Source organism: Nicotiana tabacum, chromosome 6, assembly GCF_000715075.1.
Source record: "Nicotiana tabacum cultivar K326 chromosome 6, ASM71507v2, whole genome shotgun sequence".
In the NCBI taxonomy this organism is placed as follows: Eukaryota; Viridiplantae; Streptophyta; class Magnoliopsida; order Solanales; family Solanaceae; genus Nicotiana; species Nicotiana tabacum.
In genome coordinates, this window is record NC_134085.1 from 133695690 (window position 1) to 133839291 (window position 143602).

At 35.9% G+C, this 143602-nt stretch overlaps 10 protein-coding genes and 1 long non-coding RNA gene across 23 annotated transcripts; 7 read left to right on the forward strand and 4 right to left on the reverse strand.

The window, feature by feature from the left end:
* Nucleotides 1-5871: 5871 nt before the first annotated feature.
* LOC107793583 (uncharacterized) lies at nt 5872-11064 on the forward strand. Of its 2 annotated transcripts, none has more exons than XM_016615962.2 (6): nt 5872-6187; nt 6921-7705; nt 8070-8128; nt 8567-8695; nt 9000-9135; nt 10540-11064. In XM_016615962.2, exons 2-6 carry the CDS (start codon nt 6998-7000, stop codon nt 10858-10860), a joined length of 1353 nt encoding a protein of 450 aa, XP_016471448.1. In that variant the 5' UTR covers nt 5872-6187; nt 6921-6997; the 3' UTR covers nt 10861-11064. The 2 variants fall into 2 exon arrangements, with proteins under 2 accessions (XP_016471448.1, XP_016471449.1); XM_016615963.2 differs by having other exon boundaries at nt 6035-6223.
* Nucleotides 11065-17319: 6255 nt separating this feature from the next.
* On the forward strand, nt 17320-19946 carry LOC107793584 (putative prolyl 4-hydroxylase 12). Of its 2 annotated transcripts, none has more exons than XM_016615964.2 (7): nt 17320-17498; nt 18011-18121; nt 18358-18415; nt 18510-18599; nt 19003-19060; nt 19183-19355; nt 19447-19946. In XM_016615964.2, the coding sequence occupies exons 1-7, from the start codon at nt 17428-17430 to the stop codon at nt 19795-19797; spliced, it is 912 nt and encodes a 303-aa protein (XP_016471450.1). In that variant the 5' UTR covers nt 17320-17427; the 3' UTR covers nt 19798-19946. The 2 variants fall into 2 exon arrangements, with proteins under 2 accessions (XP_016471450.1, XP_016471451.1); XM_016615965.2 differs by having other exon boundaries at nt 18014-18121.
* A 1232-nt stretch (nt 19947-21178) lies between these two features.
* LOC107793579 (gibberellin 20-oxidase-like protein) lies at nt 21179-23007 on the reverse strand. Its single transcript, XM_016615956.2, has 2 exons — nt 22307-23007; nt 21179-21916 (listed from the first exon to the last, which is right to left on the reverse strand). Exons 1-2 carry the CDS (start codon nt 22660-22662, stop codon nt 21313-21315), a joined length of 960 nt encoding a protein of 319 aa, XP_016471442.1. The 5' UTR covers nt 22663-23007; the 3' UTR covers nt 21179-21312.
* Nucleotides 23008-25221: 2214 nt separating this feature from the next.
* Nucleotides 25222-30305, reverse strand: LOC107793585 (uncharacterized). 2 transcript variants are annotated; one of them, XR_001649761.2, is made up of 3 exons: nt 30154-30305; nt 28541-28737; nt 25222-25574 (listed from the first exon to the last, which is right to left on the reverse strand). It is a non-coding gene; the product is annotated as an uncharacterized LOC107793585 (long non-coding RNA). The 2 variants fall into 2 exon arrangements; XR_001649760.2 differs by lacking the exon at nt 30154-30305 and having other exon boundaries at nt 28541-30147.
* Nucleotides 30306-38078: 7773 nt separating this feature from the next.
* Nucleotides 38079-43727, forward strand: LOC107762504 (kinesin-like protein KIN-10C). 3 transcript variants are annotated; one of them, XM_016580864.2, is made up of 17 exons: nt 38079-38443; nt 39146-39311; nt 39436-39636; nt 39733-39922; nt 40018-40223; nt 40322-40506; nt 40595-40634; nt 40959-41036; nt 41142-41201; nt 41299-41349; nt 41462-41552; nt 41621-41934; nt 42025-42071; nt 42743-42764; nt 42848-42916; nt 43015-43053; nt 43557-43727. In XM_016580864.2, exons 1-17 carry the CDS (start codon nt 38223-38225, stop codon nt 43599-43601), a joined length of 2025 nt encoding a protein of 674 aa, XP_016436350.1. In that variant the 5' UTR covers nt 38079-38222; the 3' UTR covers nt 43602-43727. The 3 variants fall into 3 exon arrangements, 2 of the variants coding, with proteins under 2 accessions (XP_016436350.1, XP_016436351.1); XM_016580865.2 differs by having other exon boundaries at nt 41636-41934; XR_012710727.1 differs by lacking the exon at nt 42743-42764 and having other exon boundaries at nt 41636-41934; nt 42025-42075; nt 42819-42916.
* An 8-nt stretch (nt 43728-43735) lies between these two features.
* Nucleotides 43736-49491, reverse strand: LOC107762506 (uncharacterized protein At3g49055). The gene is given in 6 exon segments (XM_075255383.1): nt 43736-44391; nt 45271-45387; nt 45458-45569; nt 48068-48144; nt 48565-49324; nt 49326-49491. Coding segments are annotated over 6 exon segments (1494 nt in total). The 5' UTR covers nt 49409-49491; the 3' UTR covers nt 43736-44046.
* An 18902-nt stretch (nt 49492-68393) lies between these two features.
* Nucleotides 68394-76856, forward strand: LOC107823670 (U-box domain-containing protein 32). The gene is made up of 9 exons (XM_016650361.2): nt 68394-68816; nt 69569-69690; nt 70520-70641; nt 71185-71289; nt 72488-72725; nt 73006-73146; nt 73671-74198; nt 74899-75657; nt 76426-76856. Exons 1-9 carry the CDS (start codon nt 68642-68644, stop codon nt 76606-76608), a joined length of 2373 nt encoding a protein of 790 aa, XP_016505847.2. The 5' UTR covers nt 68394-68641; the 3' UTR covers nt 76609-76856.
* Nucleotides 76857-78844: 1988 nt separating this feature from the next.
* LOC107823668 (uncharacterized) lies at nt 78845-87207 on the forward strand. 5 transcript variants are annotated; one of them, XM_016650359.2, is made up of 11 exons: nt 78873-79028; nt 81710-81921; nt 82200-82333; nt 82575-82619; nt 82716-82814; nt 83408-83512; nt 83615-83821; nt 84095-84180; nt 85150-86150; nt 86245-86442; nt 87004-87207. In XM_016650359.2, the coding sequence occupies exons 2-11, from the start codon at nt 81741-81743 to the stop codon at nt 87072-87074; spliced, it is 2127 nt and encodes a 708-aa protein (XP_016505845.1). In that variant the 5' UTR covers nt 78873-79028; nt 81710-81740; the 3' UTR covers nt 87075-87207. The 5 variants fall into 5 exon arrangements, with proteins under 5 accessions (XP_016505846.1, XP_016505845.1, XP_016505843.1 ...); XM_016650360.2 differs by lacking the exon at nt 87004-87207 and having other exon boundaries at nt 78845-79028; nt 82716-82769; nt 86245-86749; XM_016650357.2 differs by lacking the exon at nt 87004-87207 and having other exon boundaries at nt 86245-86749.
* An 829-nt stretch (nt 87208-88036) lies between these two features.
* On the forward strand, nt 88037-88771 carry LOC107823665 (uncharacterized). Its single transcript, XM_016650350.1, has one exon. It carries the CDS (start codon nt 88037-88039, stop codon nt 88769-88771), a length of 735 nt encoding a protein of 244 aa, XP_016505836.1.
* A 5372-nt stretch (nt 88772-94143) lies between these two features.
* LOC107823667 (SKP1-like protein 21) lies at nt 94144-101050 on the reverse strand. Of its 4 annotated transcripts, none has more exons than XM_016650353.2 (10): nt 100712-101050; nt 99650-99729; nt 98725-98946; nt 98382-98573; nt 98189-98299; nt 97965-98046; nt 97131-97234; nt 96830-97005; nt 95587-95708; nt 94144-94704 (listed from the first exon to the last, which is right to left on the reverse strand). In XM_016650353.2, the coding sequence occupies exons 2-10, from the start codon at nt 99683-99685 to the stop codon at nt 94685-94687; spliced, it is 1065 nt and encodes a 354-aa protein (XP_016505839.1). In that variant the 5' UTR covers nt 99686-99729; nt 100712-101050; the 3' UTR covers nt 94144-94684. The 4 variants fall into 4 exon arrangements, with proteins under 4 accessions (XP_016505839.1, XP_016505841.1, XP_016505840.1 ...); XM_016650355.2 differs by having other exon boundaries at nt 99650-99707; nt 100712-101027; XM_016650356.2 differs by having other exon boundaries at nt 94376-94701.
* A 2552-nt stretch (nt 101051-103602) lies between these two features.
* LOC107823666 (short-chain dehydrogenase TIC 32, chloroplastic) lies at nt 103603-108457 on the forward strand. The gene is made up of 9 exons (XM_016650352.2): nt 103603-103667; nt 103879-103970; nt 104855-105086; nt 105227-105306; nt 105895-106048; nt 106630-106708; nt 106889-106973; nt 107564-107610; nt 108118-108457. Exons 1-9 carry the CDS (start codon nt 103618-103620, stop codon nt 108274-108276), a joined length of 978 nt encoding a protein of 325 aa, XP_016505838.1. The 5' UTR covers nt 103603-103617; the 3' UTR covers nt 108277-108457.
* The last annotated feature ends 35145 nt before the right edge of the window (nt 108458-143602 follow it).

The window sequence follows — 143602 nt, forward strand, 5'->3', positions numbered from 1 at the left end:
CAAGTCACCGGTTGAATCCCGAATCGAGGAAAATATTGACTCGGTTTAACAGTCCGCGAATCAGAAATTCGAGTAAGGAATTCTGTTAACCCGGGAGAAGGTGTTAGGCATTCCTGAGTTCCGTGGTTCTAGCACGGTCGCTCAACTGTTATATTCGACTTAATTATCTGATTTTAAACAAGTTTTAAACCTATGTGCAAATTCTAACTTTTTAACCGCCTTTCATTAATTTTAAGAAAAATTCAACGTCACATAAAACATATTTCGAACCGCGTCACATAAATGCACCCGCAGCTCGCAACGTATTTTATCTAACATTGTCGAGATTTGGATTCGGGTCACATAAATGTGCACCCGAGCCCTTTTATCTAATTTAATGTAGTTCAGTTGATGAATAGCAATCCAATTTCTATACTGGAACAAAATCATGCTCAGCTATAACCAATTCGAGTAAACACGAGCAGATAACCGAGCAAACAAATTCAAAACCACGGAGATCAACTACACAAACAATCATATCACTGGGCAAACAATTAACATTAAGCTAGAGTAAAATGAACAATAGTCTCAAATTCCAAAAAAAGATTTCACGTGAATGTGAGATATTGGGCTAAAGTATATGAACAAATCAATTCACACACATGCGCAACCTTAAATATCTCACAAATAAACGAAATTCCAACTCAGTTCAACATTTGCCAAATTATCGATCGAAATGCATACAACGGAACACTTGAATTATGAACCCCACTCTAACCAAAACGGGATGAACAGTCGTCAGCATTCTCAATCATAAGAGGTAAAAACACAAACAGAAACTTAAGAAACAAAGTAAAAGACGGACCTTAAAATGATGTCCTCTCCGATTGTAGTAATAATGTGTGAATAAGAGCTAAAGCCGGAACTTGGCCGGAAAACCTCGTCGGCACCCTCGAACCTAAATGACGCTACTACCACAGCAATGGCGACACTGGAGCAACAGTCGATGCGACACACACAAAGAACTGCCAGAGAACTAACTCCGGCCAAACTCGACACAAGACATCACAAAATCCAGGTCTTGAAAGATCTACACCCATCCGACATGGAAGTAAAACTCACGGGAACAATGGTGATGAAACAGTGGGCTATTTTCTACTCGTTCATCGTCAACGATGCGACTCCAACGATACAAAGGCAGTAGAGGGTGGAACGGTAGCAGTGTGTGTGTGTGTGCTCGCCGGTTTCAATGGTAGTCGCTAGCGGAAGGTCCAGCGATGGGCTGGTGCGGGGGTGGGCTGCTATGGTGGTGATGGGGCTCGGCGATAGGGTTTGTGCTCGTTGGGTCGCTGGTTATTGTGTCCGATGTGTGAAGTGATCGTTTCCCGACGACGGTGAGCTGAAGGGTGGTTGTCGATGGAACTGGTGTACGTTGGTGACTGGTTTTGGCTGGTCGTTGGGATGATTGGAGAAGATGGCGGAGGGTTGGGGTCGTTTTTGTAGAACCAGGGCTGTTTGGAGAAGATGACTCGCAGAGGGGGGGTCGGTTTTCTCGTGTGTTATTTTAAAGAAGATGATGCGCAGCCTTTTAGCTGCTGCTTCTTTTCGTTCCTTTTAGCCTTCTTCGTTCTTTTTCGTTCCGATCCCTTCGTTATTTATGCGCAGCTTTTTCTTTTGCCTTTTGTCCGTTTTTTTTTGTTCGTTGTTTTTCTATTTATATAGTCTAGGTTTTGGTAGGGTTTTAGGTTAAGGGGTATGGGCCTAAGAATTATGGGCTTGGCAATTGTGGGCTAGGTCCAAAATTAGGCCTAAAAATGGGTTGCTCGAGCCCAAGTTCTATTCTTTCGCTGCGAACGAGATTAAAAATACGGGCTCATTTATTAATTAATCCTACTATTCAAATAATTATTAAAATAAAACTAACCATTAAAACAAATCTATTTTTTGTATTTTCAAATATCATATTAAAATAAAAATACGATACTATTGTTGTATATATTTTTTTAGATTAAAAATGACTACAAAACATGACTACAAAACATTAATGAACCTATTTTTGTGATTTGTTTTCTTGTAATAAAATAAAGTAAAAGAGTCAAAATTACTTAAAATATCTATATTATTCCTAAATTAAATATTTATGCGCTAAAATATGAAAAATCTTGGGGAGGGTCAAAAATCACATGTCTACAAGCATGATTAGATGAAGTAGCTACAATTGATTGCTTAGTCGATCGCCAAGATTTGGCAGTGCCTCCACATGTAAACACATAGCCTGTTTGAGATCGAGCCTTGTGTGGATCGGATAAATACCCAGCATCGGCATAACCAACAAGATCAGGACTGCAATTATTGCCATAAAATAAGCCTATATCGGTAGTTCCTTTTAGGTACTGCAATGTGTGTTTGATTCCATTCCAATGTCTCCTTGTAGGAGCAGAGCTATATCTTGCTAAGACATTAACTGAAAAGGTTATGTCAAGCCTTGTAATATTAGCAAGATACATTAGTGCACCAATTGCACTAAGATATGGTACTTTAGGACCAATTAGCTCTTCATTCTTTTCTTGAGGTCGGAATGGATTCTTATTCACATCAAGTGATCGAACAACCATCGGAGTACTTAATGGATGTGCTCCATCCATGTAAAACCGTTTCAATACCTTTTCTATGTAGGCAGATTGATGAACAAAAATTCCGTTTGCCAAATATTCAATTTTCAAACCAAGACATAATTTTGTCTTTCCAAGATCTTTCATCTCGAATTTCTTCTTTAAATAATCAATTGCCTTTTGGAGTTCTATAGGAGCTCCAATAAGGTTTATGTCATCAACAAATATGGCAAGTACAACAAATTTCGATGTTGTTTTCTTTATAAAAACACATGGGCAAATATCATCATTTATATAGTCTTCCTTTAATAAATACTCACTAAGACGATTATACCACATTCGTTTTGATTGCTTTAGACCATACAACGATCTTTGCAATTTGATTGAAAACATTTCCCGGGACTTTGAATTATTTGCTTTAGGCATTTTGAATCCCTCGGGAATTTTCATGTATATCTCATTATCAAGTGAGCCATAAAGGTAGGCAGTAACCACATCCATTAAATGCATGTCAAGCTTTTTATGGACAACAAAACTAATGAGATAACGGAACGTTATAACATTCATAATGGGTGAATATGTCTCTTCATAATCGACACCAGACCTTTGTGAAAATCCTTGTGCAACAAGGCGTGCCTTATATCTTTGTACCTCATTTTTCTCATTCCTCTTGCGTACAAAGACCCATTTATAGCCAACAGGCTTAACACCATTAGGTGTTTGGACTACATGCCCAAAAACTTCACGTTTTGCAAGTGAATTCAACTCTGATTGGATTGCTTCTTGCCATTTTGGCCAATCACGTCTTTGTCGACATTCTCCAATAGATTGAGGTTCAAGATCCTCACTATCTTGCATAATGCTAGATGCAACATTATATGCAAAGACATAATCCACCACTATATCCACTTGATTTAAATTTATCTCAATATCCATTGGATTTATTGATAGTTCCTTATTTTCTTGAGTCTCAGGCTCAGTGGTTTCTTCATGAATCTCATAATTTATTAAATCGTGGATTTCTTCGCGAGACTCTTTCGTAATGTCATCTTGATCATTTGTTTTCCTTTTTCTAGGATTTCGATCCTTAGAACCTAATGGTCTGCCACATTTTAGGCGTGCTTTTGACTCATTAGCTATACCACTAGAAGATTGTCCAACAGGAACATCAATACGGATTAGAACATTCTCTGCAGGGATATATAATTTTGTTATCCTTTTCAGATCCGTAAATGCATCTGACATTTGGTTTGCTATTTTTTGTAACTGAATAATTTTTTGCACCTCCTTTCACAAATAGAGGCACGCAGATCAAGATGAGACAATGATGATTTTTTCCACAAAATTTCCCATTTGGTTTCACCATTTTCTCCCCCTAATTTTGGGAAAAGTGTCTCATTGAATCGACAATCTGCAAATCGTGCAGTAAACGGATCCCCCGTTAATGTTTCAAGATAGCGAATAATGGAGGGCGATTCAAACCCAATATATATTCATAACCTTCTTTAGGGTCCCATTTTGGTGTGATATGGCGGTGCTACAGGCACATATACTGCGCATTCAAAAATTCTTAAATGGGATATATTAGGTTCATGACCTAGAACTAATTGCAACGGGAAATATTTATGATAATTTGTCGGTCTGAGACGAACTAGCATTGCTGTGTGCAAAATGGTGTGACCCTAAACAGAAATGGGTAACCTCGTTTTCACAAGTAACGGTCTTGCTATCAATTGCAAACGTTTAATTAAAGACTCTGCAAGGCCATTTTGAGTGTGAACATGAGCTACAAAATGTTCCACTTTTATCCCAATTGATAAGCAATAATCATTAAATGCTTGGGATGAAAACTCAGCAATATTATCAAGTCTAATAGACTTAATTGGATTATCGGGGAATTGCGCCCGTAATCGCATTATTTGTGCCATTAATTTTGCAATCGCGAGGTTGCGTGATGACAATAGGCACACATGAGACCATCTAGAAGATGCATATATTAAGACCATGAAATATCTAAACGACCCACTAGGTGAGTGAATAAGTCCACAAATGTCCCCTTGTATACGTTCCAAAAACGCAGGGGACTCAATCCCAACCTTTATTGGTGATGGTCTAATAATTAACTTGCCTTGATAACAAGAAGTGCAACAAAATTCATTATTTAAAAGAATCTTTAAATTCTTTAATGGATGCCCATTTGAGTTTTATATAATTCGTCTCATCATAATTGATCCAAGGTGTCCCAATTGATCATGCCAAAGTACAAAAGTATTGGAATCAGTAACTTTTTGGTTTACAATATGTGCCTCAATTGCACTAATTCTTGTCCAATACATGCCACAAGATAAAGATGGAAACTTCTCAATAACCCTCTTTTGGCCAGAGACATTCTTGGTAATGACGAGATATTCAAGATTATTCTCATCTATTGTCTCAATATGATATTCATTTCGTCGGATATCTTTAAAACTCAACAAGTTCCTCTTGGACTTGGAACAACATTGCATTCTATGATAAGTATTGTTCCTTTAGGCAGAGCTATAGTAGCTCTTTCGGAGCCTTCAATTAGATTATTAATACCAGAAATTGTAGTAACATCTGTCTTACACATACTTAAATAAGCGAAATATTTCTTCTCTTTTAAACAAATATTTTTACAATTGAATTGTGATCCAATTTTGCTTTGAGAGATATCCATATTTGCTTGTATTTAAAATCAAATTATAGAATGTCAAGAATTTAAAAGAGAAAATTAAAGTAAAATACTTACCTTAAATTCAGAATTTAATCATGAAGTAAGTTCATGGAACAATTGACAATCATTATGCTCAATCCCTAAGCTTCTACTCAATTGGTTAGAGTCTCGTGCTGATAATGTGTTATGAAATAATAAAAGAAGAAGAAGACTATTATAGAGAAAAGTAGGGAGAGAGAATTCTTATTAAATTTGGGATGAATTACAATAGAATAGAACTCTCTATTTATAGGGAGAGGGTGACTTAGCCACCAAATAATAAACTTGTGATATTCACCGTAAATAAAATTCTATTTATAACTAATATTAGGGAGTTTTTTCTTTTTCTTCTTTTCCCTCTTCAATCTTTTTCCAGTTTCCCTTTTTCCCTAAATCCACTTCCGGAGAACAGGGAAAAAACACAGGAGTGAAAAAGGACAATGAAAACACCAAACACGTGATGAACGATTATAACTACGGTTGGTGAAGGAGATTAATTAAGAAGACAACATCTCGGCCTTAAAAATACTCGCCACGTTATTAGCCGAGTCCAAATTTTGACTTTCAGCTAGCTCAAACTCAAAGCCAGTACATACTACAACTCGGCAATGATTGGTACACGTATGTCCTGATAACAAGGCTACGTTTGTGCAATTTCATTGATTATTATTCTGGCCCAAAAAAACAAAAAGAAGAAGAAGCAGGGGGAGGGTGCTGAATGCTGAGAACTGAGAACTGAGAATTCACGGCGTTGACTCCAGAATTCTCCCTCCGTTTGATTCTCAGTTTGTTCGTTTTCTTGATCATTACCTGAATCTGCTACTTGGGCGTGTCAATTCTATGCCAATTCTGCTTTCTTTAGGTATTGCAACTTGTTCAATAGCCCACTAGCCCTAAGGTAGATGGACTAATTCAGCTAATGTTTAATGTTGCAGAGCTAAATCTGTTTATCTTTTTACTGCTCTTTCCGTTTTCTCCTCTCCTCTTTTCCCCTATTCATAGTTCATGTTACCGGGTACCAATGAAATGTGAAAAAGGCTCTATATAGAATCAAATTCTTTTATTTTCAACATTTTTGACCTTGGTTTAACCGGTAAAATTGCTGTCGCGTGGGAGGTCACGTGTTCGAAAACAGTTTCTTGCAGAAATGCAAGGTAATACTGCATACAATAAACCTCTGTGGTCTGGCCTTTCCCCGATTTATTCTTGATGCATGTAGGACTTGCATAGTTTTAAATTTGTTTAGTTAGAGATAATTGTAAGATTCTCTAGTTTTAGCACCAATTTACCTCTAAATAAGATACAAGGCATCTCTAGTTTTAGCAAACTCCCAATTTAACTCTGAAGACAATTCGGTAATGCTGGAATGAAATGAGCTCAATTGTAATTGGAGTGGATATAAGAACTTCATATAGCCAACCCTAACTAGCTTTCTCAGTTTTTCTTTTACAAAAGAAAAAAGGACCCAACTTTTAACCAAGTTGATTGGTTGATATTTGTTTATATGATTGTGAACTACTCATCTAAGTTGTGGGCCTTGTGGCATTTATGCCAAGACATCTTTGAACTTATAATCTGCTATCTTGACATTGCAGATTTTTCCTTGCCTATGTTGGTTATATACTCAAGGGCATTCTTTCTCAATGGTCTGATGCATAGGCTCTAAGCAATAATGTCGGTTCTCTGTGGTTTACCCCCTCTCCTTGAATGTGTATACTGTGTAGCATGTGCCCGCTGGGCATGGAAGCGATGCCTCCACAGTGCAGGACATGACAGCGAAACTTGGGGCCTTGCCACAGCTGAAGAATTTGAACCTGTCCCTAGGCTCTGCCGATACATATTGGCCGTATACGAAGATGATCTTAGACAACCTCAGTGGGAACCACCTGAAGGATATGGGATTAATCCAGATTGCTTAATTGTGAAGAAAAACTATCCAGATACCGGTGGCCGAGTACCACCATATCTCTTATATCTGGATCATGAACATGCTGACATAGTTCTTGCTATTAGAGGTCTTGATTTGGCAAAGCACAGTGATTATGCAGTCTTGTTGGACAATAAGCTGGGTCAAAGGAAATTTGATGGTGGGTATGTTCACAATGGGTTATTAAAAGCGGCTGGATTGGTGTTAAATACAGAATGTGAGATCTTAAGGCAATTGCTGGAGAAACATCCGAACTATACCTTGACTTTTACTGGACATTCACTAGGGTCAGGTGTAGCAGCATTATTGACATTGGTAGTAGCACAAAATCGTGACAGGCTGGGCAATATTGACAGGAAAAGAATCAGATGCTTTGCTATTGCACCAGCTAGATGTATGTCATTGAATCTAGCAGTGAGATATGCAGATGTCATCAACTCCATTGTGCTTCAGGCAAGTTCCTGATATTGTTCTCTTAATCATCACTTTGAACATTCTTAATATTTAGTTTCAAGGCATTGTTAATTTAATCCTCTCTGCATAAATAAGCAGATCATGTCCTTTCTTCTGCCTGTGTACTCTCCATCCTTCTTAGAAGGGGAAGTTGATTTATTGGCTTTGGAATTTGTACCTAGAAAGCAAGGAGCTTGATTTGTTATAGATAATTGTTGCAGATGTTTGCATTATATCCCTTCTCTATTTTGATGTCAATCATCGATATGTCGCCTGACCTTTTGGACTTCCTTTTGATGTTTTTCTCCAATTGTGCTGGTTGCAAATTCTCTCAATCTAACTCCATCTTCTTTTTCTTAAATAGGATGATTTCTTGCCACGGACAGCAACTCCCTTGGAAGACATATTCAAGTCACTGTTCTGGTAAAAGATAGTTGAATTTGATCTTGTACTTGCTTTCAAGAGTCCATTCCCCCATTTAGAAAAAGAACGTCTGGTTCCTCATTTAGCAACTCCTGTAAGAGGCATTGGATGGGTGGTGTCCCATCAACTAGGAAGCTTGAGTTCTTCTCTTTTTGTTTCTGCTTTCAGGTCTTGTTCATCTCCTCTTCATTCTGATATTAGTAAAACTTTCTGTTTGTGTCAAAGTCCAATTTAATATTAAAAAGAGACAGAATCATGTTTTTGTAAAAGATAGGAAGGCACTACATAGTAGGGATGTGATTGTTCCTGCATTAAGATGAAATTTCGTACGGCAGTCATTAAGTGGAGGCTCCAATAATATAAATCCTCTTTTAGATGGTGATGTTTACTATTCATGACTAACCACATTTATTTTCTTTCGCTTATTTTTTTTTGCAGTTTGCCATGCCTATTATGTCTGAGGTGCATGAGAGATACGTGCATCTCAGAAGAGAAGATGCTCAAAGATCCACGCAGACTTTACGCCCCAGGACGCCTTTACCACATTGTTGAGAGGAAACCTTTTAGGTATTTTCAGACTTAAGGATGTGCTACATGAAATTGTCTTAAGTCGTTTATACACAACTCCATCAATTAAACAAGTTCTATGATGGTGGTTCCGTATAATAAGCCAATATTGTTATGTTTCTGTTTTGAGTAAAAGCATCTAGTGCGGCAGGTTTCCCATAAAAACCACAATAGCGGTTTACATACTGCATAGTACATGCAATCTATAAGGATACCATTTGATCTGCAGTATTTTTCTAGTCTACTATTAGGCACATGATTTGAACTCTGACTCCTATACTACCATGATTCTGTGTTAAAACAGATGTGGACGATTTCCCCCTGTTGTGAGGACTGCAGTTCCAGTGGATGGGAGATTTGAGCACATCGTTCTCTCTTGTAATGCTACTTCTGATCATGCAATTATCTGGATAGAGAGAGAAGCACGAAGGGCCCTCGAAGTAAGTTGTGTGCGCTTTTGTCTATGACGATTGATGGATTCTGATATAATTGTCTTTGCACTTTACATCGTTGTAGCCGTAGCTTTACTTCTAATGTGCCTGCTCAGCTGTAGCCTATCTGGAATGAATTTTCAATATATTCTTGGTTTTTGCGCATGCCGGCTGCTTTATGCAGTAGACACAATCACAGAAATAGAAATTTTACTGCTGCACTTACTTTGAATGGTGATGGTTCAACGTTAAAACTAGCACAAACATGTTCTCACTCATGGGCTCTCCACCTTATTTCATTGATGGCGTTGTCTGTACCCAGTCCACCCGTGTGAGGCACTTATGATCTACTTTCATTGTCAGTTAAGATAGTTTCAGTGGTAATCCTTCTTGTCACAAGTTCATCACTCTTAAGGGTGGTTGAATACGAATTGCAGCTCTATTGATAAAGAGTGGGTAAACTTTTTTATTGCACAAATCGTCCATGCCTTTCACTTTATTAGTTGTTTCTGCATCAAATAGAGAAACTTAAAGCAGAAAAGCATGGTTGTGTCCATTGATTCCTGTAGTCTGTGGATTGATGCATTCTTACAAGGTAAAAGGTTCAAATGTGTCCATGTAGTATCCGTAATTGCTCAACTTTTCCTGCGGCTAAACCTTTGGTCCATACATACCCTTGCTTTGCTGTTAGCAAGTATTTGCCCTTGCCATTAGTAGAGCTCCAGCGTAAAATGGGTGGACTCCACGTGTACAAATTCTTCGAGCAAAAATGTCCAAATTAACCCCTCAACTTTTGACTATGGTTTAATGCCTTCAGGCTGGAGCTTTCTTAGGGGGTTAAGGCAAAAATGAAACTTTGACTTAACACCGGGAAAAAATTAGACCAAAAGTCTAATGGAGGGCAAAGTTGCTCAATTTCGGACAATATAGGGGCAAATTTGACCCTTATCCCTTTGTAATATGTATTGTTAATGTAGGTGCATTGAAGAATTTATGCAACTTATATGCCCTTTGGAAATATAGAGGATTCATATTGTCAAACCGAGTAGCTTGTCATTGATGCATAGCTTATTGATTGATTTATAACATATTTAAATATTTATGGGGAGCTTTGGTAGTCATTCATTTAGCTTATGCAAATATTGTTGAATTCACTTATGGCTAGTTGTTCGGGCTTGAAATATGAGGGTAATTTGGCTTGAACATACTTTAAATGAATGACCTGTATCGTTTGATCCCCCTATTTGTCAGTTGGGAATTGGGATTCAATTTAATTGTAAAATGGATCTGCAACTCTATTCTATTGATGTGGTCCACAAGAGTTCTTCTATGTATCCTGGTTACATACTTACATTGTAAGTATTTAAACTTAAATTGGTTCTGACAACATTCATATTTGTTTTATGCATCCAGTTGATGGAAGAGAGAGATCATGTGATGGAAATTCCAGCTAAGCAAAAGATGGAGCGTCAACAGACGTTAACTAGAGAGCACGGCGAGGAGCATAAAGCTGCTCTACAGAGAGCTGTCACCTTGGCTGTTCCACATGCATTTTCACCTTCTCATTATGGAACTTTTGATGAAAAAGCGGATGAACAGTCTGATAAATCAGTTGGTGATTCATCCACAGGGTCGTCGACCAAAAGCAAGAAGAAAGATAACTGGGAAGAACTAATTGAGCGTCTATTTGAGAAGGATGAGTCAGGTCATATGATTCTGAAGAAACCACAGTGATAAGCAAGCAATGTTGTAACTTAAGCATCCTATATGAGTAGTGATACTTGGATCATCATTCTTTAATTAAACCTATAATTCTTTTCCTCAACTTACACTTTTTTTTGTGTGTGCGTGTCAGCCAGTGGCTTGTATCAATGGATTTAGAGAAACTTTCAGAATATATGCTAAAATGGATGTATTTATTGGTCCTTTTTTATGTAAGATTAATGTGTTAAAGATTCTTTTCAGGGGGCTGCTAAGTAGGAGTAATAGAGAGCATAAGGTGTTTATTGTTCGTCATCCAGTGTTACACCTGATGATGTCCATCTCATTGAAGAAGTATTAGGCATGTGCCTAATAAGAGTTTTCTTTGGTTTGGTAGCCAACCTTGTTGACTTGGTTTGGTTGGTAGCCAACCTTGTTGAATTTCTTTGGTTTGGTAGCCAACTTTGTTGAATTGTGAAAAATGTGTGTAAATTGTCAAATATTGTAGGCTTTAGAGGGTGAAGCTTTGGCTATAAAAGGAGAGCTTCAACTCTCATTTCTTCACACCAACAAAGAGAGAAAGAAAGAGTGAGGTTTCACAGACAAGGTATAAGAAAATAGTCTGTGAGGAAAATAGAGAGTGAGCGATATTGTAGTGAGGTGGGAATATCAAAAGAGGGTTATTTCTTTTGAGTGTTGTAGTGGTCTTTGGAGTATTTACCTCCGACCTACAAAGTGTAAAATTCCTTACTATAGTGATATCAGTTGCTCCTCTCGGGGTCGTGGTTTTTTTCCCTTATTCAGAAGGGTTTTCCACGTAAAAATCTTGGTGTCATTGTTACTCTTTTATTCTTGTTAATTACCGTATCTCGGTGCTACATTATTATTCCGCTTTATTACCGTGAATATTATTTTGGTAAGGGGTTTATTCCCAACAACTGGTATCAGAGCACAGGTTCTGCTCGTTCACTGAAATACTATTCACTGTCGGTAGTACTATACTTGGTGAAAAATAAAAATGTCCGGAGTAAAGTACGAGGTAGCAAAATTCAATGGAGATAACGGTTTCTCAACATGGCAAAGAAGGATGAGAGATCTGCTCATCCAACAAGGATTACACAAGGTTCTAGATGTTGATTCCAAAAAGCCTGATACCATGAAAGCTGAGGATTGGGCTGACTTGGATGAAAGAGCTGCTAGTGCAATCAGGTTGCACTTATCAGATGATGTGGTAAATAACATCATTGATGAAGACACTGCACGTGGAATTTGGACAAGGTTGGAAAGCCTATACATGTCCAAAACGCTGACAAATAAATTGTACCTGAAGAAGCAGTTATACGCCCTACACATGAGTGAAGGTACGAATTTTTTGTCACATTTAAATGTGTTTAACGGACTAATCACACAGCTTGCCAACCTCGGAGTGAAAATCGAGGAAGAAGATAAAGTCATCTTGCTATTGAACTCGTTGCCATCTTCGTACGATAATTTGGCAACAACCATCCTGCACGGTAAGACTACTATTGAGTTGAAAGATGTCACATCGGCTCTTCTACTCAATGAGAAGATGAGAAAGAAGCCTGAAAATCAAGGACAGGCTCTCATCACAGAAGGTAGAGGCAGGAGTTATAAAAGGAGTTCGAACAACTATGGTAGATCCGGAGCTCGTGGGAAGTCAAAGAACCGATCCAAATCAAGAGTCAGAAATTGCTACAACTGTAATCAACCAGGTCACTTCAAAAGAGATTGCCCAAATCCAAGGAAGGGCAAAGGTGAAACCAGTGGCCAGAAGAATGACGACAACACAGCCGCCATGGTGCAAAATAATGATAATGTTGTCCTCTTTATAAATGAGGAAGATGAATGCATGCACCTGTCAGGTCCAGAGTCGGAATGGGTGGTTGACACAGCGGCATCTCACCATGCCACACCGGTAAGAGATCTTTTTTGCAGATATGTAGCAGGTGATTTCGGCACAGTGAAAATGGGTAACACAAGTTACTCAAAGATTGCGGGGATTGGTGACATTTGTATCAAGACAAATGTCGGATGCACATTGGTTCTAAAGGATGTGCGGCATGTACCTGATTTGCGGATGAACTTGATCTCGGGAATTGCTTTAGACCGAGATGGATACGAGAGTTATTTTGCAAATCAAAAGTGGAGACTCACTAAGGGATCATTGGTGATTGCAAAGGGAGTTGCTCGTGGCACGTTGTACAGGACAAATGCAGAAATATGCCAAGGTGAATTGAACGCGGCACAAGATGAGATTTCTGTAGATTTATGGCACAAAAGAATGGGTCATATGAGCGAGAAGGGATTGCAGATTCTTGCCAAGAAATCACTCATTTCTTATGCCAAAGGTACAACTGTAAAACCTTGTGACTACTGTTTATTTGGTAAGCAGCATAGAGTCTCATTTCAGACATCGTCTGAAAGAAAATTGAATATACTTGATTTAGTATATTCTGATGTTTGCGGCCCAATGGAAATTGAATCAATGGGCGGTAACAAATATTTTGTTACTTTTATTGATGATGCTTCACGAAAATTATGGGTTTATATTTTGAAAACCAAAGATCAGGTGTTTCAAGTTTTCCAGAAGTTTCATGCTCTAGTAGAAAGGGAGACGGGTCGAAAGCTAAAGCGTCTTCGAAGTGACAATGGAGGTGAGTACACTTCAAGGGAATTTGAAGAGTATTGTTCAAGTCATGGGATCAGACATGAAAAGACAGTTCCTGGAACCCCACAGCACAATGGCGTAGCCGAGAGGATGAACCGCACCATTGTGGAGAAGGTGAGAAGCATGCTCAGAATGGCTAAACTGCCTAAGTCATTCTGGGGTGAAGCAGTTCAGACAGCCTGTTACCTGATCAATAGGAGTCCATCAGTTCCGTTGGCGTTTGAAATCCCAGAGAGAGTCTGGACCAACAAGGAGGTGTCCTACTCGCATCTGAAGGTGTTCGGTTGCAGAGCTTTTGCACATGTACCAAAAGAGCAGAGAACAAAGCTGGATGATAAATCTATTCCCTGCATATTTATCGGATATGGAGATGAAGAGTTCGGGTACAGACTGTGGGATCCTGTAAAGAAGAAGGTCATCAGAAGTAGAGATGTAGTCTTCCGAGAAAGTGAAGTTAGAACTGCTGCTGATATGTCAGAAAAGGCGAAGAATGGTATAATTCCTAACTTTGTTACTATTCCTTCTACTTCTAACAATCCCACAAGTGCAGAAAGTACGACCGACGAGGTTGCCGAGCAGGGGGAGCAACCTGGTGAGGTTATTGAGCAGGGGGAGCAACTTGATGAAGGTGTCGAGGAAGTGGAGCACCCCACTCAGGGAGAAGAACAACATCAACCTCTGAGGAGATCAGAGAGGCCAAGGGTAGAGTCACGCAGGTACCCTTCCACAGAGTATGTCCTCATCAGTGATGAGGGGGAGCCAGAAAGTCTTAAGGAGGTGTTGTCCCATCCAGAAAAGAACCAGTGGATGAAAGCTATGCAAGAAGAGATGGAATCTCTCCAGAAAAATGGCACATACAAGCTGGTTGAACTTCCAAAGGGTAAAAGACCACTCAAATGCAAATGGGTCTTTAAACTCAAGAAAGATGGAGATGGCAAGCTGGTCAGATACAAAGCTCGATTGGTGGTTAAAGGCTTCGAACAGAAGAAAGCTAGCCTAGATCTTGAAGTGGAGCAGTTGGATGTGAAAACTGCATTTCTTCATGGAGATTTGGAAGAGGAGATTTATATGGAGCAACCAGAAGGATTTGAAGTAGCTGGAAAGAAACACATGGTGTGCAAATTGAATAAGAGTCTTTATGGATTGAAGCAGGCACCAAGGCAGTGGAAAAGACAAGGGGTTGATAGCAAAGTTGAAAGGAGATCTGTCCAAGTCATTTGATATGAAGGACTTGGGCCCAGCACAACAAATTCTAGGGATGAAGATAGTTCGAGAGAGAACAAGTAGAAAGTTGTGGCTATCTCAGGAGAAGTACATTGAACGTGTACTAGAACGCTTCAACATGAAGAATGCTAAGCCAGTCAGCACACCTCTTGCTGGTCATCTAAAGTTGAGTAAAAAGATGTGTCCTACAACAGTGGAAGAGAAAGGGAACATGGCTAAAGTTCCTTATTCTTCAGCAGTCGGAAGCTTGATGTATGCAATGGTATGTACTAGACCTGATATTGCTCACGCAGTTGGTGTTGTCAGCAGGTTTCTTGAAAATCCTGGAAAGGAACATTGGGAAGCAGTCAAGTGGATACTCAAGTACCTGAGAGGTACCACGGGAGATTGTTTGTGCTTTGGAGGATCTGATCCAATCTTGAAGGGCTATACAGATGCTGATATGGCAGGTGACATTGACAACAGAAAATCCAGTACTGGATATTTGTTTACATTTTCAGGGGAGCTATATCATGGCAGTCTAAGTTGCAAAAGTGCGTTGCACTTTCAACAACTGAAGCAGAGTACATTGCTGCTACAGAAACTGGCAAGGAGATGATATGGCTCAAGCGATTCCTTCAAGAGCTTGGATTGCATCAGAAGGAGTATGTCGTCTATTGTGACAGTCAAAGTGCAATAGACCTTAGCAAGAACTCTATGTACCATGCAAGGACCAAACACATTGATGTGAGATATCATTGGATTCGAGAAATGGTAGATGATGAATCTCTAAAAGTCTTGAAGATTTCTACAAATGAGAATCTCGCAGATATGCTGACCAAGGTGGTACCAAGGAACAAGTTCGAGCTATGCAAAGAACTTGTCGGCATGCATTCAAACTAGAAGACAGTGCTACCTCCTCTGGATGAATGAGACTGGAGGGGGAGATTGATGATGTCCATCTCATTGAAGAAGTATTAGGCATGTGCCTAATAAGAGTTTTCTTTGGTTTGGTAGCCAACCTTGTTGACTTGGTTTGGTTGGTAGCCAACCTTGTTGAATTTCTTTGGTTTGGTAGCCAACTTTGTTGAATTGTGAAAAATGTGTGTAAATTGTCAAATATTGTAGGCTTTAGAGGGTGAAGCTTTGGCTATAAAAGGAGAGCTTCAACTCTCATTTCTTCACACCAACAAAGAGAGAAAGAAAGAGTGAGGTTTCACAGACAAGGTATAAGAAAATAGTCTGTGAGGAAAATAGAGAGTGAGCGATATTGTAGTGAGGTGGGAATATCAAAAGAGGGTTATTTCTTTTGAGTGTTGTAGTGGTCTTTGGAGTATTTACCTCCGACCTACAAAGTGTAAAATTCCTTACTATAGTGATATCAGTTGCTCCTCTCGGGGTCGTGGTTTTTTTCCCTTATTCAGAAGGGTTTTCCACGTAAAAATCTTGGTGTCATTGTTACTCTTTTATTCTTGTTAATTACCGTATCTCGGTGCTACATTATTATTCCGCTTTATTACCGTGAATATTATTTTGGTAAGGGGTTTATTCCCAACAACACCAGCTTCAAACAAAGATACATCATTTCAGGTTTTTTGAGATGCATCTTTTTGCTTCAAGAGAGGATATGTAAGTTCTGCAAAGAAATTCTCCAGACTATATTGGCCATTTATTCTATTATAAAACAATCTTAAGAAAGGTATTTCGTAATGTTACTGAAATTCTCTGGTAAAGTAAGTTATAAAGAGGCTAAATGAAATTATATGTAGCTTTAAGAAAAAAAGATCCGTTTGAAAAGGTGCAATGTCCCCATGTGACCTAGTGGTTGTGAAGTGGATTGAGAATTATGAGCTCTTAAGTTCAAATTTCAGCGGAGGCAAAAATATTAGTTAACTTGTTCTTATATGTTTAAATCTTGGTAGACAAGTTATTCGGTATTGGTGCTAGTCGGAGGTAACAAATACATCGTGACATTAGTTGAGGCAGGGCATACATTTGCAACAAAGGAGCAACCCTCTACCAATAATGTCAACAACAACAAATTCTCTTAAGTCTTACCCTTATGGTGAATGTTGTGGTGCAGTGCGTATCTTAAACTAAAGTATTTAGGGCAAAACAAAAAATTGGCTGATTGGTCGAAACTAACTGCATTCCTTAGCCAAAAAGCATATAAAATATGCATTTTTTTGTGTATATGTGTATTCTATAATTAAAAAAATATATTTTATCGGCTATTAATTTTTAGAGCGGCAACAAATAAATATTTTTCAAGCATAAATAAAAGAATTGGCTGATTAGCCGTAACTAATTGTATTCCTTAGCCAAAAAGCATATAAATATGCATATTTTTTGTGTATTATATAAAAAATATATATTTTATCAGTTATTATTTTTTAGAGCGGCTACAAATAAATATTAATATTCATTAATCATAGCATTATGACATGCGTTATTTTTATGAACTTGCAATTTGTTTTCAACTATTTGAGAAAATTAGAAACCAAAACAGAGGAGAGATTATGGTTTCTCCCAAAAAATAAGGGAAAAGAAATTAAGTCTAAAGTTTAGGCTGTTACTGGCAGCTTGCTATATAGTCATCATTTTGCCACGTATTGAAGGCTGCACGGAGTTTCATGGAGTGATTTAGCGAACTCTGCGTTTCCCCCAAAAAAGAAAGCCCTCACTTTCCCATTTTCTCTGGTTCAGCAATGGCGAGCTTTCTTTGGGTTTTTATCTTCTTGGCTTTGGGGATCAATTCCCAGCTTCTTTTCGCCCAAAAGTCAGTCATAAATTATTCTACTTTTCCTGCATTTTTAGCTCATTATCTTTGATTTCTCTTCTTCTTTAATAATTACTTTCATTATTCTGAACACAAACCTCTCCTGATCTGAATTATGATATAGCATTATCTTTCTTTTTTTCCCTTTGGGTATTCGTAGTTATTCATGTATTTAAGGTTACTTAGCATGTTGTATATTTAATAATTATAACGTAGTCGCACTTGAATCCAAGCCCAGATTCCTATGGGGTTCTGAACAAAATCTATGGGTCTATCAAAAATACTGATTTTTATTATGGGGAGTTTGGAAAAGAACCTGATTTATCATATTATCCTGTACTTGTGGTTTTGCGAGAGAGAAAACAATTTTCGACTGTACGGTAGAAGGTGTATTAATTGCTCAGTTAGTTGTAAGCTGCAAAAGCTTAAATTTAAGAAGAATTGTAATAAGCACAAGTTTTGTTGTGATTTTCGTAAATGGTGCTTTATATGATTACGACAATTTGTTTCAGAAGCCGAAAAGAATTGAGGGGCAAGGAGGTAAATGGGGATGACATTGTAAAGTTGGGCCATTCAAATAGATTTGATCCCTCACAAGTCGTTCAGCTCTCGTGGCGACCAAGGTCAGGTAGTCCATTCAATCATTAACCTTGTTGCTTCTTCAATGTGTTGTGGCATGCAAAGAAATTTCACGAGCTCAAAATTCTGGGGTATAATTGATTACACCCCAAAAGAAGAAGAGTTTTCTTTGTTACGTTGGTGTATTGAAAGCATGTTTGTTTGGCGTCCTGGTTTTTTTATGAGATTACTTGAATAATTCTCTGTATGGAGGAATAATGAACATTTTTTCTTGAAATAGGGTCTTCTTGTATAGAGACTTTCTCTCAGCAGAAGAGACTGATCACTTAATCTCCTTGGTAAATCAGTGCCTCACAACTTGTAGTGCAATTCTTTTTTGGCTTAGAAAGTTCTTTTTCTAAAATGTATGTTGATGCGGTCGCATTTGTGTAGGTGCATGGCAAGAGAAATAGCTCCACAAGCGATAACGCTTCATTGGATGCAGAGAAGTTCCCAACCATGGGTATTCCCTTAGATGCGGAGGTAAGTTCTTTGTTATCTACACGGTGCCTTATATGAACAAATGTTTCTTCGGAGCATACATGTGACATTTGTATTTTAGACCATCTCTCTACACCTAAAATACACTATTTTATGTGGAAAGCTTTAACCTTGTAAACTGAAGATATTAGTTATAATGCATTAGTGTTTTATAAATACTGCTTACCATGATAGTGGACGGGCACGCTCACCAGCTTTGCTGGCAGAGAAAGCAACTCATGTTGATTTAAACTCCGTACTCATAACATGTAAAAATGCAAGGTGAGGCTGCCTGCATAAGAACCAATGTGGTCGGCTCTTCCCCCGATCCCGCACGTAGAGGGAGCTTATTACATCAGCCCTTGAACTTAGTACTTATAACATGTTCCTTGACACCATTCTGTAGGATCCTACTTCCTCAAGGATTGAAGAAAGGATCTCGGCTTGGACCTTTCTGCCTAAAGGTATTTTCTATTACCAGACAAATTAAGTTCCATTTTTTTCTTTCTAGGTACCCCTCCTATTAAAGGTTTTTGAGTCTACCTTCTCTGTGTTCTGTGACTGACACAATCATCCTTGCCTTTAGGAAACAGCAGGCCGTTGCATGTTCAGCGTTCTGGGCGTGAGAATTTAAAGGGGAATTATGGTTATTTTGACGGGAACTCCGCACTTAAATCCAAAGAACCATTAATGGCAACTGTCATTTTGTACCTATCAAATGTGACGCAAGGTGGTCAGATCCTCTTCCCTGAGTCGAAGGTAAAAGAGAGTGCTTTGTTGTTCTTATTTTCATAATGTCATCTTTGCTGTTTGTGCTTTTAATCTGATTTATTAAAACTCATTGGTGCAGAATAAGATTTTCTCCGACTGTATGAAGAGTAGTGACACCTTGAAACCAACGAAAGGAAATGCAATCCTGTTCTTCAATGCCCACCTTGATGCATCTCCTGACAGGAGGAGTTCCCATGCAAGATGCCCTGTTATTGAGGGTGAAATGTGGTATGCAATCAAATTCTTTTATCTGAGAAGTACTACTGTGCAAAAGGATCCACTGCAATCAGATGATGACACCAATTGTACAGATGAAGATGATAACTGTGCTCAATGGGCTGCTACTGGAGAGTGTGAAAGAAATGCTGTTTTTATGGTTGGTTCTCCTGATTATTATGGTACATGTAGGAAAAGTTGTAACGCATGCTAATTCTTCATGTAATTTTATATGTACCTTTACTGGTTTTGTTTTTGACAAAAAACTTCTGATTATATTGTCAGGACTAACTCTTTTCTGTTTTCTTTTTGCCAACTATTGTGTAAACATGGCATACAAATAGACTATTGGCGCTTTGCTGCTGAATCTTAAACCTTAAATTACAGAAAATTTGGCGGCGATAAATCTTGCTCTTTTCCCCTGCAATGATCATTGACATTCTCTCATTTCTAATAACAAGTCCCTTAACTCGGGTGGCAATTTGAGCCCAAATCTATTTGATCCACCCAAGTTGTCCAAGGTTGGGTCGGTGATTGACCCACCTATTTGTTGAATTTTAGTCAATTTTGGCCCAACTCATCGCACATCATTTAAAGTTGGATTGATTTTTAGTCCACATTGATCTAAAAGTAACTTTGATAAAGTAAATACTTTGTTTTTGTTTTATATGTTATATATGATGATAACAAAAGAAAAAAAAAAGTCTTATTTGAGAATTAAATAATTCATAAGAAAACAACACACGCTTGATAAGAGTTGGACAAGTTGGATTATGACCCAAAATTTAACATATCCCGACCTAGTCCATCTTAGCCCAAGTAACTTTTGGACGGGTCAACCTGCCCAAAATCAGCCAAATCCGCCCATTTAACACCCTTGCCCTTAGAAAATAAGAAGTCCCTTAGGTGCCAACGAACTAATAAAAAAAAAGTCCCTTGCTGCCAATGAACTTATTAAATAAAATAAAAAGTCTCTTATCTGAATGAGGAGACAATTTTGCCTAAATCCCTTGGTTGACTAATTATATTCCCAATCATTTGGTGTTCTGGTAGGCTTTTTTTTTCTTTTTCTTTTCTCTTCCAAGTTTAGATGTTTCATTTCCAGCTAAGTTGATAAGGCCTTTTTCCTTTTAAATAACCTCCATTAGAATATGCATTCAGGATGTCTTTGGTGACCTCTAGATAGTGCAAAAGGTCAAACTTAAACCAGTTGTCACCAGGCAGAGTGGAAGCAAACTCATATGCCGCAAAATTGGGGAAAGAAAAAAGAAGAAAAATACCATACATTAGATAGAATTCAAAATTTTAGATTTTTGTGGCAGAGTTATCGGTACCTATGCCAGGATGTAGTAAGTATGCAGGAAAAAAATTATATACCTATGCTACGAAGTAGTAAGCATACAACAACAACAAAAAAAATCCAGTATATTCCCACAAGTGGGGTTGCGAGGATAGTGTGTACGCAGACCTTACTCTTACCTAATGAAAGTAGAGAGATTGTTTCCAAATAGTAAGCATGCAGTAAAAAATATAAAATACACGCAAGTTACACCGAACAATACTTGAAAAAAAGAGAGTAAATAATAACTTGAGGCTTTGAGGAGGAGAAGGACAAATTCAGCTGCCAATATAGTAAAAATGTTTTTTACCTCACTTATCAAAATAAAATATTGTTATCACCTGGAGACACATCAATGGGAAGAAGAGAATGCTATAATAAAGATAGTAATTATTTACCTGCGAAATGTTTTACTGTGAAACCAACTTTCTCAAACTTGCCTTTCTCATTGCTTTCTCTAAACTTCAAATAATCAGCACAAACAAAAGGCTTATAGACCCTCAAATTTTCACTACGAACAATCTCTTTCGGGGCAACAATCAGTTTCTCATCTTCAAAACACCAAAAGAAAGCGATGGAAAATCGACTTACAGGCTCTTTTAGGACAACTCTGTGCTCAGATGATCTCAATTTCCCATTACTCCAAGCCTGCAAAAGATCACCAACATTCACAACAAGAGTGTCTTGACAAGGATCAATATCCATCCACTTGCCTTCTTTGGATCTAACTTGAAGACCACCAACTTCATCTTGATACACTATTGTTATGCAGCTCATATCAGTGTGCATGCCTAGCCCTTCAACTTCTTCTTCCTCTTGTACATTTGTCGTGAATTCGGGTGGAGTGTAGTTGTTTACTCTTAGATAGCCATGACAATTCTTGAATTCAGATGCAAATTTCTGCTCAAATTCAGGGCCTAAGCTCATCAGTATGACCTCAACAATGCTTTTGGACAGTTTCTCCATTTTGCTCCCATACTCCTCCATTGCATGACTAGGGGACATAAGAAAACAATGAAAGCTAAATTGTTGCCAGAGAAACAAACCATGTGACAAATGATCTTAAAGTAGTTTGTGATGTATTCAAGAGAAGAAAAAGATTCTTCTGGACCATAAAGCACAATAAATAAAAATGTAGCGTTAAGTGCATTTTATGGTGTGGCCTAGCGGTCAATAAAGCAGAGGAAAACCAAGGGTCCAATCCAAGCAGAGACAGACCCATCTGCCACAACTTTAATGGAAAAAGTTACTCGGTACTGTGCTAGTGAAAGATAGCAGGTATCGGATGAATAGTCGAGATGCATGTCAGCTAGCCTAGCACCACATTATAAACAAAATAAAATAAAATAAAAGATGTAGTATTAAGTTATTTTTTTTGTTTTACCTGAACTCGTGAATTGGCTGGTTGATCAGTGCTTGGCAAGTGCTTTGCACAGAGGCAAAGAAGTCAGGTCCAGAAACCCTCAGGCTCTCAAAGAAAGGGGATGCAATGAAATGGGGAGTGTAGGTTCTTATATTTGATAAGGGTCCAGCTTTCAGCTTTACATCAGAAGGAAAACTGAAAATCTGGTTAGAAACGAAATGAAGTTGTCTACATAAATCTTTGGGAATTCCATGGTTGCGGATGTGAAAGAAACCCCATTCTTTACAAGCTAAAGAAAGGGACTTAAGGGAAGATGAACTAAAAGGCCTCGAGATATCGAAAATGGGAAGTTTCACAGAATTCTGAGATTCAGACATGCTCAACAAGTAATGATCAGCAGATCGATATATTAGTTTCTTCAGTTGGAAAGAGTACCAGGACTAAGGTTTAACCTTACAAAAGAAATGGATGCATCCTTCAGTTAACTGTGTAGATAAACTTATGTAGTAGAATGAGTCACAAGAATCGCAATTAGGACAAAATAGATGTGAAAACTCCAGAGAAATGAAAATAAATAATTGTGCAGGATATAAAGAATGTTCACTTGAACTAAAAATTAGTACTAATATAAATTGCAAGCTACTAAGGACATCCACCAATTTATTAAGGTTTGACAATTTCTGTTTAGAGTTTGCCGACTTTTCTTCCCACTCCCTACAGCTCTCCTTTATTTTAACAAGGTCAATGAAAGTAGAGAATGAATTTAAGACGCTGTAAGCAATTAGGCAGCAGCGGGCACAAATGATGGAGGTGTGCTGGTCAAAACGGTTGTGCTGCTGGTTCTTAGAACGTATATCAAATCAAATAATTTAATCTAAAGAGTTATGTATAAATTAAAATAAGAACATTTTATTGGTTAACAGAGTATATTTATTAGTTTGGTAGGTTTTTCCGTGCTTTTAGAAACCCTATTTATAGATGTGAAGACTTGAGCAGGGGAGTCAAATGTTTCAGCCTCTCTCTATTTGTCGCTACTGCTTTTGACCTTGTTAATTTTTATAATATGGAGCGGACTCTGCAGTAAAACTTTTGGATGGGAGAGGGGCGCAAGTCTAATTCTACTGATTTGGCTTATTCTCTTACGTTCGTAAAAATTGTACGGGCTCCCCTATTTGGTCGCCCACATTTAACCTATACCCATTTCTTTAAAACTTTTAACTTATACCTACTTTTTAAACAACTCCAGGCCCCTTTCTCCTCGTCGAAGTTATATTCGCCTCTTCTTTCTCAAACTTCTCCTTCACCCTTTTCTGCAAGAAATCTATTACGGCTATGTATATAACTTGTATTCACACAACGTTTTTATCTAGGATTTCGTTTTCAAGAAATTAATAATCATTTTTAGAAAGAGCCTCTAGTACTTGGGATTTTTCCAACATAATTTGTGGAGAAACTTATTGTTATAGCCAGAAGCATAATTAAAGCAAGTAGAAAGCTAACCTTGTATATGTGAATTATATGTTTCTGTGTTCAGAAGAAAAAAAAATTTGTGTTGTCTGAATGTATAATAGAACTGTATAATGTATTTTCGAATATCAGTTGCTTAGCAATAAAAATGGCTCAGCAAAGCTGAGTGTGAGTTAGACGAAATGAGGTTGCTGCATTTAAAGCGGCCGATAACATAAAAAGCTGATTTTTCCAGAAAAAATTTCAGCTCTAATTACAAACAAAAATTTCAGCTCTAGAGCTGAAGCTTACAAACAAAAACTTCAGCTCCAGTTACAAACAAAAACTTCAGCTCTAGAGCTGAAGTTCGACAGTTACAAAACAAAAACTTCAGCTTTAGAGCTGAAGCTTACAAACAAAAACTTCAGCTTTAGAGCTGAAGCTTACAAACAAAAACTTCAGCTCCAGTTACAAACAAAAACTTCAGCTCTAGAGCTGAAGTTCGACAGTTACAAAACAAAAACTTCAGCAGCTGAAGTTCGCCAGTTACAAACAAAAACTTCAGCTCTAGAGCTGAAGTTCGCCAGTTACAAAACAAAAACTTCAGCTCTAGAGCTGAACTTCAAGCCCGGCTACTAGAATGCTGAAGTTTTGCTTGATTGCCTTTGCTACTTCAGCCCCGTATGCTGAAGTTATACGAAAAAGCGGTACGGTTGCAATTTTTTTTTGCAAAATGGGCACAAGTTAAAACGTGACACAAAAAGCGGGTATAGATGCAAATGCCCCCTACATTCATTACTCTGACAATTAAGCAAAGCATAATTTATATGCAACCGAGGACATTGTGCCTATTATTAAATTTAAAACCTAAAAGACTTGAAAGAGAAATAGGAAAAAACAAAAAGAGCTGGTCCTGGTAGCTCCCTTCCTTACCCTTGAAAGTTGGGGATTGGTCATGCATGATGACACATTCTATATTTATTCCTTTACTCCAGCAAGGAAACATGATTGACTTCGGTGGCATAATTTTTCAGGAAAATGATACTATAATCGTTCTCAAAATAATAACAAAAAAATATATATTTTTTGTGTATATATACATTATTTATGTTATATACAAAAAATATACAAATTTTATATATTTTTGCGACTATCGAATGTAAATAATTTCTGCCGCGAGCTAAAGTAATCTTTGCCCTAATTTTTTCTAAGATTTACATATATTTTGATCATATCCAAAGTTTCTGCATCTTCAGAGGAAAATAGAGACCATTTTTTCTGGCAACTTATCAAGGAACTGAGGCACTTAATAGAAGGGGCGGAGCTAGATTGCCACCAACGGTTCGGCCGAACTCAGTAACTTTGATTCAAACCTTGTATTTGTCTTAAAAAATCCATTAAATATGTATAAATTATTAATTTAGAACTTAGTAATTTAAAACGATTCGAATTCCGAACCCATAAGCTTGAAATCCTAATTCCGCCTCTGCTTAATAGACAAATATGCTTTTGTAAATGACACTTCACATATGACAAGTAAGACAATAACATGCTAAAGGCATGCAAAATCTGTAATTGGGCGCCCATCCAACACCACTTGCTTTCCTCATTATTTTCTTCTCTTTCTACTTACCAAAAAGCACATATTTCTGGAATCACATGTTCAGGTTAAAGCCGAAGAAATTACATAGATTAGAAGACTATAGACTAGTTGTGCAATGTTACAAAAAATGCAGTGACTTGAACTTGAATCTTCTTTTTGGCTTTATTACTGCTAACAGCAGAAGATAGGGCTTCGGTCTTCCAATCTTCATTCGAGTTGCTTATCTGAGGTCCTCTACAACTGCAAAAGGAAGGTAAAATGATTATATGCATTTGAATACTCTATTACATGAAAGCATTTTTCTTAAATATAGATCACTTGTCAATTTTATATTGCCTTTCTGCATGCCAATCTTTTTAACAAGTAAAGTAATCATTTTTCTACATAAAGGGGATAAAGTGAAATCAGTTGCAATGTGAAGTGAGATTTAAGTGTAAATTACACTCTCATTTTTAGAAATACATGCAAGTGAATAGTTTTGTCAAATACACAAATGCTCCAAGATCATAGTTTTAATGACACCAGCGGCAGCTATCCAAACGGAAATAAAGAAAAACCATATAAAATTAAAGAAAACCACTAAACCCTGGCAGCTGAACCCAGAAAGATTCCAATCTGCTTAGGTAAGAGAACAAGAAAAATACTGGACATACGAAAGCTAGCTAAATTACTTTTGGCCGTAAGTGAGCTGAAGTAGCAAACAAATCCAAGCCAATTGGGGTTTTGTGATACTTTACGTTTCTCATTTTTGCTCCATAGATCGTTACTTTCCATGGATGAAATTTAATAGACACCAAAATTCAGATATTGAACTTCAACAAGCCTCCAACTGTCCACAGATCTATGCTTAATGGACTTTTCTGTTGAAGACAAAATTACCTTGTGATGCATGCAACACTTGCAGCTATGGACAATTCCCATCTGGTATACACATGGCAATTAGTGTATTATATTACTGGGTATGGGACTATATCGAGTTGAGTGAATCATCTCATCTAAAAGTTTAAACTATTAGAAAGAGAATTGAAAAATGAATATCTTTCGTCACTTTCATTCAATAGGCTTTTCCTTTTTATACCTTACTTACCTCGACAGTTATTTATTTGTTTATTTAGGTCAACAACGTGCCCCCTTCACAAGGCCTGTTTTTTTAATTTATGTGGACCAACCACGTGAAGTATTTCGTCGATGGGTGGTGGTAAGACTCGAGTTCTTGACCTACTCTGATCTGATATCATATTTGCCTGAACCGCCATCTAAAAGCCCAAAGTGTTGTTAAGGGATATATCATTTATTCAGGTCCTCAATAATGTCCCCACTTGAAAGTTAAGAGTAAGCAGCGTTTTCTGTCCCCAAATTGCCATTAAATATCCATAAATCCAACAAAGATGCATGCATCTTACACCCAAGTCCATGTGACATTATACAGGATAGTGGCTATAAATTATAAGAAACAGCATTGAGAAGCATCAAGGACTAAACCTGCAGCAATTATTGAACTTATCTGACAGTCATCAGAAACTCCCACCCCAAGTTGGAAAGTTACTACTTACTAGTGCATCTAACTAGTAATCCAATTTTGAAGTCACTATTCTAAGCAGCAGCTTCTATGAAAGTTCCTTCACAAAAAATTGAGCATACATATTACATTATACAGGATAGTGACTATAATTTATAAGGAGCAGCATTGAGAAGCCTCAAGGACTAAACCTGCAGCAATTTTTGAACTTATCTGACAGTCATCACTCATCAGAAACTCCCCACCCAAGTTGGAAAGTTACTGTAACAGTGTAACAGCCCAGCCTGTTAGTGATATTGTCCGTTGTGAGCCTAGGCCCTCACGGATTTAAAACGCACCACTAGGGTCTAAGTCTTGTTAGCCTATATACCCAGCATCCCTCTTGTGTTTTGCCGATGTGGGACTTTGTCTAAAGGGGTATTACAGGTACTAGTGCATCTAACTAGTAATCCAATTTTGAAGTCACTATTCTAAGCAGCAGCTTCTGTGAAAGTTCCCTTTACAAAAAGTTGAGCATGCATATTACATTGATCGAATTACCTATCGCAGACAAGGATCGAGCAAACATTACTCTGTAAACCAGATACCCCTCCACGTCAAATTTCCAAAGCACGTCTTTTTACTTGATTTTCATTCACAATAACAACCATAATTTTAGCTTTATAAACTGGGAATCTAGGTACTCGGAAAACAATTACTCATGGATAAGCCAATAAAACACCATGGTAATATAACACCTAACCCTTGACAATATCTATGAGCAAACAAAACAATTGCACCCCTCCACTTTTGTTTCATTAAGATTGCGAATTTCTGAATGGGTTAATATTTTTGAATCATAAATGACTAATCAGCAACTGAGAATATTTTGCTGGACCTACCACTTTAGACTAACAATGTTAGTTTACACCCTGAGCAAGATTGATCAAGCCTCTGAAAATCTTGTTCCTTTCTTTCCAAAAAGTAAATCTTGTTGGAAACTTATATTAGAGCCTTATAAAAGCATTCAAGTCATAGACCAACATGTGTTGGCACTTGGCAGATAGTGGTGTAGCCAAGTGTATTGAAGGCTTCGTCGAAAAGTTACACTGTGCAAATAGGGCAACAACAATTTTTGTATATATGTATAATAAATGTTGAATCCACTTGATAGCTAAGTACCTTCACACACTGTGCAAGTTTTGCATTTTTTTAGTCCCCTTGTTACAATTCCTTGTTCCACCACTGTTGGCAAAGCCAAGGATTACAACTAGACTCGATTCCAAACATCCCCAAAGTACTAAAAAAAAGTCTCTCTTTCCCAAGCAAAAACCTGAGGCATTGATCTTTACGAAATAAACTAACCATTATGTCTACAAGAACAGATGCTTTCATGTCAGCTCCATCCATAGGCATAAACACTTACGGAAACAGCAATTGGAATTGAAAAACTCTTCTTTCACAGTGAACGAAACCTTCACTATTTGCCCAAAACAGTATTTAAAAAAAAGCTCAATTTTTCATAGAAAACCAATCTGTTTTGCGTTCAAGCTTGTAACTTACTTTATCAACGACAAAGAATAAGCTTTTCCAATAGTGTATAGCTAATAATTACCAAAAAAACTAACATTATAACGAACGAAGTAGTTAAAAAGAGCTGTCGACATCAAATTTCAAGAAGTTATAATCATAGGATCAGAATCCGAACCGGAGCTGAGCTTTGGGGGATATTCCGAAGAAGAATTAGGGTTGTTGATAGAGCAAGATGACTTAAAAGCTTCAATATGAGACTGGCATTTCAAATAGTCGCCTTTATTTTCTTCCAAACATTTCTTCAGAGCCTCCACATCGCATGCTTTCTTCTTCACACTCTTGTTTTCCTTCTCCGTTTTCCCCTCCGTTTTTCTTTGTATTTCCACAAAAAGATTTGGAATAAAAAGAAAAAATAAAAAGGTTTATACTCCAGGAAAAAGAAAAGAAAAAAGGATGGACAATTGGACTGGACTCCTCTTTGGAATGGGGGGCAAGTGCACAAATACCCATTCCTAGGGATGCTATTTAGAGATTAATTCGTGCTTATTTTCTCCTGAAATTTTAAATTAAAAATCTTAACTTCATGACGATTCTGTCCTGACGATTTGAACTGAAAAACTAATTCATAATGCATTGGCTTATTCCTAAATAACAGCCTTTTACAGTGGCTACCTGATGTCATTTATACTTGGAATGTGTTGGACTGAACCTTTGATGTAATTCGGAACCAGCGCTAAAAATTTAGAGCAAAATACAAAATTGACCCATCGATCGAAATTAATTGCATTCATTAGTCAAAATATATAAAATATAGTATATTTTTTTGTATATATTTCGATCGATTGCTCAATTTTATATTTTAAAAATATAAATTTCTCAAAAATTTAAAAGAGCCCTTCATTTAAGAACTTCGTAATGAGATTACACTAGACAAAATACATAGTTTACCCATTGACCTTACACTCAAATCCCTGTTATACACCTCTCTATCACGAGCAACATTTTAAACACCCGACCTTTTAGAAGTGTGTCAATGACACACCACTTCTATGTTTGACCATTTTTTCTAAATATGTGTGTATCACGCATGAATAAGGTTGTGACACGTGTCACTAACATAAAAGTAGAAAAATAAAAAGAATTCATCCAAGTTTTATTTAAAAAATAAAGAAAAAGAAAATGACTGCCCACCCAACTCAGTGGATTCTCCACTCCGGCCACCAATGTTGAGAGCAATCTTTGTATAATAATTTAACATTTTTCTACAAATGCACCAGATTTCAATTCCACAAATTCATTAGGTTTTAAATTATGGCTACAAAAGAATTTTATTTTTTTAGAAAAACTAAATTAGCTGTCTGCTCCCCCATCTCTCCGGCAGATCATCGCAGGTGACCACCCCACCACCATAGCTGGCACCACTCATCATATCACCTCCACATCCATTGAACCGACAACTTAAAATTATAATACGATTTTTTTTACACTGGTTCGAATTTTGACAAACCCAGCAGCTGATTCAAAAATCCAAGAATAACTTTAAAATCAATTTCACAATAGCAACAAAAATTTAATTTAGTAAACAAGCTCAACAATTCGGTCCAAACAATTTCCAACATTATTGCTAGATTTCTCCGCCCAAACACCAATTCGAAAACTCAAGAAACCCCCAACAATGGAGGTTCGAAACTTTCTCCTCCCAAATGACGATTTAAAAATTCGACACTGCCCCAAATCGTCCAAATTTCTGAATGGAAAAGGAAAAGATAGAGAAGATGACTAAATTACCTTATTTGATTGGATTTTATCTTCTTTATGGTGAAGTTGTCCGCGAATTCAGATCAGATGGTCTTTTCCTTTTCTTCTCTTGTTTTTTCTTTATTTTTATGTTTGTTTTTTAAAATAATTTCCATTTTGGTTTAATTTTTGACAGATGGCACTTAAATAAGATTTTGGACAAAAGATTTACCTTTCTCACGCTCTTATTTTTTGTGTTAAACACGCACATGCTAGCTAAGCAAAATGGTGTGTCATTGACACACTTCTAAAAGGTTGGGTGTATAAAAGGTTGCCCGTGGTAGAGAAGTGTGTAACAGGGATTTGGGTGGAAGGTCAATGGGTAAATTATGTATTTTGCCATTATACTACGAGAAATACTTACTGATCATTGTACCAAATTAAATAATATTACTATCTGAGTTACATATTAAACAAAAATATATACAATATCATTTAATTATGTTTAATCGATATAAAAAGTGCATATCTTGTTTTCATTAGTTTGACGCAAATATGAATTTCGTACATTTTTTGTGGTTTTACCCTCTCAATACCAAAATGCACTTGAAAGTTCAATATTCCATAAGTAATGAAATGGATTAAATCCATGAATCCATTCTACTCATTTTAACTAAAAATATAATAGAGTGTAAAATCTCTAATATATTACTCCATCTGTTTCAATTTATGTGAAACCGGCCATGGAGTTTAAGAAAAGAGAGAAGACTTTTGAATTTGTGGTGTAAAATGAGGCACAATATTTTGTGTGGCTATAAATCATTGCATAAATGTAATTGTTTCCAAATAAGAAAAGAGGTCATTCTTTTTGGCACGAACTAAAAAGGAAATATATTCATATAAATTGAAACGGAGGGATTAATAATTTAAAATAATTACCGACAGTAGCAATTATCTATATCTATACTATATTAAAAGCACGAAACCCTTGTTGAAATGTCGTTCGCCTTCTTTACCCTTTAAAAATAGGTTTTATATTGGACAAAATTGTAATTATGATTTAATTATTTTTCTAGTATTTAGGAATTTCAAATCAACTAAAATATTAGTTTTTTTTTTGGTAGGAAAGATAAGTAACATAAATTAAAACATGTGTACAGGGTTTTGATGCTCATGCATCATATTACAAGTGCTAGTGTTAGCTATATTATTAGGTATAATATCCGTACATGCATAACTATGTGAGGTATCGCCTCTAGTAATGTCAACGATCCTCCAAAGTAGTATGGACTGCATTTTTACTAGATATTAAATCTTTTCTTATTTGAAGTATGTAAAATTTCTAATATTTAGGAACTTAATTTACCTAAAGAAATTTATATCTTTAGAATTCTGATCCTAACTAAATAAATATCCAAGAGCAGACACTATCCATGTATTTTCATTCTTCCTAATTTTTCTTTTAATAAGAATATTAATTTTATATCATTAAATTCGTATTCGGATTAAATAGACTATCCAACATCGAATGTTAGGTTCATGCATGTATTTTCATACTCTCTTCCTATTTTTTTTTAATAACTATAACAAAAATTATTATTGTTATTAATATTACTAGAATATTAAAAGTACACTGATCAATAATTCGAACAAATTACTAACAAGATATTTAAGAATACAATAGAAAGAGAGAATGACAAAGGAAGAAAAGTGATTGATTAGAGGCAATAACACTAATGATTTTACAAACACAAATCTCCAAAAGTGAAAATCACGTCGATCTTTTTTTACGTTTTGATAATTATTTTTTTATGCTTTAATTCTCATTCGATAAAATTATAATGACAATTAAATATTTAAATTATGGATGAGCTAATATGAAGAACTTGACGCAATACACACGTGCAACGCAGGCACACTAAAGCAAATTTCATTTAAATAAAGTGAATACATGTATTATGCAGCATAGAATAATGTCCTTCGTGATACTTTAGAATTACTAAATACAAATTACTACTATTACTTTTATTCGGTGCTAAAAAAAATAATGTATCCTTATATAAAATGAAATGGAGGAATATTACTTCAGTAAACAAACGTCTTAAGATTTACAAACAAAAAAAACTACTAGGTCTAGCGGTATATATATTTTTTATTTTACATTATGACTGTTATGAAATAAAAGCAATTTAGTAAAGCATGAACAAGAAATAAAAGCAATTTAGTAAAGTATGAACAAGAAATAAAAGCAACTTAGTAAAACATGAACAAGAATAGAGATAGAGAGAAGGAAGAGATTTTCTTCTTCAATTGTGTGTATTTTCCTATCTATTACAAAGCCTTTATATAGGCATGAAAAGTGAAGAAAATATGTCATGGAATATGTCATTGAACATAGAAAATATGTTATTGAATATGTCATTAACCATTTGAGAGAAAGATCATAGAGGAAGATAGACATCCACCATATTTTGATTTTTATCATAATACTCCCCCTTGGATGTCCATAAATAATGTGCCTCGTTAAAACCTTATTAGAAAAAAACCCTATGAGAAAAAAAAATCCTAATGAAGGAAAAAGAGTACACATATTTAGAAATACGCCTTTTGGTTGCCTCGTTAAAAACCTTGCAAGGAAAACCCAATGGGACAAAACCTTGTAAGGGAAAAAGAGTACAACGCGTATTAACTCCCCCTGATGAGATCATCAGTTCACATACAAAACTGTGAGTAGTTTATCACACTTCAAACCACATTTGTCTCGAATAAGATGTATAGTAGACCTCAACCATACACATTCTCGACTTGCTTCATGAATAGCAATTATCTCAGCATGATTAGAAGAAGTAGCCACGATTGATTGCTTAGTCGATCGCCAAGATATGACAGTGCCACACATGTAAACACATAACATGTTTGAGATCAAGCCTTGTGTGTGTCAAATAAATACTCCACATCGACATAACCAACAAGATCGGTATTGCAATCATTGCCATAAAATAAGCTCACATCGGTAATCCCCCTTAGATAAAGCAATATGTGCTTGATTTTATTCCAATTTCTCCTTGAGCGGAGCTATATCTTGTTAAGACATTAACTGAAAAAGTTATGTCATACCTTGTAGTGTTAGCAAGATATATTAGCGCACCAATTGCATTAAGATATGGTACTTTAGGACCAAGAAACTCTTCATTATTTTCATGAGGTCGGAGTGGATCTTTATTTATATCGAGTAATCTCACAATCATCGGGGTACTTAATGGATGTGCTTTATCCACATAGAAGCTCTTTAATTTTTTTTTTAGTGTATGCTGATTGAAGGACAAAAATTCTATCTTTCATATATTCAATTTGTAGACCAAGACAAAATTTTGTCTTTCAAAGATCTTTCATTTTAAATTCTTTCTTTAAACAGCCTACTGCTTTAGGAAGCTCTCCGGGAGTTCTAATGATATTTAAATTATCAACATACATGGCGATTAAATTCAAATCCATATCCTTTTATAAGGACACAAGGACAAATTGAATTATTCTTATACCCTTTTTTCAACAAGTACTCTCTCGGGTGATTATATCACATGCGCCCTGATTATTTCAATCCGTATAAGGATTTTTGAAGCTTTATTTAATAAATTTCTTGGAAACCTTAATATGCTCCAAGAAAATTTAAATCTTTCAATGATATCCACTATACGCATATCAAGTTTTTCATATATTGCCAGATTAAAACCTGAAGTGACTATATCCACTATAAGAGAACATGTCTCCATATATTCAATGTGAGGATATTTACTAATTTTCTTGTGCCACAAGTCGTCTTTATGTCTATCGACTTGAACCTTTCGCACAAGAACACATTTATACCTCAATTGACTTTATACTTTCAGGTGTTGGACTATCCGTCCAACTTCACATTTTTCAAGTGAAGTCAATTTCATTGCGTATTTTTTATTTGGCCAATCTTTTATCCGTCCAAATTTCATGACAGATTTGATCTCAAGATCCTCATCAATATTAATCATATTGAGCGCTACATTATATTAACAATATCGTCGACAATCATTTTATGCCGGTTCCATTATTACCCAATAAAGACATAACTTATTGAGATCTCTTTATTTCATTATTTTCAGGTACCTGAGCCTCTCCCATGAGGTCTTATGAAGTGTTATGTCATGGTGCTCTTCTAGGGCACTTGCCTCCTTATTATGACCATTTTGAATATTTGCCCCTCTCCTTCTTCAAGGAGTTTTATCTTTGGAACCGATTGGTCTGTTACACTTCATGTGTGCCATAGACTCTGTCCCTCATGGACTTTATTCTATTTGGAGCATTAGCAGCTGAAATATGACATTTAGCTTTGGGTCAGCAAATGCGTCTGACAATAATTTGTAAATGAATATCACTTGAACTTCAAGTTTATATTTTCTTGTACGAGGATCTATATGTATTCATAATAATTCATTTCATGTATCACTTTCTCAGCTGCCCATTTTCTCCCCCTAATGTTGGGATCACCAACACATTTCCCAACCATCTTTGGGAACTCATCTTTGTGCATTTTGGTGGCATAATTAAATCATATAGCACATCCATATTTCTATATAGAAATTATTTGGTTTCTGACCGTGAACCGATTGTGATAGGGAGAAATTTTTATAACTTGTCTAGATGCGTACAAGTGCTGCTGTATATTAAATAATAAATCTCATACCAAATTTCGTTTTTGGGAGTTTTGTTCTCATAACCAATGATTTAGCTATAATTGGAGGCATACAATTTCTGCTAAACTAACTTGGATTTAAACCAGTATTATTAAGATAAATCATCATAATTTATATTCTGGAATTGTGCTCTAATAATTTGAGCAAGCAATCTTGCAAAAACCAAACTGCAAGTTGATAACAAATGCACATGTGACCATAAAATAGATGCATCTATTAAAATCATATAATAGTAAACGGTCCACATGGCAGGTGACTGAGCCCATATATATATCACCTTTTATTCCTTCCAGAAATCAAGGGATTCAATCCCAACCTTTAACTGGTATATCATGAGAATAAGCAGCACAAGAGAATTCTTGAAGAATCTTCTATTCTTCAATATATGTCAATGTAATTCTTAATTAATTTTTCGCATCATAATTGAACCGAGATGGCCAACCGGTCATGCCAATTAATATTTGTTTTAGTAAACCTCTAGTTTACTGGTGGCATATGATTCCAACATCATGCTTATATTTGTGTAGTACAAATAAAAAGAAGATCGGGTAACCTTTCATATTTACCCGGTATGATTATAGAAATATGAAGATATTCAATCTTCCTTTCATTTATAGTCTCAATATGCCAATCACTTTGACTTATATAGTTGAAACTCAAAAAGTTTCTTTTGAGACTTTACAATATCAATGTCATGAATAAGTTTATTCATCCGGGTAGTAACAAATTAGTTTTTCCGGAGTTCTTAACAACTTTTGTACTACAAGATCTTTTATCATACCATTCATATGGTAAATGTCTCCTTCACGGAGAAAATTATATCATAATAAATTGTCATGGTCAAAATCATCATAAGCAAAATTATTTATTGCTTTAACTTTGCCTTTAATAACTTTTATAAGGTATGACAAAATAATATTTGGCATATCACATGTACGCGACCAATGACATATTCATGTAACCATACAATAATATTTATTCTCTTTATTTTACTCAAACCTCCCTTAGAGGTGAGTTGTGTGGTATTCATATAATCATGAATTGCATGTCTTTATTCATTGCTTTTATCACATATTGCCACATTCAACTTTAGGAATGAGTTTGCATTCTCAATGCTTATCACAAGTCACATTCTCTTCAAGGAATGGATCATAATCAGCGACGTGCTTTATTATTTTCATACCAATTTGATGGTAAGCATTACCTTCATATTTTGAAGGACTATTTTGAGAACCCTTATTGTTCTCCTTTTATAATCATAGTGATGATTATTATTATTTTGATATTTGGAACGCCCACATTCATTGTTCAACCACCTGTCTTCATTGAAATTTATTATGCACTGTTATCACATTCACTTCAAGAATGGAGCAAATCAAGTGGGACAATTTTTATGCCTTTTCATGAAAAATATATTATTTTTCTTTAGTCATCATTATATCATCAATATGGTACATTGTGACTCAAACTCAATGTCTTACCAATATAAAGGCATGTTAGGCCATAATAAATTGGGACTCAAACCCAACTCTTATCATTATGGAGCATCAAGACTTGATCCCGATGTCTTAATCAATAGCATAATAGGCTAAACAATATTGAGATTCATTCTCAAGCCTTAATTTCAATCACATGCCAAGAAAGTTGTACACAGCTAATTTGCAACTTAGCAAATCAAATTTGCTTTCTTAATAAGTGTACAAATCTCAAATCAGCGTAAAACTTTATTAATTATTTGTAGCATCTATATGAAATACAATTGTTTGTAGTCAGAATATTTCTTCTAAATTTTATTAGAGTTTAAAAGGATCATAAAATCATTGTCTTAATATTTATTGAGTCTCTCTCAAAAATATTGTTGTTTTCGGGGTATACCCTACCTATTGGATTTGATTAAACGTCATGACTTTCCTTCACTCAATTCAACCAAGCAATTAGTGAATAAATTTATCAAAAATATACCATATAGGTAACAACATATATATATAGTACTAATACATAAATTCGGCATTTATATTACCTGAAAAGTGACATTATAGGTAACAACTTACTAGTTGTAGCTTGTGCATCATTCATATAAAATACTTAAAAATGGTAAGTTAGTAGCAAACATCAAGTAGGTTATGGATACTCAAAAATACCTCTTCTAGTAATCATACTAATCATTGTTTGCTTTCAAATGATACGACCATAAATTATGAAGTATACTTTCACAATAGCTGGTTTATTTTTCAAACTTCAAAGAAGTAATTAATCAACCTAGATAAAGATGTGAAGTATTTCTTGTTTTCTTCAAGATGATTTATGCTTTTAATCAGTGTGACTAATTTTATTATTATATTTTATTCCTTTTTTTTTTGTACTATATGCAAGTGTAAAAATCCAAAAGGAAAAAAAAATATTCATCCAAGTAAAAGAAAATATTAAAAGCGGCAGGACAGATTGAAAATAGTTAACACATAAATATGCATAAAACAATTTATATAAAATATCCTTGGTTACCATGACATGCATCATATCAACAATTAACTGCTACTATGATTTTAACATATAGAACTTCAAAAATTTTATTCCATTCATGTGATATAAAAGATGTAATATTAATATGTGCTTATGCAATACAGGTGTAGTACAAAGTTGTGTGCATATGAGATTTTAAAGGAATGACAAGTATAAGATAATCATACCTTCTTACATTTCATTATTTACCATATGTAGTTTCTCTTTACATTTAACCATGTGATGATATGTATGACTTCTAATTGTAATCTTTCTGGATGTAGATTTTTTTTTTGTAGATATATAAATACAATTGGTTAGAGACTCGTGCTGATAACGTGTTATGAAATAAAAACAATTTACTAAAGCATGAACAAGAAATAAAAATAATTTAGTAAAGTATGAAAAAAAAATAAAAGCAACTTAGTAAAACATGAACGAGAATAGAGATAGAGAGAAGGAAGAGATTTTCTTCTTCAATTGTGTGTATTTTCCTATCTATTACAAAGCCTTTATATATGCATGAAAAGTGAAGAAAATATGTCATGGAATATGTCATTGAACATAAAAAATATATCATTGAATATGTCATTAACCATTTGAGAAAAAAATCATGGAGTAAGAATAGACATCCACTATATTTTGATTTTTATGGGGCTTTATTTAGCGGGATTTATTCATGAATGATAAAGTCTTCATAAGGAGCGTGAAAGAGCGCCAGGTAGGACAGACTAAGAATTTGAAAATAGAATTAGAACCCTAACAACGGCTACTTCTCTACACCATAATACATCACTAGTTCACTACCACTCACCAGACAATCCACTCTCTCACTCTAATTCATCCAAATTCTCCATAAATAAATAAATTGTAAAATTTCAAGCTCTGATTTCTTACATGGCTTTGTCAACGCCCGATTCAAATCGCAGCAAACTACCCATCGCAGGCCCAAGAATCTCGCGCAGAGTACGAATTGTTGGAAAAATCCGAGGATTTACAGACCAAGAGTCTGAATTATCGGGTGGAGATTCGAAACTGTGGGTCACTGTGTGCCGGCCCAAAGGGAGCGATTCGGATTCAGAAAAAGTTACAATATCATTCGGAGATGAAGGGAGTAGGTAATTATAAATTGAGTCCATATGTTGATTATGTTCAATTGTTTTGATTTAACATACCCTTTTTCGTTCCGATGTTAAATTTAATGAAGTAGACCCAATATTAGTTTGTTTTAGTTACAGGCGCGGGCGCTTCATTAGGCCCCCAAGATATCAAAAGCCCCAATTCTTACTACTATTAGATATAATAGTATATATACAATTATTGTTTCAAATTTTACATTTGTTTTTGGAATTTGATTGTAGTAGTTTAAAATGAGCAAATCATGTAAGTTTTTCTCTCTCACTAATTAATACATTTATCTCCCTTTTGTTTCTTATTATTCCTCCTCCACATAGATTCATTTTTTTTTCTGTTTAAGACTGATTTCATTTTCAATTTTAACACGATTTGCCTGAATAAGCTATATAAGAATGAATAGATAAAAATGCATTTGAATGTTAATACATACAATTTACCGCGATTTCATTTTGCACCTCAAAAAGCTAGAAGAATGAACTGTAAATAAAAATATATATATATATTCATCAAATAAGTTTCAGGTCTCTTATCGAAATTTAGCTTTAGGGCATCAATTTTGTTATGCCGAAGATTCCCATTTGTAAATGTGTTTTCTACATGATTTTGTTTCTTTTGACATTGATTGGTGCTAGGCTTCCTTTTTTTTTTTGTGAAATTTTTTGAGATTCTCTAGTATTTTGCAGTCGCAAAGATAGATATGAATTAGATAATTGCTATGAACAAGATGAGGATAATGCTGTAGTATTCTCGAGAGAGGTAAAGCCACTGATAGCAGAAGTTCTCAGCGGTCGAAATGCATCCATTATTGCATATGGGGCAAGAGGCAGTGGAAAAACCCACACAATCCAGGTATGTCTTCTGTGTATTTTGCCAATAAGTGGGTTCTTTTTCCATGTATCTCAGTTTCTCCTCTGCTTCTCTAATAATAACCTTCTGTTACTTTTAAACTGAGGATATTGTTTCTCTATGTTAGGGTTCTGTGGACAAAGAAGGTTTGGCAGCAATGGCAATAGCTGAGATCCTTTCGCAAACAAAGGATGCCCAGAAAGCAGTCCTCGTTTCCTTTTACGAGGTGTTCCAGGATCATGTCTATGATCTTTTGGACCCTAATCATCCCGAAGTTCAAGTGCTTGAAGATTCTCAAGGAAAAATAAAGCTCAAAGGACTTTCTAAGGCAAGTTAAAGTAATCCAATTCAATTCTAGGAGTAAAATATTGAGATATTGCACATTGTTATGGTTAAGATCGCTCTCTTCTTTTCTTTTACGTAGGCCGCTGTGGATTCCATTTCACACTTTCATGATCTAAGTGCTTGTTTGGCTGCACCATGCTATTCAGTACAAAAGACACCACTCCAAATGCCCAAAAGGAGTCACAAAGGGTTAATGATACATATAGCATCTGCTGATGACATCAAGGGTAGTAAAGGCCCCAATGTGATGAACTTTGTGGATTTGGCAGGTTAGCTAGTCCTAAACCTCCAAAAGTTGCAGAGATTTTCTCTTTTGCCGAATAATTGCTTTTTAGTTATCTTCACTGTATTATTATGCTCTCAGGCTATGAGGATTCCCGAAGAAGCAGCAAAGATGGAATTATGCTTACTGAAAGTGCTAGAATAAATAAGTCTTTATATGGCATTATGAACGTGGTGTACGCTCTGAACACAAATGAAAAGCGGGTTCCTTATCGAGAAAGCAAACTCACTCGGATGCTGCAGGAATCTCTTGGTGGCTCCAATCATGTTTTGCTGCTAACCTGTTTGGTAATGACTTTTCTCATTCTAACATGGTTAGATATTCTGTGTAGATTCCAAGTCGTTTTGAAAGATTCCTTTTCTCACCCTTTCATTTTTTGTTCTAGACTCCAATCCTTTGCCAAGATACTCTTTATGTAGCAAGTTTGGCTTCACGATCATGTCAAAGTGCTGGCCAGATATTGACAAGCTCTACAATGAAAAGTAAAAAGCACACCAATCAGCAAGCACGACTAGTGGGTACCCCATTGTCTGGGAAAAAGAACAACTCTGGCTCCAATTTGATAGGAAGGTATGCTACATGGCATATCATATTATGAACTAGAATATATGGTTGACGGATGTGTACTGAAATATTTGCTTCTTTGTTTTCATTGAAGGAAACTGTTCAGTGACAGAAAAGCTATCATCTCTAAGCAGGTACCAGTGCATTGCTCTTTGGTTCTGATTCCAATATAATTGGTTGCATTAACCATTAAAAAGAATAGTTTACTTACAAGTCCGCTACTTTAGTTGTCAACGTCAGGTTTGTATCTCTATGTTTTAGGGTGTGACATTTTGAGTTTCTTCACTCCACAAATTCTTTCTCTTTTGCTTTTGGAATGTTGCTTTTAAATTTTTGGTTGGGTTCATTGGTTTAATAAAACGATGGAAATTACCTAGTCTAGTTGAAATCTATTGGTAATGCCTACAGCATTTTTACATGTCATTGATTCATACCTATAACTTGTCATTGATTCATAGGATGATGTCACCTCAGCCACAAAGTTTAAGCCTCTTTCAGAGAATGCTTCAACTATCATATCTTCCTTCCATAAAAAGGTATATGACTTTATCTGTTGAAAGCATTGGTTTACTAAAGAAGTTAACATCTTATTCATTGTTTAGTTTATGCCTCATGGAACTTAAGATGTTATATATTGCTAGACTTCTCAAGACAAGTCCAATTCAGATAGATCTAGAGCCATGATATCATCAGCAGAAAATGTTAGTACACTTACATTTTGTAAATGCATTTCTGTTCCTTTTATATTTTTTCTGTTTAAATGGCTATGCGTGGGCTTGATCAACTTATTGGTTGCAGGAAATCCCAAGTGTTTTCAAGGAAACAATCTCTATTCATAAAATGGAAAAGGTGAGGCAACTTAAATTTGTTTATACAGTAGTCATTTAATTAAACAATTTTGACTGATGCACTTTAATTAATTGGTGTTATCTGTGTAATGATATTAACCTTTGCATCTCAGGATGCCTCTCCACCAAATAAAGCAAAGGATTTAAAAGTTACTCCCGAAGTTCATTGTGATGTCAAAGAAATACTTTCTTTTGCAGATGATGGTAGGTTGTGTTAAAAGTTGGTTATTGTGTTAAATTTGAACTTTTACTCTCTCTTTTTTCTCTCACAGTGCTACAAATTGTAGATGTTGATACAGAGGAGAAAAGTGGAGATATGAACATAGACAAAGTAGCATCACCACCACTAAGTGAAAGACTTAGAGAAATAACGAATAATTTACGGTTGTTGGAGTCTTCAACTTCTTTGCATATGTTGATGCCAAAGCAGTTGGACTCATCTCAAGGAAGCCTTGAAAGTTCTGGTGACATTATAGAACCCAAAACCCCAAAAGCTGAAACTGATATGAGAACCGGTGACAAATTGGAGATTGCCATGTATACTAGTCCTTGGGAAAGATTTCATATGCGCAGTTCTGGAGCAAAGGTTTAATTGATTTACTTTCGTGAGTAGTTCTTTAGCATTTTTTTGTCTGATGCCACTTCAACTTATTCACTCTCCTTTTTCATTGTGCAGAATTGTCTTGTCCAAGAATATCTGAATTTATTAAACACTGCAAGCAAGTAAGTGAATGATTCCCCTATATAACCGGTTCTCCACTTTTCATATAGTTCTTTTCCTTCTGATATTAATTGTCAATTTTCCTTCTCATCATATTTTTATTCCCTTCCAAAATCCAAGACAACTAACTTGATGATATTACTTCTCAAGCTATTTTCCCTGTCCAGCTTTCACTTATTTTGCAACATCCTTTTTTCCAGTTGTAATAAAGCATTAGCTAAGTGATGAAAATTGCAAGTTTGTAAAAGAAGTGCAACCCTCATATTATGTGATCTTAAGTAGCACAACACAAGTGAAGAAGCAACCGTGATATTTACTTCTCAACCTATGTTACACCGTCCAGCTTGCACCTTTATTGCAACATCGTATATTTTAGCTGTAAAGCATTAGCTAAGCGGTGAAAACTGCAAGTTCTAAAGTAGCAACCTTAATGTTATGTTATCTTAAGCAGCAAACTGCAAGGTTTCACAGTTCCTTCTTTTGGATTATGAGGGAATGACTCTAGCCAGAACTGGTCTTGTAAACCGCGCTTTGATGCTAAGACCGAGGCCCCCAAGAGTAAAAAGGGGTGGTTGTTATTTAAATGGGTTTCAGTATATTTGTTTATTCTTGTGGTGTGTGCATTGGCTAATATTTCTTATAACATTCTTCTTTCTCTCATTTGTGATTACAGAGAAGAGTTAACAAGGATCCAGGTAAGATCACATGTCAATACTATTCTTTTTCAAGCCTATCATTGCATATAATAGTTTATAAATCAATATCATATTTCGCTTAGGGCATCGGAGAAAAGAGAGCAACTTACATTCTTGAACTACGTGAAGAATCTTCAGAACCCTTTAAGAGTGTAAGGACCTTGGACATAATGTTTTTGCAACTGGAAAAAAGAAAAAGATATAGTGACTGTACTTAAATTTATTGATCATTTTGTTTACTTTTGTGCAGCTTGAAGATTTGAAAGAAGTTGGTCTCTCGGAAAAGGAGGTACTTTTACTATTCTTTCAATTTTTCTTGATGTCCAATGTGTTGCAGCTAATTTTGTAAGCTTAACGGTCATTACTGCCATATACTTTAATTTTCTTGAGCGCCATAGCCTAAGAAGAAAAAGTCCAATGTATGTGGGAAAAAGATAGTGTTACAAGTAAACTTGCCAAAGTCTTGTATGGTTGTTTTGATCTGGTATATATGCGTGTTCTGAATTTGACATTAATTTTCTTCATGCACTTCGCCCCTGTCAAAAAAGGAATATAATAAAAAGAAAAATTAAACAAGAAAGACATCTTGAGTTGAGGAAAACAAGTTAGAGGAACACGAAGAAGTAAAAATTTCACTTGATTTTTCAAGAACTTATTAAGTATGTTGGGATGAGTTATAGGACCTTCAAGCATTCACTTGATATTACTAGTAACTTTGTCTATGGGAGATGAACTATTATTCAAGTAATTTTTGCCCTTATTCTCTTGTTTTCTGCTTATGTGTCTTTGCAGATAAATGGCTTGATGAGGAGAATGGCTGGACAGCTTTTCTGCTAGAATGGCCTTTTAAGAATTGTTTGATGGCAACTAGAAGTTGCCAGCAGTTATATTATGATGATTTTGAATGTAATATGTTTCTTTGCAATTGTTCAAACAAATGGAAAAACATACTGCTTTGTGATATGCTATGCTTTTGTGGAAAATATACATAATTAGTCTCATGAGACGACTATCCAAGAACAAGAATTATCCAACTGAAGCTGTTACCTTCACTACTGTTTTGTGTGAAACTTATCCCAAAAAGGCATCGATAAATCAGCCCATAGAGCATCTGGCTCAGTCGTGATCATTTCTGTACAATGGGCCAAAACAAGGGAAGAGAGAGAAGAATAACAAGCAGAAATTCATGTACAACATCTAAATAAAGACTATTAACTTTTCTTTTTGAAATTAAAACCCAAAAAAAAAAACTTTAGGCTTGGTGGAGAGTGAGAATCAAATATTAACGGAGTAGTGCTTGCATTTCTGGTAGCATCCTTGTCACGTTTCGTACACCAGTTGTATTATTAGCAGTGCCAAACTTGAGACCTCGCCATGGCCAACACAAACGCCTCAGTCTACGGCGATTTATTCGCTCCCTTTTCTCTACTTCTTCTAATTGTCTTGTTAGCTCCTCAATCTGCTTATGTAGCTCAGTAGCTCTGCTGTCTGCAAGTTGGAGAGAACTCTCAGCTGCCTCCCTAGCAGCGATGGCTGTCGCCACTAGTTCATCTTTCAGCTGCAACTTGCTATTGGAAATACGTGAAGCAGCTCTTGTCTTTTCCAATTCTTGTTTCAGAATATTAACCTGTCGTTAACAAAATTTTAGCATCACTTTTGCCTCGGGTTCACAAAAAAATAGTGTTTTCACTAGTCTTACAAGTAGTAGTGTAGCTTAATCATAAGCCCATTAGAAAAACAGACTCCGTTTCGGCTTTCCTGCTTTCTTTAGCTTTCTAGCTATTCAGGGCAATTGGTTCTCAAAGGCTCACGTCATTCCAATTGGAATAGTTTATAAATTAAGCAATCAAAATCTACACTGTTCTTTATTTCATACATTAGATTCCCCATTACAGACATTGTGAATACCTGAACCCAAAAGGTCTAAATAAAGGTTGGAGAAGCTACAATGGTACAAAGAAATGCCAAGTATTTGAGAAAATTGTAGTTAGAAAGCATATGGTAGAAGCTGCACATCAGTAAAATAGAGTATATTGATCAGTGGCAGAGTAATTACCTTTAGGTGTCTATTTTCTGGGAAAAGGGAATTTTTTGGGAGAGTTCAGGACTAAGTTTTTCCTCATATTTACATATGCTAGCACAGAAGAGAGAAGCACCGGTACTCCAAAATGAACCTATTCCCACGTTCTTCTGGCCTCCTAAGGAAAGCAACTTCCCCTAGAGAGAGATAGGGCAGTAAGGACACCCTCTACAGCTTAAATTGGCTAGAAAATGTAGCCTAATTCCTCTCATTCTTTGAAAGACAGTCACTGAGTGGATTCATTAATTTTAGCTGAATTAGTATGTATTCAGGAATATTTGCTGCATCAGTACTGTAACCAACTTACTAATGCTTTACGTTACTGGTCGACCACCAAAAATAAAATCTAGCAACTACTTGTGATAATGTGAGGGCAGAAACAAAGCAAGTAAAAATAAGAAAGCTCGATAGATCATGCGAACCTACCAGTTCTTCGTGCTCCTTAATAGCTTTCTTTCCAGCTGCCACTTCCATTTCACAAGCTTCTCTCCATCTAGAGATTTGTTCATAAGCGTCTTTATTTTCTACTACGAGTGCTTCGACCTGGAAGATGAGACAGGGAAAAAGCATGTAACAGTTGAACATCTTAAGGGCTGGTACCTTAGAAACTAACCTTTTGAGTAAGCATCATTTCTCTATCTTCCAACTCTTTAATGTATATCATGTTTTCTGCTAGTTTCTGACTTTGTTTGTCTGATAGAATCTGCAGAGACCCCATGCCTGACCTGGCAGTTACTAGATAATTAAACACAAGACTCCAGGTAAAGCATTAAATCAAGGGTAAACTTTCTATCATCCATGTTGTCCAACTCCTTGCCCCAACATACGTATATTTAGGAGTTCGTCAAGCCTTGTGGGAAGAATGAGATTAACAGACAACAAGATCACATGTTTGAGCAACTTTAAAGAAAGTTTATTGAATTCATTTAAAGAGGGGGAATCAACGACAGTGATATCATCTCGTTCTTGAACTTCTTGCAACCTGACAGAAATGATCTCTCAATGCATAATAAGGAGCTTTAAGATTGTACCAGAAAAGGTACACTTTACCACAGCCAATTGATTGAGCCTCATTCGGAGAATGTTATCCTAGTCAATGTAATGCTCTCAAGCACCAGACTTGGTTTTGCACTGTAGTTAATGACATAATGCTATTACTGCATATTCGAGTTTCATGCTCCCACCTTCACTTGTAAAATTTGAAAGATAATAATCTTATACAAACTTGATCTAAGATAGTATCATATTGGATTCAATCATGCAGTACGGAGTATAAGAAGAAGCTAAAGGAAATACCATCCCTAATTTTTGTAGGATTGCGTATAGGTGTTCGTAACACGCAGCGGAAGACAATAACAATCCTAGACAGATCTTTTCGTGTTTAAAAATTTATTTACATGTCAATAGATCGGATCTAAGACGTACCTGGTGAAGAAAGTCTCGTTTCAAATTCTTCGATAGTGCGAAGACTCTATGCGTATCCACACCGAGACCGATCCTTACTATCAACTCTTTGATCAATGAAATCCGTGAACAAATTGAACGAAAATTACTATGCTGAAATTCTTCTCAAAGTTTCAGCCCGAAAGTAAAAGAAGAAAACTAATTTTCTTATAAAGAATAGTTCTTGACTTTTTGCGGCACACTTACACGTTTTTTTCACACACCTCATGTTTAGGACTAATAGGTATTTATTATAGTACCAATTAATAATTCATTCCCAGAAGGTTTAGGAAAATTTGAGGCGGTGACCTACTGTAGCACAAGACCAAATTTGGACTTCTCCACAATTTTCCTTAGGAAAACAAATCTCATTCCTAACGAGAATTAACGAGGCACGCAGCAACGACAAACTTTTCCTTTTGTCTTGTTGTGCCCACATAGTATTACCAATTATATATATATAATTTGATAATTAGTTTATATATATATATATATATATAATTTGATAATTAGTTTATCCAATGGTTAGTCAAGAAATATAATTCAATTTACTATTCCAAATAGAAAATCAATTTATTCACAATATTAATTATATCCTCTGTGCTAGCAAAGAATATAATAATATTTCATTTGGACTAATAATTTAATATATTTGACTAATTAAATTCTTTAATTTAATTATCAAATAATAAAATAATTAATCTTTTAGCAAAGATCAGAACACTCGTTAGTGTGCGACCCCATAGGTTCAATACTAAGCCGATAGTAAATTGATCACATCAATATACTAATCAAGGGTGGCGTCTAGCAACACTCCTTAACGACCGGATAGAATGAAGTATACAATTTACTCTCAAGAACCAGTAGAAGAATAATGTAGTAATTCCTTCCGTCCTTATAGCTCTGAGTCACCCTAGGATATGGTTCAACTGTCAAATCCTTATAGGCGACCAACTATGTGTTCATGTCAAATATAATCGACCATCGAATGACCTAAGAAACTCATTTTTTCTTTCATTCAATTGCCCTGGCCAAGGTCTTGATTTGTTCGTTTATAATTCATGACAACATGGAGCTTAAACTCATTACCTAGAGTTGACAGATTCCATCTTGATCATTCACTAATTCTACAAGCATTTAATCGTACCCAATATCTTTTCAACTATCGCCCTAGGGCCATAGGTGTCTGGTATCAAAGCACAATAAATAACTTGTCAATTACTATGACGATCTCATGTCAAAGAAAAATCTTACATCACATTCTTCAAGAGAATATCTTATTGACAGTTTATGGTAATTCTAATCATTAGGAATTATCCAATGAGTCGGTTCAATGATCATATCTCTATATGCATCATCTATCTATGTAATTTAGTTAATGAGATCAACTAATCTTTATCCCATAAAGACGATCACATAAATATTGATCTAACCGGATTACTAATGTCCAAATTAATAATCCTACGATCAAGAACAAATTTAGATTAAATTAAAAAAAAAAACTTTACTCTCATTATCATGATCTCCATCACAATGTCAAGTCTCAAAATTTAATCAAGGACCTTATCAAATTAATCAAGCAATTAATAACAATGATAAAAGAATATCAAATGCCATATATATTTTATATCAAATAACGTTCACAAAATTATGTTCAAATCATCAAATATGATATTGGACCTAGGGCATATCTACTATATCCCTAACAATTTTAAGGTGGGCATGATAACATCTAAATATAAAGTATAAACATAAAAACTGCATTTTGCCAGCACAATACCTAGATTCCTCCAAAGACCTCTGCAACTGTGTGATTTCAAGTCTTAACTTCTTTGTTATTGTTTCTACAGTTGAGGCCTGGTAAGCATCAATGAATAAATTATATCAGTCTCAGAAACATGCCAAGTGATTTGCTCTCAAGATTATAAAAATACTGCTGTCAAGGTAAGGAAACTTCTGTTCTAAAATCTCTATGTATATGCAAAGGTCTAGGAATATAAGCTTATCTACTCTATTAAGCTCTTTCAAATTGACATATACATCTTTATATTTGTATGACTATTGATTCTGAAATTTGTCATCTCAATATTTGAATAACTTTACCGTTGGGTGACCTTGCTATTTTTAGAGTATGCAGAACGAAATATAGAATTTAGAGCCATGGTTCAAAGTTAGCACGGTCTTTAACATATGTAAGTACTATATGTGTGTGCCTGTGTATGCGCATACACTATTTTTTTTTGTATACGTATAGATGCTCTGAGCCAAAAATGTTACCAGACTAACAGCTTCTATTTGGCATTCATCGTTATCTGACTTAACGCTGGTATCAGAATCCAAATTATCTGAAGATGCTTCACTGGTTGCACTTCCCATCATAAACCCAAACCCAACCTTTTGCAACCCTCTCTCTGCTATCTGCAAAATTGCAGCTCTCTTCTGTTCAGTATTTCCCCTTAATCTGTTCAAACTCTTCTCCGCTGCTTCCTTCTCCACCAAAGCAATTCTAAGCAAGCTATTAATATCTCCATTCTCCTCCGCTAAACTCGCCACACTGTTCTCTAATTCTCTCCTCTCCTTTCTCCTCATTTCCTCATACTCTCCCCATTTTTCCTCTACCAAATTCACCAGCTCTAGAACCTTCTTCAGCTCCACAGAAAAAACAGCCTTCTCTTCATTTAATGGCTTTGTTTTTTCGCACTTTAACTGATCAGAGTTTTCCGTTATATACACACGTGAATTGAAATTCTTAACCAATCTCAGTAAGCCATGCTTCGCTGATTGCACGATCTCCAAATTGTGCGAACAAATTTCTGATTGCTCTCTTTTCTCACCTAATAATTCCTCAACTCTCTTCCTAGAAACCTCAAGCTCGGTGTTAATTCTCTCTGTTTCTCTGCGAAAATCTATTTCTCTGAGGTGAAAATCATCCTCAAGTCTCTGAATTGCGAGGCAAAGCGCGTCTCTTTCGCTTGAGACCTCTTTGATTGTCTCTGCAAGATCTACATATTGCTTGAGAACATCGTCCTTTTGCATGGTGAAGTAGTTCGTCCTTTTGCGTCAACTCCGATTTTAGGCTTTGGTTGGAAGCGCCAAGAGTCTCGAGATGGTGAGTTTCCATTGGATCCGTATGTCTCCATAGTTTGTAATTGAAGTTGTCATGAAGAGAAAGAAGCAGGGCAACTACCAGTCAAGGACAAATGAATGCCCATTAGGTGGTGGGGTAATATATATTTATACTTTCAACATGTCATGTCAATTGGTATAATAACATATCATCAAAAGAGAAAATGATAATACAAATAATATGATTGTCACTCTTGTTAGAACAGGCAAAAAAAATAGAAGTTAACAAGAAATTGTTGCGTGTGTTATAAAATAAAAGTAATGCAGTAAAATATAAATAAGAAGAGATAGAAAGAAGGAAGAAGTGTTTTTTTCTTTCACTTTGGTGTATTTTTCCATTGCAATTACATGGTCTTTTATAGGCATAAAAAGTAAAGATGATGGACATAAAGTAGGAAATTCAATCTTTAAGTTATTCACAACATGGGCATCCAATGTAGCATCCAAAGTAGTATCCAATGTACAAACTATTCGTAACACTCCCCCTTGGATGTCCATGTAAGATAATGTGCCTCATTAAAAACTTACAAAAAAAATATTGGGATGTACATAGTTATTTATAATATGCATTGTTTGCTGCCTCATTAAAAACCTTACCAGGAAAACCCAGTGGGACAAAACCTTGGTTAAGGAAAAGAGTGCAACGTGTAGTTATTCCCCCTGATGAAAAATCACTTAATATCTCGAAGACGACGCATTCCAATCTTATATATTAGTTTTTCAAATATTGAGGTTGGTAACGCCTTAGTGAACAGATCAGCCAAATTATCACTTGAACGAACTTGTTGTATATCTATTTCACCATTCTTCTGAAGATCATGAGTGAAAAAGAATTTCGGTGAAATGTGTTTTGTTCTGTCTCCTTTGATATATCCTCCTTTCAATTGAGCTATGCATGCAGCATTGTCTTCATACAATATTGTTGGAATATTCTCTTTCTAAGAAAGACCACATGTTTGGTGAATGTGTTGAGTTATAGATCTTAACCAAACGCATTCTCGACTTGCTTCGTGAATGACTATTATCTCTGCATGATTTGAAGAAGTAGCAACCATAGTTTGTTTTGTCGAACGCCATGATATGGTTGTACCTCCACTTGTAAATAAATAGCCTGTCTGAGATCGACCTTTGTGTGGATCAGACAAATATCCTGCATCTGCATAACCAATCAATGATGGCTTGGATTCATTTGAATAAAATAAACCCATATCAATGGTCCCTTGGAGGTATCTGAATATATGTTTAATACCATTCCAGTGTTTTTGTGTTGGCGAAATACTAAATCTTGCCAATAAGCTTACTGAGAAAGCTATATTTGGTCGGGAATTATTGGCAAGATACATTAATGCCCCAATTGCACTAAGATATGGTACTTCGACACCAAGAAGCTCTTCATCATTTTCATGAGGTCGGAATGGATCTTTCTTTATATCAAGTGATCTCACAACCATCGGGGTACTCCATGGATGTGTTTTATCCATATAGAATCGCTTTAAAATCTTTTCGGTGTATGTTGATTGATGGACAAATATTCCATCTTTCATATACTCAATTTGTAAACCAAGACAAAATTTTGTCTTTCCAAGATCTTTCATTTCAAATTCTTTCTTCAAACAGTCTACTATTTTTGGAAGCTCCCCAGGAGTTCCAATGATATTTAAATCATCAACATACACGACGATTATAACAAATTCAGATCCAGACCTTTTATAAAGACACAAGGACAAATTGGATCATTCTTGTACCCTTCTTTCAACAGGTATTCACCCAGGCGATTGTACCACATACGACCTGATTGTTTCAATCCGTATAAAGATTTTTGAAGCTTTGTTGAACTAGTTTCTCGAAAACTTTTATATGCTTCTGGCACTTTAAATCCCTCAGGTACTTTCATAAAAATTTCGTTGTCTAATGATCCATACAAATAGGATGTAACAACATCCATTAGATGTATATCAAATTTTTCTTGCACTGCCATATTTATGAGATACCTGAAGGTGATAGCATCCACTACAGGAGAATATGTCTCCATATAATCAATTCCAGGACTTTGGGAAAACCCTTGTGCCACAAGTCGCGCTTTATATCTAACGACTTCATTTTTATCATTTCGTTTTCGCACAAAAACCCATTTATACCCTACTGGCTTTATGCCTTCAGGTGTTCGAACTATGGGTCCGAAAACTTCACGTTTTCCAAGTGAAGTTAACTCTGCCTGGATAGCGTCTTTCCATTTTGACCAATCATTTCTCTGTCTACATTCATTGACAGATTTTGGTTCAAGATCCTCATCTTGTTGCATTATTTCAACAACAACATTATAAGCAAATGTTATTGATAACAATATTATTTCGGTTCCATCTTTTCCCGGTTGAGACATAACTTATTGATATCTCTCCATTTTCATTATTTTCAGGTACCTGGACCTCTCCTAAGGTCTTATCATTTATTACGTCTTGGGGCTCTTCTTGAGCCACTACCTCTGTGTTATGTTTATTTTGATCACTTGCTCATTTTCTTCTTCGAGGATTTTTATCTTTAGAACCGATTGGTCTACCATGTTTCAAGCATGGCTTAGACTCATTTGCTTTAATTAATTGTCCTGCCGGGATATCAACTCGAATTAGATCATTAGCAACTGGAATATGTGACTTAGTCACCCTTCGTAGGTCAGTGAATGCATTTGGCAATTGATTTGCAATATTTTGTAAATGAATAATCTTTTGAACCTCTTGTTCACATTGATTTGTTCGAGGATCTAAATGAGACAGTGATAATGCATTCCAATCTATATTCTTTTTCAGCTGCTTATTTTCTCCCCCTAATATTGGATATACTGATTCATCAAAATGGCAATCAGAAAATATTGCCGTAAATAAATTTCCAGTCATCGGCTCTATATATTTTATAATAGAAGGAGATTCATATCCAATATATATCCCCAACCTTCTTTGAGGACCCATATTTGTGCGTTGTGATGGAGAAATTGGAACATATATCGCACAACCAAAGATCCTAAGATGGGAATATTTTGCTCCTGACCAAAAGTCAATTGCAATGGGGAGACTTTATGATAAATTGTGGGCCTTATCCACACAAGTGCTGTTGCGTGCAAAATAGCATGACCTCGTACTGAAATGGGAAGTTTTGTTCTCATAAGCATTGGTCTAGCAATTAATTGGAGGCGTTTGATCAATGATTCTGCTAGACTATTTTGTGTATGAACATGAGCAACCGGATGCTCAATTGTTATCCCAGTTGAAATACAATAATTATTAAAGGCTTGGGATGTAAACTCACCAGCATTATCAAGACGAATTGTCTTAATTGCATAATCTGGAAATTGTGCTCTTAGCTTTATTATTTGAGCCAACAATCTCGCAAATACCATATTGCGAGTTGATAGTAAGCACACATGTGACCATCTTGTAGATGCATCTACCAAAACCATATAATATTTGAATGGTCCACATGGAGGGTGAATGGTCTAAGAGACTTTAATCGAGGTATTCTCAATTGAGAATACTTCGAATAAAGTCTGTTCAGCCTCAAAAGGTCCGAATCCAAGTTGAGCCTGTGTCTGTGTAAGATTGAAGATTCAGAGGTATTTTTCTACTTCTTTTTGTATCCTACATGTATATTGTTGCCTATTAGTCTGTGTAATTTTCCTATTTGTTTATTTGATTCTGTCTCATACCCGTTTATTTGATCAAATAATGGCATTTGTTTCTGTTTTTTATGTTTGTTTACAATGTGTGTAATCGACTCGATTAAGTTCGTCGATTAGTTGTTTTGTAAATTCTTGTTTCTGTTAATGCTGATTGAAACAACTTGTTTATCTGCTTATAGACTGTTTGTTGTCAATTATTGTAGATAGTCAGTTGATTAATACTCGTCAATTAAATCATTCTTATTTGTAAATCATTAAGTTCATCAAATGGATGTTGTGTATGTTGGTTTCTGGGCAGTAAGTTTCAGGGCATTGTCAATATACTGACAATGCCCCTGCATTCATGCTGATTTCAAATTCAGTTTAAATTGTGCTGTTGAGTTATGTGTGATGTTAATGTGATGTTGGGTTTGAATTCAGTTTTACGAATGTTGATTAGATATAATTGGGTTAGAAGGTTGCATTTTCAGCTAAGATTTAATCCAAAACTGGCTGCTGTTGGTAGAAGCTGTAGTTTGAGGGATTTTCAGGGGTATTTGGGGAATAAAACAGTTAATATAACACTTTATTGCCAGTGCCTTATCAATGAGATATTAATTAATCCTAATGGGGAACAAAGGGGAATTGAGAGTGCTGAAATTAAGGGAAAAAGTATTCTTAGTGGTTGATTGGTGATATCAAACTACCTCCTCTTGATGTCATGGGTGACATCAAAGGAGGAAGCTTCCTCCTAGCATCCACACCAACTCTTTCCACCAACTCTTCCAATTGGCATGCCATTGTTGACTAAACATAAACCAACACCTTCAATCTCCACCTTGGTTTGTGTTTCGAGCGTGCGTGTGAACAACTCTGGCCAAAACTTCTAAGCTTACTGGGCAACCACGTTGTAAGAAACAAGAAGAATCAAACCATTGTTGAACATACCACCTCCACCTAACAACTGTTCTCTTCGGAGTTGCATCAGTTGATGCACACCCCCGCCAAGTCCTTGCAGTGTGCAAACTTAGCTAGTGGGACTATCTTGGTCAACATATCTACAACATTATCGTCTGTGATAACCTTCACGACCTTGATAGTTCCCTCTTCAACAACATCTCGAATAAAATGAAATCTGACATCAATGTGTTTAGTGCGCTCATGAAATCTCTGATTTTTCATTAGATGAATAGCACTCTGACTATCACATCTAAGAGTTGATTCCAGCTGAACCAAACTCAATTCCGCTACTAAACCTTTCAACCAGATAGCTTCCTTCACCGCCTCCGCTGCTGCCATGTATTCTACTTCTGTCGTAGACAAAGCGGCAATCGACTGCAGAGTTGACTTCCAACTAATGGCACTGCCAACGAGGGTAAAGATGTATCCAGTTGTGGACCTTCTTCTGTCAAGATCTCCTGCATAGTCAGAATCTACATAACCGGGAATTGAAATACCTCCACCACATTTTCGAAAGGTCAGACCAACACCAGAAGCTCATTTGAGATATCTCAATATCCACTTGACAGCTTTCCAATGCCTCTTTCTTGGGCTGGACATGTATCTACTTACCACACTTACAGATTGAGCAATATCTGGACGTGTGCATACCATAGCATACATAATGCTACCAACTGCACTGGCATAATGAATCTTTGACATATGCTCCACCTCATCCTCGGATTGAGCCATTTGTAACTCTGAAAGTTTAAAATGAGGAGCTAATGGTGTACTTACAGGCTTGCACGTATGCATATTGAATCTCTTGAGAACCCTTTCAATATACCTCTTCTGAGAAAGATGTACAACACCGTCTTCTCTTGAAATCTCCATACCAAGGATTTTCTTTGCAGCTCCTAAATCCTTCATGTCAAATTCCTTACTCAACAGTTTCTTCAAAGCATTTATCTCTGTAATGTTGTTAGCAACAATAAGCATATCATCAATATACAACAGTGAATAAATCATTGAGTTACCAGACATCTTCTTGTGATACACACAACTATCAAATGCACTCCTTGAGAATTCATGTGTAGTCATGAATGCATCAAACCTCTTGTACCACTGTCTAGGGGATTACTTCAAACCATACAAAGACTTCTTTAGTTGGCATACGTGATCTTCTTTTCCCTCAGCTAGGAAACCTTTAGGCTGATCCATATAGATTGTCTCTTCTGGATCACCGTGTAAGAAAGCAGTTTTGACATTAAGTTGTTGAAACTCCAAGTCAAATTGGGCAACCAATGCTAGTAGCACGCGAATTGAGCTATGCTTCACGACTGGAGAGAAAATCTCATTTTAGTCAATTCCCTCCTTCTGACTGAATCCTTTTGCAACCAATCTCGCCTTGAACCTAGCATCTTCCACTTCAGGAATTCCCTATTTCTTTCGGTAGACCCACTTGCATCCAACTGTCCTCTTCCCCTTTTGTCTTTTCACTAAGACCCATGTCTGATTCTTGTGACGAGACTTCATCTCTTCAGTCATGGCTAACCGCCATTGTACAACATCCTTGCAAGAAGTTGCTTCAATATACGAGGAGGGCTCTAGATCCTTAATCTTTTCTTGTGCAACTACGAACGCATATGCAATCAAGTTTGCTTGATCTATAAGGCGTTCCGGTTCTCGTGTCTGCCTCTTCTCCCTCCCCTTTGCAATTGTGTATGGTTCATTGACAACAAGTTCTTCAAGGTCTACATCTTCTGACTCATCTTTAACCTGAGTCTCTTGATCCTTTTCCTTGGCAAGCTCCACCGGAAGCTCCACCTGCTCGTCGTTCTTGTTTCCTGAAAACTCCACGGAAACTTTACGGGGATCAAGTATAGAGGATTCATCAAAGGTGACATCTCTACTAACTATAAATTTGAGTAAAGACAAACACCAAAGTTTGTACCCTTTTACTCCATCCACATACCCTACGAATATGACCTTCTTAGCCCTTGGTTCAAGTTTTCCTTCATTAACGTGATAATAAGCTGGACACCCGAATACTCGTAAGTATGAATAGTTAGAGGGTTCACCTGACCATACCTCATTCGGAGTCTTAAAGTCAATTGCCGATGCTGGAGATCGATTGACAATATGAGCAGCAGTGTGAACTGCTTCAGCCCAAAATACTTTGGACATTTTGGCTTGTAGGAGCATACAACGAGCCTTTTCAAGAAGAGTTCTGTTCATTCTCTCGGCAACTCCATTCTGCTGTGGGGTATGACTGACAGTACTATGTCTTGAGATCCCATGAACCTTGCAGAATTCATTAAACTCTTCATTGCAAAACTCCAAGCCATTGTTTGTGCGAAGATACTTGATTTTCCGCTCCATTTGATTTTCAACCAAAATTTTCCACTCTTTAAATGCTTCAAAAGCATCACTTTTTGCCTTCAAAAAATGCACCCAAACCTTTCGTGAGACATCATCAATAAAAGTGAGAAGATACCTCTTTTTGCCCTTCGATGGAAGTTTAGAGGGACCCCATAAATCTGAATGGATGTAGTCTAGCACTCCTCTTGTCTTGTGTTTGCCAGTGCTGAAGCTGACCTTCTTTTGCTTCCCTAGAATGCAGTGCTCACAGAAGTCAAATGTGTTGATCTTCTCACCTTCCAAAAGGTTACGATTGCTCAACATCTCCAGTCCACGTGCGCTCATATGACCCAGTCTTATGTGCCATAGTCTTGCCTTGTCATCATTAGATAACTGCACTGTAGATGCATTTGCAGAGCCAACAATGGTGCTTCCGGCCAATGTGTAAAGGCCGTTCTCCATCTTGTCTTTCAGCATGACTAAAGAACCTTTAGTCACCTTTATAGTTCCTGCTTCGCTCATGTACCTGTAGCCTTGTTCATCCAGAGTACTCAGGAAGATCAAATTCTTCTTCAGATCAGGAACATGACGGACTTGTGTAATAGTTCTCACGACTCCATCATGGTAGCGAACCCGAACTGAGCCAATGCCAACTATTGCACAAGTTGCATTATTGCCCATTACTACGGTTCCTCCACTTTTCTCATAGCTGCTAAACCAGTCTTTTCGGAATGTCATATGCAGAGTGCAAGCAGAGTCTAACACCCATTTGTTTCCATAACTACTATTATTATTACACGATGTTGTTAGTACATAATCATTATCAAAATCATGTACCTGTTCAACTGTGGTTGCACTCGCCTTTTCCTTGGACTTAACATTGGGCAGTCTCATTCAAAGTGCCCCTTCTTGCCACAACCCAAACACTCTGTATTTTTCTTGTTCACACGAGACTTTGATCTGTGCTTTGATTTGCTCTTTCCCTGTTGGCTAGTCCGGCCTCTCATAAAGAGCCCACTTGCCTGGTCATCTCTATCTCCTTCAATGTGCCTCCGCACATCACTAGAGTTAAGTGCTTGCCGCACTTGGTCAAGCTTGATAGGCTCCTTGCTATACATCATTGAATTCTCAATATCACGATATCCTGAAGTCAATGAAAATAGCAAAGCACATGCAAGCGTCTCCTCCTCTTTTTTAATTCCTGTAATCTGTAAGTCCATGACAAGTTTATTGAACGCATCTAAATGATCTTGTAACGAAGTACCTGACCCCATCTTAAATGTGTGAAGACGCCGTTGTAACAACATCCTTGTTGTCACTGATCGGTCTTGGTATAGCCCTTCTAGCTTTATCCATAACTGTTTGGTCGTCTCTTTGGTACCCGTACTTACTTCACAAAGCACGTTAGGTGCAAGGGATAGTTGGATTGCACTCAATGCATCCCCTTCAATCTTCTCCTTATCGGGAGCTGATATATCCTTAGGATACTTTCCGTCAATAGCATGGATTGAACCTTCCCTCCACAGTAACGCCATCATCTGGATCTTCCAGATATTGAAGTTGTTGCGTCCACTGAATCTATCAATTTCAAACTTCATGTAACTCATCTTTGCTTGCTCTTCCTCCTTGGATCGTTAAAGAATCCTGTTGCTCTGATAGCAATTGTTAGCGGAAACGTAAAAGAAAGAACACAAGATTTAACGTGGTTCGGATCAAAATAATCATACGTCCACCAGAGAACAGTTGCCTTTTTAATATTAACAAAAGAAGGGGAGAGTTCCCAATTACACTTAAGAGAATTTCTCTCTTAACTCTCTACTCACTACAATGTGTTGTATTATTTTTGGGATGGTTTCTACAAATGAAGGAGTGCATCTATTTATAGAGGTAAAGACCTCCTCTTGATGTCATTGGTGACATCAAACTACCTCCTCTTGATGTCATGGGTGACATCAAAGGAGGAAGCTTCCTCCTAGCATCCACACCAACTCTTTCCACCAACTCTTCCAATTGGCATGCCATTGTTGACTAAATATAAACCAACATTTTCAGCATGCCATTGTTAACTAAACATAAACCAACATTTTCAGAGAGTGCTAGATGAAGTTTGTGAACCACCTTGGAGTACAGCGTGTAAATTATAGTGGTCGTCGTGTGACTCTAATGTCTTACTTACAAAATAATAGTTACAATTGTATTGTCTTTCAAACTTTGCAAAAAGACAAAACAATATTTGAAACTTATTGTGATATTCATTGTCTAAGATGTACTAGAATATTGGATAAGATCTAAGATTTTATATCCTTCCTTCATCTCGACCAACCGTAGAAATTACACACCAACTTCATTCACTTTGCTAGTTAAATGAATTGATTGTAACGAAGAAAAATACGTATAATTGACTATTGGTCGCTTACGTTAAATGAAAAGTTATGATACCTCTTTCATCACATAGAGTTCATATGTGAAATTAACTCATACAAAGCTTAAAATTTGAAACGCTAACAAAATTGAGTTTTTCAAAATTGTAAAAGTTATATATAAATATTTTTACTATAATTGTTTCAAACATTTTGGACGTTCCAAAACTGAAAGACGATCATAGAAATTATAATAGATGGAATACTTTTTAAATACTATAGAAGTTTCATGAAACCATTTATATTTTTCAACCATCTCTCTTTATAATCGTGTATCATTAAAAAAAAAACAAGTTAAAACAAATGTAGTAGCATGAATATGAAATTGTTGAAAGAATTAGTTAAAATTGTCTCAAGTAAATCCGCAATGATATAAAGTATTACTACTGGAGTACTTTATTTTATATTAACTTGAAGCATTGGTGATAGTACAATTTGCTATTTTAGATAATTTGCATGAAACGGACCAAAATATAAAGTAGATTAAAAGAGTAACTAATTTTAATTTCATTCCCGTGTTTAGTTAATAAAGTAGATTAAAAGAGTAACTAATTTTAATTTCATTCCCGTGTTTAGTTAATAAAGTAGATTAAAAGAGTAACTAATTTAATTTCATTCCCATGTTTAGTTGGCCTGCTTCTTAGCATTAGATAAAAGTCCCTCTCATCTACCTATTTTCTTCACCAACCAAACTAAGGAATTTGCCTTCCATTTGAAAGATTATATAATTGAAAGAATTGTTTAAGTATTTTTTAAAATTATTTTTTGAATGTTTATTTTCTCTATACTCTTTTGAGTTGATACTAGACAGTAGACACACAATCCATAAGCAACATTCGACGACACCCTGCATTCATAGGAGTCAACGGAAATCGAAAACTTTATTGCACCTGACGTGTGCATTAAATTAACAAATAATTGATGTATATTTTTTATATATACAGTTCTATATTAATTAATCACAATAAATTAGTTCAGTATATATTTTCATCTCTATAGATCACTTAAATATAATTAAGTAAAATTTAGTGTGAATGAGTTTTTTTCTGAACCAATATCAACTAATCGAGCAAAAGTAAATTTGTCCCCGTCAAAGAAGTTGGAGCTAAATTGACATTCTGCTTAACCAAGTCACCAATCCAATCTTGACTGGCATACTAAGTGAGCGTTTGGACATAAGTATTGTAAAAATCCAAAAAAGTTTGAAAAAAAAATTTCAAGTAAAAATTGTATTTGAAATTTAGAGTAGTGTTTGGATATGAATAGAATTTGAGTTATGTTTTTAAAGTTTTGTGAATGAAAATTTTGAAAAACAGCTTTTTAGAGTTTTTTAAATTTTCAAAATGCATCTTCAAGTGAAAATTAAAAATTTTATGAACAAATATTAATTTCGGAAAAAAGTAAAAAATTTCTTATGCCCAATCGGGCTCTAAAGGTGGGGAGATAAAATCATAAGTCTCCGCCTCCGTGTCACCCACAAGACGTAAGGCTTAAGGTTTTTTTTACCTTTCTTTTCTTTGACCAATTATTTTAAACACAAATGGAAAATTAGAGAAAAGGTCACGCACGTTCTCCCAACTGATCCAGTTGATGATATAATTGAAGAAACTCATAAAACTAAAATGAATCAATTAATTTTACAACTTGAAGAGGGTAAATTAATTAGTTGGAAATAAACTAGCAGTAATGACATTAATAAATCATTAACGCCTTAGTGAAATAGCCGCCCCCCTAATACTTTCTCACTATTATCTCCTATATGTATTTCTTTATTTTGCATGAAAAATTTAAAAGGATCATTTCACCCAGATTTTTAAAATATATTAAAATAACAATTAAGTTCTTGAAATATATGCAAGGAGATTGATGTGCGACATGTTAGTATGAACAAAGACTTTGTTACAAAGTATCACATACTTTTATATATTTGTTTTCACTTGATGGTTGTACCAAACTAGCAATCTATATTCTATATGTATATATTAAAGCAAGAAAGTTACCATATATAATTGACATTATGGTTAAGCCAAGTGGCAAACTAATAAATATCAATAGTATATGATAACTTTATTATATATTTGACTATTTTAATTAAATATAAATATAAGATAGAATAAAGTTACCATATATATATATGGGGAATTTGAATTAAGGATAATATTAAAACATCACAAAATCAGTCAATATTAAAAATAAAATAAAAAGTTGTTTCTTTTTTCTTCTTGAAGAATATTTGTTTGAAGACAATTTGTTTGCATAAATGGACATCAAACAAATAACAAAACTTTGGCTATACACTTGCTATCATTAATTTCAATTTAGCACATTCAAGGAATTGAAGGGTATAAGCTTAAAGCCCTTCATTTAGCTGTAGTCAAGCCAATATTGCAAGGGTATAATATTTTTTTTGTTGAAGAATATTAGTTTTGAATCATTAGATTATGTGAAAGGTTTTTTTTTCTCAAACTCAACAAGAGATAAATTGGTTTCTAATTGATAGTTTCTATAGTGACTTTTAAGTGTAACAAAGAGTATATATAAAGAAAAAATTGGTATGACGTGAAATATTTTTTTTAAAAATGTAAACAAATTATTTCGAAAAATCTCTTTACTTTTTTTAATTCAAAGATAATAAAAAGGTAAGATATTTTTGAACATTAGTAGAGAGTTTTAAAATTATTATAATAGAAGTTATATCATGGATAAACTCAAAAAACCGAAATCTAATGGAGTATTTACATAATATCCGGTCATTTATTGTTTACTTTTTATAGCTAATATAAATAGATGATATACCGACAACACACGATTATACACATATTATATATGGATTATATATAAATTACACATCATTCAATTTTTTTTATTTAAATGGTTGGGTGAGCACCTATTTAGGCTAATTAGATAAAACCAAAAGAAAAATATGAAATTATTTCAACCAAAGATTAAAAATATAATTAAAGTTCATATGTAGACAATTTTTATTAAAACTCATCCTTTTATAGTGAAATAATTTTTTTTTGTAACAACAGAAATAATGACATAAAATATAAGATAAAAGAAAATAAATATTGAAAAAATGTTAGAAAGATATAAAAATGAGAAATAAAAGATGACAACAAATTTCTTCTTATGTTTCATCTTTGTTGAGTATAAAAAAATTTGAAATTTAATCTCATCGATTTCAATTTTTTTTTCAACTCAAATACATAGATTATAAGATAAGGATATCTTCGAATATTTTTTTTAATTTATATTATGTCTCGTTTTTAAAAAATCACTATTACTAACAAACTGATATGATATTCGAAATTGAATTGGAATGCAAATTGAGTAGTTTACATTGAGGTTAAGCCAAGTATGATATCGAAAAATAAACTACTTGACAATGTTAAGACAATATATGCAATGTTTTATAATAATAATCAACTAATTTAACATTTAATGATTCAAAGAACAAAATTTTTGTATATATAGGGTATTAAAAATTCAAATTCTGGGCCTAGAGATATCGATAAACTTAAAGTGGATTCATATTGAAATAAATCCAGCCAAAAAATCATTTAAATTTTTAGATAGCCGATTAAAGTGAATTTATAATTAAGGATAATAATTTTAACCAAAGACTAAAAATATAATTAAAGTTTATATGTAGACAATTTTTATTAAAACTCATCCTTTTATAGTGAAATAAATTAATTTTTTGTAACAAAAGAAATAATGACATAAAAAATAAGATAAAAGAAAATATATATTGAAAAAATTGTTAGAAAAAATCTATATCGTGTCAACCTTTGTGCTTTGCCGTAAATATGAGTTATTATTTCGCTTTGTGGCTATTTTTAGGTTCCAATGACACCTATGAGAATAGTGCAAAAATAAAATTATCACTACTAGAATTGAGAAAATGTTAGTCCTTTTTCATATAGTGTTTCTTAATTAATATCTGACGATTATCTATAATTATTTAGAAGGTTTAAATGTTAAGGTTATTTACATATAATTTAAATAACTTAGATATTTAACATGGTTAGTGTCAAATATCAAAATGGAGTAAAACAAATTCACTAGCTCAAGAATTTTTTATATTTTTAGATAGCCAACTAAAATAGTTTTGAATTAAGAATAATATTTTCAATTACATTATTATAAAAATAATTATTATTGAAAAATAATGTTTTAGAAACTGAATTTAAGAAAGAAATATTTTTTAAGAGATATCAACCCACTAAATAAGAGTTCAAGTAGTAGTAAAATAGTTAAGTCTTATCCAAAGAGTCATTCATTGTCTCAACATTTGATTGTTTTGCCATAAATGAGTTATTATTTTATTTCCTGACTATTTTTAGGATCTAATGACACCGGCAAGAATGGTATCAAAAAAGAAAAATAGAAGAAATTGTTAATTTTTTCATATAGTTAATATCCAATGATTATCTATATTTATTAAGAAAGTGTAAATTTTAAGATTATCTACATACAATCCAAATAACTTAAATATTTGACGTGATTATTGTCCGCGCATCCGTGCGGGTACTAATACTAGTTAAATTTTAAGAGTAAGGAATTATGTTATGGTCCATTGCAAAATATGTGATTTTAGTCTTGTATTGGTATTGCAATATGTTAATGCAGGGTTTATATAGCATTGAGCTCTCCCACCTTAATAGCTAGTTTTTGGGTTGTGGTTTTACCTGAGCTGTATCAAATAAAAATAAAAATTACATTAAATGACGTATGTCATGCAAATATTAATGTAGTATTATTATGCTCGAAATAATCAGGTGTCATGTAGAAACTAGTAAAGCAAATCCTCAACTATGATAAATCAAACAACAAAAGAGAAATATACCAAAAGAAACACAAATATTTAACGTGGTTCGGTCAATTGACCTACGTCTACGGCGGAGATGAACAATCCACTGTATAAAAAAGAGCACAAAATATCAAGAGAACAACCTCACAAAGATGCAAAAACAAGTAACACACTAACACTTATCCCGAAAAGTTCTTCCCCTACATAAGACTTTCAAACCCCTTATGGCTACATTGTAGATGATACTGAATGAGAAGAGAAAATGCTCAATTGATAGAAGGGGGACCCAACATCGGTAACAATAAATTGGGATGAGTCTCGCTCTGATACCATGATAAGAATGGAACTTGAGCCTAACTCAACCCCAAAAGTTAGGCCCAAGTATTAAAAAAATCCTTCTAGGAGATGAAAAATCCAATTATGATAAACATGTTGTGCAACTATATAATAGTATTCTAATTCTCATCAACACAGTATCTTGATCCATGAGCAAGTGTGGTAGTTTAAAGAGAAATTTTCATAAAGCACTATCTTTTAGTGGTAATTAGCTATCTATAGATACCATTTGCTATATTACGGATTGTAGATACGTTTTCTGTTGTTATAAGATATATTAGATGTATTTAAAATAGGCATGAATCAGGGAAGTTTAGCTAATTAGTTGTTGTATTCGAGTGTATTCGATTCATGGCGTGAAACATGGGATTACAGTCGGACAGATTATTGTATTTGACTGTATTTACGGTGTGAAACAGGGGATTACACTGTACAATGAAATACATAGAATACAGCGGGATACATTGAAATACAATGGGAAAAAATTCAGTGAATACAATGAAATACATGGAATACAACGAGATACATTGAATTACAATGAATACAATGAAATACATGAAAATACAATGTGATACGTTGAAAATAAATTGAAATATATTAACAGAAAATCAAGCTGCTCTGCCCCAAACTCTGTCGTCTTTGTTCAAAAACAAACCCTAATTTCCGGCGAATCTGCTACTGATGTTGAAAGGTCAGTTTATCCCATTCTAATCTGCTTCAGGAACAATGAGTTTCAATCAAAGATTTGCTACAGGAAATATGTCGCACTGAGAAGGGAAGACGCAAAATCATGATTCAACTAAGTTATATTTCGGCAATCTTCAATTTGCGCTTTTGCTACAGAGAAAGAAGCTGAATAAACCGACCTTTCAACATCAGTAGATGGATACTACAGTTTGCATTCTAACCCATTCTCAGCATTAGTTTATCCTATTCTAATGAATTTTGAGATTGAGCATCATGTTTTCAAGGAATGGGGGAAGAGAATGACATGTATCAAAGTAGAGAGAGAAAGAAAATAGTGTAACCGAATAACGTATTTAGTGGCTTAGGAATAGGAGGCAACCAAAATTAGATATTTCGCTATAAACATTAAAAGGTATATATAGAATATAATTTTTTTAAATGATATTTATTTAAAATAATTAAGGTATTAACCTTTGCTATAGGAGGTAAAAATTTCTAGTTTAAACGGAGTAAAAGAATTTTAATAAACATAGTACCGCATAGGCACATACTTGATTCGTCGGCTTTTGGTAATAAATTAAAATATTAAATACGGTTATAATTTTGAGGAATTATCATAAATGACTATTGTTTATTAGTTATTAACTTCCTATAGCTACCATATACACAATTACTTTCCGTAGCTTCCTTTCAGTTGTTATGGTAATGTATTCGAGCTACTGTATTCATAAATACAGTAGCAAAAATTGGCTAAAAAATAGGGCAGTCCAGCTGTCAACCGTTGTATTCACATGTATTCTTACCATGTATTCATGAATACAACGTAATAATAGGTCTCTTCAGTTGTTTAATATCGGGAACCTGTTAATTTAACAGGATACACTCCTAATATAACTCACGCAAATCAATTATAACACACAATAATATCAATCCAATTAATGAGAAGATTTATCATACGCTAAACACAAAAAAGAGCATTCTTCAGAGTTTCAATTTATTTTTTTTCTGATACAGTTCAATTTTTTTCCCTGACATTGTTCGATGTATTTAAGTTTATTTTTGTATTCACAATATTTTATTTATTTCCACTACATGGTATTACTACTTTCATAGGTTGTATTCATTGATTTTCTATTTGTTTGAGAGTATTTTACTGTATTTCATTGTATTATTGTTTTAAATACAGATGGATATAATTAGGTTGAAAATACAGTTAAATACAGTTAGATTGAATGCATAACTAATTGATGAATAACATCAAAATGATAGAACTAACAATGTATTTAAAAATGTTGTTGTATGAACTCAAATACATATAAATACATCTAAATACAACCGTCAAAAATCACTATACACAATAAAATTCAGTATATGCCTTGTCGAATACATATAAATACATCTAAATACAAGAAGAGAAAACTATTATATAAATATGTATGCCTTATCGAATACATATAAATACATCTAAATACAAGAAGAGAAAATCATTGTAGAAACTAAAAATCAATGTATGCAGACTTCTAAATACAAAAAGAGAAAATTACTATACAAACTAAAAATCCCAAACATAATCCTAATCTGATTAGCCGTTGCCACCCTTTCCTCTGTCCTTTCCCCTTCCATGTCAACATTCAAAATTAATTCAGCTATGAACAGACCATGTCCGTTCCACTTTGAGAAAATATACAACTCATATCAGAAACTTTGATCAAGACATTTTGAAACTCATGTTAACAGAGATGAAATCCAGCAAGTCTACTCTAGGGTTTGAGAACAATCTAGAGAGAGAACCTGCAAATAAAGGAGAATCATGGTTCAACAATGGGGAAGACAATGGCGTTGTGAGAGAGATCGTGTAGAGAGAAATAAGATAATATGCGGTGATTTTGGGAGAGAATAAACTGAAAGAATGAGAGAGAAAAATATTAGACAGCATATTTAATGGCTTAATGGTAAGAAATGACCATAAATATATATTTTGCTATAAAAACTAAAAGGTAGCTATAGAAAATAATATTTTAAAAGGGTTTTTATTTATAATAAATAGTGTGTAAAGCTTTGCTATATGAGGTAATTTTTTTTATAATTTTACTACTCCCTCCGATCCACAATAAATGACCATTTTATCTTTTGGACCACTTATTTTGATCCAAAATAAGTGTTTACTTACATAATGAAGAAGTAATTCCAATGTGTCAAAGTAATAATTAATTAAGGTTAATTCAGTGAATACGTTTTTTCTTCTTCTAAAAGTTCGTATTTCCTTAATTAGTGTGTCAAAAATAAAAGGCAAAATACCTTACCACCTCCCCTAAACTTGTCACGGATATTAGTTACGGCCTTAAACTATTCGTGGTCTTAATTACCCCCTCAACTAGGCCTTTTGAGAGCCATTATCCCCCTGGACACTGGTGTGGTAAATTGTGTGGGTGCACTCGCGTGCCGCGTGGATTTTTCTGTATATGTGGCATTTTTTTGAAAAATAATATATTTTTACCTTTTTAAGTATGTTACTTTTTTAGATAATTTTTTCGAATACAATTTATAATAAAACTTAGATAGAACTACATTATTTAGATTTTAGGCTAAATTTTTTTATTTGGCTAAAAATAATAAAGTTTTAATTAATCTTTTTTTGAATTTGACCAGAAAATAAAGATTTAAACAATTGAAATAAATAGTCAATTCATCTAAAAAGTTATAAAAATATATAGTTTGAAATAAATTATTTTGGCTATAATTTTTTATATAGATCTAAATTATGGTGCTCTAAATATATATATATATATATATATATTTTACAGATTTTACCTGAAAAAAGTAAAAATACATAGTTGAAATAAATAGTCATTGTATCAAAAGAAGAAATAAAAAGAGTGTACAATTACAAAAAATAACTTACTATATGGATACATTTTTAGAGCAATAAAAAAAGGGCAGCCCGGTGTACTAAGCTCCCGCTATGTGTGGGGTTCGGGGAAGGGCCGGACTACAAGGATCTATCATACGCAACCTTACCCTGCATTTCTGCAATAAACATTTTTTTATAGCAATAAGTATGTTAGAAATAATAAGTTATTTCTTGCAATTGTTCACTCTTTTTATTTATTCTTTTGATGCAATAACTATTTATTTCAACTGTTTATTTTTATTTTTTAAGGTAAAATATGTAAAAAGTATATTTTTAGAGTACCATACATTAGAGCTATATAAAAAATTATAGCCAAAATAATTAATTTCAAACTATATATTTTTATAAATTTTTAGATGCCTTGACTATTTATTTCAATTATATAAATCTTTATTTTCAGGTCAAATTAAAAAAAAAAGATTAACTAAAACTTTATTATTTTTAGCCAAATTAAAAAATTTAGCCTAAATAATATAGTTTTATCCAAGTTTTATTATAAATTATATTCAAAAAAAATTATATAAAAAAGTAACATACTTAAAAAGGTAAAAATATATTTTATTTTTCAAAAAAATATCACATATACAAAAAAATCCATGCGGCAGGTGAGCGCACCCACATAATTTGCCACATTAGTATCTAGTAGGGTAATGTCTCTCAAAAGGCCTAATTGAGGGGTAATTAAGACCACAAAAAATCCATAAATTTATGAAGGTGATAAGGTATTTTGCCAAAATAAAATGATCACTTATTATGCGAGTGACCAATTATGAGCTAAGCAATGTCTTAATCCATGAACAAATTGACGGTAAAGACAGAATTATTAAAGAGTGGGAAGAAAAAGACAGAATTGTTAACGGTGACACTGAAAGGAAAATAGAAAAGGAAAAAAGAAAAATGGAAGCTTTACAGATAAAATTTCCACACACTATCTCTTCTTCACACTAACAAGAAAGCCTTTTTCCGTCCAAAAGCAGGCACCCAGAAAGTGCTTTATGATTAACCCTTTATCAGTTGCAGATTGATCAACCAAACGATGAAATCAATTTTCTGAGCAAAATTGAGCTTCTGGGGAGATAATTGCAGAGAATATTGGTGAATTTGGAGTGATGAGTGGTGAAATTGGAGTGATTAACGCGGAAGGGATCTGTGATGGGGAGAATACGGTGTTTGTAGCAGTGGGAAAGAATGTGAAGGAGGGAAAATCCATACTCTCATGGGCCTTGAAAAGCTTTTCTGTTAGGAGAATTTGTATTCTTCATGTCCACCCCTCCAATCATTTACGTAAGCTCACTGCCTTCTTTTAACATATGAAATTTAACATTAAGCATCTGCAGTATAAAGTCTTGGTATGATCTTGTTATGACATTTGTATTCTTCATGTTGCCTGACCCTGACTTGTTTGGGATTCAGATGCAGTTTTAAGATTAGTTGATTGATTGATACACACAGATGTTTTCTAATCAATCTAAACATAGGAAGGAAAATGTGTCCTTTTTGCTCTGGTATTTTTTAATTTTTTTTTTATGGCATTGGTGTTCATGTCAACTTGCACGCACTTCGATCCAATTTTAACTCATCTTGCAATTCAGCAGCTTCCTAATTAATATACTTTTAACCATAAAAAAAAGAAGGAAATAGCTTGTACTAATTTGCTGCTCCATTTACCCTTGAACCCGTAGTATATCTGATAATCACACAACAAAATAGTCCGAAGTTCCCAAATAAAGGTATAATAGTCGTAACTCAGCCTTATCGAGATTATACTTCAAAAATGCTACTTTCAACCAAATTTATCATGCTTCAGATGAATCTCTAATCTCAACCAGGCCCCAATCGCTCCAAAATAGAATGACACATACTGCATGATGCGTTAGTGATCATGTCAAGTGTGATAATTAATAATCTCTTTTCATGTTGCTATGATGAATATATTAATCTCTATTTGCCAACTATTCACCCTTCTCTTTTTTCATGAAAATCATAGTCATTCCCATGGTCATAGATGAATGAATTACATTTCTTTGAATTTGCAGTGAGTGGGAAGGTTTCAGGTACAAAGCTGAAACAGCACATGGTGAAGGCATGCCAAGAACTTGAACGCCAAAAACTGCACAAATTTCTAAATCAGTATCTTCTCTTTTTATCCCAAGCTGGGGTACATTTTTCTCTAATTCTCTTCTTAGATTGACTTGGCATTGTTAGTTATTCACATCCTTATATGCTCTATATAAGGTCATTTATAGAACCCCCCCCCCCCCTTTTCCAAAAAAAAAAAGAAGAATAAAAATGGTCAACTTCATGAAGTGACAGAATTCAATAAGCCAGAATTATTAGCTCATCTGTCCCATACTGAGTGGTGCTGTTTGGCTTAACACAGCTATTAAGTTGAGATTTGAGATTATAAGTTGTTCAAAATCTAAAGGTTAAGGAAGTACTTTCTTATTTTTACTGATAACAACAACAAACCCAGTTTCTTATTTTTACTGATAAAAAAGAAAATTAATGGCGTAAGTATCCCTGGGGTTACTCTTAATCTTTTAGGACCTGATTAGAAAAATGCCATATAAAGTTATAAACAAATCGTAAAAGTGAGCCTTATGTGACTTTATATCTATGTAATTTTGAGAGTGCTTTGGGTGTTTCAAAAAGAAAAGCTGGATGTCCAGATTGTAAGCCCCCTGTGGCTTTACGTTGTATCACATCTAGAAAACTTCCTTTTGAGGAAAGTGTCTACGATTTGGGAGGTTACAGAAAGAAAAGTTGGAGTTCCAGTTTAGACCAAGTTAGTCGTTTAAGATGGAACTTAGGCTGAAGATAGGTTCCAATAGCTGTCTTCCAAGTATTGGTCATAACGTCTTTGCAGAAAGCATAACAATGCTTTGCATTCCTGTTAATGTATGCTGAGATAGAGTAAAACCATATTATTGCTTGCAATAGATAAAGTTGCTAATATTCAAAATATTGAACACTGCTCACTTCTGCAGATACAGGGGGGTAAGGTGTGGCTTGAAATGAATAATGTGGAGAAAGGGATAATACATATTATTGAACAACACAAAATTCAGTGGCTAGTCATGGGAGCAGCAGCAGAGACTCATTACTCTAAGTATGACACATTTTTTTCCTTTGAAGATCTATCATAAGAGGAACAGGAAGCTTTGGAACTTTAGGGAATGGTTGTACTATCCATTCAAGTGATTTTCACATTTAACTATGTTACTGACTCGTGCATCTCATTTCATGGGTTTTTTTCATTTGCTTTATTTGCAATTTTGGCTATTTTTCCCTTTTATTCTTCTTCTTCTTTTCGGCTTAATCTTTAAATTTTTACCCTTTTCTAAATAGAGATTTGCCCTACAGAGTTAAAGGATATTGTGGCTCCTTGTAAAAAATTTGAAGTTTCTGGTGTAGGACTTATTCTTAAGACTTAAAAATATGATGGCTACTGGCTAGAATTATGCTTCATTTGGCTGCTAAATAGCTGCTACAGAATTAGAGTTGCTTGATAACATAAACTCATGTTCTCTACAGGCAGAAAACCTAGCAAGATTTGCTAGAATTAAGTCCTAAGAATTTAATTAAGAGTTTCTTTTGGTATTAGAATTTCCAATAACCATAATTTTGCTGATTAGGATTCTCTAGATTGCAGACAATTGTCAGAGCTCAAGTCCAGCAAAGCTAAATTCGTGTGCCAGCATGCACCAATCCACTGTCAAATTTGGTTTACTTGCAGCAGCTACCTGATACATACGAGGTATGATGACTGTGGGTGTGAACTCATCCAGATAACATATAAAGCAATGGCCTATATATGTTACTCTATTGTTGCATGATTCACTTTCTCATGATGTGCTTTGTTATCAGAATACTCCTTTGATAGTCATAATCTGCGGTTCTGTATGATGTATCCACACATTTTACAGGTCTGAGTACTAAAAAACAAGTGATCGTTGCAATCACACATGTCCTTTTCATGTCTTTTTCCACATTACACTGTTCTTGTTGACAGTCTGCTTGTGATGCGTGATCATCGCAACCCCTAAAGTGATATATTTTGTTTTGGATGTAAATGAGGTTACAGTGAAGAAGCTTAACAATATGCATCTGTCAGCTTTTGTCACTTTAATATGCTAGTAATGCTATAAGTGTGTCACTGGCTGTTTCTTTAATGGAATTTCAAGGTCACATTAATTTATCAGTGATCCTTGGGTATCCTTTAGCTCAGTATAACTTGCGATCTATGTAATTCTGACATGCTCCACCTAGAAATGGAATTTCTGAGAAGTTGTACAACAAGTTAGAAATGTCTAAGAATATGCACCGTATGTGCTCTCATCCATATACAATTATCCTCAGAGGTCCACCTTACCTTGGCTACAGGCTCTCAACTCCCTTGTTATCTCGTTTCTGCTGCTTCACAGTTTAAACAGAGATAAGGTGTGAGACAGACAACAACAACAACAACCCAGTGAAATCCCACAAGTGGAGTCTGGGACAAGGTGTGAGACAGAATGCAATCATTTTGAACTCCCACCCACAAAAAGAAAAAAAAGAAAAAAAGAACTGGTGGGGGCATGTTTAGTTATTTGTTTTGCATGCGAGATAATTGCTACTAGATATTTGATATAACAAAATCAGATGTTGGAACTAAATTCATTAGATATACCTCTTTTGATAGAATTGATCTGAGGATGAAATGCTATGGCATAAAAAAGAGATATAGAAGAGAGCTACCCTAGAACTTTTATAAATCATTGTTAACGTTATTGAGCAAGAATTTTACGCATGGCTTTTGATAAACAGTTTTCCAAAGGGAACAAAATGGATAGTGAGGATAAATATAGATTACCCCGGGTAGCTTGGGATTGAGGAATGAGGACTAATTGTTGCTTTTGACGAACAGTTTTCTGAGGTTGACTAATTTTCTTTTTTGTTTCCCTTTGTCTTGCAAGATCTAAGAACTGCTCTCATTTAACTAGCAAAGAGTCATTGTCGTCTCCAAAAGATAATGGAGGAACCAAATTGCATGATCATGCTGATGATGGATATGAAGATTTGAACATTTCGGAAGACGCATCAATGTCAGCTGACAAAATGGTCAACGTAGAGATCAAAGGAAACTATTCATTCTTGCGCTCAAAAAACAAGTGTGAAACACATTTACATCGTTCAACATCTCTTCCTATACTGGTAAGCATTATACTTTCTCATATGGAGATGCCGCAAACTTGTATTCAATATCATGAAAGCTCTTAAGGTGTATTTAAATCTTAAGAGTTGAAGTTATGATCTGTATGGACTTTCATCACTTAATCTCCAACATGTATCGGCTCCAGAATTTCCTTCGCATTAATGTAGAGTTTGTTTCAGCTCGTCGAGGGCACTTACTGTGACATGCATTATGAAGCTACTAGTTTTTTTTTCCATTCTGGTTAACATGGAGCTATTATTTATCAAATATCTGATCCAGGAAGAAGGAGGGTTTCACACGAAACCCTCTAGTGATGAAAGGAGTAGACTGGATCATGCTGAGAACTCCAAAAAAAGCGCATTTGAAGAGTCGGTAAAGCGATGGAGAGCTGAAGAAGATGCTATGGAGGCTATCCACATGGTAATTCTTGCTTCGTCCTTCAATTATATCCATCTCTCTGAATCTCCCAGTTACCTCTTCACTTTACCATTTCATTTTATGCAGTTGTGTGTTTAAGAAACAAGAAGTCGGAAAGTTACGAACCACTGTATGAGATAGCTAAGACTCCTGTGTAGTTTTTACCACTTGATTATCAGTTCTGATCTTCTTTAGTTTCTCTAAGGTGGTAGTTGCTATTTTGCATATTCACCATGACTATACTTGTCTAGTTGTCTTATGATGAAAATAACATATTTTATTTGGATTTCTTGCTTCACACCCATACCCATGCACGAGCACACACACACGCACATGTATATTGATATGTATATATCAATTGAATCGATGCATGATACCAGCTGGCAGCTAGTTAGATGTAATGATATGACCTGGTACTTCCACTAGAGCTTGAATCATAGGCGTTTCTGCCCTACTAATACTTTTTGGTGGATAGAAGAGTCCCATATTTTTATAACATGCTTGTCACCGACTTTGGATTGTCCCAGGCTGAAGTGTCATATAAATTATCCAAGGAAGAGGAAGGTCGAAGGAAAGAAAAGGAGGAAATTTTGGCAAAGCAAAAGGAAGAAGTAGAAAGAATGAAGATTCAGCATGACCTGTGCCTGAAAGAACTTCAGATGATCCAGGAGAAGAAGCTTGTACTAGAAAGTCAAATAACTGAGTCCTCCTATGCAGCGCAGGAGTTAGAGGAGAAGATAATTCAAGCAGTGGAGCTTCTGATATCTTTTAGGAAGAAAAGGGATGAGCTGCAGATAGAGTGTGACAATGCAATTAAAGAAGTTAACCAATTCAGAAAGTTGGTGGAAGCTGATACTGATGAGCATTGTATCAAAAATTTCTTTTCAATTTCTTTTTCTGACATCATAGAGGCTACACAAAATTTTGATCCAACCTCAAAGATTGGAGAAGGAAAACTCGGAAGTGTTTACAAGGGGATTATTCACAATGTAAAAGTAGCTATAAAGATGTTACCAGCTTGTGGTTCTTTAAGTGATTCAGATTTCCAACATAAGGTGAATCTCTATGAATCTTGAGATGCTATATTTGTGGTATGTGTGCAATTGCGTTTCTTGTTAATTGTGTTTGCTGATTCCTAATGAACTTCTTTATGCAAGTACTAGCTGCCTTGCTATATATTATATGCTTCATTCCCAGCATTTTAAAGCTTTAGTTTCAATGAGATTGAAATTGCACAAATTCTCCCAAGGGGTGAAACTTTTAAAGTACACAATCTTTGTGAAATGTGGGATGGATTATAATTCTTGAGTGGTTTCATTTCATTTCATATTTCCTATCCCCACCCTCCCCTCTTGTGGTGTCTTTTGTAGGAACCCTTGTACGTTTGTCGTGGGATAAGTGACTTGGTGAAATCTCCTCGATTTGTTTCTTCTTGATCTCAAGTACAGGACAGTCCTTAGATCTGCTGTAGATGCTCCTGTTCCTCAAATGCGGAGGATTTTGATGCTTTGACAGAATATGAAATTTCCTTCCATTTTCTGCTTTAATCCTCAATAACCTGTTGCTTGAGGAATAAAGCCACTGTTATCATCTTTGTTCTTATGGAGAAATTTTAAGGCTTTCTGGCGTATGTTGTGTCTACACTTTTCCCATTCTTTGAATAACTGCACATGCATTCAATTTTTTGTTACAGATCCTTTGTCTTACGATTGATAAATAAACAGTTTCTTTAACAATTTTTTTTGTTCATTTCAGGCAGAAAGTTTGAGCAGGGTGAGGCATCCAAACCTTGTTACACTGATGGGGATTTGCTCAGAATCTAGGTCCCTTACCTATGAATTCCTTGAAAAGGGAAACCTTGAAGATCACCTGGCTGGCCGAACAAAATCCCGCCCTCTTTGTTGGCAACATCGGATAAGAATTGCTGTTGAGATATGCTCTGCTCTTATCTTTCTGCATTTCAATGACCCTTGCCTTGTCCACGGAAACTTGACACTTAGCAACATCCTCCTTGATGCTAAATTTATCAGCAAAATTAGTGATCTGGGAGTCCATCTCTTGGTTTCCCATAATGAGAATTCCAGTATTGATGGCAAATTCTGTGGTAAGGATGACCCAGAGGCTTCTGATCCAGAATGCATCGATAAGGGACAGCTTACTGTAGAATCTGATGTTTACTCATTCGGCATTATACTTTTACGACTTTTGACTGCAAGACCAGCTTCAGGCATAGTGAGGGAGGTCAAGTGTGCTTGGGAAAGTGGGAACTTGGGTTCAGTTTTGGACTGTTCAGCTGGTGAATGGCCAACTGAACGAGCGAACCTGTTAGCTTATCTAGCGTTGAGGTGCTGTGCGGAGGATCCTTTAAATCGACCTAATATGCTCTTAGAAGTCTGGCCAACAATTGAGCCAATGAGAGATGTATGCACACCATGCCCGGATTCAAATACTTCATCTCAGGGTTCCAAGAGTCAACGACGAATTCCTCCTCATTTTGTTTGTCCTATCTTCCAGGTAAGCTTAAGATATATGATTAGTTTTCTTTTTCATAATTAGATGTTCTTACCTCCTAAATGGAGATGTATAAATTGTCTGTGTGAGATGCTCAATTTTCGTGATCAATGCTTGTTTTGTGTGAGAACATGTATACAGCAATCTAGCATATCAGATGCTCAGCTTGTGTTGAGCACTCATTCTATGTGAATGTACATAATACTCACGTTCACTCAGTAACATGTTAGGTTGCGCTAGCAAGCGACTAGGACAAGAATGTCTTACTTAGGTGATAAGAAACATGATAAGAATGATGAATACTTTCGCGTGTAAAGAATTAAAGAAACCCCCTAAATCCTTGGTAGTTGCCCTTTCGTGACTTGAACCAAGAATATTATCAGATACTATCAAGAATCAAAATGTACAATCACATTAGTGGAGCCGGGAACTCTACAAGGGGATTCAAATAAATGCAAAAATGTCACAACTACAACTAAAACGTTTAAGCTAAAACAATTTTTGAACAACCACCTTTGCCATTATTCTAGGAGCTTACGTTATCTCAAGGGAAGTTCGATACTTTGTGTGTGTGTGTGTATAAACACAGACGCACACACACACTATTTGCACAGTATAATTTTTTGAGGAATGGAATTTAATTGGATTATTGAACCCCCCTTTGTTATATGTAGTTCTGCTCTGTGTACAGATGGTTGCTGAGACTTCATATCTGTTATACTTTGTGTGTCCTGTTTGAGTGATGTCTTATATTTTCCATTACACTTTCAGGAAGTTATGGAAGATCCATACATAGCAGCAGATGGTTATACATATGAAGGTGATGCAATAAAAGGATGGCTGTATAGCGGACATGATACTTCTCCAATGACAAACCTCAAGCTGGATACCTGCGATCTAATTCCCAATTATGCTCTCTATCGCGCAATTCAGGAATGGCAGCAACAGTCCTGAAACTCATTAGGGTCTATAATGCCTTTTACAAACAAAAACAGCTACAAAGTTGAAATATACACCGAATTAGAAAGTTAGCCATACCTCATGGTAGTCCCACTGAGTTCATGCTTGGATTTAGACTTATTTGAACTTGTCAGGAAAAGTATACAAGTCTTACTGCAATATTGAGATGTATAGATTTTATCATTATGTACATTGCATACTTTGCATATACAAATATAGAGCAAAAAGGACGGTTCCCCTAATCTTCACTGTGTTTGACATGGCAAAAGTTGTTTTCTGGGAGAAATTAATTTTCCAGTATTTGTTACCCCGAATTGCCGAATATGTTCTCTTGAGAAAATATTTACCTCGATTAAATTATTTCCCAGTATTTGTTACCTTGAATTGCTGGATATGTTTTCTTGGGAAAAAAATTTCCTTGATTAAATTATTTTCCCAGTATTTTGTTACCTTGAATTGCTGAAGATGTTTTCTCTTGGGAAAATATTTTCAACTTTGATGACTTTGGCCACTTGTGGAAGTAATTTTAGTTTACAAGTAATTGCAGTTTTACTTAATATATTGTTTTTTAATCAACACTTACACATTGTTGTCAATCTTTAATGCTCAAAATTACTACCAAAGCACTATCTTCATATCTTGCATCTACCTTATAAAGTTACTATTATATGTTATCTACTTTTTTACCATTCAAATATTAGACAATGATACATAAAATGGTTTTTCAAAACAAAACATTTTCGAATGGAAAAATAATTTTTATGTACATATTTTACATTATATTAAACATATTATCAACTATAGTGTTTAGTTTGCTTTCAGGTGTAAAAATGTAAAAATAGCACGGTATAGCCAGTTTTCGGACTGGTCATTCAAAAATAGTCAGCGTTTACGAAGTCAATGAAAAATAGTCACTATTTTGCTGCAACAGAGGCCGGTCCAGCATAATATACTGGAGTTCGGTGCACCTGTGTATGAACTCCAGCATATTATGATGGATCGATATACTTTGCTGACTCCAGTATATTATACTGGACAATTATACTTGCTGGAACTCCAGTACATTATTCTGGAGTTCTAGTGTACTTATGCTGGAACTCCATCATATTATGTTGGAGTTCCAGCATACTTATCTTGGAACTCCAGTATAATATGCTGGAGTTCAAGCATATTTATGTTGGAACTCTAGTATAATATACTGGCGTATTTTCCGGGTTTTGAACAGTATTTTTGCTCAAATTTATCTTTACATGAAAAATGGCTAAATTTCGATTACTTTTAAAACTAGGCTATTTTTGAACGAGCAGTTGTAAATGTGGCTATTTTATGCGTGCAAAGCCCATTGGTGTTGGGTTATAATTTTCTGTTGGGCCAATCACGATTCACATCACATGTGCTTTTACCGGAAGAAGAAGAACAACTTTACGTCTGGCACAAAATCAAGGCGAATTCCAGGAATCACATTAAAGCCTACTGCTCAATGACTTTTCAATTCTCCTGTTTTTTCCTTTTCATTTAGTTGCAATTTTGCACGAAGAGGATTTACATTAAGAGGACGGGTGCGGGCGTTTGTTCCAAAAATATGTCAAGTTTTTCATCTCCTTGTTGTAACAATTTAAAAACTATCCAGAGGCTTTTAAAAAAGTGAATGACTTCTTATAAAATTATTTAGTTAGAAAATGCAAATTGAAAAATCTCCAAAAGACGGTTTAGTAACCAAGATGTTAAAATCCAAAACATAATATCATCTTAATAAATACATAACACGTGTCTTCAAATATTAATTTATGCACAATATATATATATATATATATATATATATATATACAAACATATCGTACCAAATTCATCCAGATCTAGTATCTAAAGTTTATAAATTTTTAAATAAGCCTCAAGTTAATATAAAATAATAATTGAAATTACAATCAAATATTATAGATATTTACGTAAATTTCTTATTACATATACATGTTTGAGCAAAAAATTACTAAATGTGAGCGAACCTAATACATTTCTTTTCTTGGTGATAACAAAATATTTTCAATTCCAATGTATTTTTTTTCCTGAATTCCAATGCATGAAAATGAAATAAGTCAAAAAAAATTTGGAATTCAATAATCGATTTAGCAAATATATATTTTACTTGCCATAGTTGCCCAAAAGGTTACATATTTTTGCAACTTTACACAATATATTCTCCCTTTATTTTCTCACACTTTCCCTACTTCTCACTCTCCCTCCCTTTGGTCCCTCTGCAGATTTCGCCGACTCCTCCTCTCCTCTCCTCTCCCAATATATATATATATATATACACACACATTCATACATATATTCACATAATCTTTTTTTTCTCTCTACCGGCGATTTTCAATCCCTCCGACCGCCGGTGATCCCTCGATACTTTTGCGGCACTGGTATGTATTCTAAACTCTACTAAGGAGTATTCTTTTTCTATGTTTTGTACCGGCACGTGCCGATCACGGATCACGTCACCTCAAGCCCTAAGCTGACGCACGTTTTCTTTCTTTTTAATCAAGTTAGCTCTACTTTGATCTGATATTAATGTACTTCTTGTTATTGCTTCGTTATTTCATTCGTATCATAGAGTCTTATTTATTTTTATTGGAACTTTATTAGTTCTATGAGTTGCTTTACTGTGTAGAAGTTGTATATCTCTATAAAATTTATAGCAACCTAAGCAGTGTATTAAACTACTGAAGAAAGTTTAAATTTTGATGCGCTAAATGCGAATGCGTTAATCAGTAACTATGATTCTCACTCTGCATTGGTGATGGAACGGGAAGCTTTTTTTAAAAATTAATATTCTTATTCTAAATGCTGTTGAATTCAACATTTGAGCCCGGTGTACAAATTTATCTATCGTAATCCGCCTCTATGAGTCATTGTTGAAATCATAATTGATGGTGAATGCTGCAAACCTCACTATTGGGAATGGTACTTTGAGATTCAGTAAAAAGTTTTGAATCCCTTGGCTTTGGTCCGATAGTAAGATTGCCACACCTGATGTGTGGATTAGGAGCATGTCATAGGTTAGAACACTGCCGCAGACAAAAGCCTGAGATTTAGGTGGAGAAGGGTAGAGGAACAAGACCATTATCGACCAAGTTGTAAATTCTGCACCCCTGGCCCTTGGGTATTTCTTGGTTACTTATAAAAATAATAAGAAGTTTTGAAACATTATGGTTAACAATCCTTAATGTAGGTATGGTTCCTAACCATAATCTTTAGGAAGGAAAAATCTTACTTTTTCTTTGATAAAGTAATAAAGGAAGGAAGATCTTACATAAGAAGGATAATATTAAAATAGGGTCTGTTGTTAGAAATAAGATTAGGTGAGCTTCTAGTTTTGACAACTGATTTCGTTATCCAACATTTGTGTATCCTGTCTGATCATATGAAATCCTTAATTGTATTGGAAAGGATGGACTCTAATGCCTTGAAAATACATTTGAATTTGGTTGGGATATTTAAGGAATTTATTAAGAAAACTCTGTTCTGTATAAACAGTAGATTATTTTCATGGAGATGGTTAACAAGACTGATCATTTGACAGCACAAAATTTACTTCTTAGTTTCTCTTCTACTTCTGTCCACCTATTCAGTAAGCATACATGGTAAGGATCTTCAGGATTTCAAGTTAGTTGAAGGGACTGGTGTACACTTCACCATAAAGCAGTAAACTTTTTTCTTGGTGAGATGTTCAAGGAAATCCAGCTGTACCAATAAAAGTCAACTGTACTTGGCTTTTAATGAGAGACTGCTGCTCGAGATCAATTACATCTATACTATAGAAGGTGAAAAATTGATAGGTGTTTTTCTTATCTAGCCTTCTTTTAGTGTCCCATTGCCTTTTAGCCAGTAAATTTTCTATTTATTCATTTGTTGATGGGATATCTGCTTTTTCAAAACTCTTCTTCTAGGTGCATTAAGAAAAAGAAAAGAAAGAGAAGTTTTGCTGGTTGAATACTGGAAAAATCATCTTTCTTGCATGAATTGCACTCAATTGCTTCAGTTGTAAAACAAGCTAGCGTCACAGAGTCAATTGCATCATATTGAAAGAATGTTTTTAAATCAGGAACGATTGAAAGAATATTTTCAAACAAGGTAGTAGTTGTTGATAGTGGAAGTAGGCTTGCTGAATAATTAAATACAATTTAAATATGGACACTTGGGATCAGCTGCTCATTTAATACTCGAAAATTAATCTGTGAAATGACCAATGCATGCCTAAACTTCTAAAGCTTACAAGGTAGATAAGTTGAGTTTGTAAAGCTAATCACCAGGCTTGTTTCTGCTTCAATGTAGGGTTTGAATTTTTTACTTAGCCAAGGCTATCCAGAAAAACTTCAAAGAAGGTTTGCATCTTTGGATTAGAGGTCAACTTAAGAGATTTTCCAAAATCCTTTAGAAGTGAACCTCTTTTTGATTAGTGAAATAAGTGTTAAGCCTGGTTCCCGGATAGCAACCGTCTGAGTAACAAATCAGTACTAGAATATCTTCTGCTTTATGTTGATCTCAAGTGCCTGCCGAAAATAATTTATGCTTCTGAGTGACAATTAGTAGAATAACTGAGATAGGTATCGGCAAAGTAGAAATTTTTATTTTGCTAAGTCTTTTGGTTTCCAGATGTTTTGGATTTGCTATATATTTGTTTTAGGTCAGGATGTTTTAACATTGTGGCTGTTCATGCAAGTAATTCTTTTTATTCTTCTTTTCTGTCCATTTGTTTGCTGCAATTTTTCGTAACTCAGTGGCATTCTGTGATTGTATCTTCAATTTATGAGTGCAGTTTCAAAAATTTTATTTTCAGTTGAAATTTAATAGTAGTGTCTCTTCCAGGTTATGTGTAAAGATGCAAGTTGTGTTCATCTTTTCTACTTTTTTCTTGCCTCTTTATTTATTTCTGCTGTAAAAACACATATCTTTTGTAGTTCTTGCCTGCCATGATGAAGATATAGTATATCTACACAAGCACAACTCAGAAACATGCATGTACAGATTTATCTGACTCGTTCGGCAGAATATGCGATATTAGTTTGGATTGTCGACATCTAATTGATAACTTCTTCTGCAGTTCGATTTTATGAGCCATTAACTGAGAATACATGTCGGTTGGAAAGCTCAGAATAGGTGCTACGCCAGCTGCAATGAAAGCCGATGAGGGAAATGATTCGCTTGATACTTTGATTAGGCAAGCCATAGGCAAGGAGCCTCTTTTTTCTTTTTCAAGAACAGGGGATGGTCCTGTCCAGTGGTTTCAACTGCTTCATGGTTTAGAGCAGCAAGGTAACAAAGTAACGTCTAAAAATGGCTGCATTCATAGCATACAACATTTCTCTAGGTTTTTGAGCATATTAGATAAGTTAGTCGGGTAAGTCACCAATATTTCAATAGGTCTGAAAACCTTGTGGTTGTAAAGAATGTCAAGCTTTTGGCAGTACTTGTCTTTTGTGTGTTAGAGGCAGAACCCTTCAAGTACATGAAATGGACTAAAAATTGGTTACCTATGGAGCTACAATTGAAGCCATGGGGATTGATTTTGGTTTATGTGGTTCTTTGTGCAGATAATGCTGGTGGTTGGCCAATGCTAACACCGTTAAAACTTCAGAAGTGTGAAAAATGTTCTCGGGAATTTTATGCCCCTATAAATTATCGGAGACATATGCGTCTGCATCGTCGAGCTTTAAACTTTGATAAGGTATCTTTAGATGTCATTTTCCTTTATATTACTTTATCCTTTCAGAATAACAAATTCGTTTTATTCCAGAAAGTTATAGGTTTACTGTTGCATATGTAAACCACCTTTTTCCAATATAATTTCCATTCTGGTGACCTTTACAATGTTTTGTTATAAAACTTAGTGCAGTTGTGTTTGCTTGTCAATAATTTGAATGTGGGTGTGATACATGTGCATCTTATTATTTGTTCACATTTTGCAGGAATCTCGCAAATACAGGGATCTGCTGGGAGCATTTTGGGATAAGGTACTCCCCTCTGCCCCCCTCTCTAAATTTTCTTTGTTGTGTTGTTCAGTGTCCTTTGTTCCATATGGCTATTTATGTTTGCATAACTACATGCAGCTCTCAGTGGATGAGATTAAGGAAGTTGTATCGTTGCATGATGTTTCAATAAAGGTAAGTACCAGATTCACGTTACCTGTCCATGATGTTTCAATAAAGGTAAGTACCAGATTCACTTTACCTGTCTTAGGTATTTGTTTGCCTGGAATTTGAAGTGAGTTTTTTTAACATGCAAATTTTGACCTTATCCAATCAAATTTGAGACAAATGGATCATCTAAAGTCAACCATTGATCATCAAATTGCTTGCAGTGATTGTAGTAGGATAATTGGTGATGTGCTACAAGGTGCTTCTTACATCTCTGACGTATGTATGTGAAGTTGACAATAGTATATTTGTATTCTGCATGTTCTACCTTTCTATGGGAAATTACAGCTTAATTCTTATATTTGGCAACTTGCACTTAGTTCCATTTCCCTTTATAAAGAGGTAGCAGGCTGATTATTATCACACAAGTAATTGTTAACTGTAGAGTTAAAGGATCTATTTTTTATTCAAACTATCTCTTTATTTCATATAAATGTCTACTCATGCTAGAAATCTCTAGCTTGTTTATAATAAGCGTACGGCTGGTGGTAAACTTTCTTTACAAAGTGACTGTTGGACTGTAGTACGCTAGAAAATTCTAACGTTTCATTTGCTGATCTTTAAAGTTACAAAGGATCATTTTTGTGGTTGATAATGTCTTTCAGGACCTTGCTGGATCTTCACTTGTTAATGACCTGGCAACATCTCTGCAAAAGATGGCGATTTGGGCTCATCCTCAAGATTATTATGAGGCTGGTTTAGCTTTGTTGGTAAGTAATCTAATTCAACTTCCTGTCAAGTGCAATCGATGCACTTCCCTGACAAAAGAGAAGTGAGCAGAAGAGTCAATAATGCTCATAGTTAATTTGCAGGAAGTCATCCAAGGTAAACCTTCCAAGCTTCCAATTACCTCTCAGGAATTATTTAGCATCCTTGATGATGCTAGCGAAACAACATTTTTATGTGCCGGCACAGCCGAGTCGGTGCAAAAATATGTTTTTGACGGGTATGCTGCCAAAAAAGGTCTCGAGTTTAAAAACTTGGTTGCTTGCGCTAGCTTCCTTTTTGAACAGAAACTGGTAGTTCTTTCTTCCTTACCTCTTAATTTTTTTTTTATTTCTTGAGAACTAGCTAGCTTTATTTTGTCTCTGTGTACATGTCTATAGAAATATTAACGCCATGCACCAGCATATTGCATTGAAATGAATGTTTCTAGGTTAATTTTTTATATATTTTGGGAAATGCTAATAGTTGTGCTAAGCATTCTCTGTTTATTTTTCCTTTTTCTCGTATCAGACTGATCCTGTCCTTTAAACTAACATGCACAGTGACTTGTGTCCTGTTATGCCCAGGTAAAAGCATGGTTCGCAGACAAAGATGCTGAAGCTATGAGATGCCAGAAGTTGCTTTTTGAGGAGGAAGAAGCTGCTCAAAAAAGGTGAGGCACTGTTTACTGTATTTCTCGTTCTCTAATATTGCCTTTTCATGTGTCCCACTAGGAATTATGGCTTTTACTGATCATCATTTTTCTTATGTTCTTAGTAGGTAGTCAATAATTGATAAAGAGGTATTCCTTTTATTTTATGGAATGAAGTGTTAGAAAACATTTACATACTCGAGGTGTGACTATTTTTGTGAACAGATTTATATGTTGTGAAGTTGTGCTCTTGGAGTTTATTCCCTCTTTTCTTGAAGCAGATTGCTTTTCATTTAGTTCTCAATCCCAGAAATAGTATATGGAGATAAAGAGTCATTTTCACATGTTTTGAGGACTGGTGATGTTGACATTTATATCCCTATTAATGTGGCCAATAATTTCCTCTGGTTTCATAGCTACTTGTTTTGTTACTTGTTCTTCGCCAACTGATTTGTAAGTCTGGAAAATAAATAATGAGGAGATTTCAATAGCTTTTTTAGCATTTCCGGAAGGGGATAGAGTGAGACTGAACCAGCCATTCTTGTTCATAGTTGTTGGGAGAGTTCTCTTCATGCCATGTCAAGAGTTCGAGGCTGAAAGTTGTCAGCAGAGAAAGCGATAGAGTGAGACACAAATCAAAGGGGAAAATATTCTACATGCTTAACAACTCCTAGCTACTTGAAAGATTGTTATCACTTACATAAAAATAAAATAAGATACATGATTTGCCTCCAGGGCATTGTTCTAGTGGTAAGAGCACAACATGTGATGCAGATCATCGTTCAAATCCTGCTGGCTGCTGCAGACAAATGCTTGGTATTTAAGTAGAGAAGGGTAGAGGGGCAATGCCCATTATCTATTGAGTTTAGAATCGCCCGTCACTATCCCTCGGACTTTTCTCAGTTATCAAAAAAGAATAAGATACATGATTATATTTTCAGTTGTGCAGTTACAGAAACTCATTTCACTATCATTCTTGTTTTCTTGTAGACGAGCTGAGCTGTTGGAACGGAAAAAGCTGAAAAAGCTTAGGCAGAAGGAACAGAGAGCAAGAGAGCAATCAAATTGGGAAAGGGGAGATTTGGAGGTACCTGCTGATTCTTTTGAAGGTCCAATAGCAGAATCTTCTGTCCGTTCAGCGGCAGCATCTGAATCCAGTTCTAGTACTCCCCAAGTATCTGATGATATTTACTCCTGCCTTGAACTTGTTCAATTCTCTAACAATGAAAATATGGACATTGAAGCCCAACTAAATATCTCTCATCCGCACCTGGATCTAGTTGAAATTCAGGATGTTGAGCCCCCTCCAGTGTCTGCAAATAGTCGACGGCATTTCCCCCACACCCAGTGGCAAGTCGCAAAATCACAACGAACAGGGAGAAATGGTTTTCGTAACAACCAGAATCATGAAGTACAGAATCTTGAACCAATACAGAAGCATGGAGTTATTAAAGACCGAGGTGCCCCTGTTAATGGCAGTAAGATTTGGACAAGAAAAATTAGAGTGCAAAATGGTGAGCGCTTAAGGCTGGATCCGCAGAAAGAGGCAATTGATCAAAATCAGAGGAACTGTGAAGTGATGATTGGTTCTATATCTGTTTCAATGAAAAATTGCAGCACACATGGACAGGGTAACTGTCCTGCTGTCGAAAGAGATAACTTTGAAAGCATAGAGCCAGCCATGCTACAAAAGTTAAATCATGTACAGAAGCCAGCAAAGCACGATGTTCTTCAGGGTGGGTCAAATGGAGCAGCTGTGAAGCTCTGGAGGCCTGTGAGCAGGCATGGAAGTGGACGACAAGATCCTGGAGAGGATGTGATCTCTGTAAAGTTGGACAATCGGACTTCCTCCACTGAAAATAATTTGCGATTATGCTCGAGGGACAACCCTACTGGCAAGACTAAGAATTACACATGTCAGGTTTCAGATGGAAATGTTCTTCAAGGTCTGGGATTTTGCAGTGTTTCTGCGAAAGCTTTTCTATCTCAGAGTATGTTTCTATGCTCTTATTCATCTCCTGCTCTAGGTTTTCTACCTGCTTATTATCAGCTTCATATTAGTTTGACTGGTTTGAATAAATGTAGGATGGAAGGAGGCAATCTCGGGAGATCATGTTAGATTAGTCCTTTCCGATGACATTGAGGTTTCAGGACAGTCCGACACGCAAAATGGCAGTTCAGAAGCAGCCCCGCGGTCAGCTGATCAGGACCATGGTATTCTTGTCAAAGCCGACAACCAGCAGGCAAATACTGGAGATCTTAGTTTTTCGTCCAATGGCAACAGTAAGGTTAAGTTTAGGCAGAAGCCTGATAAGTCTACTAAGATAAAGTGCATTCCAAAGCAAAAAAAACAAAAACAAAAACAAGCCTTAATTTAGTAGGATAAAGGTATTTCATGGGTTATAATACCAGATTGTGCACAGCTTTTACGGTCCAGCAGAGGTTCCGTTTTACCTGTGGTCTTCTGTCAAAGAGTTGAAGGAAGGTTTTCTAGAGTATACAGTCCCATTGTCGCAGCATTATGGCTAGGGTAGTTTTCTTTTTGCAACTTCCAATTTTTCTCTAATAAGTTGGCTTTCTAAATTTTTTGATCTCAGTGCTCGCCATTTTCTGCCGTTGCCGCTCAACAAATCTCATGTTTTCTCGGACAATATGTGAATATAGGATCAATTGATAAGATAATCCCAATTATTTACAGAACAATTAGATTAGCACTCACTCTGAGCTTCTTCCAAATTATTTTTTGTGCTTATTTGGTTCAGTCAAAGGCCCCACTTGTATGATTATACTGAGTTTGTTGTTGTTTACTAATGGATAACTTTCTTGCTACATCTGCGTATTCAGGCGCCCACAGGATATTCGCACTCTTTGGTTCGCTGCACTGGCTGTTGATCTTTTTCTATCCTCCTAAGTGAACATATGAAGAAGGTTCATTGCAACTCGCACAATATACTTTCTGACGACTTGACAGTACGGTCCGTCTTTTGTTGCCCAGCTTAGAATACGTACTTAAGTAACACCCGTTGTATAATTATGAATACTCTCCCGTTCAAGTCAAATTTAACTGGTGTGGAGTTTTAAGATTAAAATGTTGAACAGATTATCAAATAAAATAATGGAGAATAATAATAATAATAACTGATGTTAAACTTTATTGCTAGAGAAGTTAAGTTTTCAGCAAAGTCATCTGGATAACTTTTAAGGAAATGTATTTGATTGTCTGTGAGCTTTCCAAAGATGTAGAGTCTTTGAGCACTTTTCTTTCGATATTTTCTTTTCTAAAGTTAATTTTTTAAAGATAATACTAAACAAACATGCAACTTTACCTTTTCAAGACTAACCAATAGGAAAGAATGTCTAGTTTTACTTTTTAAAAGGCTAGTAATTTTTTATGATCATCTGCTGAAAAGTTGAATTTCCAATGCACAACTCACGGAATGCATAAGGATAAGTAACAATAAAGATAACACTCAAGGAAAATAAGGGGCGAAATAATAACTCACGGACGCAGCCACTCGACAGGCCACAATTCGACCACCGAACGACATGCCTCCTTAGTAGCTTCACACATTTTGACTTAACGACAAATGTCTTAGCTATCTAACAAATGACCCACATGACATTCCAAAGATAAACTAGTAGTACCAGTACCCCCACCCTAACTGCAACGTCCTGTTATTTCAGCCACGTATTTTACCCAACACCTCCAACTACCACGTGTACTTCCTTGTCCCTTACAAGACAACTTCTGCATTTTAACTGCAATGCAAATGGTTGTTCACTTTCTGAACTAGTTAGTTCCTTATCATCTTCATATAAACGAATTTTACTTCAAATCCATCAAAAAAGAAGCAACCAAGAAGGAAGTTTTAAAGAAATGTCAGGTGGGGTTGGTGTATGTAGTGACATTAGTTTACCAAAAGATGAACACTTTCCACAGGACAAGAATCAGACCAAATTCCCCAACAATAAAAAACCTCAGCACCAAAACAGACGATTCTTCACTTTCAGACAACTTAACGCCCTTGCCGTTGTAATCGTCTTTTCTTCTAGTGGTATGGTGAGTGTTGAGGATTTCGCTTTTGTTATATTTTCTCTAATTTACATGTACTTCATTTCCAAAATTGCCTTCCCACCAATTTCTCCTCAAACAGAACCCCCTGTTTTTAGCGAAAACAACAAGTTTCTTACTCTTTACGTTACAGTTGGGGCAATTGTGGGGTTATTTCTTCCTATAGCTTATATTTTCGAAGGTATTTACGAGGGTGATAAAGAAGGTATTAAAGCAGCAGCACCACATGTTTTCTTGTTGGCCAGTCAAGTTTTTATGGAAGGATTGGCGTTTACTGATAGATTTTCGCTACCTATACGTGTATTTGTTCCAGTATTTTACAATTCGAGGAGGATTTTTACAATTATGGAATGGTTGACAAGTGAAATTTCTCAAGTGGATCAAGAATATGGAGGAAATGTGAGGAGGCTGTATATGGGTAGAGCTTTAGCTGTTGCAAATATGGTATTTTGGTGTTTTAATTTGTTTGGTTTCTTGTTGCCTGTGTATCTTCCTAAGGCCTTTAAGATATATTACTCTGCCCGCAAACTAAAAGATTGAGTAAAGAAAGTAGTATTTCTTAGGCTTTTATTTTCATTTTCCAAAAGAATCAAGTAGTTGTGAGATGTATGTTATAAATGGATTTGTATTTTCTGTGATTTGTCTAGATTATTTGGTTGATCAAGAGGCTTATTTCATTAACAAAAGTGGAAAAATTAAAAATGACTTCCTTACTAATAATTACTTTACTTTACTTATTACTTACACACACCTATCTAATAAGAGGGAAAGCAAGGAGCTCTCCGTCAACCTGCCTGCCTGGCGTAGGGATATTTTTGGAGTATTTTACTGTCTGGTCTGAAGACTTGACTTTTTGCTGAAAAATTAGCATTATTTCTTCTAATTGAATTGCATTACGGGTAATAGATTGAATTGCAGCACTTTGTTGAGTTTCATTTTGCCCTTGCTTTTGCTTTTGCTTTTTCGAACAGTAAATGTACTTGTACAATTTTGTAAATTCAAGAATAGCAAAGCCTTGTTTCAACGTCCGAAAAGGTATTAATGTTGAAGATGCCACATGAAAATGATCTCATAAATTCACAAGTGTCTCTAACTTATAAGTACTAATCTTTTAGTACATGTGCTTTAAAATGTTAACCTTATTTTTGTATCCTTCATCGTAAATTAAATTTCATCCAGCTTTAGCATACTCATTTGTAAAATTGAAGTATATAATAATTAATACTAGGTCCTTTTTTGGGTAAACAATATAAGCTCATTTTATAAATTAAATTTAAATTTTTTATTTTCATCATTGTAATTTAAATTGATCTAACTTTAGCATACCTATCTCTAAAATCTTTAAAAAAAATGTAATTTTTGTTTGGGTAAAGAATTTTTGTTAGAGTAAAACATAGTCAACTAGAGGTAAAAAAAGAAAAACAAGTACTATCCAATATATGACAAATGGATAAATGAAGAAACAATTATGTACTTTAATATGCTTTTCAGTTACTATAGAAAATAAAGGATCCTAATTGGGTTAATTATTACTGTGACAGAGGAATGACTCAACAAATAATTATATACGACTATTATACTTTTCGCTTACCTTGATTATTTGTAAATAAATTATATTAGTTGATAAATGAAGAACTATAAATGCAACTATATAAGATTATCTTCATTTTAATCATTGGAAGGAAAAAGCTTGTTAAATAACTTGTGTCTGTTGTTATTATAACAATTGGAGAACTAAATAGGTAAAGTGGATCAATAAAACTTGTAAAAGTAAAAAGTACTTCTACCTTGTAAACTTATTTGATAGATAACACCTAACAACAACTTCTACGTGAGTTCAGTTCCCAATTAAGATTTCTCCTTTTGATTTTTTGATGTGTTTGATTTTATTGCTGAGTTAAGCGTTGATTTTAATAATTTCAGCGGTAAAATATTATTAAGATTATGTTAAAATTGCAATTTTTTAATAAAAATACAAAATAAAAAATCGAAGAAAACACGAATCCTAGGACAATTAGCAGTTTGCTCCATCGTAGCTTAACTCTTTGCACTAAAAATCTCTCTTTATTTCACTTAATCTTCTTGAAGTTCCGCGGTAACTCACTTTACCATCCAATTGACGACGTTGTCGAAGCACTCAGAGTCATAAATATCCTCACCAACTCCATTTTCGTCAACCGATAATTCAGCTCCTCTTAAATTAGAATTGCATAAAACAAAGAAACCAGGTTTAATTTGTGTTAAGATTCTTTTCTGGTGATGGGCATTGCGATGCTATGGAGACTTTGGGCAGCATAGAAGCTCAATCGAACCCCTAATTTTTCTTGTCAGAAAAATTGACACAACATCAAGAACCGATGAAGACATTAATATAAAAGTGGTACAAAATCCACAAAGGAAAGAAATTGCAATTTGTATAATTGAGGAAAGAATAAGTTTAGAAAGATAAACACTTACAGAACAGAAGTCCAAAGTTAAGAGCAAGAGGAGCAATTAGAAACTAAAGACACATATTAAACCTAATTTTTTGATTAAACTATAATAAAATTATTTTGGTATTCAAGACATATTAAAGAAAATTAACTACCTTAGATATACAAGAAATTGACAGTGAAGATAGTTGCATGAGCACCTTTAATAAAAACAAAACATCTATAAAAACAGAAAAAGAGACGAAGAAAATAAGAGAAGAACTTTAGATGCAAAAACTCGTAGGGAGAACAAAGAAGAGATGATATGTAATTTCTTATGTTGTAAAACAGAATTTTTGTATCATTCAGCATAAGTTAAGCAAAAAATTTGCTCAAGTTAATTAGCATAATATGATCATAAAGCAGACTTCTTTTAAAATTTGAGTTTCAGGTAATAGTTTGGACAAACAAAATTATTAATTTTTTGCTTTTCAATTATTTTAGGTGGTTTAAGATTAACTTTAGGATTCTTTGAAGATGGACTTTTAAAACAAAAAGTTTTTTAATAATGAAAAAGTATGAAGAATTAACCTAAATAGTCGTCCATCCAATTGCTTAAACTAAAAATGCCCGTCAAATATATATATATATATATATATATATATATATATATATAACAATTATATATCACAAATTATTTTGTGTGTACCGGTTAAAAAAAGAAAACAATAATTATCAATCTATATGAAGCTCTCAAAAATTATAGTCTAATATTTAGCATATGTTTATTCACGGGCAATCGTTTACTAGCTCCCATTATAAACAGTAAGCACTAGGAGGGTTATGCACGGATTAGAGTATATCTATTTATAATAAATTAATTACCATGTTTACTATCAAATTAGCTGGAGTTTTTTTTAATGTAACTTAGATAGTTGAAAATTTTAAACTCAGTATAGATTTTGTGTTTTTTCAATTTCTAGACGGATTGCTTTTGTTTTATTCTCTTTATGGATAAAGATAGATGAACAGGTCATGTGTCAGTTTGGCACCTTGTTTGTTTGATAGGGTATATAAGAATAATGTTGAATATAATGTATTAGTAATGCTGGCATTAGTTATGTTAATATATTTTTTTATTTATTATTTAGTTTGATGTATTAAAGCATTACACAATTTTTGAAAGAATTGTTTGTTTATAAAAATACCTTCATAATTAATCCATTATTTTATTTTTTAAAAAAAACATATGTTGAGGAATATTTTTACATGAACAAGGTTTTAAAAAATATATATTTGGTTTGTCTACCTATATTGTAGTATATAACTAAATATTTATTTATAAAAAAAATATGCTAAGTATTTATTTATTTACTAGGGATATAATTTATTTCCAACTTTCTGGGACTATTTCTAACTTGCATTAATATAATAGCATATTTTAAACAAGCAAATTTTGAAGGATAATTTTGTCTTTAACTAAGCTCATACATGTATTAAAACCCATTGTATTGTTAATACCATGGTTTCTTATGCATTAGTTACGCATAGGATAATATCAAATAGGGTGTACAACTAATGCTTGCATAACTAATGCATATGTTCAAAAAGTGTACCAAATATGGTATTATGAATACACAAAGTTAATGCGTACATTAATTTATCTAATGCATCCTACCAAACGACCCCTAATAATAAATAGGTGTTTGCACATAAAAAATTGTAATTTTGAAAAAAAAAAGTATTTGGAGTTGAGTTGAAAAATAATATTTGTAATTTAAAATTATGTTTAGACATGCATTTTATTTCTTACAAAAGTATTGCAATTTTGTAAGTTGGGGAACAAAACTTTTTAAAATAAATTATTTTTAAATTTTTTAGAAACTTATAAAATTTTATGGACAAGTATGTATATATATATACACTAATTACTGATAGCCCGTGCTGAGCACGAGCCCAATTACTCTATGCTAAATTTTGGGGTGTACCTTTATTTTTCTTTCATTTTCTTCGTATTTATAAAAAAAGGAGATTTGTTGTTGTGCGACTACTGTAAATAAGTAATTACAGTTTGCAACACAACTTTTGTCTATCGGTTATTTATTTCTGATTTCATGAGAAAATCTTCGTAATTATCTCAAGCTAGATACCAGTCTCATAGAATAAGTAAGCTAATCATCTATTTGTTTTATGCGATTTAGACTTTAGACTACTTTAATAAAGCGATACATATACAAATTTGAAACTTTTTTACACCGATATTCTTTAAAAAATACTTAGAGCAACATAATATATGATTCACCTTTAGAACAATTTCTTCTTCGGTCGAGAAATAACAAGTTTGAATAAATTATATTTGATCAAAATTAATTTTCTACTAAGATTAAATTTTTAGCAAGCATTTAAATCAGGCCCATTTCATAAATTTGACTGCCCAACGGACATTATAAAGTGGGTTAGTTATAACTGTTACTCTAACAATTGAAAAATTAATTCAAATAGCGGACCACCAAACTGTGTAAACTAAAAATAGCCATTGAAGATATAATATATGTATATTATATGTGTATAATTATGTATTATCGATGTATAAATTATGTATATGGCTAGAAAAGTAAACAATGAATATGACAGGCTATATGTGTAAAAATCCCAACAATTTTACCTTAGTATAAAAGTGGGTGTACTTGTAACTATAATTTTTTCCCTAATAGTATCACTTTTATGTCCTTTTTGGGTGTTCAAATAAATCCCCAGAATACGTTAAAATAAATTTAATAGATCGTACAGGTGTTGGTAATGTTGTAAGTGGAAAAATTGGGGACAAAAAGAGATACACTATCAGTAGCATTCCATGAATTTTCAGAAAAAGCTCCGTAACCTAATTTATGGAAACACATGAGGTAATGCAAGGTAATAAATTAAGATATTATTGTGAAAAGTACTAAAGATTATTTGTAATTTCATATATAAAGATATTTGTTAGCAGTGATGTACAAATTATTCTTTATTATTTCTAAGCGTATTTGGTAGCAGCTATCAAATATAGACATGGCAACCAAAGATGAAGCTAAAAAGGAGAAAAACCAAAGCAATTACATGAACATGAACTTTTGAAAGACGCGATGTACCAAATAACCCCTATTTCCTAAACTACCCCTACGACCCCTCGCTACTCGCTAGCCGTTTCTATAATAATAATATATTTTTTAGACAATTTTCCAGGCATAGGTAGCAGGCTTGCTTTGTCTGTTTCGGGCCAGGGCCAGGGCCAGGAGAAAGATACTATACAGCTACGATAAGATAAGCTTGTGATAAAGGAAGAGAGTCGGAATAAGTTGACAGCCAGCGTAAAACTACTGATGAATCCTCATTAACTGAACCCATACAGAACAATTTATGATATTGAGGTTCAAACAGCCAATACAACTAGCTTGGGATCGAGGCCTGGTTATCGTTTGTTTGTTAACCACAAGCTTAGACTAATTACTTGTACAATGAAGAAACACAAGCACGATATCTATTTTTTGTACATAATATACAGTTATACACCCTGGTGTCAGTGAGGTATGCAGCCATTTCATGAGAGAAATGGTCATTATACATTTCTTTTAAGGGGAAAAGGCAAAAGCAAATTTAAATAAAAAATGAAATGAAATAAAATAAAGCAAAGGGGTGGCGGGGGGAATTACAACAGCCATTTGAACCAAATCAGAGAAGATAGAAAACCAGGTTTAAAGAAATCTGGAATCTATTGCAAAATTGGAAACTGTATCTCAGTGTCTGGAAATGCATGGCAAATGCAATGCAAGTTACCATAAACCACAAACAACGAAAACTTTCCTTCTATCTTGATATTTCCCTACACTTTTGAGCACTCGGCTTAAACAGCGACAAGAACTCACTTTTGGCAGCTTGACAAGAGGGTAGAACTTTACATGCAATGAACAACAAAACATTACCAGCCATCGTTGCAAACAGCGGAGACAGACACGCTGGCATGTTAAGCTCAAGCTGAATCTAAAAGACGCATTATCCACCATTATCCTCGGTCCACACCTGCTGCAAAGATTATAGACTCCCAATGAGACACAAGCTTCTAGCACAAAACAGTCAGCTTTTTATTTCTCTTGCACAATGCCGACATCTGTTTTATCAAGTCATCTTATATTGATTCGGGTGATTCTGTTTTTCTTTTTTCTTAGGGTGGAAAATGTTCAAGGAGAGGTGCAAAGCAAACAATCAACAAATAATCATTGTTCACAACCACAAACTAGCCACGAAGTTTAATACACATTCCCAGCTCTAGAAGCAACGATTCATAAATGAAATGACAGGGCCATGAGAAAAATCATGCACGGAGCTACAAGCATTCAGACTAAATTACTTCCCTAATATGTCAACTCCAAAGAACCATTGAAATTCTGATTACAAAAAGTCAGCTGCAGCAATAAGACTACTTATAAGCCTGATTTCCACAGCAACAATTTGAAATAAACTAGGTTAAAGATCACCCTGAACCGACCAGGAGAAATCGCTGTGGGAAATCAGAAATGTGACACACGTTAAACAAGAGAGAGAGAGTTTTGACTTCGAGGAATGCTTTTAGTTCTTTGAGGGAAATGCAAACAAATCAAATGCTATACTGCATTAAATCTGGAACCATTTCTGACACTACCGAGGCATTGTCTCATTAGGTATATAATGAATGTCAGATACAATCATGGCAGCTCCATACTACGATATTCTTTTACGATTAAGATTCTACTATTTAATTCAACTTCTCAAACCAGCCTAAAAATTATTGTACTTGTTGGCATATTCCAATCACCTACGGATTGAATTCTTTATTTCACTGCAGCTCAGCAAGATCTTTCCTGAAGAATATTTACATTTTTTCTAAGTTCTCTATAAATGTTTGGTTCAAGAAAGATAAAATCTTACCTGTACATCTCTTCAAGGAACCATTTCCATTCATGGAAATTGGTCCAAGCCTCCTCTCTGGAGCCAAAGACAAAATCTCCGGCCAGTCACAGTTTAGTCGCCGAGCAAAATCCTCAACCTCCCTGCAATTTAGAAATTCAGAATCAAGTTACAAACCCCATATTTTACCATTGGAATAGTTAAAAGAAAACTTGCCCCATACAGATAATAGAAGCCCATGCTAAGAGTAATATGGAAAGCATCTCTCTGTAATTGATAGTAATTGCTAGTGACACACACAGAGACTAGAACAAGCCCCTTCTCCAAAGACAGAATTCTGATGGAACTACTACATATTCTCAAGGATAAATAATAAAAAATAACCTCTGCTACATAACTAGGGATTTATCGGTTGTTATCCATACACCATCACTCGTGGATGAGATGGCAGTTCTACACTGATTAAATAAATCCATATACTATGATATGTAAGCAGATTCCAGCTAGAAGAATGTGAGCATTATAATGTTGATTAACTTGCAGTTTGCACAATGTTTAGGAAAGACAACCAGAATATGAAACCAGACAAGAAATTAATGCCAGAAAAGGAAGCAGGTCAAACAAAGAAATCGAGGAAATTCATGGAATTAGATAAGACAGATCATCAAAGGTGTGCCCATATTAGAGCCAGATATAGAATCTAGAGTTTTAAACCAGGGGAGCTATATCACGGGGAAAAACTCTCCATGGGATTTTGGGAAGATAAATATTCTATCTCAACCCTTTTTCTATCTTTTGTTCTTTTTTCTTTCCTTTTGTTTTGGGGGGTGGGGGTTTAGTTATGCGCATAAAGGCTAAGTTATTAACCTTTAGGCCATGCATTGCCCTGAAGCATGCAAATCCTTCAGTCTTGCCAGAAAGAAGGGATATCGATAGTTACTTATTAAAAAAAAAACAGATAGTTCCACTGAGCTTCTTAGATAGGTATGCAACCTCCGCAGAATCCACTGTCAGTAAGTTCACTAAGCAACACAACAGTTCAGAAGAAGCAGAAGGAACCCAGAGAGAGAGAGAGAGAGAGAGAGAGAGAGAGAGAGAGAGAGAGAGGCCAAAAAAACTAGTCTTCCCTTTACCTAAAGAATCCTACCAAGATCTATGAGAAAAAGAAACATAACATAAACTAAAACTCAACAATTTAACATCAGAAATGCAATCATGTCATATAGTAGAACAACACATCTATCTCTAGTCAAGATAAGCAAACCTGTCAATTTTTTCCTGCATTACTGGATCTAACTCATCATCCATATCAAAGTCATCAAAGTCGAGTTTAGATGGAAACGTTGCAGATGCCGAGTTTTGCAGCTTTGAATTTCTACTCAGAGAAGACATGTCGCTGATATCACCATTTAGGCAGCCAGATGCAAGGCAACTAGATTCCTGAGTACCAGCAAGGATCGGATCAAAACAAATAAAAGATAGTTCCGAGTAACACACTCTCCTCTCTTTTACACGCATGTGAGCAGAAAAAATAAAAGAAAGAATAGAGTCCACGAGATGCCAACCTTATTACAGTTTCCAGCTTCATTATTTGAAGAATTGTTTCTAGCTTGTTCTTTTCTCCCTCGAGTTTTCTTTTTATTTTTTGTTTCTCTCACTCCCTTTGAGTCTGCAAAAAAAAAAAAAAGGTACCATGAGACAATTAAAAGAAGGAACTTATCAGACACAGAATCAAGACCAAGGTTCTCAAAACAATAATGTTGGTTAAAAATCATCCAATGTCAGGGGCTTGTAGAAATGAGAAGTATACAGTTCTGCGTTGACTGAAAAGCTAACCTGTGCATGTGCATGTACTAATGAAAAAGTTAAATCCTTCAGACGAAGCTAGATTACAGTATTATGAGGTCCAGTGACCATACAGACTACAAATATGATGAATATGCAGCAATTTATTTTTTCTGATTATGCAGATATGCAGCAATATGTTTACTTATCGGAAAAAAAATTTATGCAGCAAGGAATTCATCGAAAGCACAAGAATGACGCATGCCCGTGACCATAGCTTGGGCAAACTAAAGATACAAACTATGACACGCAACTCCATTGATAAAGTTGTGTGCACTGCAAAATATGCTCTTAACGTTTCCATCAAGAAAGCATCCACAATACAGAACCGGAGAAATAATGATATAGTCAAAAGAATTCACACCCAAAAGGTGACTAAAGATAGAAGTCGACAAACAATGATACATAGCGATGCAATACAACTTCATCTAGTCATTGGCAATATATGGAAATTAACGTACGCAAATAGCTAAATTATATTACTTATATAACATGTAGAAATTAGAGCAACTCTACACCACAACGGAGGGTGTCAATGAAGTTCATCAATATACCTCCATCTCCACCATTTATGAATGACAAAAGATCATCAACGGATCTTTCATCTACAACTTGCTGTTCTTCCACCTCAACATTCTGGAAAATGTAAATGAAGAGCAGTTCCCCATTAATGAATTGATGCAAAACAATAGTTGATGCATATACAATCACGCAATAATTAGCGTCAACTTAAGTAACCACAATTAAAGATTCAAACAAGAGCTAAATGTCAAAGTACCTTTAGTTTCTTTCTCTCATTCAATTCTTTTCTTTTTTTTGCATAGAGTCGATTTAGAAGGCGGATACGTGGATCATCCGTCATATTTCTCAAAGGCTCCAACTTCTCCTCCTGACGAAATACCACTTCCATGTAAGAATAAAAACAATATGGAAGTAGCTAGCTATCAAAGTTTTTTGCTAGCGAGACAGACCTCTGTTAGATCATCAGGCAAATGGAAAGTTTCACGTATTTCTTCGGGAGTTTTGCCTTCAATCACCCTAGCAAGTGCACGGCTTGTAAGGTCAACCACAGGCTTTAGTTGAAGGCTGTCAGCAGCAGAAGCCAATTCACATAACTTCTGGGTATCTAACCGGATGTACTTCTCATCAAAAATCTTGCGCTCCTAGATACATAAAAGACAACTGTTGCACTTAGTGGAAAGCAAATGCTTGAACATCCTATTACATAAAACCTACACATAACATACTGAGCTCTGATTTTCCTTCATTGTGGGGAGAGGACATGCATTGTTAACAAGGAAGCAAGAAATAGACCTTATTAGAACGGCCAGTAACTTGATGGAACCGACAAAAATCCAGTATTAACCCTAAGACAGCAGCATTGACTCGTTCAGGAAGTACAACTGCATTATTTTTCGAGGATCCCGTGCTGTTTTGAGCTACTTCCCTGCATATCACAGGGCAATACATGGCAACCTCTTGCTCCACTTGTTGGATTGAACCATCAGCTGTTTGGAGCCAGATGTATGACTTCATCTGTACGGAAGAACCGCAAAGCAAATTAGCAAGAGTAATTTGGAAAAGGTCACTTGATTGGAACATATAATATGGGGAGCAGTGGAAATACACTAAAAATCTATGCCCAAAACTTGGACAGTGACAGAGGATGTCAAACGACTTTCCCATGCAAAAAGTATCCAGAAGAAATAACAGTGTCTTTAAATAATAACACTTAATGGCAACTAAAATTATGCCACCAGTGCCCGCATTAGAGCTGCCCATTATCAGTTCTCCAACTGGATCAACGCTTACAACATTTAAGCGCAATGATCTATACAACATATCTTGTGTGGTGATGCAACATGGCATCATTAAACTAAGAAACACCTAACTCTTCCATGCAGTATCCATCTTTAAATCTAAAATATGTCTAAAAAAAAGTCTATCAGCAGAGCCAGTTCATCTTAACACAAAAAAACTGCTATTCCCAAATCGTGGCATCTCATAATACCTAGTGAATGCAACTCACAGCCTGAAAGAGCAACTGATACAAGACAGCCTTTAAACGGAATGGGATTGATTGAGCATAAAAGGAATAAAAATTAAAAGAGTGTCCAAAATTCACATAGATCATAACCGCGACATGAGCTCATACCTCATGGTCTCTCATACTTCTATTACTAGATAAATAAATACAGCCAAGTGTCGTTTGAACATAAAAATTTATGGTCGCTCATACCTCTGGTTTGACGATCGCCATAGGACCTCCCGACATGAGCTGCCCGATCCGAGCAAAACTGTTTATAGGCCTTCTCAGAACTAATGCAAGAATAAAGGTAAAATCTAAAAAGTGTAAATGTAGTGAATAAGACAGAAACTTTATTCATTCAGAAGACGAGCATAAGTAACAGACAGCAAAACCTTCGTAAGTAAACTTTTCCGAATTCCAATAAGACATGCACCTCCAAGGAGATGGTTTCATTAGTTCCGCTCAAAATAAAAAAACGCAGCAAATTGATCAAGTTACATTAATTAACCCCCCCACCCTCCCCCACAAAACCCCATATATGAATCTAAATAGGAGGTCAGTGGTTCATTTGCATTTTGTTGCCTATGTGAACATCCAATTAAGGGTCTTACTTCTATCTTTACTTGCTTTTCTTACTTCATTTATTCTTTCTTCACAGTCCTGCGACATCATCCCCTAGAATTCATTCCCATAGGACAATAACAAGTTCCAAACCTCACTGCCACCACCTGTCTCTTCCTCCCCCCTCCCCAAAAAAAAGAAGGGGCAAAACTAAGAAGTAGAAAAGGAAAAACAATAAACAATCCCCACAAAACCCACTAGGTGATTTCTGATTTCTTTCCATCTACCTCAGCTTGGTGGACAGAGTTACCCGGTACCTGTGCCAGCGGGAGGTAGCAGGTACCCGGCAGAGTAGACGAGGTGCGAGCAAGCTGGCCTGGAGACCACCGTCATAAAAAATTAAACAATCCCCAGAAATGAACATTTGACAGAGAAGTATCAAAAACCTTCAATTTTCACCTCAATAGCTACCAAATGAATAAACCCGTCAACATTTTCTCCATTTAACCCCAATGAATATTCACCAATTGGAAAACCATATAAAGCAACTCGATTTTTACACGAAATTAAAACCAAGAAACCAATAAAGAACCAATCTTTACTTTACAAAGAGGTAGTTATCAACAATTAACATAGGTAATTAAATTCTTCTTCTCTAACAGAAGTAATTAAACCCAAAATCAAAAAGTGAAAACGAAAATGAAAGGATACCTGAGGAAACAATGCAACGCCGCAGAAATAAGAGATGGAGAATACAAAACCCCAGAGGAATATATAGGGTTTTCAGCTAGGAAGAAAGGGAATTTTATTCTTTTTTTGGCTCGTTTAGGGTTTTTTGTTTTTTTTTTATTCTTCCACGATAGGAGGAAGAGCAGTTTCTGTAAATGTATGTATGTATATATATCTGGTTTCTGTTTGTTGTAAGAGAGAGGTGTTATTGGCACGTGAGTGTCAATGGTAGTTTACCAGGTTTAGGGCTCTCTATCTCAACGGCAATGGTGGCTGCTGGATTTAGGAGGGAGCTACTAACCTCTTTTACTGCCAAATATTATATCAATTTATTTAGTTTTTCCATTTGTTGTTTGTCCGCATTGGCACTTTAACTGCTATTAAAGAAAATTTCTATACATCTCATCACAATTTTTATTATATTAGAATTTTTCTTTTATTTTTGCTTATCATATTATTTATTATTTTTTTCTTTTCTTTTGAAACAAAATAGATAATATGAATATTGTGGTAACTTCGAAATATAATAGTTAAGTGGAGCAAAATAGGTGCACGTAGTTTAATTTGAAATTGAGGCGTAATTATCTTATTTTAAAGTTGATATATAGTGGTTAATTAAATTGTTCTAATTATGTCCAAAATACTACTCTCAAAAGATACTTCTTGTTTCATTTTTTCTCGATAACCATCTATTTATGTATAAATATTAGATTTTTACATTAAAAATAAAATCACTAACTAGTCAAACCTCGACATAACATGAAAATGGGATGAGTAATGTGTATACTAACAAGTAATGTTACACCACAGATAAATTATTATTTACTGTATGTAAAAAAAATCCTAATTGTACGTGCATGTTCGTATATAAACTATACGTTGTTTACTATTAATTTAATTATACGAGAAAGTTCTAATGATCTAACTATCATTGAACCCGACTATAAGCCAAGCAACAAACAATTTTCCAATGTCATAGTATTAGTTACTATGTAATGACCATAATTTTGCTTTTCAATTTGTTTGTTCGATAAAATTTAACTCTTTAAATGATCGTTATCATATAAAAGAAATACTATAATGAACTTGCATTTAGTATTCCAAAAGAAACATATATTTCTAAAAGTTCAAATTGTATTACCTTGGTCACGTGCACAACTGAATTTTACGAATGATCAAAAATATAAAAGGTTTCACGATTAAATTATAATCACTAATTTACAATATTTCTAACTTAGTTTTTTTTATAATAATATTTCCTTTTTATTAGATTTCTAAATGTCCTTTGTTGACTCAAGAAATCGAGTAAAATAATTTTCTACCTCCAATTCTAAATGAATTCAAATACTTTTCAAATTAAATATAATTTGATTTAATCTCATGTCAATGTGGATTTGTATTATTTTATTTCCTTTTATGCTATAGTCATTATTAATATCCTTTCATAAATGATTTTAGCAACTTGATCTTCCTGGATTCAATAAATCTTCTTCACATTCTCTTTTCATGACGGTTTTCCCCCCATAATTTTTAAAGTGTCCAATAATATTTTTCTTCACATAACCATAATATGTAAATTCAAATTTTTAAAGTTCTAAATTTTAAATCTTTTCATAACTCTCTTCTACCTCGAATTTTCATAATCTCTGTTACCTAATTATTACTTCTAGTTCACATTGAATTCAAATTCTTTCCAAATGAAATGTAATTTAATTTCATCTTATGTGATTGATAGATTTTGAATTATTTTATTTCCATACGTGCTCTACATTCATAATTAATATCCTTCCATGAATGATTTTAGCATCTTGATCTTCTTGGATTTCAGCAAATCTTCTTTTGTAGAATTCTCTTTTCATAACATTATTTTATTGTACATTCCCAACAATACTTTACTTGACATAATCATAGTATCTCAATTCAGATTTATAGCAAAATGAATTTCCAATTTAAAATCTATTTCCATACGCTAGTAGAGCTTGGACAAATATTTTTTGATCTCTTATGTTTGTTACTATATCTTTTTCCCTTTCAAAAAGTTGCAACAATTCAATCATAACACTCTCTTAATCAACACATTACTAAGATATTTCCATTAAATGTGGACATTTGTTATGCACTAAATCCCGACGTCAAAAAATATTTCAATCGTATTAGAATCAATATCTTTTCATATTTAATGTTTGAAATCTCTCATATCCTCTTTCATAATGTATCAAATATATATTCCATATTTTCCTTAATCTTGACCTTCCTCCCATAACGAAATATATGAAATTATCATGCGTTATTCCATTCCTTCCCTATCTATTTTATTTGTTCTTCTCAAAAATCTTTCAATTTCTATATTTTGTCCAAAAATATATTTACTACATAAATAATTAATTGGTCTTTGATTAAAATTTACTATACCAATATTGAATGTCTATTGTGTTAATTTGTTCCTCGGAGGAGTAAGGGTAAGATCTGCAAACACCCTAACATTCCCAGACCCTACTAGTGGAATTGATGTTGTTGTTGTTGATTGTGTTAATTTGTTATCAACAACATTAGTTTGTAAAATTATTGGATTAAAATATGAAAGATAAGTCAATAACATAAATGATACCACAAAAAAAATCTAAAAAAAGTAAAAGGTTTATAATATGAGGGTATAAATAGACTTTGCATATAAGATCACTTGTTAATTATCGGATTTTGAGATATGATAAAGGAAACATTCAAAGTTTAAAGTTGGAAGAAAATATTAATGTTGTTACAAAAAATGAAAGGAGAAAAAATAAATTTCACACAAGAATTCTCTCAAAAGGGGAAAAAAATTCATGCGAAAACCAATAAGATACAAACTTGTTTAAATTGGAAAAATGTACAGTATATAGATTGGGCAAATGTGTAGGCTAGCACTTCCACTTGGCAACATAGGCGCCGCACCTGGCTGGTACATTCACATTCTTGGACAGACAACTGCAATTTTTATTTTTAGTTTTGCTGCTACTTCCGTGTCAGTCAGACATGCAAGTCCTAATTTGATTTAGTGTATGCTTTTAATACACAGTTTTCCGTGTCATTAAGCAAAGCTAACTTCTGCACTATTTTCCTCTCCCATTTATCTACAACACAGACAAGAAAACTAAAATGTGGTTTTTCAGGAGAAAAGGGGCATCTGGGTTATCGTATAATTCCACTGCTGGGGAAGTTACTCAAGGAATTGATGGCTCTGGTCTCACTGCCATTGTTACAGGTTCCACTATGCTTCCTTCATTTTACGCTCTTGAAAATTCCCTTTTGGATTTATGCCTATAATGGTTTAATTTGATCTCGATCGTTACTATTTTTTTTATAATCGTTGCGCGCACCTCGACTAATCCTCCCACCAGCAACAGGTACATGTACCAGCTAAAGACTTGTATATATAGAAAGAAATGACCTAGTGGTTTTTGTCTCCGCTGGCATTTGAACCTGAGACGAGTTCTCCCCACTTCATTGACCACTAGGCCATACGCAATCTCGATCATTACTATTGTTGGTGCATACAACTATTTACTTTAATATGTTAAATTAAACAAGGGTGACACCTTCATGGATTAAGGGTATGAACCAATAAATTAAAGTTGATTGCTGACAATATTCAATTTCAACTTCATTTTGCACCAGACCAACAGAATTGGTAATTGAATTTCTGAAAAGCTAATGAAATATTGAATTCCATAAAGTAGTCATCAGGCAATTCCTTATGTGGCCCAGCTGATGCAAAAATTGGTCCACATATAGATTAGACTATTGTAGAAGCTGCAATCTGTAAATGCAGTTGAAGCAATCGGTCTATTATCACCAAGTGTGAAGTAGAAAATTTCTATATTGGTTAACTTTAATCGATAATACATTCTTATGTTTACCTCTTCTTCATTTTCCATACTATGGCTACTAGTGATCTGTGGAAAACAGTTAAATGGACAATACTAATGTAAATACGCATGTTTGAGTGAACTGGCTTTTTATACAGTTGAGATTACACATTGGAATCTCTTAGGTAAAGTGTGTGCAATATCTTTATTAAGAGGCAGGGAGGCAGGAAATGTTAAGCATTTAGCAGTATCTGGTTTGCTCATGAACATCCATTTGCAGGAGCATCAAGTGGTATTGGTTCTGAAACTAGCCGTGTTCTTGCTTTGCGTGGAGTTCATGTTATCATGGCTGTCAGGAATATGGCTGCTGGCAAAGATGTTAAAGAAACAATAGTTAAAGAAATCCCTGCTGCTAAAGTTGATACGATGGAGTTAGATCTTAGCTCATTGGCATCAGTGAAGAAATTTGCTTCTGACTTTAAATCATCAGGTCGCCCATTGAACCTTTTAATGTAAGAGTGGTAATCACGTATCTGAAGACTGCAGTTTACTCCCCATATTTCTTTTAAGTAGCTTTATTCTCTGCGTGAACCCCTTCCCTCTTCATATATCTCCGTACAGTAGGTCATTTAACCATTTTCTTCTTTGAAAGTAATAATGCAGGAGTGATGGCAACTCCCTTTATGCTCTCAAAAGACAACATAGAGCTGCAATTTGCTACAAATCATCTAGGTAAAAACTATTTGATAGATTTATGTTTCTGCGTATATATCGATCACAGAATGAGGAAAAGCATAATTTGGTCATGCTATATGGAGAAGATATTGTTGATGTTTTGCAGTAAATCATAGAATACTTGCATGTTCTTTTATCTTCTTTTTTTGGTTCCAGCAACAGTTCATTTAAAAATTAAAGCATCTAATCTAAATGTATCTCCCTTCCTGATTTTACTGAGATGAAGATTCAGTTCTAGCTGAAAAGAGATCAATAGTCGATTCTCAACTTTGACATCTTAGGCTTATGTTATAAAATGCATACATAAAAGACCATCTGAGACCTGCTTTAACTTGTATATGCAACAGTGATACAAAGGAGATAAAGCATGATTGTAGAATCACACTGGTAAGCAGGCAATTAATGTCCCTTTTGTATACTTTGTCATCCTACTCTTCTGTAATACAACACACACATGGCAAATCTTACAAGGTTGGTAGTAAGTTGTAGATAGATGATAGGCGGGCGATGATTCTAAAAGTAAGCTTTCAAGACATTCTTGCTATTTATTTGTCTTAGCCATAATTAATTTTCTTGTGTTTGCAGGTCATTTTCTTTTGACGAATTTGTTGTTGGACAAGATGAAGGAGACAGCACGTAAGACAAAGAGAGAGGGAAGGATTGTGAATGTTGCATCAGAGGCTCATCGATTTGCATATCGCGAGGGAGTTCGGTTTGACAAAATTAATGACAGCAAAAGGTAATCTGATTAAATTTTATTGCCTAATTTTCAGAAAGTTCTCCATATTGTAAGAGAAACATGTGTTTACTCAAACCATCACTTTTTTGATGACTTCTTTAATCATCCTGGAATTTTCACAATTTCCTATCTAAAGCGCCAGTAGTTCCCTGAAAGTGTATATATTTAATACCATAGATTTTCGATGTTATCATACCAGGATGAGTACTTGCAATTCGTTACAAGGTCTTGGTTGACCATCTCTCTTGTTAATTCTGTTGACTGCTGTTGTTACCTGGAGAGTACTGGAGTTATGCTATCTGTATTTTAACTTTAATGAATTATTTCAGACTATCCCTAATTTTTTATCATATCATTTAACTGATCACTTATCTTGTTTGGTTTCTTTCAATCTTAATAGTTGCTCATTACAACTATTGTACCAACCAAAGAAGACAAAATTTTCATGCTAAAATTGACGATTCATTGCTGTCTTTTTCACTTTAATCTGCATAGCCATGATTATGATTAAATGACAAAAATAGTCTTGCCCCATGGAGAATTGATTTTAATTGTCTATGTTGTTGTTATCTTATGCGCAGCTACAACAGCTTCGGTGCATATGGCCAATCAAAGCTGGCTAACATACTGCACGCGAATGAGCTTACCAGACGCTTAAAGGTGTTCTTTCAGAAGATAATTACACACAGCTTTTAATTCTGATTTTCTCTTAGCGGTTCTTGGGCCTTTTTGCACATTAAGAAAATTCTTGGTTTGGAGTCTCTTACTTCTGTAGCCCAACCATAGCTTTAGATGAGGGTCCATGCCACTCAATTGAACTCTATTCGTTGTTTCGAACAGGAAGATGGGGCAGAAATAACTGCAAATTCACTTCATCCTGGAATGATCACAACCAATCTTTTCCGTCACATGGGTGTTTTTGATGGTGAGATTCTCCTTTCTTCTTTTTTTTTTCTATCTAGTGGTTGGTGTCTGATTTATATGAATTGTATATGCAGTATGTTATCTATCTTCTTTATGTCTGGAATAAAGCATCTGTCCTCTTACTAATGCTAACTCCTAGCATAATGAGAAAAGGCAGTCGCATTTTGATTTGTAGATTTGTGGTGTGTCATCGCCCTATTTTCCCCACATTTGACAAAAGTAATCCTTAGTCTGTGTTGACAAATGACTCTAGCTCTTTCCTCTTTTTCTCTTTGTTTTTATTTATTCCTCAAGGTGGGTTGGAAAGGGAGGGGGATTGTTATGAACTTGACCACTACAAATTTTGGGAGGAGAGGGGGCTGGAATTAAACTCTGGCACTAAGTCTGTTGGCCGTTATTGAGCCACCAGGCTGTCTCCTTGCTGACTTTGCATAGCTTTCTGAGATACACATTTTTGTGACATTTAACTTCAGAAAGTCTTCATATATAATTCTAAGCCCACAGTCATTGTAGAATATTTAAGTGTAATGTTTGTCTCGCGTGCTGCCTGATGAGAAGCGAACATGAAATATTCCTTTCTTCTTATTACAGGTCTTGTGAGCAACCTTGGAAAACTTGTGCTTAAAAATGTACAACAGGTATGTTTCACATTGAAGCATTTAAATTTGAAGTATGCACAGATCTATAATTTGTATTTCAAATAGATCTATTATTTTGCAAATCTATACACCGTGCAGAGAATTTTGACATCTTCTTGAACAATTAGTTTTGCTCATGCTGGGGCAAATGCCTAAATAATATAGGCATACAGCATCCGTTCTTGCTATCACAGGCTTTTTTCTTAGGATCATTAATCTGTTAGATAAATATTCATCAGTCTCATCTCTGCTAAAATTCCCTGGTATGTACATGGGAAATTTAAGAAAACGGAACCTGACCAAAAAAAATAAATTCCCGGAGGTAAGTCACAAAACAAAACCAGAATGATTTGTTGCTACTCAATACAGACTAACGTGTCTAATACTCTTTTGACGCGCATGACCTTTGATCAGACCAAGACGGCAAGAATATGATTCACTGAAAGAATACAAATCATGATGCCATGGCAAATGACGTTTTTAATGTCCGTGTTTCTTCTTCTATAGGGAGCATCAACCACCTGTTATCTTGCGTTGCATCCACAAGTGAAGGGAGTAAGTGGTGAATATTTTCTGGACAACAATTTGGCGACAACAACAGCAAAGGCTAAGGACATGGATTTAGCTAAAAGGCTTTGGGATTTTAGTATGGAGTTGGTCAAGTAACATATAACATGTTGTACCAGTAATATAGAAAAGTAACCTTGTATTTGGTCGTTTGTGATCTTATTATTGCACTGTAGTGTTATCAAATCTTCAGCTTTCTGCAGATGTTCAACGAGCATGCTTAAAATGAAAAGCTTTTGTAAGCCTCTCAAAGCAAGAAAGCCTGAGCGGGCTGGATCGATATTCTATTATGTCAGTCCGAATTTAAGTTCTGTGCACTAACTTTATAAAAATATTTATACAGTCATGTCACTTAAAAGTTAATTGTATGTAATCTATTTAATAAGCATTCATCGCTGACCCATAACAAGTTAAATTACACTAGTGATGCAAAAGAATTTTACATTATCAATGTATATAACTTAGTCTACTAGTCCTAATTCATAATTTTTCCATCAACAGTTTCTTCTTTTGTTAAAATAGTACCGGCTAGTCAGTTTCTTTGCTTTTTATGGGTGTGTTTGGTATAAAGGAAAATATTTTTCAAGAAAATATTTTCTTGGAAAATAAGTAATAATCTTATTCATTTTTCGGTGTTTGGTACGCAAATTAAGGAAAATGATTTCTCAAGATTATTCATAAGTAATTTAGATATAATAAACATGAAGTCATAAACTTTCAAACCAACAACCTTCCGAACCCACAAATTTCATGAACTTTCGAACGCTGAACTTACGAAACCGTGGAATTTCGAACCCGTAAACTTTATAATTTCTAAACTTCCAAACACATAAACCTCCGAACTCATAATTTTGGAACTTGTAAAATTTTGAACCTTTAAATCGATAAATAAAAAAACTAAAACTGAAAAATATATTTAAAAAATATTTTTTCCGGGAGGGGGGAGGGGAGCAAAAAAATAAAAAAAAATAGAAATTTGAAATTATAAAAAAATAAGTAAACAATTTGTAGGGGGTGAGTGGTGCAGAAAAATGAAAAAACAGGAATTTGAATTACAAAAAAAAAAGTAATTTTTTTTGTGCGTGGTGGTGGTTGGGGTGGGCGCAGGTGAGGGGGTGAGGGTGCGGTGGGGGGAGGTAGAGGGGTAGTAGGGTGGGTGGCGGAAAAACTGAAATGTGAAAAAAAAGCTTTTTTTGGAGAGAAGTGGTGGGTTGGGTTGGTGAGGGTGAGGAAGGTTGAGAAAGAGTTTTGGAAAATGTTTCTGCTTCTCTCGATTCCAAAACATTTAAGCCAACCAAACATTAGAAAATTGGAAAATATTTTCCTTTCGTGTACACCCTGTATTTCCTAAATTTTGGGCCATCTAAATTTCCGACTCTGTACATTTCAATCCACCATTAACAATCAAGAAAACGAAAATGAGTAGAAAAGAAGACGGGATTTAGAACACAATTACTCCTATTATACTAGAGGGAAGAAGACTGGTTATTGGATAGTTTTTATGGGACCTGCTCGGGTTATGGTCAATGAACTTTGTCCAATATTTCGACAAAAGAATTTTTATTCATTATAACAGTAAGTCTTTAAAACTTTTTTTGTCATATTAAATTGAATTAATTTTTCCCGCTTCAACAATAGTGACAAAACTATTTTTGCCACATTAAAGTCATCGATTTTATCTACTACAACACTAAAATCACCTTGACGAATAAATTTGTTGTTATAGTTGTCACACCTCCTTTTTGCGCGCCCGCCCCGAAGGGTTAAATGCGCGAGGGGAGTTTTTCCAATTTAAGTGACAATATTCGAAATGAGATTATTTATTTTAATTCAGAGTCGCCACTTGGGAAAGGTTTGGCTTTTGGTGTCCCAAGTCACCGGTTTATCTTGAATCCCAAATCGAGGAAATTTTCGACTTTTCCAAATGAAGTCTGCGAACCAGAAATTCTAAGTAAGGAATTCTGTTGACCCGAGGGAAGGTGTTAGGCACCCTCGAATCCCGTGGTTCTAGCACGGTCGCTTAAATTGTTATAATGGCTGAATATCTGATTTAAATACATGTTATGACTTACGTGCTTTTATTAAGTTTAAACCGCTTTCATTATTGTCACACCTCCTTTTTCCGCCCCGCGGGGGTGCGTAGGGAGTTTTCTCCAATTAAAGGACAGTCGAAACGAGATTTGTTTATTTGTTTCAGAGTCGCCACCTGGGAATTTTAAGGCGTCCCAAGTCACCAGTTTTAATCCCTGAATCGAGGAGAATATGACTCTGTTTATTATTCTGCGAACCAGAAATTCTGAGTAAGGAATTCTGTTAATCCGGAAGAAGGTGTTAGGCATTTCCGAATTCCGTGGTTCTAGCACGGTCGCTTAACTGTTTTTATTCTTGGCTTATCTTGATTTTACATTTTTTACTGCAGGATTTTGTCACCGCTTCTGTTTATTGTTTCCAATTATATAAACGAATTACGCGTACGTATATTCGTATTATATACCTTTTATAATTACAGAAGATCGTGCCACGCATACGTGTACACAATAAAATTGACCATATTATAGTTTTTATTAAAAATCATATGTTCAAAATTTAAAATAAAATTAAGAACATCATCACCCTTGTATTTAGACAATGAACTGCACATCTCGGGTTATATGAAATTATTTTGACATCCTCGGAGAAATCTTTTTTATTAAAATGTTCACTCGAAGTTGCGCGAACGCATAATTCGAATTGCTTTTAGAAATATAATCAGGTTACGCGAACGCATCCCTAATTACGCCAAATATTTTTAATGATAGTATAGATTTTCCCCAAATTATTTATTATATCTATACATTTTATGTAAAAATCATGAGAAATCTCCATTTAAGATACCCTTAAATTCTTGAAAAAATTTACAATTTATTAAATGTTTATTGCGAATTATATTTTTTTCGCGTATGAATTATATTCCTCCAAGCTATTCAAATCCAAAGAAAGGAATAAACATATGATTAACACTATTTTTTTTGGTAAATACAACATATGTATACTCAAAAAGTGAATAGCGTATGAAACTTAAAAAAAAATTCAATTCTTGAAAGGAAATGATATTTTCGAAGAATTCTCATTATTCCATTTGCAACGAATGTTATTTTTTACAATTTTAAACTTGTTACACATTATAAATCTAATCTCTTTCCACATTGCTTGTTCTTAATCTAATAGGCCTAATTATTTTGTTAATTCTGCTTATGATTGAACGTAAGATATATATAATCAAACCGATTTGATTTGTTAATTCTGCTTATGATTGAACGTAAGATATATATAATCAAACCGATTTGATTCTCAATTTATGTGAACCATTACTAAACACTAACTTTCACATTGTAAAATTCCTAGGCCATTTGTTATTAAGAAAGAGAACAAATCTACCTATTGACTTAATACAATGATATTGCATACAACATTATTTGCCATATTTTTTGATATTGTGAACATGGCGGATTTTACTAATGCAATTTTCGACTATTGATTATAAACATAACCATTGTTATGCCAAAATATAGAGTAAATTTTAACCAATATCATCTAGCTTTAAACAACAACTAACTTAACTAATAAAATAAACTGATAACGTATTTTTCCTTGATATTTCCATATTATGCTATACCTAACTAACAATACCATAAAGTTTAAATAATGGCCAACTTTCTGTCATGTTCCCTATTTCGACAATTCAATCATAACTATACTTTAATGAAATTCTGGAATAGATAATACTATTACAACACTTATATGAGTTTCAGAAGAGAATGATCAACTGCTAATTATCATGTCAAGCGTACTACTATATTAACCAACATGAAACAAAACTGAAATTTAAAATAATGAACTTAGACAAATAAAAATAGAATTGCAATTCAAACTTCATTGATTTGTCATGCTCAATCTCTTCCCAACATAGAATTTTAAAGATATGTACCTGGAAATGAAGGTAGAAGGAGTAAATTTCAGCAGTAGCAGCAGTAACAAAACACCGGCAGAATATACCAATAACATAGCAAGTCTGAACAAGACCCGTTAACCCAGATGAACAGTGACAGAAACTTGAGAAAAAATTTCAGATTCAAACTGAACAATATCCACAAACAAACAACGAACAGATTCTAGAAGAATAACATTTTTTCAGATTTCAGTTTCTTTCTTGTTTCAGATTCCTATTTCTGATTTTTCTGTTTCAGATTTTTCTGTTTTCTTCCTCTATTTCCTCTTCTTACAAAATAATCTGAGTTCTTTTCTTTTCTTCAAAATCTCAGTCTTAAATAATCTCTCTCCAAATCTCTTCTTAAAATCTCAATCTTAAAATCTGTCCTTCAAATCCGCCCTCTCTTCTAATCCTGTCCCTGTATTTATACAAGTCTGCCCCCCTTTCTTAAGTGCTGCTTGGACCCCTTTCTTTTGTCTAAGGCAGATTTTTCCTTAAAATCTGCCACTGAACTGCTTTTTTTTCTTAATTAAATAGCACTGAGGATAACTTTCCCTTATTTTCAGCCTTCCCATTATCCCTTGTTTCCCATTATTACATTAATTAATAACCACTAACATTCCATTATACTAACACACTGTTTTTACTGTTTTATTCCCAGAAATGTCCATGAAATCCTACTGTAATTACTGTCCCAGACCTTAACAAGTTATCTGAATTTAAACTTGTTTAGCAGCTAACAGCCCATTCCTAAATCAAACAACATTCTGTCCTTTCATTGTTATTTAATTGACCCAACAAACTCAATGTCTAATAATTAATGGACAAGCTAAATTCAGATTGAGCAGCTGAACTTGCATACAAACACATTAACACTATGCAGAACTTAACAGAACCAAGAAATTGAATTGAAATTCAGATCAACATGAATGCAGGGGCATTGTCAGTTTGAAACCAACTGCCCAGAAATCAATACATAAATGATCGACAATCTTTCTGAATTATTAAACAAGAAATAACCAGTTGGGAAGAACTAATTAACTGATTTCAACAAAAAAAATGTTAACAACCAAAATAGACAACAGAGTATTACAATCAGCATTAAAGGCAATAAGAATTTACAAAACAACTAATCGACGAACTTAATCGAGTCGATTACACATATTATAAACAACCATAATTAACAGAAACAATTCACATTTTGATCAAGTAGACGGGTAGGAGACAGAATCACATAAATAAACAAAAATATGAAAAATTACACAGGTTATTAAAACAAACAACTATACATACGTAGGAAACAAAAAGAAAAATAGGGGAAATACCTTTACTTCTTCAAATTCAAACGGACTCAAACTCAACTTGGATTCGGACTTTTTGAAATCAAACAGACCTTAGTCGAAGTATTTTCAACTGAAAATACTTCGACTAAGGTCGATTAAACCTCAATCCCTCGTTTGAATTGAAAAAAATTCCAAGATTGGAAAATTTTTAGGGTTTCAGATTTTGGATCTTAAATCCGAACACTCCTGAGCAGATTCGAAGGGGACCAAAGATGACACAAGGGTGAGGGAAGCCTAGGGGTCATTTGGTGTTAATTTGGAAGGAATCTGAGTGAGTTCATTTTTGATTCGAACCTTCAAAAGAAGATTCGAAGAGTTCTGAGGGGATTCGAACCAAACCAATACTAGATCCATAGCTAGGGTATCTAGGGGAAGCTGTGGTGTTATTTTGGAAGCCATTGGAAAGGGTTGAGTTTTCAGACCAACCTTCGATTTAATATTCGAAGAGTTGGGGTCTGATTCGAAAGAAACTAAGGCCAGATCCGTGAAGAGGAGGTTGTGAGGAGTCTGGGGTGTTAAGGTGATGACCGGCGGCGTTGTTGCCGCCGGGTTTCAGGCGATGGGATGCTAGGGCGGCTAGGGTTAGGGGTGTGTTTGAGGACGATGATGAACAGGAGAAGGAGGGGGTGTTTAGTTAGGGGGGCCGGGGTAAGGATTTGAGGTTTATATAGGGGGAAGGTGGATTGATACTGGCCGTTAGATCAGGCAGAATGGATGGCCAGGATCTATATGCTTATATGAACGGCGTCGTTTTGGTTTAGTTAGGGAATGGGTCGGCCCGGGTACTGGATCGGGTAATGATCACGGGTTAGGTCAAAATCCTGGGAGCCCTTGGATCAAAAGTAATGAACGGCCCCGATCTATTGCAACCATACGACGCCGTATGGTTTGCATTTGAAATTAAATGGCCGGGCATCATCAAACGGCGTAGTATTTGCCCTATACTACGTCGTTTGATGGTCTTCGGGTTGACTGACTTGGGCTGGGTTAAAATGTATTGTTTTGGGCCTGAATTTTTTGTCAAATAAATGGCCCAGTCCATTTTTTTTTACATTTTAATCAACTCTTTTCAATTTCCAATTTTATTTTTTAATTATTAAAATCCTAATTAAAATTATTAAAAACAAAAATTATCATTACAAAAATACTGATTACTTTTAACAACTATTAATACATAGACAAAACATTAATCACACAGTGAAATATTTATAATAGAACCCATGCGTATCTTGTGATTTTATTTTTAAATCAATTATTAAATGCATAATTAAATCCTAGATATGCATGAAACATATATTTTTATTTTAATTTTGTTTAATTATAACAAAGCAAACATTTACGGACAACACAAATAATTTACAAACACCACACAAATTCTAAAAATTGTACATTAAAAGAGATTTATTTTATTTTTGATTTATTTTGGAGTAGTTTTCGTGAGACAAAAATCACGTGCTCACAGCTGCCCCTCTTTGTGCGGAAACTCAAAGAGTTTTCATGCAAAGATAAAGTGAGCGGATACGAGCGATTTTTGCCCGTTCAAATACTCCGTGGGAAGCATTTTTTTGAAAGATTTGACCGAACCTCTGCTTCAAAGGTTTCCTACATATCCTTGGCTATAAAGGAATCAGGTCAATGTAGTTCGGGAAGTTTTGGGTAGCTGGGACTACCATGAGACTGTGATGTTACTGCTGTTTCGTGCTGCTTTTACTGCTTGCTGACCTCCTTATTACACCTTGCTTCAAAGGTAATACAAAAAGCTAAACTAGACTATGGTACATGAATTATAAAATCTTATCTAGATCATGCCCTTGCGTTCCTTGTTGTCTTGATATCTTGGTGACTCTTGGGCATTTGGCTTATTCCGTATTCCTTTTCATTGTGTCCCGTATTTTCTTTATCTGTTTGGGACTCTTGTCGTTTCCTGCTGGGGACTTTGTTGGACTCCTCTGCTTTATTGACTCTAAATGTGCTCCTTTCTTATATGAGCGGGCTTTTGATTTCAATGCTTCAATTATATTCCCTTGTTCTCCAGGTGGGCGCCTGACTTCTGTTGCTTCAATTCTTCAGGTGGGCGCCTGACTTCTGCTTCCTTTGTCCTTGTTCTCCAGGTGGACGCCTGATTTCCTCCTTTCTTTGTCCTTGTTCTCCAGGTGGACGCCTGATTTCCTCCTTTCTTTGTCCTTGTTCTCCAGGTGGATGCCTGATTTCTTCTTTAATTCTTCATCCTCATTCTCCAGGTGGATGCCTGACTTCTTCTTTAATTCTTCATCCTCATTCTCCAGGTGGACGCCTGATTTCCTCAATTCTTCATCCTCATTCTCCAGGTGGACGCCTGACTTCTTCTTTAATTCTTCATCCTCATTCTCCAGATGGACGCCTGATTTCTTCAATTCTTCATCCTCATTCTCCAGGTGGACGCCTGACTTCTTCTTTAATTCTTCATCCTCATTCTCCAGGTGGACGCCTGATTTCTTCTTTAATTCTTCATCCTCATTCTCCAGGTGGACGCCTGACTTCTTCTTTAATTCTTCATCCTCATTCTCCAGGTGGACGCCTGATTTCTTCTTAAATTTTTCATCCTCATTCTCCAGGTGGACGCCTGACTTCTTCTTAAATTTTTCATCCTCATTCTCCAGGTGGACGCCTGACTTCTTCTTAAATTCTTCATCCTCATTCTCCAGGTGGACGCCTGATTTCTTTTTAATTCTTCATCCTCATTCTCCAGGTGGACGCCTGATTTCTTCTTAACTTCTTCTTTTCATCCTCATTCTCCAGGTGGACGCCTGATTTCTTTTTAACTTCTTCTTTTCATCCTTATTCTCCAGGTGGACGCCTGATTTCTTTTTAATTCTTCATCCTCATTCTCCAGGTGGACGCCTGATTTCTTCAATTCTTCATCCTCATTCTCCAGGTGGATGCCTGACTTCTTCTTTAATTCTTCATCTTCATTATCCAGGTAGACGCCTGATTCCTTCAATTCTTCATCCTCAATCTCCAGGTGGATGCCTGATTTCTTCTTTAATTCTTCATCCTCATTCTCCAGGTGGACGCCTGATTTCTTCTTTAATTCTTCATCCTCATTCTCCAGGTGGACGCCTGACTTCTTCAATTCCTCATCCTCATTCTCCAGGTGGACGCCAGACTTCTTCTTTAATTCTTCATCCTCATTCTCCAGGTGGACGCCTGATTTCTTCAATTCTTCATCCTCATTCTCCAGGTGGACGCCTGACTTCTTCTTTAATTCTTCATCCTCATTCTCCAGGTGGACGCTTGATTTCTTCAATTCTTCATCCTCATTCTCCAGGTGGACGCCTGACTTCTTCTTTAATTCTTCATCCTCATTCTCCAGGTGGACGCCTGATTTCTTCAATTCTTCATCCTCATTCTCCAGGTGGACGCGTGACTTCTTCTTAAATTTTTCATCCTCATTCTCCAGGTGGACGCCTGACTTCTTCTTAAATTCTTCATCCTCATTCTCCAGGTGGACGCCTGATTTCTTTTTAATTCTTCATCCTCATTCTCCAGGTGGACGCCTGATTTCTTCTTAACTTCTTCTTTTCATCCTCATTCTCCAGGTGGACGCCTGATTTCTTTTTAACTTCTTCTTTTCATCCTCATTCTCCAGGTGGACGCCTGATTTCTTTTTAATTCTTCATCCTCATTCTCCAGGTGGACGCCTGATTTCTTCAATTCTTCATCCTCATTCTCCAGGTGGACGCCTGACTTCTTCTTTAATTCTTCATCCTCATTCTCCAGGTGGACGCCTGATTTCTTCTTTAATTCTTCATCCTCATTCTCCAGGTGGACGCCTGACTTCTTCAATTCTTCATCCTCATTCTCCAGGTGGACGCCTGACTTCTTCTTTAATTCTTCATCCTCATTCTCCAGGTGGACGCCTGATTTCTTCAATTCTTCATCCTCATTCTCCAGGTGGACGCCTGATTTCTTCTTTAATTCTTCATCCTCATTCTCCAGGTGGACGCCTGATTTCTTCTTTAATTCTTCATCCTCATTCTCCAGGTGGACGCCTGACTTCTTCTTTAATTCTTCATCCTCATTCTCCAGGTGGACGCCTGATTTCTTCTTAAATTTTTCATCCTCATTCTCCAGGTGGACGCCTGACTTCTTCTTAAATTTTTCATCCTCATTCTCCAGGTGGACGCCTGACTTCTTCTTAAATTCTTCATCCTCATTCTCCAGGTGGACGCCTGATTTCTTTTTAATTCTTCATCCTTATTCTCCAGGTGGACGTCTGATTTCTTCTTAACTTCTTCTTTTCATCCTCATTCTCCAGGTGGACGCCTGATTTCTTTTTAACTTCTTCTTTTCATCCTCATTCTCCAGGTGGACGCCTGATTTCTTCTTAAATTCTTTACCAGGTGTGTCCTGACACAAATGTTGTTTTTGCCCCTGTTTTAAATCAAAGAAAACTTTGTTAGTTTAAAGCAGGGTGGTTAACTGGGGCATTCTTGCCGATGGTGGGGCTTCTCTTCGTCTTATTTTATTGCCTTGGAATGGTTGAAAAGACTGTTTTGTCCTTGTAATTGATCCTTGACTATAGGATCCCCAACTGTTGTTTTCACTTCAAACCCTTTCAACTGTAATCATATGTCTCTCCTAACATTGTTGATCCACTTTTGATTCCACTTTTCTTCCACCCATATCTTATTATTTTATTTTATTTTATTTTATTTTTTTATCCTATTACTTCCTGCCCATCATGGTCGTATTTTTGTCTTATGCAACCTTGAATCTTGGTAGTATACCTTGACATTCTTTCTTATTTGTTTGGAACAAAACTCATCTCAAAGGCTTTAGAAGAGTAAGATTATTAGTGACGAAAACATGACGATTTAGACAATCTAGAATGAAAAGAAAAATCCAAATTTGGATGATATTTGGAGAAGGAATAAAGGACTTATCTGATTGGAGTCACCGGCGCCAATGATCATGGTATGCATTTTGGATTAATCAACCCAGTCTTTAATCAATATCTTTTCAATTGTATCATTTTGTTTTCCCAAAATTTCCATAACCCAACTTCATCTTTTCATTTTACAGACCTGTTTGACTTGTAATGTCTCAAAGAGTTTTCACTGACAAACCTTCCTCATTTGTTCATTTCTTAATTCCTTTTCGCCTTATGGTGCCTGCGAAGGTTTTCACCAATAAGACTCTCTCATTTTACTCTTTCTCATCTTCCGTCGTCTTACGGTGCCCGTGTGGGTTTTCACCTATAAGACTCTTTCATTTTTACTTTCTTTTCTTGTTTGGACCAGAGTGTTATGAACCATCTTCATTTGCTTGACTCAACATTTTTCTAAGATTGATCGAAAGGTCTTTTTGGTATGTGGTTGGAAATGGAAAGGTATCAAAAGTTAAATAGTTTTGATATGGGTTTAAAATTACAACTCTTGGAATCTTTTTCTTATTTCCAATACAATTCTTGCCCCAGTTTCTTGATTGGGGTCGCTTGATGTTTCTTTTTGCGCACATTATGCATATCGTGCACCTTATGACCGAGCCATGAGGCGCCTACGTATCCTTCTTTGAGGAATCAGGTCAAACGTAGTTCACTACAATAATAGTGATTTTTTTTTATATTATTTCATATTTGATTTTCATTGATTCCAAGAGAGGGTAGGAAAGAAACAAATATGGCTCAAAGGGGAAGCAAAGGGTATAGTGTTTGGATAGTAGAATAAATTGCCTTTGTCATTCCAATCTTCAAAATAATGCTAAATACAAACATTCAACAAGTTATGCATAATATCTCTTTACCGCGTCAGAATTGATCGCCATGTCTATGCATTTGCCTTCAATATCTGTTAAGCATAGTGCACCATTCGATAATACTCTGGTCACAATGAATGGTCCTTGCCAATTCGGGGCAAATTTGCCTTTTGCCTCAACCAGATGTGGAAGAATACGTTTCAACACATGTTGACCCACTTCAAACTTCCGTGGACGCACCTTTTTGTTGTATGCTCTTGCTATTCTTCTGTGATACAATTGACCATGACATACTGCGGCCAATCGTTTTTCATCAATCAAGTTTAACTGTTCCAGACGGGTTTTGACCCATTCATCATCATCGATCTTTGCTTCGGCGATGATCCGAAGGGAAGGAATCTCAACTTCTGCAGGAATTACTGCTTCAGTGCCATATACTAACAAATAAGGAGTTGCTCCTACTGAAGTGCGAACAGTAGTGCGATATCCCAATAATGCAAATGGTAGTTTTTCATGCCATTGTCTTGAACCTTCTACCATTTTCTGAAGTATCGTCTTTATGTTTTTGTTGGCTGCCTCGACTGCTCCATTCGCCTTGGGCCGATATGGGGTAGAGTTGCGATGTGTAATCTTAAACTGTTGACATACTTCTTTCATTAAGTTACTGTTAAGATTAACACCGTTATCTGTGATGATCACCTTTGGGATTCCGAATCGACATATGATATTTGAGTGGACAAAATCGACCACAGCTTTCTTGGTCACTGATTTGAATGTTTTGGCCTCAACCCATTTGGTAAAATAATCAATGGCTACCAGAATGAACCTGTACCCATTGGATGTTGCCGGCTCAATTGGTCCAATCACATCCATGCCCCAGGCAACGAAGGGCCATGGTGCCGACATTGTGTGCAACTCGGATGGTGGAGAATGAATCAAATCTCCGTGTATCTGGCATTGATGACACTTGCGCACAAAACTGATACAATCTCGCTCCATGGTAAGCCAATAGTAGCCAGCTCGGAGGATTTTCTTTGCCAATACATATCCGCTCATGTGGGGTCCGCAAACTTCAGAATGTACTTCAGACATGACAGCTGTAGCTTGTCTGGCATCTATGCATCTTAATAATCCAAGGTCTGGTGTTCTTTTATACAAAACTCCTCCGCTTAAGAAGAATCCATTTGCCAATCGCCTAATGGTCCTCTTTTGATCTCCCGTGGCTTGTGCGGGATATATCCCCATCCTGATATACTCCTTGATATCGTGGAACCATGGTTCACCATCAAATTCTTCTTCAACCATATTGCAATAAGCGTGCTGATCGTGGACTCGAATATGTAGTGGATCCTTATAAGCTTTGTCTGGATGGTGCAACATTGATGCCAAAGTAGCTAATGCATCGGCAACCTCATGATGAATCCTTGGAATATGCCGGAATTCCACTAATTGAAACCGCTGACAAAGATCATGTAGACATTGTCGGTATGGTATGAGCTTTAAGTCTCGGGTTTCCCATTCTCCTTGAATTTGGTGTACCAGAAGATACGAATCTCCCATGACTAAAATTTCTTGGATACCCATGTCTGCGGCTAGCCTTAACCCCATAATACAAGCTTCATATTCACCCATATTATTGGTGCAATAAAATCGCAGTTGAGCTGTAACAGGATAGTGATGCCCTGTTTCAGAAATGATTACAGCTCCTATCCCGACTCCTTTCATGTTAGCGGCCCCATCAAAGAAAAGTTTCCAGCCAGGTTTTTCAATTCGCTCCATCTCGTCGATATGCATTATTTCTTCATCAGGAAAATAGGTTTTCAACGGCTCGTACTCCTCGTCGACCGGGTTTTCAGCTAAATGATCAGCCAATGCTTGGGCTTTCATTGCAGTTCGAGTCACATAGATGATGTCAAATTCTTTGAGCAATATCTGCCACTTTGCAAGTCTTCCCGTTGGCATAGGCTTTTGAAAAATATATTTCAACGGATCCAGACGCGAAATGAGATAAGTGGTGTAGGAAGACAAATAGTGTTTCAACTTTTGAGCTACCCACGTTAGGGCGCAACATGTCTTCTCCAGATGAGTATACTTAACCTCATAAGCTGTGAATTTCTTGCTAAGGTAGTAGATGGCCTGTTCTTTTCTGCCAGTGAGGTCATGTTGCCCCAATACACAACCAAATGAATTTTCCAAGACCGTTAAGTAAAGAATCAGAGGTCTTCCTGGCTCTGGCGGGACCAACACGGGTGGGTTTGACAAGTACCCTTTTATCTTATCAAACGCTTCTTGACACTCATCGGTCCATTTGACCGCAACATCCTTTTTGAACAATTTAAAAATTGGCTCACAGGTTGTTGTGAGCTGAGAAATAAACCTGCTGATGTAATTTAACCTTCCCAACAAACTCATTACTTCAGTTTTGTTCCTTGGAGGTGACAGTTCTTGGATGGCTTTGATTTTTGATGGGTCTAGCTCGATGCCTCGCCGACTGACTATGAATCCTAGCAACTTTCCAGACGGAACTCCAAATGCGCATTTGGCAGGGTTAAGCTTGAGGTTGTACCTGCGAAGTCTTAAAAAGAATTTCCTCAAATCCCCAACGTGGTCGGCCTGATGTTTTGATTTTATGATTACATCGTCCACGTATACCTCAATCTCCTTGTGTATCATATCATGAAACACTGTGGTCATCGCTCTCATGTAGGTTGCTCCGGCGTTCTTCAAACCGAATGGCATTACCCAGTAGCAATAAGTTCCCCATGGTGTGATGAATGCCGTCTTTTCTGCATCCTCTTCATCCATTAGAATTTGATGATACCCGGCATAACAATCCACGAAAGATCCTATATCATGCTTGGCACAATTATCGATCAAAATATGGATATTGGGTAATGGGAAATTATCCTTCGGACTTGCTTTGTTGAGATTGCGGTAGTCGACGCATACTCTAATTTTGCCGTCTTTCTTTGGCACAGGAACGATATTAGCTAACCAAACAGGATATCGAGTGACTCGAATGACCTTTGCTTCCAACTGTTTGGTGATTTCTTCCTTAATTCTCATACTCATATCAGGCTTGAACTTTCTCAACTTTTGTTTGACAGGAGGTTCCGTTGGATCAGTGGGCAATTTGTGAACCACTAAGTCAGTGCTCAAACCTGGCATGTCGTCATACGACCATGCAAAAACATCTTTGAATTCTATGAGTGTTTTAATTAGCTCTTCCCGTATCTCTGGTTCAAGGTGGACACTTATTTTAGTCTCTTGGATGTTATCCGTGTCCCCTATATTGATGTCTTCGGTATCACCCAAGTTAGGTTTGGTTTTTTCTTCAAAATGAATTAATTCTTTATTAATCTCTTCGAAAGCCTCATCCTCATCATATTCTGATTCATAATCACAATATATTTCTTGAATTATTATTTCGGAACCAGATTGATTTTTAAGACTGGGCTGAGGATTCCTCATGCATGCCATATCACTAGAGCCAGCGTAAAAAGAACTGTACAGGAAAGAAGAAAAAGAAAAGAAAACTATCAGGAATGATAATAAAAAGGAAACTGCTTTTTATTGGATGATGAAAGATAACAAGGTTTGCACACTTCAAACAAACTGTAAGATAGACATTGGGGTTATAACCCTGAAGTAACCCAAACAAACTGAAGGAAAATCAAAATAAACTACCAAGACCCTTTTCGAACGGGGAGAGGAGTGGTTTCCCAATTATTGAGCCTTGTCTCTGGCCTGACGAATTGCACTTCTGTGTTGCTAGAACTTTCACTGCTTTCCACCATATTCACATCGTCAAACAATTTCTTGAATCTTTCAATTAATTCCTCCTTAGGATTGACCAGGGATTTAGGAATTGTTGTTATCGGGCGATTTTTAGCACCGGTCTTGACAAAAGACTTTGATAGATGTGGGACTGGTTTTGGAAGGTCCCATGCCTTTTGTTTCAGCTTTCTGGCCTTTCTCATGTCGGTGACAGTGGGTACGAATCCCAACCCAAATGTTCCCCAGTTCTAGGGGAGAGATACTGGTTGTATAATTCCTTGCAAAGATGAACCCAGACCTTTGCCGGGTATAAAACCATTTTTTAACATTTCATAGGCTACCATGACTGATGCAGAGGTTATCTTTGGATTTGGAAGGTCCCCTCTGGAATTTTCTCTACCGACACTGTGTCAGACACTTGGTATATCCATGGTCCCTGGTCATTTTCTATTCCCTCGACTGGTACAATGGCACTGCTGTGGGCACTTAAACTTTCTTCCCCATGCACAACTATTTCTTGATGATCCCATTCAAACTTGACCGCCTGGTGTAGTGTTGACGGGACTGCTTTAGCAGCATGGATCCATGGTCGACCCAACAACAAGTTATAAGAAACAGTTATGTCCATTACTTGAAACTCCATCGTAAATTCGACTGGCCCTATTGTTAGTTCCAACACTATGTCGCCAAATGAATCTCTGCTTCCACCGTCAAACCCCCGTACGCAAATACTATTCTTCTGGATCCTCTCCTCTTTGATTTTCAATTTGCTTAAAGTGGAGAGAGGGTAGATGTTTGCACTTGATCCGTTGTCAACCAATACCCGCGTTACTACGGAGTTTTCACATTTCACGGTGAGGTAAAGAGCTCTGTTGTGCTCAGTACCTTCCACAGGCAATTCATCATCAGAAAATGTAATTCTGTTCGCCTCAAAGATTCTGTTGGCTATTCTTCCCAAATGATTTACAGAGATTTTTTCAGGAACATGAGCCTCATTCAGGATTTTCATCAAAGCCAGACGGTGCTCCTCTGAATGGATCAGTAATGACAATAATGAAATTTGAGCGGGCGTCTTCTTCAATTGATCCACAACAGAATAGTCATGGAGTTTCATTTTTCTTAAAAACTCCTCCGCTTCTTCTTCCGTCACAACCTTCTTTATTGGTGTTGGATTATTTTTAGTTTTTCTTAATTCTTCGGGAGTAAAACATCTTCCCGAACGAGTCAAGCCTTGCACCTCACACACTTCTTCCTTGACTTCTTTTCCCTTGTACATTACAGTTACCCGTTCATAGTTCCATGGAATGGCCTTATTGTTGATCACTGGTAGCTGGGTTATAGGTGTGATAATAACCCGATCTGTACGGGCTCCTTCCACGAATACAATGGGTTTGTTGGCAACCCCTGGTACTATCACTTTCGGCCTTTCTTGCTTTGTGTCAACTTTGCTCGGAGACCCCTTTTCGACTACCACAGATGGTTCATCACCATTTCTGTTCTGCTTAAGTACCGGCTTCTCCTCTGTTAACTGCTTATCTGGCTTGGCTTCATGAGACCTAATCATCATGACAGTTTGTGACGGCTTCTTTGTCTCCCCATCAACTTGTATGATTTCTATCATATTGGCCTCCTGATGGGTTGGCATTGGATTTCTGTTGATATTGGGAGCTTCGGGGGTTTGAACCTCGATTTTATTAGTATTAATCAGCTCTTGTATTGCATTTTTCAAATGCCAGCATTTTTCCGTATCATGGTCTGGTGTACCGAAACAATACTCACAGCTAATGGTGTAGTCCAGATTCTTTGGAGGGGGATTGGGTAGCTTGGATTGTATTGGTCTTAGCATGTCCAGCTGTCTCAGCCTGTGGAACAGACTAGTGTAAGACTCTCCCAATGGAGTGTAGGTTTTCTTTTTCTGTTCCCTTTCTCCCCTGAAGGCTGGCCTAGGCCTGAAACCTGGTCCGGGATAGGCTCGTGGGTAAGTACCTGGTATGGTAGGAGCACGCCAATTAGCGTGAACAGGTGGCTGATTGTATGCTTGTGCATGGTTAATGGAAAAATGAGGCTCCGAAGGGTGATAGTAGTGTTGGGATGAATTGTGGTGGTAAGTTGATTGGCGAGGTCGTTGTTGATTGTAGTAAAGCGGTGAACCTCTGGGTCCTGACCAAATTCCTGAATCTACTACCGCTGCTTCCTCCCTCTTCTTTCTTCCGATTCCTCCTACCCCGCCTTGAATAGCTTGAGTAGTTGCCTTAATTGCTGAATAGCTCATGATTTTATTTGTCTTGAGGCCTTCTTCAACCATACCTCCCATCTTCACTACTTCGTTGAATGATTTCCCTACCGCTGAAACCAAATAGGCATAGTAAGTTGGTTCCAAGGCTTGGAGGAAGTAGTCTACCATTTTACTCTCCTTCATAGGAGGATCCACTCTTGCTGCCTGTTCTCTCCACCGGAAGCCATACTCTCTGAAACTTTCATTGTGTTTCTTCTCAAATTTCGTCAAAGATAGTCGATCTGGGATGATTTCCAGATTGTATTGGAAATGGTATGCGAATGCCTGTGCCAGGTCATCCCAGGTGTACCATCTCCCATGGTCCTGGCGTGTATACCACTCCAAAGCTGATCCGCTTAAACTTTGACTGAAGTAAGCCATCAATAATTCGTCCTTTCCCCCATCTCCTCGCATCTTGCTGCAGAAACCCCTTAAGTGGGCTACTGGGTCGCCGTGCCCATTGTATAGGTCAAATTTAGGCATCTTGAAGCCAACTGGTAATTGTACATTTGGGAATAAGCACAAATCCTTGTATGCTACACTGACTTGCCCACCTAATCCTCGCATGTCTCTGAACGATTGTTCTAGACTTTTGACTTTCCTGAACATCTCTTCTTGTTCAGCATTTTTGGCTGGCTTGTCAATTTCGTTTGGGAGCTCAAAACGAGGAGCAGTTGAATGAATTTCGGAGGCTTTGAGGGTGGGCTCCGAGGGGTAATATTGGTTGTCCTGGGCCTGGAATGTAGGCTCACTAGGAGATTTGTGGAATGCAGCCGGGGGAGGTGCTACGAAAACAGGAGTCACAGGTGGAGGAAAGTATGGAACTGGTTTCGGAGGTGGAGACTGCGGTGTCTGAGAGGTGGTGCCTCGGTAGTGCTGGTAAATGGGGAAATTTGGGGATAATTCAGTGGTAATATTATCTTGAGTTTGGGTCATTGATGGAGCAGGGTTAGTTGGGTAAGATGGGGGTAACTGTCCTGTAGACCAGGCTTGGCACATCTCAGCCATTTGCTGCTTGAGTTTAAACATCTCTTCTTTCGTTTTCCCGACATCCATCTCCTCTAGCTCAATACCTATGTCAACATCTGGGATAGACATACTTTCGGGTATTGGTCCTTTTGATCTCGTGTGATAATGATAATATGCCAGTATACTCTTTAGAGAAACTAACTGCTTGAATTCTGGAACTGAACAAACTTGTTAGTTTTGAGAGTTTAACACATATATAATTACACGTTGAGATGCAATGCTCCTAGACAAGTAACCCCTTTCTATTATGCACTTGCTTGGCTGCTTGTGTTGTCCCAGCTTTCTTGAAATTTTTATTGTTACTCACTTTTATTTTATTTATTATATATATTTTATTGTGGTGGTCGAATCTTATAAAGATTGCCTACGTATCATGCCCCCGCATGAATCAGATCTTGCGTAGTTCGGACTGTAAGGCAAACACTTTTATTCATTATACAAAGATGGAACAAACATTACATTTGAAAACCTTATAAGAAAATGGTTTGAAACACACATACTTAAATCAAATAAAAGATACAACTCTTAACATCTCACAACATGGCCCACTTTCCACTTTTGTTGTCAATTATTGAATTATCTGCTCAATGTGGGGCTTGACCTGGATGACCTCCCAGCGTACGATACATCCTTTCCAACTCCATTGCTAGATGACGGGCAAAAGTGGGTGCATGCTCTGTAAACCTTTCATACTCCATTCCTTGGCAGTTTACATAACTTTGAGAGGTGTAGACCGCCAGGTCATGGATTTGTGCCCTGAAATCTTGGAGACGTTGGTTTTGGTTCTTCAATTGTTGCTGGCGAGTGGTGGCTATATCTCTGACACGGTCTTCACGATCTAGAGCTGACTCTAAGAGAGCTCGGAGTCTGGCCTGCTCCAATCTTGCCTGCGCTCTTTCTCTGTCGATGTCCGCTTGTTGATGTTCTCTGTTGTATCTTCTTGCCTCCTCTAGTTGTGCACGAAGTTGGTCTTCTGATTGTATCCAATGGTCTTTTTCCTTCTTAAATTGTGCCCTGTCTTCTTCGGATTGCCTATCTTGGCGTTCCTTATTAGATCTGGCTTCTTCGTTTAATCGTTGGATTCTTTCTTTTGCTTTGCTCAACGCCCTTTCGTTTGTAGCAAGAATGGAATCATAATCTTGCATTCTTTCAAAAAGATTGGCGATGGTTTTTTGATCCTTCCAACTCCTCATTGGTGTTTCAGAAGCCTTTTTCATTTTTTGGAATCGAGCATGAAAATTTTCATTCTCATAAGCTAGACTCTTCTTCTCGCCTTCAGCTTCTTGTGCTTGCAAATCTTTCTCAAAACTGAGGCTCCTCAGATTTTCCTTTAGGGCATGGATAGTTTCTTTGTACCCCTTTTCCTTTTCTCCCCAGATTAACCGCTCTTGGATTTTATCATTAAAATTTTGAATATGGGGTCTTTTTGTTGGCCTTCTTAGCTCAGGTTCTGGTACATCATCCACGCGAGACCGTTTCTCAAACCACCTTGCATATCCAGGATTTATCTCACCCTTTGTAGTTTCTGGGACTTGAGTATCACTTTTCAAGTATCGACATCCATTCCACATCTGCTGAATTAGAGCCTCGGGAATAATGGCTTCTAGGTGTAATTCGATTACTTACATACTCAAATCTTCATCATCAGGAACTACTTGGTATCTCCCTAGTTGTCTTAGGACTCTTAGGGGTGCATATGGCTGGATGCTTCTCAATCCGAATAGTAGCAAATAACTATTTGAGGTTGACATGTGTATCACTTCCCTCATCGGGATCCATCCCAAAGTCCACTCAATTTGATTTGCCGTTAAGGCCCTTAGATGAGATACCCATGCTTCTATCCCTTCTGGGGACTTATAATCTTTTGTTCTTTCCTCATAACTCTCGTTGCAATTACCATTGCTTGGCCCATACTGTATGATCTTGGGCTGTTGTTGGAGATGTTCAATCACCCACATTTGCAACAAAATTTTGCATCCTTCGAAGACATTTGCTCCTGATTTACATAAAGTCAATACCCGATAAATGTCTGAGAGAATGATGGGGACAAGGGTGTGATTTTCCTTGGTGGTGAGGATTTGCACAACTTTTGCGGTGCGAATATCAATTGTTCGCTCTTTGTTTGGGAAGACCATGATTCCTAGAAAAGCCACCATGAAGGCGAAGCGACGGTGAATCTGCTAGGTGTCTTTGTTTTGCTTGTTAGTAAGGCCTTTCTCATGAATTTCAAATCCATCTGGCTTTCCGAACCTTGAATACAAGAAGTTGAAAGAACAACATCCATTGATGACATTGCTTTGCCTGATTTGACTGCTGATGTTCAAAAGGCCGAAGAATCGATGTACCGAGGGAGCCTTTGTGAATATCAGGCTTTGATTTCTTAGACTTCCGTCAAAACCAACATATCCAGCTATCTCCTCTAATGTAGGAGTAAGCTCGAAGTCAGAGAAACGAAAGACATTATGAACAGGGTCCCAAAAAGTTACTAACGCCGCAATCAGATCATCACGGGGTTTAACTTTCATAATATTCGTGAGATTTCCCAAATGCTTGACGACCCATTTTTGACCATCTTCGCTTAATTCATACCACCACATTTGAAGCTGAAATAGAAACTCTTCTGTATTCGTGGATGGGGGGTTTTGTGTGGTGCTCATTTTATATCTGAAATTTAATTTTAATAAAGTCAAGACTCATTTTGAAAATATACACTTAAAAAAATCTTTTTCAAATTTTTTATTTATTTATTTATTAAACACCTTTATTTCAAGATTTAAAACTATTTTTGGGAATTTTTAAAAACAACCCATTTTATTCCTCGGTTCTCACAATGATTTCAATTAAACTGGTCAACAAGCATGTTCGAGGCAAATGAATGCACAGGTAGCAAGTAGGATGCATCAGGATGGTCTTTTTATTTCGGGTTCACCTGTCCTAGACAGACCCAACCCCTGTGTTGAGTCTCCAAGGTCAGATGTACATGATGCAAATAGACGTTCCTACTAGGGATCCGGTACATGGCTGAGTTATTCTAGGTAAAAAACCTGAGGCATATTGTTCTAAACCTGGCTTACCCAAACGGACAGTTTGAGCCGAAGTGGGGGCAACGTACCGGGAGCACGAAAGTCTACCCGGCCTAGTTACTTGTCCCACTCCGTCTTATTTGGTATGACTTTAACAGAAAGGTGGGCCACGCGCACGTGTACACCATAAATTCAGAAGACTCAGAAAGAAGGGGGTTTCGTAGCAATTGTATATATTCACAATTCAAATAATACTAAAGCGGTAAAAAGCAACATTTAGCATATTAGCATATAAACAGTTGAAAATCATATAGTAAACAAGCCAATTATCACAGTTATTTTAAGCTCGAATTCTTTAAACCCTGAACCAGTGGTTCTGGGTTACAGTTTTCACTCTAGTACTTCCCCAGCAGAGTCGCCAGAGCTGTCACACCTCCTTTTTCCGCCCCGCGGGGGTGCGTAGGGAGTTTTCTCCAATTAAAGGACAGTCGAAACGGGATTTGTTTATTTGTTTCAGAGTCGCCACCTGGGAATTTTAAGGCGTCCCAAGTCACCAGTTTTAATCCCTGAATCGAGGAGAATATGACTCTGTTTATTATTCTGCGAACCAGAAATTCTGAGTAAGGAATTCTGTTAATCCGGAAGAAGGTGTTAGGCATTTCTGAGTAAGGTATTATTCTTGGCTTATCTTGATTTTACATTTTTTCCTGCAGGATTTTGTCACCGCTTCTGTTTATTGTTTCCAATTATATAAACAAATTACGCGTACGTATATTCGTATTATATACCTTTTATAATTACAGAAGATCGTGCCACGCATACGTGTACACAATAAAATTGACCATATTATAGTTTTTATTAAAAATCATATGTTCAAAATTTAAAATAAAATTAAGAACATCATCACCCTTGTATTTAGACAATGAACTGCACATCTCGGGTTATATGAAATTATTTTGACATCCTCGGAGAAATCTTTTTTATTAAAATGTTAACTCGAAGTTGCGCGAACGCATAATTCGAATTGCTTTTAGAAATATAATCAGGTTACGCGAACGCATCCCTAATTATGCCAAATATTTTTAATGATAGTATAGATTTTCCCCAAATTATTTATTATATCTATACATTTTATGTAAAAATCATGAGAAATCTCCATTTAAGATACCCTTAAATTCTTGAAAAAATTTACAATTTATTAAATGTTTATTGCGAATTATATTTTTTTCGCGTATGAATTATATTCCTCCAAGCTATTCAAATCCAAAGAAATGAATAAACATATGATTAACACTATTTTTTGGTAAATACAACATATGTATACTCAAAAAGTGAATAGCGTATGAAACTTAAAAAAAAATTCAATTCTTGAAAGGAAATGATATTTTCGAAGAATTCTCATTATTCCATATGCAATGAATGTTATTTTTTACAATTTTAAACTTGTTACACATTATAAATCTAATCTCTTTCCACATTGCTTGTTCTTAATCTAATATGCCTAATTATTTTGTTAATTCTGCTTATGATTGAACGTAAGATATATATATATATATAATCAAACCGATTTGATTCTCAATATATATAATCAAATCGATTTGATTCTCAATTTATGTGAACCATTACTAAACACTAACTTTCACATTGTAAAATTCCTAGGCCATTTGTTATTAAGAAAGAGAACAAATCTACCTATTGACTTAATAAAATGATATTGCATACAACATTATTTGCCATATTTTTTGACATTGTGAACATGGCGGATTTTACTAATACAATTTTCGACTATTAATTATAAACATAACCATTGTTATGCCAAAATATAGAGTAAATTGTAACCAATATCATCTAGCTTTAAACAACAACTAACTTAACTAATAAAATAAACTGATAACGTATTTTTCCTTGATATTTCCATATTATGCTATACCTAACTAACAATACCATAAAGTTTAAATAATGACCAACTTTCTGCCATGTTCCCTATTTCGACAATTCAATCATAACTATACTTTAATGAAATTCTGGAATAGATAATACTATTACAACACTTATATGAGTTTCAGAAGAGAATGATCAACTACTAATTATCATGTCAAGCGTACTACTATATTAACCAACATGAAACAAAACTGAAATTTAAAATAATGAACTTAGACAAATAAAAATAGAATTGCAATTCAAACTTCACTGATTTGTCATGCTGAATCTCTTCCCAACATAGAATTTTAAAGATATGTACCTGGAAATGAAAGTAGAAGGAGTAAATTTCAGCAGTAGCAGCAGTAACAAAACACCGGCAGAATATACCAATAACACAGCAAGTCTGAACAAGACCCGTTAACCCAGATGAACAGTGACAGAAACTTGAGAAAAAATTTCAGATTCAAACCGAACAATATCCACAAACAAACAACGGACAGATTCTAGAAGAATAACATTTTTTCAGATTTCAGTTTCTTTCCTGTTTCAGATTCCTATTTCTGATTTTTCTGTTTCAGATTTTTCTGTTTTCTTCCTCTCTTTCCTCTTCTTACAAAATAATCTGAGTTCTTTTCTTTTCTTCAAAATCTCAGTCTTAAAAAATCTCTCTCCAAATCTATTCTTAAAATCTCAATCTTAAAATTTGTCCTTCAAATCCGCCCTCTCTTCTAATCCTGTCCCTGTATTTATACAAGTCTGCCCCCCTTTCTTTAGTGCTGCTTGGACCCCTTTCTTTTGTCTAAGGCAGATTTTTCCTTAAAATCTGCCACTGAACTGCTTTTTTTTCTTAATTAAATAGCACTGAGGATAACTTTCCCTTATTTTCAGCCTTCCCATTATCCCTTGTTTCCCATTATTACATTAATTAATAACCACTAACATTCCATTATACTAACACATTGTTTTTACTGTTTCATTCCCAGAAATGTCCATGAAATCCTACTGTAATTACTGTCCCAGACCTTAACAAGTTATCTGAATTTAAACTTGTTTAGCAGCTAACAGCCCATTCCTAAATCAAACAACATTCTGTCCTTTCATTGTTATTTAATTGACCCAACAAACTCAATGTCTAATAACTAATGGACAAGCTAAATTCAGATTGAGCAGCTGAACTTGCATACAAACACATTAACACTATGCAGAACTTAACAGAACCAAGAAATTGAATTGAAATTCAGATCAACATGAATGCAGGGGCATTGTCAGTTTGAAACCAACTGCCCAGAAATCAATACATAAATGATCGACAATCTTTCTGAATTATTAAACAAGAAATAACCAGTTGGGAAGAACTAATTAACTGATTTCAACAAAAAAAAATGTTAACAACCAAAATAGACAACAGAGTATTACAATCAGCATTAAAAGCAATAAGAATTTACAAAACAACTAATCGACGAACTTAATCAAGTCGATTACACATATTATAAACAACCATAATTAACAGAAACAATTCACATTTTGATCAAGTAGACGGGTAGGAGACAGAATCACAGAAATAAACAAAAATATGAAAAATTACACAGGTTATTAAAACAAACAACTATACATACGTAGGAAACAAAAAGAAAAATAGGGGAAATACCTTTACTTCTTCAAATTCAACCGGACTCAAACTCAACTTGGATTCGGACTTTTTGAAATCAAACAGACCTTAGTCGAAGTATTTTCAACTGAAAATACTTCGACTAAGGTCGATTAAACCTCAATCCCTCGTTTGAATTGAAAAAAATTCCAAGATTGGAGATTTTTTAGGGTTTCAGATTTTGGATCTTAAATCCGAACACTCCTGAGCAGATTCGAAGGGAACCAAAGATGACACAAGGGTGAGGGAAGCCTAGGGGTCATTTGGTGTTAATTTGGAAGGAATCTGAGTGAGTTCATTTTTGATTCAAACCTTCAAAAGAAGATTCGAAGAGTTTTGAGGGGATTCGAACCAAACCAACACTAGATCCATAGCTAGGGTATCTAGGGGAAGCTGTGGTGTTATTTTGGAAGCCATTGTAAAGGGTTGAGTTTTCAGACCAACCTTCGATTTAATATTCGAAGAGTTGGGGTCTGATTCGAAAGAAACTAAGGCCAGATCCGTGAAGAGGAGGTTGTGAGGAGTCTGGGGTGTTAAGGTAATGACCGGCGGCGTTGTTGCCGCCGGGTTTCAGGCGATGGGATGCTAGGGCGGCTAGGGTTAGGGTTGTGTTTGAGGACGATGATGAACAGGAAAGGAGGGGGTGTTTAGTTAGGGGGGCCGGGGTAAGGATTTGAGGTTTATATAGGGGGAAGGTGGATTGATACTGGCCGTTAGATCAGGCAGAATGGATGGCCAGGATCTATATGCTTATATGAACGGCATCGTTTTGGTTTAGTTAGGGAATGGGTCGGCCCGGGTACTGGATCGGGTAATGATCACGGGTTAGGTCAAAATCCTGGGAGCCCTTGGATCAAAAGTAATGAACGGCCCCGATCTATTGCAACAATACGACGCCGTATGGTTTGCATTTGAAATTAAATGGCCGGGCATCATCAAACGGCGTAGTATTTGCCCTATACTACGTCGTTTGATGGTCTTCGGGTTGACTGACTTGGGCTGGGTTAAAATGTATTGTTTTGGGCCTGAATTTTTTGTCAAATAAATGGCCCAGTCCATTTTTTTTTACATTTTAATCAACTCTTTTCAATTTCCAATTTTATTTTTTAATTATTAAAATCCTAATTAAAATTATTAAAAACAAAAATTATCATTACAAAAATACTGATTACTTTTAACAACTATTAATACATAGACAAAACATTAATCACACAGTGAAATATTTATAATAGAACCCATGCGTATCTTGTGATTTTATTTTTAAATCAATTATTAAATGCATAATTAAATCCTAGATATGCATGAAACATATATTTTTATTTTAATTTTGTTTAATTATAACAAAGCAAACATTTACGGACAACACAAATAATTTACAAACACCACACAAATTCTAAAAATTGTACATTAAAAGAGATTTATTTTATTTTTGATTTATTTTGGAGTAGTTTTCGTGAGACAAAAATCACGTGCTCACAGCTGCCCCTCTTTGTGCGGAAACTCAAAGAGTTTTCATGCAAAGATAAAGTGAGCGGATACGAGCGATTTTTGCCCGTTCAAATACTCCGTGGGAAGCATTTTTTTGAAAGATTTGACCGAACCTCTGCTTCAAAGGTTTCCTACATATCCTTGGCTATAAAGGAATCAGGTCAATGTAGTTCGGGAAGTTTTGGGTAGCTGGGACTACCATGAGACTGTGATGTTACTGCTGTTTCGTGCTGCTTTTACTGCTTGCTGACCTCCTTATTACACCTTGCTTCAAAGGTAATACAAAAAGCTAAACTAGACTATGGTACATGAATTATAAAATCTTATCTAGATCATGCCCTTGCGTTCCTTGTTGTCTTGATATCTTGGTGACTCTTGGGCATTTGGCTTATTCCGTATTCCTTTTCATTGTGTCCCGTATTTTCTTTATCTGTTTGGGACTCTTGTCGTTTCCTGCTGGGGACTTTGTTGGACTCCTCTGCTTTATTGACTCTAAATGTGCTCCTTTCTTATATGAGCGGGCTTTTGATTTCAATGCTTCAATTATATTCCCTTGTTCTCCAGGTGGGCGCCTGACTTCTGTTGCTTCAATTCTTCAGGTGGGCGCCTGACTTCTGCTTCCTTTGTCCTTGTTCTCCAGGTGGACGCCTGATTTCCTCCTTTCTTTGTCCTTGTTCTCCAGGTGGACGCCTGATTTCCTCCTTTCTTTGTCCTTGTTCTCCAGGTGGATGCCTGATTTCTTCTTTAATTCTTCATCCTCATTCTCCAGGTGGATGCCTGACTTCTTCTTTAATTCTTCATCCTCATTCTCCAGGTGGACGCCTGATTTCCTCAATTCTTCATCCTCATTCTCCAGGTGGACGCCTGACTTCTTCTTTAATTCTTCATCCTCATTCTCCAGATGGACGCCTGATTTCTTCAATTCTTCATCCTCATTCTCCAGGTGGACGCCTGACTTCTTCTTTAATTCTTCATCCTCATTCTCCAGGTGGACGCCTGATTTCTTCTTTAATTCTTCATCCTCATTCTCCAGGTGGACGCCTGACTTCTTCTTTAATTCTTCATCCTCATTCTCCAGGTGGACGCCTGATTTCTTCTTAAATTTTTCATCCTCATTCTCCAGGTGGACGCCTGACTTCTTCTTAAATTTTTCATCCTCATTCTCCAGGTGGACGCCTGACTTCTTCTTAAATTCTTCATCCTCATTCTCCAGGTGGACGCCTGATTTCTTTTTAATTCTTCATCCTCATTCTCCAGGTGGACGCCTGATTTCTTCTTAACTTCTTCTTTTCATCCTCATTCTCCAGGTGGACGCCTGATTTCTTTTTAACTTCTTCTTTTCATCCTTATTCTCCAGGTGGACGCCTGATTTCTTTTTAATTCTTCATCCTCATTCTCCAGGTGGACGCCTGATTTCTTCAATTCTTCATCCTCATTCTCCAGGTGGATGCCTGACTTCTTCTTTAATTCTTCATCTTCATTATCCAGGTAGACGCCTGATTCCTTCAATTCTTCATCCTCAATCTCCAGGTGGATGCCTGATTTCTTCTTTAATTCTTCATCCTCATTCTCCAGGTGGACGCCTGATTTCTTCTTTAATTCTTCATCCTCATTCTCCAGGTGGACGCCTGACTTCTTCAATTCCTCATCCTCATTCTCCAGGTGGACGCCAGACTTCTTCTTTAATTCTTCATCCTCATTCTCCAGGTGGACGCCTGATTTCTTCAATTCTTCATCCTCATTCTCCAGGTGGACGCCTGACTTCTTCTTTAATTCTTCATCCTCATTCTCCAGGTGGACGCTTGATTTCTTCAATTCTTCATCCTCATTCTCCAGGTGGACGCCTGACTTCTTCTTTAATTCTTCATCCTCATTCTCCAGGTGGACGCCTGATTTCTTCAATTCTTCATCCTCATTCTCCAGGTGGACGCGTGACTTCTTCTTAAATTTTTCATCCTCATTCTCCAGGTGGACGCCTGACTTCTTCTTAAATTCTTCATCCTCATTCTCCAGGTGGACGCCTGATTTCTTTTTAATTCTTCATCCTCATTCTCCAGGTGGACGCCTGATTTCTTCTTAACTTCTTCTTTTCATCCTCATTCTCCAGGTGGACGCCTGATTTCTTTTTAACTTCTTCTTTTCATCCTCATTCTCCAGGTGGACGCCTGATTTCTTTTTAATTCTTCATCCTCATTCTCCAGGTGGACGCCTGATTTCTTCAATTCTTCATCCTCATTCTCCAGGTGGACGCCTGACTTCTTCTTTAATTCTTCATCCTCATTCTCCAGGTGGACGCCTGATTTCTTCTTTAATTCTTCATCCTCATTCTCCAGGTGGACGCCTGACTTCTTCAATTCTTCATCCTCATTCTCCAGGTGGACGCCTGACTTCTTCTTTAATTCTTCATCCTCATTCTCCAGGTGGACGCCTGATTTCTTCAATTCTTCATCCTCATTCTCCAGGTGGACGCCTGATTTCTTCTTTAATTCTTCATCCTCATTCTCCAGGTGGACGCCTGATTTCTTCTTTAATTCTTCATCCTCATTCTCCAGGTGGACGCCTGACTTCTTCTTTAATTCTTCATCCTCATTCTCCAGGTGGACGCCTGATTTCTTCTTAAATTTTTCATCCTCATTCTCCAGGTGGACGCCTGACTTCTTCTTAAATTTTTCATCCTCATTCTCCAGGTGGACGCCTGACTTCTTCTTAAATTCTTCATCCTCATTCTCCAGGTGGACGCCTGATTTCTTTTTAATTCTTCATCCTTATTCTCCAGGTGGACGTCTGATTTCTTCTTAACTTCTTCTTTTCATCCTCATTCTCCAGGTGGACGCCTGATTTCTTTTTAACTTCTTCTTTTCATCCTCATTCTCCAGGTGGACGCCTGATTTCTTCTTAAATTCTTTACCAGGTGTGTCCTGACACAAATGTTGTTTTTGCCCCTGTTTTAAATCAAAGAAAACTTTGTTAGTTTAAAGCAGGGTGGTTAACTGGGGCATTCTTGCCGATGGTGGGGCTTCTCTTCGTCTTATTTTATTGCCTTGGAATGGTTGAAAAGACTGTTTTGTCCTTGTAATTGATCCTTGACTATAGGATCCCCAACTGTTGTTTTCACTTCAAACCCTTTCAACTGTAATCATATGTCTCTCCTAACATTGTTGATCCACTTTTGATTCCACTTTTCTTCCACCCATATCTTATTATTTTATTTTATTTTATTTTATTTTTTTATCCTATTACTTCCTGCCCATCATGGTCGTATTTTTGTCTTATGCAACCTTGAATCTTGGTAGTATACCTTGACATTCTTTCTTATTTGTTTGGAACAAAACTCATCTCAAAGGCTTTAGAAGAGTAAGATTATTAGTGACGAAAACATGACGATTTAGACAATCTAGAATGAAAAGAAAAATCCAAATTTGGATGATATTTGGAGAAGGAATAAAGGACTTATCTGATTGGAGTCACCGGCGCCAATGATCATGGTATGCATTTTGGATTAATCAACCCAGTCTTTAATCAATATCTTTTCAATTGTATCATTTTGTTTTCCCAAAATTTCCATAACCCAACTTCATCTTTTCATTTTACAGACCTGTTTGACTTGTAATGTCTCAAAGAGTTTTCACTGACAAACCTTCCTCATTTGTTCATTTCTTAATTCCTTTTCGCCTTATGGTGCCTGCGAAGGTTTTCACCAATAAGACTCTCTCATTTTACTCTTTCTCATCTTCCGTCGTCTTACGGTGCCCGTGTGGGTTTTCACCTATAAGACTCTTTCATTTTTACTTTCTTTTCTTGTTTGGACCAGAGTGTTATGAACCATCTTCATTTGCTTGACTCAACATTTTTCTAAGATTGATCGAAAGGTCTTTTTGGTATGTGGTTGGAAATGGAAAGGTATCAAAAGTTAAATAGTTTTGATATGGGTTTAAAATTACAACTCTTGGAATCTTTTTCTTATTTCCAATACAATTCTTGCCCCAGTTTCTTGATTGGGGTCGCTTGATGTTTCTTTTTGCGCACATTATGCATATCGTGCACCTTATGACCGAGCCATGAGGCGCCTACGTATCCTTCTTTGAGGAATCAGGTCAAACGTAGTTCACTACAATAATAGTGATTTTTTTTTATATTATTTCATATTTGATTTTCATTGATTCCAAGAGAGGGTAGGAAAGAAACAAATATGGCTCAAAGGGGAAGCAAAGGGTATAGTGTTTGGATAGTAGAATAAATTGCCTTTGTCATTCCAATCTTCAAAATAATGCTAAATACAAACATTCAACAAGTTATGCATAATATCTCTTTACCGCGTCAGAATTGATCGCCATGTCTATGCATTTGCCTTCAATATCTGTTAAGCATAGTGCACCATTCGATAATACTCTGGTCACAATGAATGGTCCTTGCCAATTCAGGGCAAATTTGCCTTTTGCCTCAACCAGATGTGGAAGAATACGTTTCAACACATGTTGACCCACTTCAAACTTCCGTGGACGCACCTTTTTGTTGTATGCTCTTGCTATTCTTCTGTGATACAATTGACCATGACATACTGCGGCCAATCGTTTTTCATCAATCAAGTTTAACTGTTCCAGACGGGTTTTGACCCATTCATCATCATCGATCTTTGCTTCGGCGATGATCCGAAGGGAAGGAATCTCAACTTCTGCAGGAATTACTGCTTCAGTGCCATATACTAACAAATAAGGAGTTGCTCCTACTGAAGTGCGAACAGTAGTGCGATATCCCAATAATGCAAATGGTAGTTTTTCATGCCATTGTCTTGAACCTTCTACCATTTTCTGAAGTATCGTCTTTATGTTTTTGTTGGCTGCCTCGACTGCTCCATTCGCCTTGGGCCGATATGGGGTAGAGTTGCGATGTGTAATCTTAAACTGTTGACATACTTCTTTCATTAAGTTACTGTTAAGATTAACACCGTTATCTGTGATGATCACCTTTGGGATTCCGAATCGACATATGATATTTGAGTGGACAAAATCGACCACAGCTTTCTTGGTCACTGATTTGAATGTTTTGGCCTCAACCCATTTGGTAAAATAATCAATGGCTACCAGAATGAACCTGTACCCATTGGATGTTGCCGGCTCAATTGGTCCAATCACATCCATGCCCCAGGCAACGAAGGGCCATGGTGCCGACATTGTGTGCAACTCGGATGGTGGAGAATGAATCAAATCTCCGTGTATCTGGCATTGATGACACTTGCGCACAAAACTGATACAATCTCGCTCCATGGTAAGCCAATAGTAGCCAGCTCGGAGGATTTTCTTTGCCAATACATATCCGCTCATGTGGGGTCCGCAAACTTCAGAATGTACTTCAGACATGACAGCTGTAGCTTGTCTGGCATCTATGCATCTTAATAATCCAAGGTCTGGTGTTCTTTTATACAAAACTCCTCCGCTTAAGAAGAATCCATTTGCCAATCGCCTAATGGTCCTCTTTTGATCTCCCGTGGCTTGTGCGGGATATATCCCCATCCTGATATACTCCTTGATATCGTGGAACCATGGTTCACCATCAAATTCTTCTTCAACCATATTGCAATAAGCGTGCTGATCGTGGACTCGAATATGTAGTGGATCCTTATAAGCTTTGTCTGGATGGTGCAACATTGATGCCAAAGTAGCTAATGCATCGGCAACCTCATGATGAATCCTTGGAATATGCCGGAATTCCACTAATTGAAACCGCTGACAAAGATCATGTAGACATTGTCGGTATGGTATGAGCTTTAAGTCTCGGGTTTCCCATTCTCCTTGAATTTGGTGTACCAGAAGATACGAATCTCCCATGACTAAAATTTCTTGGATACCCATGTCTGCGGCTAGCCTTAACCCCATAATACAAGCTTCATATTCACCCATATTATTGGTGCAATAAAATCGCAGTTGAGCTGTAACAGGATAGTGATGCCCTGTTTCAGAAATGATTACAGCTCCTATCCCGACTCCTTTCATGTTAGCGGCCCCATCAAAGAAAAGTTTCCAGCCAGGTTTTTCAATTCGCTCCATCTCGTCGATATGCATTATTTCTTCATCAGGAAAATAGGTTTTCAACGGCTCGTACTCCTCGTCGACCGGGTTTTCAGCTAAATGATCAGCCAATGCTTGGGCTTTCATTGCAGTTCGAGTCACATAGATGATGTCAAATTCTTTGAGCAATATCTGCCACTTTGCAAGTCTTCCCGTTGGCATAGGCTTTTGAAAAATATATTTCAACGGATCCAGACGCGAAATGAGATAAGTGGTGTAGGAAGACAAATAGTGTTTCAACTTTTGAGCTACCCACGTTAGGGCGCAACATGTCTTCTCCAGATGAGTATACTTAACCTCATAAGCTGTGAATTTCTTGCTAAGGTAGTAGATGGCCTGTTCTTTTCTGCCAGTGAGGTCATGTTGCCCCAATACACAACCAAATGAATTTTCCAAGACCGTTAAGTAAAGAATCAGAGGTCTTCCTGGCTCTGGCGGGACCAACACGGGTGGGTTTGACAAGTACCCTTTTATCTTATCAAACGCTTCTTGACACTCATCGGTCCATTTGACCGCAACATCCTTTTTGAACAATTTAAAAATTGGCTCACAGGTTGTTGTGAGCTGAGAAATAAACCTGCTGATGTAATTTAACCTTCCCAACAAACTCATTACTTCAGTTTTGTTCCTTGGAGGTGGCAGTTCTTGGATGGCTTTGATTTTTGATGGGTCTAGCTCGATGCCTCGCCGACTGACTATGAATCCTAGCAACTTTCCAGACGGAACTCCAAATGCGCATTTGGCAGGGTTAAGCTTGAGGTTGTACCTGCGAAGTCTTAAAAAGAATTTCCTCAAATCCCCAACGTGGTCGGCCTGATGTTTTGATTTTATGATTACATCGTCCACGTATACCTCAATCTCCTTGTGTATCATATCATGAAACACTGTGGTCATCGCTCTCATGTAGGTTGCTCCGGCGTTCTTCAAACCGAATGGCATTACCCAGTAGCAATAAGTTCCCCATGGTGTGATGAATGCCGTCTTTTCTGCATCCTCTTCATCCATTAGAATTTGATGATACCCGGCATAACAATCCACGAAAGATCCTATATCATGCTTGGCACAATTATCGATCAAAATATGGATATTGGGTAATGGGAAATTATCCTTCGGACTTGCTTTGTTGAGATTGCGGTAGTCGACGCATACTCTAATTTTGCCGTCTTTCTTTGGCACAGGAACGATATTAGCTAACCAAACAGGATATCGAGTGACTCGAATGACCTTTGCTTCCAACTGTTTGGTGATTTCTTCCTTAATTCTCATACTCATATCAGGCTTGAACTTTCTCAACTTTTGTTTGACAGGAGGTTCCGTTGGATCAGTGGGCAATTTGTGAACCACTAAGTCAGTGCTCAAACCTGGCATGTCGTCATACGACCATGCAAAAACATCTTTGAATTCTATGAGTGTTTTAATTAGCTCTTCCCGTATCTCTGGTTCAAGGTGGACACTTATTTTAGTCTCTTGGATGTTATCCGTGTCCCCTATATTGATGTCTTCGGTATCACCCAAGTTAGGTTTGGTTTTTTCTTCAAAATGAATTAATTCTTTATTAATCTCTTCGAAAGCCTCATCCTCATCATATTCTGATTCATAATCACAATATATTTCTTGAATTATTATTTCGGAACCAGATTGATTTTTAAGACTGGGCTGAGGATTCCTCATGCATGCCATATCACTAGAGCCAGCGTAAAAAGAACTGTACAGGAAAGAAGAAAAAGAAAAGAAAACTATCAGGAATGATAATAAAAAGGAAACTGCTTTTTATTGGATGATGAAAGATAACAAGGTTTGCACACTTCAAACAAACTGTAAGATAGACATTGGGGTTATAACCCTGAAGTAACCCAAACAAACTGAAGGAAAATCAAAATAAACTACCAAGACCCCTTTCGAACGGGGAGAGGAGTGGTTTCCCAATTATTGAGCCTTGTCTCTGGCCTGACGAATTGCACTTCTGTGTTGCTAGAACTTTCACTGCTTTCCACCATATTCACATCGTCAAACAATTTCTTGAATCTTTCAATTAATTCCTCCTTAGGATTGACCAGGGATTTAGGAATTGTTGTTATCGGGCGATTTTTAGCACCGGTCTTGACAAAAGACTTTGATAGATGTGGGACTGGTTTTGGAAGGTCCCATGCCTTTTGTTTCAGCTTTCTGGCCTTTCTCATGTCGGTGACAGTGGGTACGAATCCCAACCCAAATGTTCCCCAGTTCTAGGGGAGAGATACTGGTTGTATAATTCCTTGCAAAGATGAACCCAGACCTTTGCCGGGTATAAAACCATTTTTTAACATTTCATAGGCTACCATGACTGATGCAGAGGTTATCTTTGGATTTGGAAGGTCCCCTCTGGAATTTTCTCTACCGACACTGTGTCAGACACTTGGTATATCCATGGTCCCTGGTCATTTTCTATTCCCTCGACTGGTACAATGGCACTGCTGTGGGCACTTAAACTTTCTTCCCCATGCACAACTATTTCTTGATGATCCCATTCAAACTTGACCGCCTGGTGTAGTGTTGACGGGACTGCTTTAGCAGCATGGATCCATGGTCGACCCAACAACAAGTTATAAGAAACAGTTATGTCCATTACTTGAAACTCCATCGTAAATTCGACTGGCCCTATTGTTAGTTCCAACACTATGTCGCCAAATGAATCTCTGCTTCCACCGTCAAACCCCCGTACGCAAATACTATTCTTCTGGATCCTCTCCTCTTTGATTTTCAATTTGCTTAAAGTGGAGAGAGGGTAGATGTTTGCACTTGATCCGTTGTCAACCAATACCCGCGTTACTACGGAGTTTTCACATTTCACGGTGAGGTAAAGAGCTCTGTTGTGCTCAGTACCTTCCACAGGCAATTCATCATCAGAAAATGTAATTCTGTTCGCCTCAAAGATTCTGTTGGCTATTCTTCCCAAATGATTTACAGAGATTTTTTCAGGAACATGAGCCTCATTCAGGATTTTCATCAAAGCCAGACGGTGCTCCTCTGAATGGATCAGTAATGACAATAATGAAATTTGAGCGGGCGTCTTCTTCAATTGATCCACAACAGAATAGTCATGGAGTTTCATTTTTCTTAAAAACTCCTCCGCTTCTTCTTCCGTCACAACCTTCTTTATTGGTGTTGG

Coding starts and splice junctions, on each gene's coding strand:
- LOC107793583 (XM_016615962.2), top strand. CDS start 6,998: ATGTCGGTTCTCTGTGGTTTACCCCCTCTCCTTGAATGTGTATACTGT. Junction 8,129..8,566: donor ATATTCAAGTCACTGTTCTG/GTAAAAGATAGT, acceptor TTTTTTTTGCAG/TTTGCCATGCCTATTATGTC. Junction 9,136..10,539: donor AAGCACGAAGGGCCCTCGAA/GTAAGTTGTGTG, acceptor TTATGCATCCAG/TTGATGGAAGAGAGAGATCA.
- LOC107793584 (XM_016615964.2), top strand. CDS start 17,428: ATGGCGAGCTTTCTTTGGGTTTTTATCTTCTTGGCTTTGGGGATCAAT. Junction 17,499..18,010: donor CAGCTTCTTTTCGCCCAAAA/GTCAGTCATAAA, acceptor AATTTGTTTCAG/AAGCCGAAAAGAATTGAGGG. Junction 18,416..18,509: donor CTGATCACTTAATCTCCTTG/GTAAATCAGTGC, acceptor GCATTTGTGTAG/GTGCATGGCAAGAGAAATAG.
- LOC107793579 (XM_016615956.2), bottom strand. CDS start 22,662: ATGTCTGAATCTCAGAATTCTGTGAAACTTCCCATTTTCGATATCTCG. Junction 21,917..22,306: donor CAGCCAATTCACGAGTTCAG/GTAAAACAAAAA, acceptor TATGTCCCCTAG/TCATGCAATGGAGGAGTATG.
- LOC107762504 (XM_016580864.2), top strand. CDS start 38,223: ATGGCTTTGTCAACGCCCGATTCAAATCGCAGCAAACTACCCATCGCA. Junction 38,444..39,145: donor TTCGGAGATGAAGGGAGTAG/GTAATTATAAAT, acceptor AGTATTTTGCAG/TCGCAAAGATAGATATGAAT. Junction 41,350..41,461: donor CTATTCATAAAATGGAAAAG/GTGAGGCAACTT, acceptor TTTGCATCTCAG/GATGCCTCTCCACCAAATAA.
- LOC107823670 (XM_016650361.2), top strand. CDS start 68,642: ATGAGTGGTGAAATTGGAGTGATTAACGCGGAAGGGATCTGTGATGGG. Junction 74,199..74,898: donor ATTCAGATTTCCAACATAAG/GTGAATCTCTAT, acceptor TGTTCATTTCAG/GCAGAAAGTTTGAGCAGGGT. Junction 75,658..76,425: donor TTGTTTGTCCTATCTTCCAG/GTAAGCTTAAGA, acceptor TTACACTTTCAG/GAAGTTATGGAAGATCCATA.
- LOC107823668 (XM_016650357.2), top strand. CDS start 81,741: ATGTCGGTTGGAAAGCTCAGAATAGGTGCTACGCCAGCTGCAATGAAA. Junction 82,815..83,407: donor TCCATGATGTTTCAATAAAG/GTAAGTACCAGA, acceptor AATGTCTTTCAG/GACCTTGCTGGATCTTCACT. Junction 84,181..85,149: donor GAAGAAGCTGCTCAAAAAAG/GTGAGGCACTGT, acceptor GTTTTCTTGTAG/ACGAGCTGAGCTGTTGGAAC.
- LOC107823665 (XM_016650350.1), top strand. CDS start 88,037: ATGTCAGGTGGGGTTGGTGTATGTAGTGACATTAGTTTACCAAAAGAT.
- LOC107823667 (XM_016650353.2), bottom strand. CDS start 99,685: ATGTCGGGAGGTCCTATGGCGATCGTCAAACCAGAG. Junction 97,006..97,130: donor AAGCTGGAAACTGTAATAAG/GTTGGCATCTCG, acceptor GCTGGTACTCAG/GAATCTAGTTGCCTTGCATC. Junction 94,705..95,586: donor TTCCTTGAAGAGATGTACAG/GTAAGATTTTAT, acceptor TAATCTTTGCAG/CAGGTGTGGACCGAGGATAA.
- LOC107823666 (XM_016650352.2), top strand. CDS start 103,618: ATGTGTAGGCTAGCACTTCCACTTGGCAACATAGGCGCCGCACCTGGC. Junction 103,971..104,854: donor TCTCACTGCCATTGTTACAG/GTTCCACTATGC, acceptor ATCCATTTGCAG/GAGCATCAAGTGGTATTGGT. Junction 105,307..105,894: donor ATTTGCTACAAATCATCTAG/GTAAAAACTATT, acceptor TTGTGTTTGCAG/GTCATTTTCTTTTGACGAAT.